This window comes from Vombatus ursinus, unplaced genomic scaffold (assembly GCF_900497805.2).
Source record: "Vombatus ursinus unplaced genomic scaffold, bare-nosed wombat genome assembly UNPS02014791.1, whole genome shotgun sequence".
NCBI lineage: Eukaryota > Metazoa > Chordata > Mammalia > Diprotodontia > Vombatidae > Vombatus > Vombatus ursinus.
Window position 1 is genome coordinate 39146651 of NW_020954569.1, and position 144179 is coordinate 39290829.

At 37.1% G+C, this 144179-nt stretch overlaps 1 protein-coding gene across 3 annotated transcripts; it reads right to left on the minus strand.

Annotated features, from left to right (window-relative positions):
- Positions 1-11834: 11834 nt before the first annotated feature.
- Positions 11835-86050, minus strand: ICE1 (interactor of little elongation complex ELL subunit 1). Of its 3 annotated transcripts, XM_027868824.1 has the most exons (21): positions 85952-86035; positions 64423-64481; positions 62431-62465; positions 61487-61505; positions 60052-60163; positions 56911-56987; positions 54557-54594; positions 52152-52234; positions 51826-51865; positions 51677-51736; positions 49984-50073; positions 49809-49865; positions 47646-48085; positions 40780-45720; positions 36235-36403; positions 33031-33191; positions 26703-26893; positions 25892-25998; positions 19564-19611; positions 14388-14486; positions 11835-12938 (listed from the first exon to the last, which is right to left on the minus strand). In XM_027868824.1, exons 1-21 carry the CDS (start codon positions 86033-86035, stop codon positions 12757-12759), a joined length of 7092 nt encoding a protein of 2363 aa, XP_027724625.1. In that variant the 3' UTR covers positions 11835-12756. The 3 variants fall into 3 exon arrangements, with proteins under 3 accessions (XP_027724625.1, XP_027724624.1, XP_027724626.1); XM_027868823.1 differs by lacking the exon at positions 19564-19611 and having other exon boundaries at positions 85952-86050; XM_027868825.1 differs by lacking the exons at positions 11835-12938; positions 14388-14486; positions 19564-19611; ... (1 more) ...; positions 26703-26893; positions 33031-33191 and adding an exon at positions 34815-34958.
- Between the last annotated feature and the right edge of the window lie 58129 nt (positions 86051-144179).

Consider the following 144179-nt stretch of genomic DNA (forward strand, 5'->3'; position numbering starts at 1 on the left):
CCATCTAGATTCAAATCCTTATCACATTTCTCCTGGATTATTGTAATAGCCTTTTAATTGATCTGTTTCTACTTGCTCCCCTCTCCAACCCATCCTCCACACAGCTACCAAAATAATTTTCTTAAAGCACAAGCCTGAGCATGTTTTCCCCCTGCTATAGAAGTTTAAATGGCTCCCTATTGCCTCTTGGATAAAATATAAATTCCTCAGCTTGGCATTTACAGCCTATCACAGCCTGGCTTTTCTAGTTTTCTAGATTTATTTCTTTTTATCTCCCTTGTTCATTTCACATTCTAGTTAGGTCATCTTGATGTTCCCCAATCTCTGAACTCCATCTCTTTGCCTTTGTATAGAAAATACTTGAAATGCATTCCCTGCTCATGCTCCTCTTAACACCCCTGGCTTCCTTCAAGACTCAGCTCAGGTGAGAAGCCTTTCATGATTCCCTCCATCCTCAAAGTATCATTCATATACTTATGTTTTTGTAGTGTTTCCTTCTATTCTAACCTACCCTTTTAGTAAGCCCCTTGAGTGTGATGATATTTTTTCCTACCTCCACCGCCTATTCAACATCGTGCATAGTAGGAACTTAATAAATACTTAATGGATTCAAGTGGATTGGTATTTCAGTATCATAGAATGTTACTACACTATGAGAAATGACAGATAATGAAGAATATAAAGGAATATTGGAAAACTTATGAAAAGTGTCATACAAAGTGAAGAAAGTGAAATCAGAACAATAAACACACTCTGATTATATAAAAATAAAATGATAGCAACATCTGGTTATGTATACAAAAGAAAAAAGATCAGAAGAAGAAGCAAATACAATGTTATTGTTATTCTGCTAAAGCTAATATACACATTACATTTATATGTCAAATTGTAATAGTTCATGGTTTATATATGATTTAATTTTATTTGGATATTTGCTTATGTTGATGGCTATTCCATTTACAATATACTTTTTAAAAAGATAAGTCTAAATTACCTTTTCTTATTGATGCTTTTTCATATCTGGAATAATATACTTCATGTAAATTATAAACTAAGATTTGAGAAGCTGACTTGAGAATTAAGACACTATTTCTACCATTGCTTCAAAGGGAAATGGTGTTCTAAGTTGCAAGTATCTGACTTTACAAATGACTTTTTGGAGCCCAAACTGTTTAATAAATTGGAGGCTGCCTCCTCAAGTTACATTGCTCACCTTGGACATGTATGGGGAGGATGGGAAGAGGACAGCTGGAGGAGATGGATTGTAATTGTCCTGTTTAGTTTCTTTTTGCATGTCTTGCTTTCTTACCTTCTTTAACTGATTCCTCCATCCATTACACTTAAAAAATTCCAAACATCAACCACAACAAGTTGCTATTACCCATATGATCCTGAAACTAGAAGGAAGGCAAGGATGATGGAATCAATGGCTACATAAAACTTTCATTTTGCCTGAATTTGGGTTTAAAGCATATCTAGTTCATTGTTGATTTTCTACAGGGAGTTCTTTTTCATAGCTAATTTCTGTAGACTGGGAATTCTATGTCCAATACAACTCTACTATAAATGGATGGCCTTATACAAGTTACTATCATTGGATTTTACACACACCACTACACAATTCCAATCAATTTAACAAACATTTATTAAGCATAGAATATACACAGCATTACGCTAGACTCTAGGGAAGATGGAAAGCATAACTAAGACCTGATCCTGCTCTCTCACTGACTTCCAATATTGTAGGGGGTTATGACATATACAATAATACATGATAAATATATTAGGGAGGTTCAAAAGATTATGTAAAGTCTAAGAAGGGAATGGTGACATTCTGCCTTAAAAAAAACAACATTTACTGAGTGCCTACTATGTGCCAGGCACCGTGCTAGAAGCCAAGGATATAAATAAATAGTAAGACAGTCATTGATTTAAAGATAATACATTCTACCAGAACAATACAAATTGTTCACAAGTAAACGAACACAGAATGTAGACAGACACATAATACAAGGTGCTTTTGGGGAAGTGGCATTAACAGCAAAATGACCTCATGAAGGACGTGTCATTTGGGCTGAACCATGAAGAAAGCTAGAGGTTCCAGGAGACAAAGGTAAGGACACCATCCCATGTACACTGAAAAGGAATAGAAGTGAGAAATGTAATTTTATGTGTAGGGAACCAGAAAGTAGGTCAGGTAAGCTGGAGTGTAGAATATATGAAGGAGAATAAAGTATGACCATCATAGAAAGATTGGCTAGAGCCAGCTTGTGACAGGCTTTGAATGCCAAATAGAAGAATAGCATATTATCCTTCAGGCAATATGGACTCCTCAAAGCTTCTTGAAGAAGGGAGTGAGATTTGTGCTTTAGGGATTAAGCTTTAAAGAAGGCAGGTAGAGAGGATGTTCCAAAGGTGAAAAGGAAGAGGGAGAACATTACATTCAGAGAGAACAATGTGAGCAAAGATACAATGTGAGTTTAGGGCAGTCCATTATTTTCTCCTTATTTCCTGTTGGGAATTCAAAGCCCTTCATGACTTGCCCTCCTCCCACCCTTTCCCCACTCTTCTTACCCCTTTCACCCTACAACTGTGCTATAATCCAATGGCCCTGATCCCCTTGTTTTTCCTTGAACAAAATACTCCATCTCCTGACTCCAGGAATTTTTACAGGCTGTCCTCCGTGATTGGACTACTCTCCCTCCTCATCTTTATCTCCTGGCTTCCCTCAAGTCCAAGATTTTTCTGTTCCCCCTTAATTCTAGTGCCTTCTCTTTTCTGATTGTTTCTAAGTTATTTTGAACATATCCTGTTTGTATATGATCTCTCCCATGAACCTGTGAGCTTCTTTAGAACAGGGACTGATTGTGTTTGCCATTCTTTGTATCCCTAATGTTTAACACAGTGCCCTGAACATAAGAAGGTGCTTAACAAATGTTTATTAACTATTCCCCTTTTGTAGTAGAGAAGTCCTTTATTACATACATTAACTTAGCTGTCAGAACTAAGATAGCCTTACCTATAAGAATACAATGCTTGTCTATGGGAAAAGATTATTTTCTTCCCAAGGAATTAAACTTCAGTTTCTAATTGAAAGTCCTATCCATGTTTGCACCCAAAGGAAATGTTCCTCTAACCTCAGAGACCCAGTCTTTTTTTCTCCTAAAGTAATCTGGAAAGAGAGAGAGAGAGAGAGAGAGAGAGAGAGAAAGAGAGCATGCCTGGCTGAGTGTTCTTGTTTCTTAGTTGCAGTTTCTTACTTAATTTCCAAAACAATGCTATAGGATTAATATTTTTTCCACTTGCTTTATGAAAACCTCCCCCTTTGATTATTAGGTATAGTTTAGAGTGGACAGTAGAACATATACCTAGGCATCCATTTGCCACTACATACAAAACCAATAAAAAGCCATTTATGGGGAGGAGGCAAGGGTTGTGAGGAGAGGGAGAATTCCACTTTACTTCCATCAAATTCAATTGTACGAATGCCTACTGGTTCCTCACCTACACAATTACTTCCTAACCTATACTATTATAAGCCGTTTTGCTGTGTTGAACAAAATGATTGGCAGACCGTGACAGCCCTATATATGGCTTATGAAAATGTTTGAGTGTATTAAGAGGCAAATGTCAAGCTGAAAAGCAATTAGATATTACTTAAAGCTCTTTTCACTGAGGCAGGAATCAGAACTTCCTCTGTTCATAGCATTACCTTGCAACCTGAGTTTCTGTGAAAGGAAACAAGTCTCAAGACACTTTTCAACACTGGTTCCAGAGTAAGAAAACCTGGGTTTGAATCCTGGCTCTGCCATTACCCATGTGACCTTAGTCAAATGCCTTAACCTTGCTGGGCCTGGAAGAGATTGGAAATGTCAAGCAGCTCACAATACTCCCCAGTGCTAGTAGGAATGCTTCTATGTGGATTAATGATCACCTATTCTATTTGAATTAGATTTGTTAATCAGTTGTATCCGGCTCTTTGTGACCTCATTTGGGGTTTTCTTGGCAAAGACAGTGGAGTAGATTGCCATTTCCTTCTCTAGCTCATTTTACAGAAGAGGAAACAGAGGCAAATAGGGTTAAGTGACTTGCCCAGGGTCACACAGCTAGTAAGTATCTAAGGCTGGATTTGAACTCAGGTCTTGCTGACTCCAGGGCTGATACTCTATTGACTGTGACATCTAGCTGCCCTTTTGAATTTGATACCATTGGACTAGATGACTGCTGAAGTCCAATCTCTGATCCCGTGACTTTTCTGGAGAAATTCAGTGCTGGGGGGTGTGGTGTGTGAAGGTATATAGGTAGTCAGTTCTTCTATAACACAACATATGTGTTCCCCCCCAAAACACCCCTCTATACAAAATAGCATAATAAAAACCACAGGGCTTATGGAGAAAATGTGGCTAGGGACACAACGCTCAAAAATTTCTTTAGTGACCAGAAAAATTAAAGAAAAACACAATAGGAACCTAATAGAAATGGTAACATTACATTTTAAATGGCTAAGAAATACATACATCCTACCATAAATAGTAGTCAGAATCTGTGGCCTCTGGATACTACTTGGGCTGCACCCCAGGCTGCACAATTGAGCTGAGCAGGTTGCAACTTCAGGCCTTGGGAAGGAGGTCAAGGGGGAATGAACAAGGGGTGGGTAATGGTGCAAACCAGTCCTTTGCAACCCACATATTCTATTGCACCAAAATATAGCAATAAATAATGCACTTTACCCTGAAATTTGCTTATGGAAGTGGGCATAGGAAGAGTTGCAGTTTGTGAGTTACTGCAAAGTGGTGCAGTTTCCTGCATTCTTGAGGCAAAATTATGAAAAAGGAACTAGAAAGTGTGCATTATGTTCAAAATGTTGCCTAATATATCAATTGCATTGAAACAAATTCCCATCAGAACTAAATGTATGTATATGTGTGAGGAGGCAGGGAGGAGAGTACTGTAGCTGCTAGGAAATAATAACAGGAATCAATCTTCATCTGAATGAATAGTATTGCCTTATTTTTAAAAATCTTATTTTTTTAAAAAAAGCATCTCTCATTGAACCTATATTATAGCTGGAAAAATAATCTCTTATCCATTTTTATCGTAATAAGTTTGTTACATTTACACAAGACAGTGACAAATGAACCATTGATCAATTCTTCAGGTCTTGCCCATGGTATTGGAACCTTGGACAGCAGCATTCCTCCCTCCTTTGACCACAGAGAATGGGGATCTACGTATCCTATAACTCACTGGGATAGATTACTTTAAAAGGGTTGACCTAATTCATACCTCCTATGGGTTCTTGGCCACTAGAATTGAAGAAGCATTTACAATCCAGGACACTGAAGCTTTTAAATAAACCATAGCTTAAGCATAATGTCAAGAAGCTTATTTTAAGAAGAATAGGTATGAGGTATATGAACTGATACACTCCTCTTCTATATGTGGCCCATGTATATATTCCCCTCTCCTCATAACTAAGATTAAGGGGACTATTTTACTTCAATGTAAAACTTAACAATTAGAATTAGCCCCAAAATGAAATGGGTCCAAGGAAGTAATGATCTCCATTTGAGGCAGCGAGGTGGTGCAGAGGATAGAATTCTGGGTTTGGAGTTAGGAGGGCCGTAATTCAAATCTGACCTCAGACACTAGCTGTGTGACCCTGGGCAAGTCACTTAACCTCTGTTTGACTCACTTTTCTCAACTGTAAAATGAGGATAATAATAGTACCCACCTCCCAGAGTTGTTGTAAGGGCTCAGTGAGATAATATTTGTAAAGAGCTTTTAGCATAAGTGCTTGTTGCATATTAGGCACCTTATATATGCTTGTTTCCTCTCTTCATTCCCAATAGTGGTCTGGACAAAACACTAGGGGAAAATGTTGTGTGTCTATGTAAGTGTGTGTGTGTGTATGTATACACATGCATATATGTATGTATGCATGTATGTATATGTGTATATAGACATATATAGAGTATTTGAACTAAGAGGGCTTAATATTTATAGATATTCCCTTTCAAATCTTTCCATAGAAAAAGCAATCACCTTTTACTTCATATTTTTCATCTGGATCTTCATATACTAGACTTGTTTGAAGAGAGGTATAATTGTATTGGTGTTTTTACTGAATTGGAATTTCCTGGAAATAATCAAAAAGGACTTAGATATCTTGTTGCAAGAAGATATTCATTTTAAAGGTATTTGTTTGTGACCTTGAAGAAATCACTTCCTCCCTCTGCATGTCAGTCTACTGATCTTCAGAATGAGAGGACTGGACTGGATGATGTTCAAGGTCCCTTTAAGCTGAGTGTGTTTTGTTCAATGTCACTATCTGGGGAATAGGTTCTAAGCTGCATAGGCAAGTTTCAACACCCATCTTAATTAGACTCACATGACCAACCGATTTTATATACGGCATTTCCTCCTTTAAATTTCCTCCCCTTTAAGATCACCCAGAAACAGGCCACTTAATGGCTTATTGAAAACAGCAACAACCTAAAGACCAACACAGAGCCTTTCAGGGTCATTGGGTGAAAATGGCAAAGAATGACATTTAATGCCCAAAATTAGTGGCAATATATTTCTTTCTACATAAAAACCTTTCATAAAGCAACTTTCTGAAGACCAGTTTGACTCAAACTAAGGTGCCTTTGGTTGTTTTGCAAGCATTTGGCATGAGCACCCTCTGCTGGCAAAACAGTAGGTATTGCTGTCTTCTTTTTTAATGTCAAAAACAAAATGAGTAGTGATAATGACATAGTGCATCATTCCAAGATTTTTTTTTAAAGAAGGCATTCTAAAGCATTGTAGTGAAGAGTACTTCCTATATCTAAAATAACTACATAAAAGATATAAAAATGTAATAATGTTAGAGATAGAAAAACAATTTCTCAGCAATTGATCAATATTCAAATTTTGATTAAGTGAATCAGTTGCTTAGTCCCATTTATTTTTATTTGCTTGTAGCCTAGTCATACTACTATTGCCTTGAATTAGGCTGTATCCTCTGTGCAGAAAGATGACCTCACTGTCTGACGTAGTGAAATGACTGAGGCACAGTCAACAATTTCTGTCACCTCTAATCTGCGGCATTGAAAGGCATTAGTTTTGACTCTGCCTTCAGACTCAAGATGTGCTTGAAAACTTTGGCTTAAGAATCTCCCACTCCCTACCTAGATCATACGCCCCCCCTTCTCTCTCTCTCACTCTCTCTCTCTCTCTGTCTTTCTCCTCTCATATTTTGACTCTCCCCCTCTTTTTCCATCTCTCTTCTTCTCCCTCCCTCTCCCTCACTGCTTACTGCTTCTCCTTCTCTCTCCTTCTCTCTCTCCCTCCCCTCATTCCTCTTACTCCCTCTCTCCTGTGAACAAGTCCTCACAGATTTCTATCCTTTTCACACATTCAACATTTATTAAGCATCTACTTTGTGCCAGGTATTGTGCTGAATGTTGGGAATACAAATACCTACCCCCACCTTTAGCCCCACCCCCAACAAAAAAAACAAACCAACCAGTTCTGGCTGCCCTTTAATGAACATACATTGTATTTGGAGAAAAACAACACGAATACGGATAAATACAAAATACATATAAAGTAAAAACAAAGCAGTTTCTAGGAAGGGATAGGGCACTAGCAGCTGGGAGGATTAGGATAGACCTCCTGTTGTTTGTTCTAAATTTTTTGAAGAGGTCAATAACATCACTGGGTGGGTCACCTTGACTTGCCAGTGAATTGGATTTAAGTGAAGCAGAGCTGCACAATTGTCATCCTTACTCTTTCCTAGAGTCATCAAAGTCCAGTGGCAGGACAAAAGTCAAGACGACTGGTCATGACCCCTGGTGCAATGGATGATTTTAGCATCTTCAATATCTGACTAGGCTTTAGGTGCTCCACAGCACCTGCTTCAGCCATGGTCTCCTTCTCATCCACCTATTCCGCCAGGGGAAGTTTTCACATGCTTGGGATTGATATCTCCGTAACTCACCCACCAGTTTAAAGCCTGCTGATTACCCTCACCCTGGTTTAGCCTATCTGCCAAGAGGGTTTTACAAGGGTGTAGCCACTGCGCATGCTACAGCTTCTTGGAGCCACAGGTGAGAGTTGGGGGAAGGTGGAAACCACAGGTGGATTAGCAGCCCTCAAAGAGGCTTGGTGAACCCTCACACCAGAGGTGCTAGTCCTCCTACGTACACCTCCTGTGTAGCTAATCCCTGAAGGAGTGAGTGCATCCCAGGAATTAGGGTCAGTCTAAGCGAATCAAGCGTGCCAGTTTGGAAGAAGCATAAGAATGCTTGAAGGAGAGTAATGTGTAGTAAAACTGAAGAAAGCCACTGATACTTCTTGAAGAAAGGAGGGACATCAATCAACTGTCATTTAACTGCCTATTAAGCACCAAACCACTGTGCTAGGTGTTGGGGATACAAAGATGAGAAGAAATATGCTTTCGGATTATCAGCTCACCAGCTGTGTGGAGGATTGATTGTAAAGAGAAGCTGCAAACAGGGATATCAATTAGGAAGCTAATGCAATAATCCAGACAAAAAAGTTATGAGAGCCTGAACTAGGGCAATGACTATAGGAGCGGAGAAAAGGGGATGAATGTAAGACCTCCATATTGTGGGTCAAATGGACATAACTGGATGTAGGGGAGGAAAGCCAGGGGGAGGAAGAAGAGATAAGAACAACTCTAAAGTTGCAAGCCTGGGCGACTGGGAGGATAATGGAGCTCTTAACAGAAATATTGGTTTGAGAGGGGGGCGAAATGCCACGATGCAATGAAACACCCAAAGTCTCAAGATTCACTTGTGGTAGATTCATCAGTTAATGAAATGAGCTCTAGTACCAGGAATTAGGAAGATCCAAGTTCACATCCAGCCTTATATAATTACTGGCTATGTGACCCTGATCAAGTCACTTAACCTGTCTTCCTCAGTTTTCTCATCCGTAATGGGAATAATACCCACCTCCTATTTTCTTCTCTTTTCTTCTATACTCTAAGTTAAATATGCCTGCAAGCAACTAGGTACTACAGTGGAATGGGGTGGGGGGGGAGGGTGCTGAAGTCAAGAAAACCTGAGTTCAAATCCAACCTCAGACACTTACTAGCTGTGACCCTGGGCAAGTCACTTAACCTTTTTTGTTTCCATTTCCTCATCTGTAAAATGAGTTGGAGAAAGAAATGGCAAACTACTCCAGTATCTTTGCCAAGAAAACCCCCAAATGGGGTCACAAAGAATTGGACTAAACCAAGCAACAAATAGACGCAGTTCCTTCAACTAATCCTCATATGACATGGCATCAAAGCCCTTCACCATCTGGGTTGTCTGCTTTTGAACACTGTTACACTTCTTACTTATCTTAATCCACATTGCTCAAAACTGAACCCTGAATCACAGATGAGATCTAATAAGAACAGAGTATGGTGGTACTATCATCAACTTCTTATTCATTAAAGCTATGCCTCTCATGAATGCAACCCAGGAATGTGTTTTCTGTCTTCCACATCACATTGCTGTCTCATTGAGCTTGCAGTCCACAGGTATTTTTCAGAACAATGCCTTGGGCCTCTATTTTTTCTAAGTGGAAGACTTTACATTTATCCCTACTGAATTGCTAAATTCCGTCGTATTAAATTCAGCCTAATGCTATATTGCCTATAAAGATCCTTTTGGCTCCTGTCATGCTGTTAGTCTTGCTTCTCAGTTATATCAGCTGCAAATTGGATGAACATGCCATCTCCTTTCAGTCCTATTATCACTTAAAGGAATTTAATTGGTTACTGGTAAGTCATCTCAAGGTATATTGGACAGAAAATGGCTAAATGTTTGTGGAATAAGAACATAATGGAATGTTAGTGCTCTAAGAAGTGATGGATAACTACAGAAAACATGGAAAAGCTTACACTATGATGCCCAGTGAACAGCAAAGAAAACAATATACACAAAAGACTACACAAATGCAAAGAACTACAAAACAACTGAGTGACCATTGAAAAATTACAAAGAAAGATGGCCCCAAAAAAAGAGGCATAAGGAAATACCCCACATACCCCCCCCAACCACTCCTTTGTAAAGGTGGGAGGTCCATGAATGCAGAATACTGCATTTTTTTTTAGAATACTGAATATTTTCAAGACTTAAATGTATTTATTGCTTTTAGCTAGTTTTTTTTTTTCCTTTCCTCTTAAAAATATTCTTTCTTCTATGAGATGGCTCTCTCTCTGGAAGGAGGGAGGGGAGAAATACTGTGAATTTAAGAGATAGAAAAACCAAAGGCACTAATATATTGTATTTTTTTAAAGTAATGATTACATTATATACTGGTATTAAAAGGGTAATTTTATGTAACAGAGATTTGTAGTTTCACATGATTATTTCCTGTTCTATTTGTATATGGAAATGTTCTCTTTTGGTGTTCACTAAATTTTAGAATTTAAAAAACTAAGAAAAAAAGACATGTTAAATGTGGAATATCAATTCTTGAGTTCAAAAACTTGACTAAGTTTTTTAAAAGAGCAAATGGCCATTGTGAAGGAAAAACCTGCAATTGTTTGACAGATGTCGAACAATAACGTAGATTTCTAGTAAGAAGGCATTCAAGAGAATACCACAAAACTATTTAAAAATTTTTTCTTGGTATTACATCTGTTCTACTACTGAAATACACTAGGAAAGAATAAAACAGGCTGCAAATGTATTATTGAAGTCTCATTGTGGTGCCTCAAACTGGTGTGAAAGTATGATCGTGACTTCTCTGAAAGGCTAGGTCAGTGTAATATAGCTTGGGAAGATTCTACCTTAGGCTAGAAAGGTTTCAAACACTGGCAACAAAGTCTGTCACTGCAGGACAAACATGGCAAAGGTCAGTGAGGCTCAACAGCAAATGATGAATGGGGGGGGAGGGTGGTCAAGTAACTCGAAGACCACCTAGTAAAGAATGAAGGGGCCACAATCGTCATTGATGAAGTACCCACACCAATAAAATGTCAGAGATCTCTTTAAGTGCTTAAGTAGATAGAAAGATAGATATAGATGGATAGAGATGGTCACAGATCTCTAAGTGCTTTTATGTGTGTGTGTGTGTATATATATATATATATATACACACACACATACATACACAGACGTATAGACACACACTCACACACACACACACACACATCCATCCACTGTGCCGCCTAGCTGCCTGTGTGTGTCTGTAGGGGCAGCTAGGTGGCACAGTGCATAAAACACCAGGCCTGGAGTCAGGAAGACCCGAGTTCAAAAATGACTTCAGACACTTACAAGCTATGTGACCCTGGGCAAGTCATTTAACCATGTTTACCTCAGTTTCCTCATCTGTAAAACGAGCTGGAGAGGGAAATGGTAAACCACTCCAATATCTCTGCCAAGAAAACCCCAAATGGGGTCATGAAGAGTAAGACAGGATTGAAATGATGGGACTACATACGTGTGTATATATATACATACATATATGTGTATGTATATATATACATATGTGTATGTATATATATACATGTACATATAACCTTACAAACCTTAAAGTGCTATAAAAATGTAAGCTATTAGTATTTGAGAAATTAGTATTAGAAGAACTGTATTAGTAGACCTAGTATTAGAGAAACTAATTAGTATTAGTAGGTTTAGTATTAGGACTAGTATTAGTAGAATTAGTATGAGTAGGTCTCAAAAGCAACCAATGTTCCATATGATCAAAAAGTGATTTTCTAAAGAAGTTTCTGTGTCTACCACCTATTTTCAATATTTATAGGAATAAATGATGACAAGTATTGTTCTTTATTGATACAGACAGTTTGCATGGTTCATTTTGTTTTTATTATAAAAAACAACGAAGAACATGTACATGTACAGGCATTTTAAGAAATGATGAATACAAGACAAATCAGAACCATGGTGAGTTATTAAACCCCTTTTCTATATACAAACACTAAAATTCCCAAAGTGGAACATCATCAAATGTGAAACACATTATAGCATTATACTGTATATACAAAACATACACAGAGATCTGCTGGTTATCTCTGAATCTTCTATATACATGTAATTGATACATAAAACTGCATTTAGAGTTTAGTTTTACTTCTCAGATGCCCTTTCCTGCTACAATAGGATGAAACTGAACAGTTTTACTGAAGTTTACAAATGAGGAGAAAATAAGTTAAAATCAATTTCTGGCAAGAGCTTTGTCTTTTATTCTCTCCAGAAGCCCACTAAAAACAAAAAATACAGTTTTGTAGCCCATCCCTAGGCTCAGTAACGGAAGACTCTGCTATCCAAGTCTTTTTTAGCTATATAATTCTCTAGTCTTGAGTGCATAGTCCAGAAACTGTTCCGGTTCAAGAACCAATAGCATTTTCATTTTGTTAGATTAAATTTAAAATGTCACATATATATTTTTTAAAAGCCAACACTAAAAAAGATACTTTCTGCAGCAAAAAGGGCAAAGTTCAAGTTTTTGTTATCTGATCATAATACAATACTTCAACCCATCATCATTTAGAACATGTCAGGCTTATGTGAAATGTATAGTCAATAATACGATAATTTTGTGAAGGACATGCCTTCTAATAAAGTCAATCCTACTTTTTCTTTTCTGCCTACAACAATAAGGAAGGTCTGTCTTTTGCCTGGTTTTGTTGTTGGTATTGCTTTGATCATTTCTCAACTATATCAACCAATTCTTCTGATAAAGACAAAAAGGCACTTGGACAGATGCACTGTCTTTCTCCTCCGTGGTTTAGCTGAGGTCTGCTGCACACAACAAGTTGACTTCAGCTAAGCAGCTCATAACAGCAGAGGGAATGTTCTTTGTGGTCATTCTTGTCCAATTTTCTAGTACCTTGGACACTTCTGCTGGATTGCTGGGACTCAAGTCACAAAGAGCGTATACAGCTGCTAACTGAATACTCCAGGGTACATCTGGAAAGAGTTTAAGGCAGTCATTATTACTTAAGCTCTGGAAAAATGTATTAAGAATTTTTGAAAAATTTACATATGATAGCCTATTCATATAATTTGGATACCATGAAATATACTTTGGAAAATGAAAAATTTAAAAAAAGATGAAGAGAAAAAATAATCATAATAAATGAAAGCAGTGAGGGCTACAGTAGCCCTAGATGGCATGACAAATCCAAGAGGCAGTAAGGTATAGTGATGAGAATACTAGATTTAAAGACATTAGGTCTAGGTTCTAGACCTAATGTCTAGGTTCAAATCCTAGCTCACCCACAAAGTAGCTGTGTGACCTTGGGCACTTTCATGTCCTTTACTACAAATGAAGGGAATTAGATGATCTCTCTGGGTCTTTGTAGCTCTAACTCCCACTATCTTATGGCTTATCTATGCACTGCTAAGAAGACTTGGTCTTAGATCTCACTCAGTTCTTCTTCAGTCTTAGTTCACTTAGGTCACTATATTCTTACACAGAGAAAGGAAACAAGTATTTGTTAAGTGTCTATTACATGCCTGGCACTATGCTAAGTGCTTTATACAGAGAGACAGAGATACACAATATCCTGAAAGGAATCAGCCAGAAGGAACTGCAGAGATACAGCAAACACCATCAGGCTAGATCTGAAGTCTTAATGGAGCAATTTGACCATGACTCACATCTGAAATAATCATGATTTCATGGTGAGGGAGCCATCATTTAAGATATCTGAGGGCCATATTCCACCGAGCTCCAAATTTGCTTGAGAACTTGAAGTTACGTATACTCTTTAGGCCTCAATTTCTCCACATTAAAAATAGATCATTTTGTACTGGGATCACAGAGTAGGCAAAAGGATTACTCTGAACTTTGAGCTCTTCCCATGAAAAACAAATATTTAGGGGGCAGCTAGGTGGCACAGTGGATAGAGCGCCAGGCTGCTCTATTGGAGTCATGAGGACCTGAGTTCAAATCTACCCTCAGACCAAACATTTGACACTTACTAGCTGTGTGACCCTGGGCAAGTCACTTAACCCCAATTGCGTAAAAATTAAAATAAAAAAAAAGAAAAACAAATATATACAAATACAAAATCAAATATGATACAAATTACAATGAAGGATATCAACACAGAGAAAAGTTCTATTTATAAAGGCTCCGTGATGTGTAGAGACACCTTTGCTAGATCAAGATTTGAGTTCTCTTTTCTCTAGTGATAAAATATATCAATGCTAAGAGAATAGGAGGAATTAAGTCTAACACTATAGCTTCTGAGAAAACTAAAATGTATCACTAAAAACCTACATGGTGTTCTTGCTGTTCTTGTAACTTAATTTCTCTTCTGTAAAATCTATGCTTATCAACAGAGATAAGACTTAAGGTTAAGAAGTATAATAAAAAAATGATTTTAATGATTTTTATAAAACTATTTTTACCTTCTTCATTTGAATGTTGTATGAACATACAAATCACAGAACTGATATTTTTCACAGCAGAAGAAAATCCTTCCTTCAAACCTAGTTGGCCTAAACGACCTGTAAGAAAAAAAATCGACACATAAAAGATATCTTTGGTTAAATATAAGCTACTTTCAATAAGAATTCAAAACTAAGCTCTTCATCTCCTTTTCCACCATTCTTCCAAGTCTTCCCTTGAAGCATCATCACATAACAGCAAACAAACCAAAATGACCACATCCACAGTTGCATTTATAGTATATAATTCAACTTTCTATAAGAGGAAAAAAAAAGATCACATAATAGACAGTTGAAAATAATGCGCCTATGTAATGTCCTTTCAACTCCATTCAAACAGTTCTCTTCAAATCATTCATGACCACCTTAAGGCTAAGTCCTTTTCTGTCCTCTTTTCTGTCTTTCTCCTTTACCAATCTCAGGCATCTGACAATGTGAACCACATTTCTTCAAGATATCATTCCTCAGACTGCTTCCTTCCTCTGTTTCCTTTACTAGCACCTCCCACAGTTATTCCTTAAATGAGGGTACACTCCAAAGTTCTATCTTTGTCTCTCCTCATTTGACTGTCTCTTTACTATGGTGATCTCATTCACTCCCAGAATTTCAATTATGACCCCAATGTATGTAACTCCTAAAACTCCACCTACCACTTCTCTCCACCACTTTAGTCTTATTATTGCCAATTCTATGATTTGTAATTGTCTGATGGCCTACCTCGACCTCAAAAACATGCCCCAATCTGAACTTATTTTATCTTCCAAAAATCTGTCCCTCTCATTTTTCTTATTTCTCTTGATGGCGTCACTCTCCTCCTAGTAAGCTTTCTAACAGCTATCATATTTTAACTTATATTTATTATCAGTAATGAGTTCCCTTTCTCTTGTTTTGAAATACATTTTCCTTAAATATCCAATTTGAGTGTCACTTTTACCATGAAGCCTTCCTTCACAATCCCACGAGTACCATCCCCTAACCCCAAATGGAAATGCTTTCTCTTTGAAAAGATAGTACTTGCCTTTCATTGTAGTTACATGTACACATGTCATTTCCTCCTATTAGAATATGAGCCTTTTAAAAAGCAGGGTATATGCGATACCTGTCTTTTTAACCTCATAATTTAAAACAATTCCTTGAACACAACAGGCACCTAATGTCTCCTGAAATAAAAATGCTTTAGGACGCATTTAACACATCCTTTCCTCACATGGTAGGGACAGCTTACCTTTATATGCAATTAATTACTCTGCTTTTGATTACTGCCTCCCTCAATCTGCCCTCCCCTTTCTATCAGCCCCTCCCTTTTCTTTCCCCTTTCCCCTCCTACTGCCTATATGGCAAGTTAGATTTCTATACCTAAGTATAGTATTCTCTCCTTGAGCCAAATCCGATGAGAGTAAAGTTCAAACAATGTTGATCTCCTTCCCTTCTTTCCCTCTACTGTAATATGTCTTTGTGCCTTTTCATGTGATGGAATTTACCCTTTTCTGCCTCCTCCTTTCCTCTTCTCCCATTACAGTTCCTTTTCACCACTTCATTAGGTTTTTTTATCATCACATCAAAATCAGCTTAAACCCATCCCACTCTATTTATGTATATCCCTTTTAAAAGTCGTAATCAAGACACAGTTCTCAAGAGTTATAAGTATCATCTTCCCATGTAGGGCTGTAAACAGTTTACCCTTATTGAATAACGTTTTGTTTTGTTTTGTTTTCCCCCTTTCCTGTTTACCTTTATATGCCTCTCTTGAGTCTTGTATTTGAAGATTAAATTTTCCACTGAGCTCTGGTCTTTTCATCAGCAAAGTCTGGAAGTCCCCTATATCACTGAATGTCTATCTCCTCCCCTGAAAGACTGTGCTCAATTTTGTTGGGTAGTTGAACTTTGGTTGTAATTCAAGCTCCTTTGCCTTATAGAATATTATATTCCAGGCCCTCTAATCTTTTAATGTAGAAGCTGCAAAGGATCCTACATAATCCTGACTATGGTTTCACGATATTTGAATTGTTTCTTTCTGGCTGCTTAAAGGATTTTCTCCTTGACCTGATAATTCTGGAATTTAACTACAATATTCCTTGGCATTTTCACTCACCTCTCTTTCAGGAGGTGATTGGTAGACTCTTTCAATTCTTTCAATGACTATTTTACCCTCTGGTTCTAGGGCCTCAGGGCAGTTTTCCTTGATGATCTCCTTAAAGATGCTTTCCAGGCTCTTTTTCATCATGGCTTTTAGATAGACCACTAATTCTTAAGTTATCTCCTGGATCTATTTTCCAGGTCAGTTGTTTTTCCAAAGAGGTATTTTACCTTTTCTTCTATTTTTTCATTTTTTTTGGTTTTGTTTGACTGATTCTTGATGTCTCATAGAGTCCTTAGCTTCCAATTGTTGAATTCTAATTTTTAATAAATTGTTTTCTTCAGTGAGCTTTTATATCTCCTTTTCCATTTGGCCCATTTTACTTTTTAGGGAGTTGTTTTCTTCAGTGTACTTTTTTTTCATTTTATCAACTGTAATTTTAAAGGAATTGTTCGATTTTTCTTCTCTCTCTCTTATTTGACTTTTAAAATCCTTCTTGATCTCTTCCAAGAAGGCTTTTTTGGCATGAGACCAGTTCATATTCCCCTCTGATGTTTCAGATGTGGGTATATTGACAATGTTGTCTTCTCTTGAATTTGTGTTTTGATCTTCCCTGTCACCAAGATACTTCTTTATGGTCACTGTTTTTCTATGCTGCTTTTTGCTCATGTTGTTTGCTTTTTTTCTGGCTTTTAAAGTTGATCTCTGCTTCTGGGGCACAGTGGGCACTGTCCCAGGCTTCTTGTGCTGGGGGCTAGAGGCCTGGTTACTGGTTTGCTGAGGTAGGGCTTGCCACTGCCTTGCTGGGATGCCTCCCTTCCTATACTGGTCCTCTTCAGCCACAGCAAAAGGGACCTTTCCTGTTAATTCTCTTGGCCTCATGAGTTAAAAGACTGCTGTATCTCGTCTTTCTGCTTACTCTACTCTTTCAGGATTTTTCTTGGGGCAATATTCTCTGGGTTTTCCAAAGTCAGTAAGGGAAGGTGAGAGCTACTGCTGCTGATTCAGTCACTCCCAAGCCCTGCTCCTGGTTTGCTGGTGCCAGGCCTGTATTGGCATGCCCTACAGCCCTGCACTAAACTGCGCTTCTCTCTCACCCAGTTCAGACAGACCCCTCCAGCTGACCTTCGAATTTATCTCTGGCATCTGTGGGCTGAGAAGACTAGAAACTGTCACTGCTGCTGGCGATCCAGTCCCCTGAGGCCTGCTCAGATTTTGCTGAGGCCAGATCTGTGCTACACCCTGAGCACTGGAAGCTCCTCTCTCTGGCTGGTGCAACAGACCTTTCCTGTTGACCTTCCAGGTTGTCCTATGCTGGTAATCTGCCTCTCTCTGTCTCTTTTTGGGTTCTGCCACTCTAAAATTTGTTCAGAGTCACTTTTTAGAGGTATTTGAAGGGCTTGGGGGAGAGCTCAGGGGAGTCCCTGCTTTCACTTTTGGCTCTGCCTTCCTGTGTTATCCAATTACTTTGCTAAAAGAGATTTAGTTATATTCCTTAGGTTGAAGGAAAATGTGTTTCAGATAGGCCAAAATGGAAATGCCTGTCTCTTATTCAATTTAGTATTATAAAAATAAACCAAAATGCAAATTTATTAAGATGCATGTATTTTAGCATTTCAGCACTTACTGCTTTGTCGATTGTGTATTATATAGCAAACTGATTCAATGAAAGGTTAAAATATAAAATAATACTGTCATGGATCTCTTTTGACAATTTGTATCTTTATTTTACTCACACTGTTTTGCTGTTAGGTTGACTCAAAGGGGTCCCAACATAAGGGCAGAGGTAGATGTGCTTATTCAACCTTGGCAAGTTTCTCTATTTGGGGCTCTTCAGTTCTCTCAATTAAGGACCCAGAGAAATATATCAGACTTTAAATAAAAAAAAAAATCCTTGAGTTCTTACTGTACTTAAAGTCAATAACACAATTTGTAGGATATATAAAGCCTTGTGTTGTTCTTTGTTTTGTTTGTGTCACTCTCATCTCTCCAAAAAGATTGTCACTCCCTGAATACCAGGTATCTTTATATTTCCTCTTGAATTATAACAGGCTTTTCTTGTAACACTGGAAAGTATTTTTTTCCTCATTTTTGGCTATTGAAATACTTCTTTTCATTTAAGTCACGGTTAAGATAACAATCCCATCATGAAATCTTTCCTGATCATCTCCCTACCCCCACCTTATATGAAAGTGATTACTGCCTTCTCAAATTTTCTTTTAAGCTCTACTCTCATCAACAGCCGAATGAACATTTTGAACTAATTGTCCTGTAAGGATCTAAAATTCAACATGTCTGAAACAGAAATTTTAAGATTTTCTTCCGAATCCTCTCTGCTGAACATCTCTATTTTTGTTGAGTACTGATCCTTCCAGTCATACATCCTCAACTCTTTACTCTCATACTGAACCAGTTACCAAATGTTGTCATTTCTACAATTTTTTTCACATATCTCCCTCCTCTCCAATCATACTGCCACCATCCCAGTTATCATTTATTATCTAGTCTATTCTAATAAGTATCCTCAATTGGTCTCCTGGAATGTCATCTATCTCTAATCCAACTACCATGAAGTAGCCACCCAAGTAATTTACATAATCATAGGTTTGATCATGTCACTCTTCCATCTCTATTGAAGAACTCTAGTGGCTCCCTATTACCTCTTCCATAGAATATATACTCTTCTTTTTGACACTTAATGCTATTATTAAGTGAAATTAAATTATCAAGTTATCCTTATTGATATACATCATGGTACATAGCAAAAAGTATCAAATAATTGTCCAAATAATACTCAATACGTGTTGAGATTAATGTGGATACATGAAGTTGAAATAGATATGTAGTCTATTCCAGAATTCAAAAAATCAATTTTGGTCACTGATCATGACTTAATAGTCCTATGTAAGAAAAATAAAATGATCTGTCCTCTTTTCTACTCTGATAAATACATTAAGAATATAAGAGCAAAGAGATTAAGTATAAAACAGAATAAATGAAGGCGTGATTATGAGTTTGCAAGTTTTCTAAGATAGTGTAAGACCAGAGGAAAATGGTTACCTCTTTTCCAATTGGGAATGCTTGCTGGAAGAGGCAGGCTTTCACAAGCTGTTTGAATGAAGGAAGCAAAAGAAATGAATAATTGTGAAATGAGATGTCTCTGAGAATGTAATGTGACCTGACATAAGGCTCAGAAACAGGATGAGATGACTGGATGGAGAATAGAAATATGCCTGTGCTAAACAAAGTGAAAGAGTGAGACATCAGGAAAGGAAGTAAGTTAGTGTAAAAATGTAGACCAAAGATACAACTCTTCAAAGATTAGCTTAGTGGGATTTTAAGTAAGGTAAAATGAAAATTTCAGGGAAAATGGAATAGTAAAAGTGATAGGTAGATTACAACTTTGGAAACAATAAAAAGGAAGGGCTAGTGGGCACCAGAGCACGAAGAGGATTTGATGAGATGATAACCAAACAGAGAAGAGATAACCAGTTTGTGATCACAAATTTGATTCAATTCAATGAACATTTATGAATATATAAGTTAACAATGATGGTTGAACAAATTTCATTGTTGCTGGTCTGCAGTTTGATTTAACTTCATAACATCAAGTTGAACAAAAGATAGGCTTTTTCCACACTGGTTTGTTAAAGCCATTTTCCTCTACCCCAGTAGGATTTCATTCTTTTTGGCAAAGCAGTGTGAAATAAGAATTCAAAGCATATGGATGAAAGATGTATTTGTTAGACTGTGCCTCCTAAAGCAATTTTTACTGTGTGCAGGGATGTTCTCTCCATTTTCTCTTTGTCCCCAGTGACTCATGGCCCATTGGATACTGTTGAGGTCTGCTCCTTATAAGCAGGGGTCATGGTTTGTTTATATTTCTTTTCTATCCCCATGGCCCCCAATATAGGATTAGGCACACAAGGAAACATTTAATAAATACCTGCTGAAGGAAAATGTTCTTTATTGAAAATGTCATTCATTTTTCATTATATTCTGTGTCTAATGTTAACATAAATTAGGAGACTTGGGTTCTTTTGCTGTTCTGCTACTAAATAGAGACCTTGGAAAAGTTATTTAACCTTATAAAATCTATAAAATGAGGGGGGAGGTAGATTAGATCTCCATCATCCTACGTAGTAGCTCTATAACTCTATGATTCAAGTGTTAGTTAAAGCATTTCACATATTAGTCTTTAACTGATATTAAAACTGACAATGTTCATTAAAAAAAGTCTACATAGTCGTGTGTTAGCAACTAAAGTGCATTTTACTGTTACACTGACTTTTTATGGAAAAATTCTGAATTATTTTTCAGTAATGTTAGTTAAAAAAAACTCTCAATCAAGATTCCACTAATGAAATTACTAATTCAGATAACCTTTTATTTTATGATCAGAAGATTTTCCAGTCAATCAGTCAATAAGAATTTATCAAGTGCTTACTATGTGCCAGGCACCATGCTAAGCACTGGAGATAAAAAGGAAGGCAGTGCTTCTGCCTTAAAGGGACTCATATTCTCAACAAGGAAACAATGAGAGTGTGAGCAAGAAAGGGGGAGAATGAAAATAATTGGAAAGTAATCTTAGAAGGAAGGGACTAGCAAGTGGGGGAGAGGAGCAGGGGAGAAGCCTGTCAAAGGCCTCCTACAAAGGGCAGAATTTGAGCTGACTCTAAAAAGAAGGCAAGGAAAGTAGAAGGCAGTGAAAAGATGAGCATTCCAGACATGGGGTATAGGCAGTGCAAATACAGGAGACAAGAAATATACTCCAGATTATATGGATCACAGAGTGTGTGGAGAGAGAAAGGGACCAGGTTGTGAAGGTCTTTAAATACCAAAACAGAGGATTTCACATTAGATCTTGGAGGTAACTGGGAGTCACTGGAGTTTAATAAGGGAGTAAGATAACATGGTCAGATATGTGCTTTAAGAAGATCAGTTTGGTTGCTGAATAGCAGATGGACTGCAATGGGGAGATAACTGAGGTAGGTGAGCAATTAGAAAGTTACTGCACTGCAATAGTCAAGGCATGAGATGACAAGGGCCTATACTAGGATGGCAGTTGTATGAACGGAGAGAAGGTTATATGTACAAGAGATGTTGTGAAGGAAAAAAATAACACGATATGACGACAGACTGAATATGTACGTGGTGTGGCTGAGAGTAAAGAATCCTGGATGACTGTGAGGCTGTGAGCCTGAGTGACTGGGAGGATAGTGATGTCCTGGACAGTAATGGTAAAATTGGGAACAGAGAAGAATTTCAAGGAAAAGATAATGAGTTCATTTAGAACATGGTTAAGTTTGAGATGTCTACAGGATATCCATTCAAAATGTACAGATATATAGATCTGGGATTCATCTACATAGAGATGATAGTTATTCTTATGGAAGGTGATGAGATCACAAAGTGAGATAACAAAGAGATAACAGAGAAGAAGATCACATACAGAGCCCTGGGGAATATCCAGGTAGTTCAACCAGGATGAAGATAAAGCAAAGGAGACTAAGAAGTGGTAGGATGGGTAGGAGGACAACCAGAAGAAAGAGCAGGGTTGAGAAAATCTACAGAGATGAGAGTATCAAGGTTGAGAAAGTGATCAATAATGTCAAACACTAAAAAGAATTTAAGAACGATGAGGATTAAGAAAAGGCTTAGCAATTAAGAAATCAATGGTAATCTTGGAGAAAGCTATTGTAGTAGTTGAATGATCAGCTAGGAAGCTGGACTGTAAAGAGTTAAGAGGAAATGAAGATGGACATCTCAAGGAGTTTAGCCACAAAAAGGAGATACAGGATGATAGATAACTAGTAGGAATGGACCAAACAAGTGGTAATCAGTAGAGATCAATATCACAAAAATCTAAATGTCTTCCTCTGCAAGGGTGATTGACAGTATTGGGATACAGAGTGGTCAAGAAGGATGACTAAGAAAAAGCCATGAGATTCGGCAATTGAGAGAATGAAATCAAGGGTGCATATAGAACAAAAATGAGGGCCATCTCTTCATGCAAGACAGGGGAGGAGATAGTGGGGAAAGATGTTTGAGAGATGTAAGAATAAATAGAAGGGAGAAGAGGGAACACAAATTTCACAATTTTCTTCAACTCTATTCAGCAGCACACTATTCAGGAGTGCAGGATATAGATGGTGGAAATAATCCAAGGTTGCAGTTTGCAAAGATCATCAGTGATAAGATTGGCGGGGGGGGGGGGATGTGTGTGAAATGAAACAGAAAGGGATCTTAGTGATTATACCATTCAATCTTTGTTTTACATACATGAAGAAACAGGAAAACAGAAGTGAACTAATTTAAGAGATGGCAGAGATAGAACTCAAGTCTTGACTCCAAATTCCATGCCCTCTGTACTAAATAAAATTAATTTGTATTTTCTAATGCTACTATTGTTTGACTCCACAATACTTAACAATTTCATCATTTGCTAACCAAGTTCTCTGGTCAATATCAGCCTAGACGCTATGAAGTATAATTTAGACAGTGCTCTTTTCTTAGGAGAATTATTAACTTATTCACTTCCCACTTCTTTTGAGTTCCCAAGCTTGTTTTAAACTAATAATTTACTTGGCTTAGTAATTAGATAAGTCAAAAAGCAAAACTCATCAGTTTCTCTCATTTTTTTTTAAGTGATGCAATCGGGATTAAGTGACTTGCCCAGGGTCACACAGCTAGTAAGTGTCAAGTGTCTCAGGCCACATTTGAACTCAGGGCTGGCACTCTATCTACTACGCCATCTAGCCGACCCCTCTCCTATCATTTCTTAACTTTACAATCTGGTTTAAAACTTCATTATTCAAATGAAACTGCTCTTACCAAAGTGACCAATGGTATATTTGGCATATTTACTAAATCTGATGACTTTTTTTTTCTGTTTTCTTGACTTCCCTGCAGAATTTGACAATGCTGACCACTCCCTTTTTCTACTCACTTTATTATTGAGTTTTGAAGACATGGCTCTCTGAGTTATCCTTCTACCTGTCTGTCTGCCTGGTTTTGCTCTGTCTCCTTTGCTGGATCACCATATACCCCTTCTTCAAAATGCCGGGAAGGGTGGGTGGGTGGGTGAGTGAGTGAGTGAGAGAGTGAGTGAGTGAGTGTTTGTGTGTGTGTGTGTGTGTGTTTCTATCAATGTATCTATCAACATATCTATACACCCAGCCCTACTCTCTTCATAAAGTGACAGGCACACATGTCCAAATGCATGTTTCACATTTCCACCTCGAGATCCTGTAGCTATTCCAAACTGAACCAGTTTAAAACAGAACTCATTATCTTTTCTCCTAAACCCACCCTTTTGATCATCTATATTTCTGTTGGGGATACCACTTTCTTTCATTTAGTCAGGTATATAGCAGCCTTTGCTTTACCTGACTCCTCAAAATACCTCAGCTGCCAACTCAAAATGATTTTGACCTCCACATCTCACATTTCTACACCCTCAAGGCCATCAGTGTAATTCAAGGCCCAATTGGTCTCCTTTTCTCAAAGTCTCTCCCCAGTCCATCCACCACACAGCTGCCAAAATAATTTTTTCTAAAGCACATGCCATTCCCTTGTGCAATGAATTTGCACAAGGGCCTCACTGTTGCCTCTAGACTCACATACAAACTCCTCTGTTTGGAATGTTAAAAGTCCTTCACACCTACTTCTAACCAATCTTTCTAGCCTTACACTACTTCCCTTTACACAATCCAGCCAAACCAACCTTATAAAATTTAGTCACACATGACATGCTATCTCTCATTTCCATGCCTTTGCATGGCTATGTTCCATACCTGGAATGCACTTCTTCTACCTCTGCTTCATAGAATTCCTCTGTTTTGAAGACACAGCTAACACACTACCTTCTAGATGAAGGTTTTCCTGATTCTTCCCCATCCCCCTAAATCTGCTATTGCCCTCCCTCGTATTTAACTATTTTATATTTATATTTCTTTTTTATTTACTCTGCATATCTATTTCACACACACCTGTTATCTTTTTCCCCATCAGAATCTAAGTTCCTTAAGAGCAGAGATTGCTTCACTCTTGCTATCCCCAAATGTTTGGCACATAATAGGTACTTATGCCTAGTGACTGAGAATCCCCAGTTTTTCTTCAAAATTCAGGTCAAGGACCAGCTCCTACATGAAGCCTATCCTTATCCCTCTAGGTTCAGTGCCTTTCCCCAAAAAATTACCATATATTTATTTAATATACGGATGTGTTGTTTCATCTGATTGCATGTAAGCTCCCTAAGCAAAGGGACTACTTCTTTTTGTTATCTTCCACCAAGTAGAACAATGATAAGACCATATTTAGTGAGAGAGAGAGAGAGAGTGTGTGTGTGTGTGTGTGTGTGTGTGTGTGTGTGTGTGTGGCAATACACTGGTAGTACATATGCATTGATTTCCCTTTTATTTTATCTTCAATAAAGGGAGACAGCAGCTGATCATCATTATTATACAAAAGTCATTCATTTTCTATTAAGGATTTCTTTCCTTTACTATCATCATTTATCTTACCTTTTTGTCTTTTTTTTTTATTCTTTGGTTCCTGGCACTTAGACTTAGTCCTTCTTTATTCTCTGCATTCCTCACAGAATTAAAAATTTTTGAAGTATCAATTTGGGCTTTCTTAAACAGTTTATTATTGCCTTGTAGAGCTTGCCCTCTTCCTCCCACCTCTTCCTTTTTTTTCTGTTGTGTTTCACTTAGAAAAATACTAATTCCTGCAGGAGATAAAGAGGATATTCCCTCCTGGTAAGATTCTTCCTATTTCCCTGATTGTGAAGTTCATTATTGACATATACCTGCCCCTTTACCATATTTTCCTATTGGCCTCAAAATCTTTTCCCTGAGCCCATGCCTTCCCACTCTTCTGTGTGTCAGCTGTTTCCAGCAGCTCTGACTTACCTTTTCCTGAGGCAGGACGAGTAAGTGGTTTCACTCAGCACCTGAGCCCTACACATAATCCCCATTGTAAAGTACCCAGCTTTTGTTTTTTACAGCTCTCTCTCTTAATTCTTAATTCATTAGGAGTGTCTCCTCCCACCACTGAAACAAGGTTTCTGTCTTTTTCTCCCTTTTTTAATTCCTCCCTTTGCCTCTCTGCCCACTTTCCTGTAAGTTTTCTTCTTAAGAAACTACAGGAATTATCCTCCCTTCATGTATAGATAAGAAAGCCAAGAAAGGACAATGAAATATGTTTTAGAAAAGTAAACATGCTAATTCCCTGACAGCTTAAACATCTTAAAAACAAAAGTCAATGCAACAGGTAAACCCAAAAGTAGCTTAGGTTTAGAAACAACTTCCATTAATTAGACTTTGGGCTTAAAAAAAAAAAATCACATGAAAGACAACAAATGCTAACATAAGCAAAAACTCACCAATTAGTCGGAGTATCAATGCTACAATAATATCCGGAGTGTATGCGATGTTCAAATGTCCTTTTCTGTGCTTTATCCACTTATCCATGACAGGCCACAGTTCTTTACTATGAAATCAAGAGATAATAAAAGTATGAACCCTCCAAAATTTTACCAAATCAAGAATCTATCTTAAATATATAATAACAAGTTAAGAATTGTTTACTCTAAAATATCATTAGCTACAACAGTTGGTAAAAGCACTCTCTTTTGAGGAAGAACTTAGCAGACTAAGTTAAATTTAGTTTGGTCCCTGTACTCCCCTCTCAATGCTAACAAATGCTCTTCACTTACCATTCTTAGGTTATATCAAAAGTTGTCGCACAGTTGTCTAAAAACACAAGTGCACTCTGAACTATGCAATAAAATTATTTTCAAGTAGGTAAAAACTGAATTTTTGCAATCCAAATAATTTGAAACGGATTTAAAATCCTCACTATTTCAAAGCACAATAGAGTGAACTTTTACTGTAAAGAAGTGCTTTCCTGGCTTATTGGTTTTGTAAAGTTTGAATTTCTATATGCTAAATGCACAATAAGCAAAGTCCACCTGTATTATATTCCCTGGAGAAGAGTTTATTTCTCATACAGAATAGTCAACAAGTCAACAAGCACTTAGTGCCCACTAATGTGTCAGGCACTGGGCTAACACAATACACAGTAAGTGGCATTACCACCCTAAAATTATTTTTGCCTATGAAGTAACTTCCAACTGAGAGAGATGAATGATTTTATAACTTTTACTTCTATTATTTAGCAAAGCAATACCATACCTTATGATATTATCATGTGTCCAAACCCATTTCTGATGACAGCAGAGTAGATCAAGGGCAAATACATATTCCCACATGTCATCATTTAGGTCTTCACCAAATTTCTCACTTAAGTGAAATTCCATTTTAGGACATAATTGTATTGTCAAAAGCAGCTTGGAGATCATCATACTAACATCTAAGGAGGAAGTCTGGGAAATGGAAAAATATAATAAAATTTAAGAGACTTGCAAAGATAGCACAATATATGACTTATTCTTTGGGCTATTACTTCCAAAGCACCTAAAGTCCCCACATTCCCTTTTCATAAACAGAATAATTTTGAAACAGAAATTATGTTCCCTTCTGATAATTAATCTTAGTAGAAGTAAGCAATTTAATTTTCATTTCCGACCCCCACCCTTTATTATACTGACAACATTTAAAGGAATCCAGTGATATCTGAAAAACTTTTTTTCCCCTACAAAGCAGCAGAAACTGATCCAGACAAGATCCTACCATAAGATGACTCCTATCCAATGTAAAACATATACTGAGGTTTAAATATTTTATCTTACAGAATAATCCTTACAGTACTAAACCACCTATGGTTTCAGCTGCTTGGAAATATGTTTTTTAATCTCATTAAACTATTATCTTTAATAAACAATGAGCCAGACAGAATCATTTAATATTGTAAATTTTAAAAATTCTTTTAAAGTTTAGTTCTATAATGATTTCATTCCATAATCAAGACTAATTCTGGTAATCTCAGCACCTTTTAACTAGCTGTTTTTCACCAGAAAACATTCCAAGGTAGAATGCTTTATGAAGAATCAGAACATAATATGTTTGTAGGAAAATCATGCTTTTATTTGGCACAATTTTTTTCTAGTTCAGAGTGATTTATATACGACTGTCCCAACTAACATCATTTTTAATTTGTATTGTCACTATATTATGACCAAACTCCACTATAAGATTGCAAAAACCTGATATAAACATGTTGTCCACTTATACTATTATCCCTTTCAAAATAACTGATCCCTCCAAAGTAGGTTTGCTTAAAATAATGTTTTTGAAGGACCAAATAATGACAGTGTTTGGGACAAGTCTATATGGATACTTGGTTTGTTGTAACTATACCATAGTTTTATATCAAGACCTCCTTATGCTATACTGACCATATTCATAAGACAGCTGTCTGGGCTTTCACCAATGACTATAGTTTTCATTAGGGCTGTTAGGAAACCAGAGCATTTAACCTGGCAAAGCTGCTTGTTTATTCTTGTTTCTAAGGCAGAATTTTATACTAAATCTATATCAGATGTACTTGGAACCCTAATGAGTCAGTTAAATGAGCAAATCATTAAGCTGTCTGCACATTTATCAAAATAGGCTAGCAAATGCATTTTCAGCCAGGTCATGTGTTATATTCAGAATAAGGCCAGGAAGTGGTTCAAGAAAACATCTAGAACCTTAATTTTATGTTCATAGCTATTACTTTCTAAGGTCCCTTTCAATTAAAAAAATTTTACATATTCCATCATACTTCTCCACTAACTCCTTTTCTAACATGTCATTTATGGCACAGGGGTAACTCGTGAATTCCTGAAGACTATGCCAGCAAAGTGGAGACTCTGGTAGTTTCCTATCAGCTTGGAAGAGTTTGAGTACTATCCTATCATCACAATATGTCTACTTTCTGAGGACCAGCCTTCCCAAGCTCAGAGTGGCTCTTCATTAGTAGGTCAGAGGTTTAATAATGACTTCTTTGGTCATAATAATCCATAAAACAAAGGAAAAACAAAACGAAGCACCGCTTTATGTGCCTCCAGGGAGAAGGGCAGAATTGTCAGCAGGAAAGCAGATAGAGAACATTTAAGGATCACAGTTTTCTTATCATCTAAAAACATTAACATAGTCATTGGTTTTCTAAATATGAGTTCCTTTCCCAAAGACCAATGGACACATTTCTGGAGGAACTCAATCATTTTCTTGACATTCTTACAATCTATGAAAAGAGAAGACAAAAGGAAGTTGCCCCTAATTGTAAATATGCTCAAAGATGTTCTATGGAAAGGAAAATGGAGGAATTGGCTGCTTCACAGGATCATAAATCTAGAGCTGGAAGAGGCTTTAGTTTTATTGTTTAAAGAATTGATTGTGCTATCTCATAACTATCATACTAGATAACATGACAGAAAAGGAAAATGACAAATGCTGGTGGGGACGTGGAAAAGTGAGGACACTAATACACTCTTGGTGGAGTTGTGAACTGGTCCAATAGTTCTTGGAGAACTATTTGGGACTATGGCTAAAGGGCTATAAAACTGTGCATACCCTTTGACCCTGCATTACTAGGTCTGTATCCCAAAGACATTAAAGAAAAAGGAAAAGGAGCTATAAGTACAAAAGTATTTATTGTAGCTCTTTTTATATTTGCAAAGAGGGGCAGCTAGGTGGCGCAGTAGATAGAGCACCAGTCCTGACGTCAGGATGACCTGAGTTCAAACCCAGCCTCAGACCAAACACTTGACACTTACTAGCTGTGTGACCCTGGGCAAGTCACTTAACCCCAACTGCTGAAAAAAAAAAGAAAAAAAATGTGTGTGTGTGTGTATATGTGTGTGTGTGTGTACTTGCAAAGAAGTGGAAATTGAGGGAATGCCCATAAATTGGGGAATAGCTGAAACAAGCCGCAGTATATGATTGTGATGGAAAACTATTGTGCTATAAGAAATGATAAGCAGGATGGCTTCGGAAAAACCTGGGAAGACTTAGATGAACTGATGCAGAGTGAAGTGAGCAGAATCAGGAGAACATTGTACCCAGTAACAGCAATACTGTAATGATGATCAACTGTGAAAAACTTAGCTATTGAACAAGACAATGATCCAAGACAATTTCTTTTTTTTTTGGCTACGCAATGGGGTTAAGTGACTTGCCCAGAGTCACAGAGCTATTAAGTGTTATATATGTCTGAGGCCGGATTTGAACTCAGGTCCTCCTGAATCCAGAGTCGGTGCTCTATCTACTGCGCCACCTAGCTGCCCCGATTCAAGATAATTTCAAAGAACTTTGATGAAAAATAATCTGCAGAGAGAGAACTGGTGAACTCTGAATGCAGACTGAAGCATACTTTTTTCACTTTATTTTACTTGGTGTATTTTGGGGGGGGGGGTAAGGGAAGGGCAACATGGCTAAGATGGATATAGGTTTTACATGACTTCACACATATAACTGACATAATATTGCTTTGCCTTCTCGATGAGTAGGAAAGAGAAAGGAGGAACAGAATTTGGAACTCAAATTTTTTTATAAATGAATGTTGAAATAAATAAAACAAAATAAGAAAGACTTACAAGAGACACAACAGAGTTACTTCAAGGACATTTAAAGGATGAAACTGGAAGGCCAAAGTCCTCCAAATGTTCCTGCTCACAGATGATACTGTGACTATTGGATCAAGTCCCAGGTAACAAAAGAGTTTGACCTAACTTTTCTACAAAGGATAAAAAACAAGTGGATGAGGAAAGCCTATTGTTCATCCCATTGAGTTATTTTTATCAGCATATGGGCCCAGAAACAAAGAATAAGTGGGTTAGATTTTCCTTAGGAAATTGCACAAAGGTATACCTTTGTACTACTGATGTTTTTCTATTGATGCTGTATATCTGTAAGTCATAGAATACTACAGTATAAAAAACTGAAGTTGAAGATCACTCTAAGAGAAATGAAGAAGTCTAATATGGATGTGAGTAGGCTGTAATACAAAGAGGGGGCCATAAAATGTCATCAGAAGAATGTATGATGGTAAAAAAAAAATAATGGGCTAATTACATATTAATACAAAGGAAAACAAGAGGATAGGTCATCTGCATTGTCCATATTATATGAAACATCAAGAGAATGAGTTAGGTCCTAAAAATGTGAGGGAGGCCTCAAGATATTAGTGGACCTCTTATGACGATCGTCTAGTAGAACATGGATAAGAATCACATAGCATGGGGAAGCAGAGTGAAATGATCTCTGTTACTGTTAGAAGTACCTATCTTGAATCGGGGCAGAAGTACCTATACCAATAATTGGAAGTAGTTAGGAAATAGGAAGAAGTACCAAAAACATATTAAGACAGATAACTCTAACATATCTGTCCTTAAAAAAAGGATGAGCAAAAGTATAGGTAGAATACAAAACTCAAGTCAGTTGTAGTTGTTACTTAATAATAATTGTTTTAAAAAATACTCTGTAGAAATGGTGAAATATGTTGCTAAAATGTCATTTTTAAAGTATTGCATTCATCAGAGAATGACTTTTATATTTTGTCATTTACTTTAGAAATTTCCATGGGCCTCACATTCTTCAACTATAAAATGAACAGGCTAATTTGGATAGGCTCAGATTCATTTCAGCTTTAGAACAATGATATATGTGATATATGTAATTAGATGCTTATAAAATATTAATGATTATAAACTCTTCTGAATTTACTTTGTCTTTAGTAAATTAGTTATAAAGTTATCATTTCCACTGATCTTTAATTAGATTCTTCTGAGACAGGAAATACTTTGTAATTTTTTCCAAGATCAACACATCAATGAATCAAAAAGCATCTATTAAGTTAGCACTATGGATCATACACTATACTAGCTGCTGGAGAAACAAAGACAAAAATGAGACAGTCTCTGACCTCAACAAACACGTGTACTATCAGAAGAGACAACAGATACATAAATAAGCACAGAGAGAATAGCATGGGGGTGGTGAGGAGAGGTGTTTGGGAAGGGGGAATTAGGAAAGGTTTCATGAGTTTAATCTTGGAAAAAAGGGATTTTATGAGGTGAAGGTGTTGGGACAAAGAATTCCAAAAATTAGGAAGGAGCATTTTAAAAGCATACAGAAGAGACAAGGACTATCATGTGTAAGGAAGAGCAAAGCAAAGAATGTGAAAAGAGGATTCATAGGTTATAAAGTGGGAGAGGTAAGATGGAGCCAAACTGAGCATTGTGTGAAGAAACAAAATGAACTAGACGATTACAGTTCTAGCAACTTTATCCCCAAAACACTGAAGGAAATAAAAGAAGAACAACGGAAAAAGGAACTTCTCAGTGTTGAAAAGAATCTCCTTTTTCTTGACCTCATCTAGCATCTACTCCTAAAATAATTAACCTATATATAGTTAATAGATCTCTATATAACTGATTTTATAACTGATTGAAGAAACTGAATACATATGATCAAATGATCATAGATTTAAAGTCAGAAATACTTTAGAACCATCCACTCCAACTCCCTCAATTTACAAATGAGAAAACTAAAGACGATAGAAGTTAAATGACTTGCCATAGTCATATGGCAGGTTGCCCTCAGTTAAAATCTGGCGCTACTTTTACTCTATATGTCTGCTTTACCAAATACATGTCTAAGTATATAATGTATAGTAATTCAACAATAGCTGAGTAGTATTTCAAATATATAATATACCATTAAAGTGGGAAATTTCTATCAAGAATACAATTTAAAAGACTATAATTGTTCTCTGAATTTGTCCTGAATATCCACTAAAGTGCTATAAATGTGTGTATCTTAATGATAAAAGTATACTTAAACCAATTAATTAAGGTCATGCAATAATAAAAAAGACCAACAATAATATAAGACGGTGGAGCTAATTAATCTGACAAGTTCAAATATCAGTATGAAAATCAAAGATATCAAAACTATGAGCTGTGAATAAATAAACTACCAGGAAAAATAAAAGATGACATTTATATAAGTCTTTAGAGGTGTCAAAGCAATCACAATGTCACGAGACCTATGTGAAAACCAGGTTTATTACAAGACAAATGAACATGTGTGTGGAACCCAAAAAGTTCACAGTCCTTATAGAAGTCTGCATATTTATAACAGTATAACAAAAGGAGGAGAAAACAGGAAGGGGCATGGCATGGGAAGGGAAAGGTGGCAAAAAGCACAAAATTCCCCTTGAACGATTGGAACACGGCAATGGCAAAAGCCTCATTCTTTTTCCTCAGGGCCCGAAAGACTGTGAAGATAGAAGGTACTTCAGCTGGACAAGAATTTTTCCAGCCTTGCATAGACTGGCTGATGCCTGCCTTGCCTCCCAAGGACATACGGGGGACCCAGTTTGGGGTGCAAAGGCAGTGGGGGGCGGGGGAGGAAGGGGGAAAGTGCTTCATCCTTGACACATGCAGGGCCTCCTGCATGCTCTGGCCCCAGTGTTTCTGGAAAATATGGCAACTCAAAAAGACAAGATCAAGGGAGTAACAGCCTTTAATAGAGGCAAGTTCTGAAATTAAAAGAATGCAGTAAAAATACAGCATACCTTTTCCCAATTGAGATACATAATCAAGCAGTTCAGAACCTCTCCTTTAGCACGCTGCCGGACAACCAGCTGCATTGCTTTATTAATCACTCCTTGGAAGGCGAATATATCGTGCCATATGTTTGCAATAAACAATGTTAATTTATCAGACTCTGGAAAATCTAAAAGAGAGACACAAAAAGGACAAGAAACCCTTATAACTTACCAACTATATAGCAATTACAATTTTCCATTCATTTTTTTTCTCCTAATACATAGGATGGAGGGGTGTTAAGTCCCCAGCCTCAGACATTCTTTTCTTTTAAATAAACTTTTCTCTTAAAATGGAAAACAAATGATAAAAGCCAATCTGTTTAAATAAATTTTATGCAGGACTTAAAATCACATTTATACGAAGTAGATGGGCTATTACTAAGGAAACTGCTTGATAAATCCAGTATTTGCAGCCTACCAATTCTCTTCCAAAAAGGCCCTCTGGAGATTATATTTAGTACAGTAGCAAATAAAATTATTTGAAGGACAATGCACTTTTAAAAATCTGTCTCCAAAGCAGATCTGGTGCATACACGGGGGAAGCCTGAGTGAAAAGTAATTAACCTAGGGCATTTAATGTACTGTACTGTTACTGATTCAATTATCTTCACCTTGAAGAAACTAGAAGACTACTCTCTATATACTCACAAACACCAGATGCATTTAATAGTTCATTATGATCAAATACAATGCCATTTTAAGATGAATGTAAAAATAAAAAGATTTAGCAATGGCTACAGCAAAAGCAAAAATCTAAGAAATATATATATTTTTTAAGTCTGACTTTTGTTAGGTCATGAAACAAGAAGCTCAACATAACTTCTATTTTTAAAAGAAATTTCTTCTTTCAAGAAAACAGACATTAGGAAGTCTACGGCTATTTTCTGGATTTCTCATAAGGTGTTCACAGACTGGGGATAGACCTCCAGAGATCATTTAGTGCAACCTTGTCATTTTAGAGATGAATAAACTTCTTAGATGACTTGCTCAAGGTCACTTAGATAAGCAGTTGAGAAGGGATTTGAATCCAAGTCTTGGACTTTAAAATTAGCACCTTTTCCTGCTATACCATGAAATGGCTAGAACCACACTTCAAAGAACATTTTCTGTTCTAAACTCTAATAGAAAAAGGGCTACCTTCCTCTTCAAAAATATGATCCAGACCTTAAAAATGCAAACCTATTTTTCACATAAAGGGTACCAACTCCTCATTTACCAATGCACTTCTGCACCAATGAAGGGTACAGAAAATACAGAAGATTATGTATTTATAAAATCATTTATATTTGGATAGATGGATGAAATGGAAAAATTCATCTTCTTATCTTTCTTTAAAACAAATGCAAAATGAGCTTGCCTTTCACAAGCATACATGTAGACCATCAAGGGAACATGTCACTGGTAGAAATGTCATCTTGGGATGAAAATTTTGCCATAAACAATGAAGATAAAAGAGTTAATAATAACTGATTTCTATTTTAAAGACTGAACCCAGAGATTTTCAACCTGGGTTCTCTTATATCCATTATATAATGAAATTCACAAAACAAATTTTAATTTACCTTAATGTTGAAAAATGTCATAGGAGCATCTTTAGAAAGGGCAAAAGAAAAAAATAACAAGCAAAAGGGTATGATAATTCTAGAAAAGATGATTACCATCCATCTAACAACAGGTAATATAGGTAAGCGTTCTTTATAAAACTCACACAAAACAAAGAGAAAGTCTTAAGATGGGCAACTTACATTGCATCTATAGCTATAGCACTCAGATGTCTATTTTAATTCACACTGGCAGTCAGAAGCAGTTAAACACGGCAGCTTCATTCAAAGGGCTATTACAATCATGGGCAAATGATTTGTTTTCACCTGAATTTATACTGGCCCTAGAGATTGCTTTGAGACATGAAGAAGATAAATCTTGGTAAAAAGAAATTATATTTTTGGATAAAATACCCAAACCTTACATTTATATAGCATGTTATAGTAATTAACAAAAAGCTGCTAGATCTTCTACTGTAGATGACATAATCCAGGCTACCTTTAATAATCTGGTGAATGATAAGACAGTTATGGGTAGAGCAGATATCAAGCAATCGTTGGTGAAAGAGTAATTCAAGGCCAGCTCTCATGCTAATCATTTCTTTTCTTCTTCAGTGTGCAGGCATTCTAATCTTCAATCTAAAAGTCTTAATTTTATTAAATTACAGGATCAAAGATCTAGAGCTGGAAGATACCTCAGAGGCCATCTTGTTCAATTTTACAGATAAGGAAAACTGAGGACTGGGAAAGCTAACTGATTATACACTTCTCTCGTGATGAGTAATAAAGCATTTTAACTTGTCATGTGCTTCAAATGGAGTGTCATTATTTTGGGTCAAGCACAGTGTTTCCTAAATGTACTGAGAAAAGAAAACCAAACTAAAAGACACAAGTGATGAGTAATAGTCACCTAAATACAAACTGTGCTAATGTGGTATGCATTTAAATCATGGACATATTTGCTAGGTAGAAAACTGGACACAGAGAATAATTGTATGCCCTTTCACAAGTATACAACATGAAAGAGATATAAATAAATTACACAAATGTTTGCCTAGGAAAAAGTAAAAAGGAAAGTACAAATATAAGGAAAGCTACCCATTTCCCACCAGCTGCTCTACTTTTGGACTTCTCTGGACCTCTGCTCTCCTTCTCCAGGAAACTAACTCATCACTAGGGAATCTCATTATGCTGCAAGATTGAAATCTTCCTGTTTTTCACATCTCAGCAGTGCCCTCTGCCTCTGACTGGACCCTTGGATTGGAGGGCAGGGTCATGGGCTCCAGGGCCTCCATTCAAAGGGAGCTTAGCACAGTTTTCTCCACATTTCCCACCACTAACACTGCTTTTGGACTTCACAGGAACTTTCTTTCTTTCTCTCTCTCTCGTCTCCCTGGGCCAGGTCCCTCCTACCCACCCCATATCATGAGCTTTTCAGCTTCCTTTTGTGTGTCATATTCACCATTATAAGGTAAGGTCCTTGAGTACAGGGATTAATACCTTTGTTTTTATTTGTATTTGTATCTCTAGCACTTAAAATAGCCCCTGGGAACAAAGCAGGCTCTTAAAAAATGTTCATTGATTGACTGAGAGCATATTTCCAAGACAGTGTTACAGTCCATCAACATACCTTCCTTAAGTAAGTCATAGCAAAATAGTCGGGCTCTTTCCAAGTCTCCCAGTTGCCGACATATTCCAACATACACTCTGCAGAGAGCATGAATGTAAGTGTGATCCAAGGATGTCTTGTGAATTTTCAGTTCAGAGAGAATAGCACGAAGCAAAGGCTGTGCTAAGTGCTGTATTAAAAATGTAAAAGTGATTTATTACTTGCATTTATATTCAGCAAAGACAAGAACAATTAACTGATAAGGAAAAATGAAACACAAAAATCTCTTATGAGTAAATAAAACATCAGTACAATATGTGTGGGTAGCAGTTGAGAGAACCAAAATGATTGAATCTGCATCATCGCCAACATTCTGTATTTGAGTATTCTGTATTTGAGCTAAGCTTTATTTTCCTGAGTTAAAGTTTAATTTCCCTGTATATCATGTCATTTCAAAAAAATCAGCTATATTGAACCTCTATCTGCTAGGCAGAATGCAGACAGATGCAACCAATCAGCATCCCCAATACTTGGAAATTCCCAGTTCTTACCACCAATAAGAAACAGGATAACTCAATCTTACTCCTGTTCTAGTTTTATTAACCTTGTAACTACATCCTACCATATTTCTGTCTACTATATAATGCCTGTTCTATTTTTGTACTCCATTATAAAATCCTTGCAACTTCTTTGCTCGGGGTCTTTGTGTCTACTGAGGCGGCCCTGGAACTGATTTGTTTTGCAAATGCATGTCTTGCCAATAAACTGCATTGTTTAGACTATTTCCTCAATTATACTACCTATGGGATGCTCGAAAAATTACTTCAACTTTCTGGGCTTCATTTACACATCTACAAAAACAAGGAGTTAGATGACATTTAAGGTCCATTCCAGCTTTACACTTGTGAATCCAAGTGATAGCATCATGCCTTAGAGTCTTATAAAAAATAAAATACAATGAAGGAAAAAAATAATTCTAAATAATTACACACAGACCAATATGGGGACAATGTCTATTGAGTGGTAAAGAACTTTAGTCTTATTTAAGTTTTCATATCTTTTAGGATAATAGGCTCTCAATGGCCTCAATAACAAAATTTTACTCTAAAAACAACAGCAAAATATAGGACTAAGGATTCTACTATTACTTGAGAAGTTAAGTCTCAAAATTCTGGCTTTCCTACTATTATCTGAAGTTGGGTATTACTTAATTACATATCTACTTTATAATTATGCCCTTCTTTTTACATTTCCTATTTCTTCACTTTCCCTACTTATCTTCCTTGGGCATTTCAAACACTGTTAGGATAACTATTATTAAGAATAACAACAGACCTGTACAGTGCTTAAAAATTTAGATGGCCATTGCATATCTTATTTAATTTTCACAATAATCTTGTGAAATGGATCACACAAGTATAATTACTACCAATTTTCAGATGAGGAAGCAGACTAACCAGAGGTTAAATGAATTGCCCACAGTCTACTACTGTCAGGATTCAAATTTGGATAGCTCATGACGACTCCTCTGTCTCCAGAGTTCTTAATACATCACACTACATCATGATTGTTACATGAAATACACTGATTCTTAAATACAATGACAGTGATGCTACTAATAACTTACATTTATATAGCATCTTACAGGTTTGCTATTTTTATTCACTTTAAAATACTCTTAAAAGTTACACTGACATACCCTAATGTTCTTTTTCATAAAAAGACAAAAGAAAACTAATAACATCTATAGCACTAAGATGATATTTAAGTAACTTTGTTTTGTTTTGAAAAGGCAGTTAATGTCTAAAGACCATTCTCAGATAAGTTACCATGCTGGTGATACAAATCTTCAGTTGTCTTAAAAGCACATTACTTTTATAAACTTTTACATCTTAAGTATAAATGTTCAACTTTTGTTTCTAGGAAACATTTTTGAAAAAGAAAAGAATATAAATGCTGATGACTTATACCATATCTTTAGTAAATTCCTTCCAAAAGACCTGGAGACACTAGATTCAGCAATCACATACTTTCTCTATATATTCACCGTTCTCTAGGTTTTTGTGGGTACTTAATGATAATGATGATAATTTTATATCTATCTAAAGGTTATAAACAATGTACCAGTCTCTTCCTACCCATCTGAATCCTCCTTCTCAGTTTCCTCTGCTGGTTCTTCATAAAAGTTATACCACTAACCAGGAATATCCCACAAGGGTCTGTCCTCGGCTTTCTCCTTTCCGTCTATTACTATTACAATTGGTGGTCCAAATGCTTCTGATGGACTACATTATCACCTTTATGTCAATGCTTCTTAGATCTATTTGTCCAGCCCTAATCTCTCTCCTAATCTCCATTCTCCCACTACCAAATTATTCTCAGGACATCTCAACTGGTGGTCTTGTAGACAGCTAAAAATCAAACATGCCTAAAACTAAACACATCTCTTTTCCTTCAAATACTCCTCCTCTTAGTAACTTCCCTATTACTGCTGAAGGCACCAACCTCTTCTCAGTAATCTAGGTTTGCAACCTTGGTGTCTTCCTGGACTTTTAACTCACACTCAGCTCATCTATTTAAACTGCTGCAAAGTTTTGGCATCCGCAGCTCCTATTCTCTCTTACCCTCCATGTCCAATCTGTTGCCAAGACTGTCAGTTCTATGCTCACAACATACATACATACATACATATGTGTGTGGGGGTGTTTATATATATATATATATACACATATATATATAGTGTGTATATATATACATATATACATATATATGTTTTTAACATGGTCTCCCTTCCTCATGTATGTGTGTGCAGACATATATAGATATCTGTCTATCATCTCCATGACTCAAGTCTCTCCAGTTCTAATGTGCAGGTCTGACCATGTCATCTTCCTATTCAATAAACTTCAGTTGTTTGCTTTCATCTCTAAGATCAAATATAAAATCCTGCTTAGCTATTAAGGCTTTTCATAGCCTGGTCTCTTCCTACCTTTCCAGTCTTCTTATTCCACTCTACTTAAGTCTGCAATGCAGCAATACTGGCTTCCGTGATGTCCCTCCTCCAAGACACTCTGTCTCCTGACACCATACATCTCCATTAGTTGTCCCTAATGCCCGGAACCCTCTTCCTTTCTCATTTCTACCTCCCTGCTTCCTTGCCTTCATTTAAGTCTTTGGCCTTCTGCCAAAAAAACAAAACAAAACAAAAACCTGCTTGGTTCTCCTTAATCTTAGGGCTTTCCTTAAGATTATCTCCATTTTATCCTGCATATATCTTGTCTGTACATAGTTGCTTACATATTGTCTCCCCCATTTGACTGTAAACTCCTTGAAAGCAGGGACTGTTTTTCTCCCTTTCTTTGTATCCCCAGCACTTAACACAGAGCCTGTTGCACAGCAGGTACTTAATAAATGCTTGTTGACTTGACTTGCCTTAATATCTCTCATATACATCCTCTTCTTTCCACTCACATGCTCATACCCTGATATATGTCCAAATCACACAGACTATTGTAGTACCCTACCTGTTGGTCCCCCCACCTTAAGAAGTCTCCCTCCACACCAATCCATCTACCATTCAACTACCAAGTGATTTTCCTACAATTCAAGTTTAACTAAGTCTCCCCTCTACCCAATAAACTCTAATGGCTCCTTTTTGCTTCCAGGATTAAATATCAAGTCTTCTGTTTGGCTTTCAAAGTCATTCACAATCCAGTTCCTTTTGATCGTTGCAATATTTTTATATTTTACTCCCCTCCACACACTCTGCATTCTAGCTGCACTGGTCTTCTTGTTGTGCCTCATCCAGGACACTTCATCTCATGACCTCAAGCCTTTTCACTGGCTACTCCCATGACTGCAATGTTTTCCCTCCTCAACTCTGCCTGGGGGATTCTTTGCTTTTTTTCCAAGACTAAACTCAATTCCTAATTTTTGCAAAAGGCGGGGGGGGAGAAGGCAGGACCTCTCACGTCCATTGCTAGTGCCTTCCTTTTGAGATGACCTCATATTGACACTTAGGTGAGTGTGCGCGTTAGGAACCCCACAGATCAGCAGGGTATCTATAGCAGATCAGCAAGGTATCTATATTGTAGTATGAGTTGCCTGGGACTCTGAGAGCTGCAGTTACTTACTTGCTCATGGTTATAAAACAAATGTGTGTAAGAGAAAGAATGTGAACCTAGATCTACTTGCCTCCTTATCCACTATACAACATTACATTAATAATTATAATTATTTAATAAATTGTATAGCTAAATATATTACAATTAAATAAGCTCTAAGCTCCCTAAATAAAGGCTGTTTATTATCATGAAATACCTTAAGATTAAATATACTTACTGGCTTTGAAAATAACATTAAATTTGAGATATTTTCCAAGACAAGCTACTAGGCCAAGGGCTTAAAACAAGTTTAATTTGTAAGAACTGCTAAATACACCTAATAAAGTAACTATGTGCTACCAAATTTTATGGGGCTAACGATTCTTGAAACAAAAAGTTTTCAAAGAAGATTTGGCTTTGAGCACAAATATAATAATTAGATACAACAGATCAAATAACATACCTTCTTTGTGGTACTAAATTCACAAACAACTTCTTTCTCTTGATCCCTCATCACTGGCTTTTTCGAAACATTTCCTACATGCACATGACTTCGAATGACAGGTAACAAATCAAAAGATGACTCAGCAATCTTTTTCAGGACATTGCTCATGGCCTTATCATGTGGCTCTTTATATTCCTGTAAAGCTGAAGATGATTCTGTAACAGAGTTGTCTATGGGTTCCTGAACAGAACTCTGATCATCACGTATTATTTCATTTTCAGCTTGAGAAGAACTAGTATGGGGCATCTTGATGATTTCTGGTACATCTACCTTAATCTCCAATTTTGGTGACTCGCTGTCTAGACGTAACCTCTTGGCGCTCCTTAAGATGGTTGATGGCACCAATGGTCTTTTCCCACTGTGACTCTGGAAACTCATAAGCTCAGTCCCAGAATCTTTTAGTTTACCTTGATCACACTCAGTGTTGGAATTGCTTCCTGTTTTAACAAAAGCAGTTGATGTAGATGTGATTGTTTTGAATCCTGTAATATTATTCACAGGCCCTGGTAAATTCTTACAATCTGCTGGTGGGCATCTATTCAGCTGAATATTCCCTTTGAGAATGTTAAGTGTCCTTGCTCTGGCAGATAGTTCTGGGTACATGGTATCAAGGATTTTTACAGAGTTCTCCTGGGGCCCTGCTAGTGTAGTACTGCCAACTGCCAATGGAGGAAGCCTGCCAGGCACAGGAAGTGCATGCTTTGGTGTGGCAGCACAAAACTGCAAAGGAGATGATAAGATTCTCCGACTGGCAGGTGCATCTGAAGGAGATGGAGTACTATGCATAGGAGACTTGTACCGTGGATCATCGGAGAGTGGAGACATGAGTGGAGGGACTGGTGTATCACGCAATGGAGAAATCAGATCATCAAGTGGTGAAGTTGGAGAAGATTGACTAGAGGTTGACATTAGAGGGGAAACTGGATGCAGAGTCCTTGGTGGTGTTGCTAGCAGTGGTGCAAGCAAAGGAGGCAAAGGTGGCCCCATCTCTTGCCTTATTTTACTCAGAGTATCAGGAGAACATTTAGTTGGTGTAGAAGTATCAGCAGTTGCCAAAACTGGCTGAGCTAAATGACTCTGTTGAGTTTTGGCTTTGCTTTTTACTCTTGAAGACTTTCGAGAAGCTTTGCCCCGGCTAACTTCAACTTTAGATTTGGCTAAAGTCTTTGCCAGGATGTGTGATGGTTCTTGGTTTGACGTTTCGGACCCCCTCTTACTTTGATTCACTAAATCAACAAATGGTTCAAGTTCTAAAGTATCATGTGTACTATCAAAGGAAATATTTGATGATTCTGAAGTCTGATTATTTCCTTGAGAGTCAAAACTTACATCAGACATAGATGGGTTCCACAACGTGTCTTTATCAAAAATAACATTTTGACCACTGTTTGAGCCATCTTTCTGTCTAGATGAAGGGCAGTCCTCATAATGACATTCATTAGATGGGGGGTCACTCTGCTCTTGTTCAGTGTTGGGTGTGTACTCAGTAGGGGTAACTAGATCAAGTGCATCTTCTAAGACATGTCCAGAAAGAATACTTTGCACTATAGGTACTGCATCAGGAAGTTCATGTACTACAATTTGGTCTGTGCTTGATTTGAGATTTTCACCCTGTGTAATCTTCCAATCTTCATATTCTTTGATACTTAAATTCAAATTACCATCTTTTCCATATCCATTTACAATTTCTGAATTCATCCTAGATATATGATGGAATAACACTGCTCCTTCTGAATTGCTAGTATGTTGCTCAATGGTATTTTTTCCAACTGTCTCAGGTCTCATCTCAATGGTGTCTTTACTATCACTTCTTACCTCAGCTGCATCTGAATACTCTTTATGCTCCCTTCTTTCAGTATCAGTGCAGGACTTTCTTTCAGTATCAAAATCTAAAACTAATGATTGTTTTATGTCTGATGAACACTTAGTTATTTCACAGAAAAGAGATTTTTCTTTCAAATGTCCAATTACAATACTGTTACATGTGTTCAAATTAGAGGAAACATCGGTATATTTAGTATGAGCATCTTTACAATTGTTTTGAGTTTCAGGTACATCTTTGGTGTAAGTCTTAGTGGCTTCCCCCAGTGAGCAATGAGTAAACTGACTTGCACACTTAACCTTTCTTAAAGGATAATCTTCTTCCTCTGAATCATCTGTCTCTTTTGAAATCTCGTAAGTTTTCACCCAAGAGTGTTTTCTCAAGTTTTCTTCAAATTCCTTTCCTGGTTTTAGTTCTTTTTTATTTTCCTTATTTGCTACTATTTTGTCAAAACATTCTAAAACAGAGTTTCCTGAAGTATAGTCCTGTGACTGGCTATTTTCAAGAAGCTTAACTATCTCTGATGTAGAAAATCCATTTGTCTCAGAAACAGCACTTATATTAAAATCTTTCAAGGCTGATGTCAAATACTCTATTTCTAAAGAGCCTCTCTTTTTCATATGTTCATGAGCATCTTTATGAGTATCAGTTTCTCTCATTTGTGTTTGTGGTTCTTTGTTGAAATTTTGCTCTTTAGTTTCACTCTTAGTTTCAGCCTCATTTTTACTTTTATTTTCATAACTAATTTGATTATCCTTCTCATCTTCAGAATCTTGTTTTGTTTCTTCTTGGCTACCCATATAGCCCTGTACAATGTCATTAAGTATATTTAGGCTAACATGGGTCTCATTTTCATCTTTTTTACTTAGGGATGAAGAGAAAGCACTTCCTTCTTTTGTATAAGTATCCAAACAAGTATTCTCAGGAGTTCTCTCATTCTGAACTTGCTGAACACTAACAGACACCGAGTCCAAAGGTGTAATTAGGGTTTCAACATCTGATATAGAAGCATCTCTTGAGCAAATTTCTTCTGTGGCCAAACCATCTGGAAGTGTAATATCTGGGGACGGAGGAAATTCTTCCTTAGCACTCATGGTTTTAAGATGACTTTGGTTTTGCAGATCTTGCTTTTTATCTACTTCTGACACATTCTTCTGGTTCTGTAGAGGTATTTCTCCGGATCTGGCTGATAATTTCCTAACTGTGTCATAATGAGAATTTTCTACTGATAAAGATTCACTAAAAGACTTTAAATCTGATGTTAACCAGGTAGTAGAGTCTTCTGATGAAGTACAGCTTACTGTCTCTATTTGCTTGATTTTTTCTGAGTGGCATTTCTTTTCGTCGACACATTTTGTTTCAGATGGCATATGTTGTTCAGTTTCAGTGCAAGTATTCTCAGGAGCCAAAGTCTTCTCTTTATCATGAGACCCAAAATCCTCCAAGTTGGTAACCTGGGGCTCTTCAGATTTCAACTGCTCAGGAATAATTGAGACTTGGTTATTTGAAATAGAAACAACTTTGAATTCTCTTGGATTAACTTCTTCTATATGACAATCCAATTTAGATGATGACAGCATATTTTCTAAAACAGGCATTTCTGTTTGTAATTGCTTATTATCTTCTTGTTCACATTTGAGTTTAGCTTCTGGACTTTCTTCATATTCCCTCTCTGTTACCACACCTGCATCTATATTGTGGCACGAAGCACTTAGGTCTAAATCAAGATCTCTCTTTACCAAGTCACTCTGTGAAGCTGCTGAAATTAAATCATCTGATTTAGTTGTATTAAGCTCAATTCCTGCTTCTTCAATTTCACACTGTTCATCACCTGTGCCCTTTATAAATGCTGCCTGATCAACTATGTATATGTTAGTCATGACTTTTGATACATCAGAACATTCTGTCTCTCTGCTGATTTGATCAGTAAGCATGGGTGTTGCTGAATTAGGCCTCAAAGCATATATGTTTTTCTCTAGATTGTATTCTCCTTCAGAATAATCTGTAGGTTCAGACTGCTTATCTAAAGCATTTGAAATTTTATTCCGCATTGTTTCATAGGATTGTTGTTCCATGCAATGGAGTGGACTGGGAACAGTTTCATTTAAAAAGTCTGTACTTACAACTTCAATTAAAGTACACTGCCCATTGAATTTCCAAGAAATCTCATTATTACATCCTAAGTCAAAGGAGAATTGAGGATTACTACAATTAGATGACATAACATTGGGAGAAGAGGATACAAGATCTGTCTTGATATCAAGCTCACTTGTGTCTATCATAATGGGTACATCTTGATTGGATTCAGAAAGTTTCTGTATATTAAGCCCTTGCATTTCTTTTGCCTCCTTTCCAGGCAATTCTCTAGCTATTTCTTGGAAATGTTCAGAGACTATGAGCATTTTTTCATTTTCAGAGGCAAGTCCACTAATGGGTGTTTGTGTAGTAAATTCTGATTGGTGTGACTCAGTTCCAGGCAATGTGTTTTCTTCTTCAGATGCAATTGGTACAACTAACTTTTCCTGGCTAAGTAGAGCATTACATATTTCTTCATTTAAAATAGCATTATCTGTCATTTCCACTAAGTCATCAGATATCTTCTGTAAACACTCAGTTTCAGTGGATATACAGGGTATTCTAAAGGATGCTCCTTTACTTTCCAGTAGTGCACCCTCATTATCTTGTGGCACAACATCTTTATCTGAGACATATTTATTTTCATCTTCTGTACTCTCACATGAGACCACAAGGTGCTCTTTATAGGATAATGCATCAGCACCTGAAAAAGGCATCTCCACATCTTTTGAATTAGGTTTACTATCCTTACATTTTAATTCTGCTGTTAAAATATCACATCCAATAGCTGTTTCTTCATTCATTTCCACAGTCACTGGATCCTGGATTCCAAAGTCTGGTTCAGGTTGTTCTATAAGTTTGCTACTTTCTTCTTTCCCGCTAGAAGAGTTAAAAGTATTCTGTGACTCAGTTGTGCCATTTTCTAAAAGAGATTGCATAGTGTATTCACTACCCACCAACTCTTCTTCACTGGAATCTGTAAAATCTCCAAAATAGTCCTCCTGGGGAGAAAAAAATACCATATGATTAGTTACATCAGCTTCCTTAATCAAATAAATCGTTCAGGTCTAACAGATTCACAAAATACCTCATCCTTACCCCCTCAGGACTTTTAATGAAGAGTTCAGTTCACTATGATCTTTATTAAAGGGCTGATATATTCATTTAAAAAAAAAGATGTACAACATAACATATATCAACTTGCATACTAAATAACCTTTACTGGGTAGTTAAGCGAGTATCACTCATCAAGTTTATATCAGCATAGGCCAAGCCTGGCACTGAGACAGGCATGTACTATAGTAATATTTCCAGTAATATTAGCATACATTTTCATTATTTTGCATTATTAGGGGCAAATACTACAGCCTCCCCCATAAAAAAAAAAAGAAATTATAAAGATACACATATTATTTTTTAGAATGATAAAGGCAAGTTATATTCTATGCACCTAATATAATTCTATAAATCAAACTTTTGTGATCCTTTGAATAATTGTATATACCCAATGCCACTAGTAAGGGCTAAGACTAATTGTTCCAAAAACATTCACAATCTGACCCATAAAATCTTAAGAAATGATGGGAAATTTAGAGTTGACATTCACAAAACCAAAGATAGAATTTGTGTTGGAAAGGACTTTGTCAAGCCAATACTCTAAACAATAGCTTCAACAAAGGTGTCACATTAGCATGTGCTTGAAATTCTAATGAGGAAGAAATGACCATTCCCCCTGAAGCAGTCCATTGTACTTTTCAATTACTGGTACAATGAAAAAAACCTTCCTCTCTGCAACTTCTGCTTATTATGCCTATTGCTGCCCTCTAGGGCAAATCAAAACACTTCTAAACTCTTTCATGTGGCAAATATAGACAAACATTTGAAGCCAGCTATCATCTCTTCCTTTAGGTTTTCTCTGCTCCAGTATAAACATGACCCCTTCCCTCAACTAATGTGTCTAGTAGGCACTTGGGAACCTTCATGATGCGAGTCATCTTCCTCTGGAAACTTTACATTATTTGCTACCCATAATTAATAAAATTAATTATTAACTGCCCAGAAATTATGTCTCTAGGACTTTTCATATGTCACACCCAGTTTTCTCACATGCCCTCCAACATTTATCATTTTCCTTTTTTATCATATTAGCCAATCTGATGGGTGTGAGGTGGTAACTGAGTTGTTTTAATTTGCATTTCTCTAATCAATAGTGCACAAATGAGCATTTTTTCATCTGATTATAGATAGCTTTGATTTCTTCATCTGAAAATTGCCTGTTTATATCCTTTGATCATTTATTGATTGGGAAATGACTTTTACTTTTAAAATTTTGATTCAGTTCTCTAATATATTTGAGAAAAGAGGCCTTTATCAGATACTTGCTGTGAAAATTTTTTCCCAGGTTTTTGCTTTCCTTCTAATTCTGGATGCATTGGTCTTGTTTAAGCAAAACCTTTTATATCATCAAAATTACCCATTTTACATTTCGTAAATGCTCTTTATGTATTATTTGCTCCTAAATTCTTCCTTTATCCATAGATCTGACAGGTAAACTATTCCATGGTCTCCTAATCTGCTAATGGTATCACCCTTTATATCTAAACCACGTACCCATTTTGACCTTACATTCGTATATGGTGTGAGATGTTGGTCTATGCCTAGTTTCTGCCATACTGTTTTCGAGTTTTCCCAGAAGTTTTTGTCAAATAATGAGTTTCTGTCCCAAAAGCTTGGCTCTTTGGGTTGATCAAATACTAAACTACTATGGTCATTTATTACAATGTACTGTGTACCTAATTCATTCCATTGATCTACCACTCTATTTCTTAGCCAGTACTAGAAATCGTCATTTGTATCACAGCTAACTCACATTAACATTAAACATAACTACGTATTTGGTAATATATTCAAATACTCTGTAACTTACAGGTGCAAGTGGCGAGGATGATGGCACCTGACATCGTAACGGTGTTGGAGGGGGCGTACACACTGGGGATAAAAGTGGTGGGGGAAGTCTGAAGAGGGCAAAGATGGCTTCCAGATCCTTCATGAGTGGTTTATCTTCCAGATCTTCCTGATCAGAGGAATCAGAACTATCATCCTCCCAACTGCTTGGCACGAAAACCTCAGGATTTCTGTCCTCATGAAAAGCCGAGTCATTACTGCAGTCCTGCACACTGACAGTGATAGGGCCATCCTCCTCAGCTGACCTACTCCCTCCAAGGAGTTCCTGCTCTAACTGCACTGAGAAGCTTGTCAGGCAAGTCTTCATTTCAGGAGGTCCGAGGTGATTGCTCTGCACTCGAGGTAGCAGTCCACATTCTTCAACAGATTTTCTAGATTTTATATTTTCTTTGGCAGTCTTTTCTATGGACAGACATTTTAAATTAAACTTTGGGATATCAGTTGGTTTTCTGTACTCTTATGGTATAATTCTATAAACCAGTAATTATATCAAAGACCTAACAGGAAAAAAATACAGTAAAAAGTGAAACTTTTCTCAACTATTTCTCATAAATTGAATGTCATGTAAATAAATAAGTTTGTCATCTTTCAGACATTAAGATAACAATGCTAACCAATCAGGAAGGTATATCATTTGAACTTTGTGTCTACTGGTTTGATAGGCTCATGTCATAATTCATGCACTTCTCTTGCCAACTACCCTTTAAACCAACAAAATATACATAGGACAGCTAGTTTCAGGAATGCGGTTTGTGGAAAAGCTGCCCACCTCATAAGGAAATTGTACCTACTACTGCAGCCACCTTATTGCAATGTTCTAACCAACACAAATGCTTTGTAGCATATATCAAAAAAGAACTTTCTGTTCTCAATTTTAATTAAAATACAGATTGCCAATGATCAAAAAAGAAAGAACATCTCTAGATTAAAGGAAATTATAATTGCCATTCTTGTCAAGTGAACATTTTCTATGTATAATAAGAATATTAAGAAACTCCTATTTGTTTTCATTTCCACTATACAAGGGTATAAATAATAAATTTGTTGTTCATCAACAAGTTTTAAAAATTTCGATGACAGACATCAGAATCTGTCCTTTTAGAAACATCCTTGCATATCTTTCAAAATATTATCCAAAACATATTCATCATTCATGGGGCCAAATGTTCAAAATAGGATCACCCAGTGAAATACTGGGCATGAAACAAACTTATAAATGGGAAAAACATTCTGAATTGCAATGTTTAACTTTAAAATTTAGCAAACACATAATCCAATCTATTGCCTAGGTTGAGGAAACTCCAACCACATGTAACTTTATGTAAATGTCCAATTTTAAATCTGATATAAGGGTCAAAAATATTCATGTTCTTATCTTCTAGATTATTCTTAATGGGTTTGATCACTGCAACTGCAAGACAATTAGTATGTGTAAATTTTCAATGGCCTAGGAACACATCAGCTAATCTAGTTGCAATCTCATGACTGCTGCCAAAAATGACACTGAGGTGCCCCCTTCCACATCGATGAACTGGGAATAGGGGAGGGAGGAAGGAGATGACATGGGTGATTTTTGTTAAACTTTAAACTCCAAATAGGTGTATACTCCACATAAGGCATATTAAATGTAATAACTATGCTGTGTACAACTAACTCTAAAGGCCAGATAGAAAAGTTAGCCTATAAGGAACTGGTCCTGTTTCAAAATACTAAATCAAAGTGGGGCTTTACCAATCACATACTATGTAGTAAGAAGCATGGTACCATGGATAGCTCTTGGAAGTTGGCTGCATGACTCTACATAAGTTCCTTCAACATCTCAGTGCTCCAGACAATTTTGTAAGCTGAAAAACAGCTGCCTATCTGCATTGGTAGAGGGCATTTCTTCACTGAGATCTCTCTATGCCCAAGAAATAATAGGTCTGAACTAAAACCAAAAGTAGGGGAATATGTGGCAATGGTATATTCATAGTCTTCCTCCTAGAACCCAAATATTTGAAATCAAACATTTTTAGGTTAGTGTATCTAGAAGATGCTATCAGTTTGGTGAAAAAATTGACTGACTGACTAAACTGACAAAAATTTGGTCAAATGGTCATTTTCTTATAATATATTGAATACACACCTTTCTTGTACTCCATGGATTTTTTTTCAGTTATCTCTGAACATTCAATGATGGAAGCTGTGGCAAATCAAAAGCCAAATACATTATTTACTAAGAACATAGTAGGAATCATGCTATAATGGAGAAAAAAAACAGTAACTGTTTTGCTGATATTCCTTTGAATAACTCGTCTTACCCTGGACATCTTCAACGTCTTCATTTTGTAACCTTTCTTTTGTAGAGTCAATGCACAGCCAGAGCTCTTTCAAGAGCAGTTTTATTTTTCCTAAGAAAAATATGAAAAGCATTAAGTCTTCTTCATTTAATAAAATCTACTTTAGGTCAGCTAAAGCAAGCATGCTGCCCAAAACCCAATCTTTTTTAGGTATTTCATTAGGATTTATACAAATAAGTGAATAATAACAATAATGTGCACTATAATTATTACTGTGCACTGCAGTGTACTAAAATATTGTGCACTGCAATTCCCAGTAAAATTCAACAAGTATTATAAATTCCATCTTACAAATGGAGGAAACAGAGAGGTTAAGTGATTCATTCAAGGTCACAACAGTAGCAGAGCTAAATATAGTGAAAGAAATCTATCTTCTACCTCACATAATCAGATTTGAAGGTAAACAGAGAAGTAGTTATCTAGTCTGACATATATCTGTGTAGGAATCCTCTATTCAGCAATGCTAACAAGGGGTTATACACCTGCAGCTAAAGAATTCCTCCTCATTGAGTCACTGCAGACTCTTCTATCTGGTTTTCATCCTCACTATTCTGTTAAACTGCTCTTGAGGGTTCCCAATGACCACATTACAGGCAAATTCAAGGACATTTTGTCAGCTTTCATCCTCCTTAACCACTTCACAATTTCTGAGGTTGCTGCTCATCTCAGACACCCTAATAGAATCTATTCTTTGATTTCTGGTCTCCTCCTCCCTCTCAAAGCATTACTTGTCTCCTCTGCAAACTCCTTTCTCTCTTCCCGGCTTCTAAACATTTCTCATTCTCCAAGTATTTTTCCTCTGTCTTCTTTTCTTTCTACACTCTCCTTTTTCAGTCTCAACTATAATCTTATGCAAATGACTTCCAACTGAAAAACCTAATAGAATAATGGAAAGAACAAGTGACTCTAAGTCAGGAGATCAGATTAATCCTACCTCTATGGCTAGTAAAATGTCTATTTCTACCATCCACTCTTCCAGGCTCTAGAATCCTATTCTAACTGCCTCCTAATAATCTCCTGGATTCAACGACACTACAAATTTAAAATGCCCAAAACCAAACTTATCATTTTCACCACTCCAAGACCTTCCTATTTCTGCTAATGCACAATTATCCTCCTTATGACCTGTGGAAATCAAGTTACAAAATCCTATTCAATCTACCAAAGAGATCTTTCACACCTACAATGAGTCAGAGATAACATCATTACCCATCCAGCTATTATTCTATAAAAAAATTTAAAATATCAATGATATAAAAATGTGAATGTGTCTTGCAACAGCAAATAATTCACTGTACTTATTTTTTAGGAGCAGCTAGGTGGTGCAGTGAACATAGCGCTGTGCCTGGAGTCAAGAAGACTTAGGTTCAGATCCAGACTCAGACATTTATTAGCTGTGTGACTCTGGGCAAGTCACTTAACCTCTATTTCCCTCAGTTTCCTCACCTTTAAAATGGGAATAATAACAACACCAACCTCCTAAGGTTGTCATGAGGATCAAATAAAATAATATTTGTAAAGTGCTTAGCACAGTGCCTGGCACATAGTTAAGTACTATATAAATGTTAGTTGTTATTATTGCTATTATTAGTATCAGCTACATATACTTTTAAACTTAAGATAAAATCAAAATAGTAATTGGAAAGCGACTTACTCTTGTCTAGGGTTTCAACTGGCTCATTACTGGAACTCTGGGTCCCCATATGTTTCAACACTAAAGATGCAGAGAAAAATAACTTTATAATGCAAAGTATATTCTAAGTCAAAAGAAAAATCAAATAAAGTTACAAAGTGAATACTTACCTTTCTTATTATTTTGTTTAGGAAACTCATCAAGTTTTTCCTGTTAAATAATAAAGTTTTGTTACAATATTCTGTTACACACACACATTTATAACAAATTCATCAGATAAACAACTCTTGGATTAGTACCTAATATGACACAATTTACTAATTTCAAGTTAGTTTTTATTTTGTTCTATAGCTATTCTCATATAAAGAAATGTTTCTATAATTAAGAGAGCTTATGAGAACTCCTCTCTATATTAGTAATATTTTGAGATTTACAAAGGATAACATGTAACCTCTAAACCTACAAACCAGAGACATTGTAGATTAACTTTTATTACCTGTGTCCTCTTGAGTTCTTTTTCAAGAGTTTTCTTTTCAATTTTCAATTGCTTTAAGTCTTCAGTGTGTTTTACTGCAGCTTCTATATTTAATGAATAAAGAGACAGGGGAAGAGGGAAGAAAAAGTCATCAACTTTACTATAGTTAATTACATTCAGGAAATACAGACAGGCAGGCATATGGTTGCTATGTGCATAAAACTCTTATCCGTTCATTTACTGTATTTTAAAATAGAATAATGTAAAAGAGCTTCCCTTCGATATTTTAGCTAGATATTTAGAATTGGTGACAGTCTAAAAAGTCTTTCTAATCCAGGTAAGAACATAAGCAAACCATTCTAGAAAGACAAAAATCCAATTTGTAAAGACTCTTCAGCAAAGAGGAAATCCTTCAAGTTTCTTCAGGAAACAAATTCCTATGTGCAGTAACCCTCATTATCATGAAATTATTTTCACAAAATTTCATTTATGTAATTTTAAAATTGTTTCAATTTATTTCGATTTCAGAGAATAGTTGAGTGCTACTCTACATTCAAAGACTTCTGTTGTTAATGAAACAGTTACTATAATTCCTCCACCGTTACTTTCCATGGACAAAGAATCCCAATTTCTGAAACCTTTCTGATAAATCTTTACTTACAAACCTTCATTCAACTTTGAAATTCTTATCTGTAGTTCTCCATGTTCCTCCTTAGCTATGGAGCTCCAAATTAGATAGACTACTCTAGTAAGGGTCTGACCACTGCTGATTATAACAGGAAGACACCACTAAATGTATGCTGTGGCACCACTATAGAATTAAAAATTAAATTTACAGAAAAATAAAGTTGCTAAGGACCTTCTAAATAAGACAAAGATACTCTTCTGCTGATTTCACTAACATTCCCTAGTCCTTCTTTTATAACAAGAGTAAATAAAACTAGGTCCAAATATAATAAATAACAAATTTAAACAGCTCATACAAACCAAAAATATCTTACCCCTTACGCTTCAAAGGAAAATTTTAATATATGCTTGTACAAAAAGCGACACAAAGCAAAAGGTAAGCTGCAGAGCATTTCCCTCAATAAAAACTATATCTCCTTTATCCACTATTAAATGATACAGCACACAGGAATTCTCTACCTACGTATTTTACTGATAATGTTTATATAATTCCTAAGTAAGATTAAATCATTAGTATTTGATTTTAAGAGTTCATATCTAAATTTCAAATTTAATTAAGATAACAAGTTTATGCCGGAATCATCAGAATATATTTTATTCCAAACCTGATGTAAATAGTTTTTTGTTTTGTTTTGTTTTTTAGAAGAGGACTATCAAGCTACTACAGTATGATGCGAAATATGAAAGGATGGATATAGTAACTGAAAACACAAAAGATAATCTTTGGTGGCCAGGCTGGAATTCTGGAGAGAGCTATGTATCTCAGGGTCAGTCTTAGGCAAAATTATGAAAATGGACAAGTAAGAAAATCATAAGATTATCCATTTAGAGCTAGAAGAGACCAAAGGGGCTATAAAGTTCAATTCCCTCATTTTTATAGACAAAGAAACTGATGCTGAGAAGTTCCATAACTCACACAGGGTTACAAGCTAGTTAATGTCTAAGGCAAGACTTAAACTCAGGTTTTTCAGACCCCAAATTTCAGACTTCAATTTTCAATCCAGTGTGCCCCCAACTATCTATGCGTTCCCACTTTCCCTATCAATTTGGCTTTACTTCTTCCTGATTCCATCCCATTCCACAAATTCCCCACATCTCCAGGCCCACTGACATATTGACATGTTAACTAATAACTAAATTAGTTACTGATGAGCTACACCTTCCCAGTATAAAAATATTTTAGTGGGTGTAGTAAAAAACCAAAAAGTTAATTCTTCCTCCTCCAAACAAAGAAAGGAAAAATAAAACGAAGATCTACACTTAAGGTGCTGATCTCTGATCCAAAGTATCAATTTTTCTAACACAGGAAAAAAAAATCCAGGTTATATTATAACTTTTTCAACATACATATCATAATTTGCTTGCTACTAAAAATGGTATCTTTTCTCAGTAGTGACTTCCATTTCCTTAAGGAAAAGAGTACAAAAGACTTTTTTCTTTCAACTTTCTAAAATAAACCCATTACTCAATTGTTGCCTAGTATAGTAAAACTATAGTGCTCCTATCATTTGGATTGTAAAAACATTTCAATGACTTGTCACGTTACAGTCAGATACAACTGTCTAGTAATTATGGAGATAAGTACTGTATTTATACTTCCTTTGACAAGAGTGTTAATGCAGTTAGCTACTTCTACAGCATGAAAGATACTGTTGCGTGTATTATTCAGTCAAATATTAGCACAAAATAGAATTGATTTATTTTATCATCATCTTCATCATCATAGTGGTGCTAATTACCTTCAAGCTTTTTCACTTTGGCTTCGAGTTTCTTCTTCCTGATTAAAATTTGAAGTTAGATAGTAAGTAACAGCACAAGATATGGAATTCTACTTCTGCAATTAGATACTGTAATAAGGACACAAATTTTTATTCTATGAATGGTAAAAAAAAAAAAAAAAAAAAAAAAAAAAAGAATTAGGACTGTCAAATAACACCAAAAAAGAAAAAAGAAATTATATAAAAAGACTTGTTATTGTTGTGGGAATTATCCCTTAGTTAGCTGTTTGTGATGAGTTTTACTACATTAGCAGAATTAGTTAAAAGAAAAAAAAACAAGAATAATGTGAAAGAAATATGGAGGAGGTACAATTTAAAACTTAACTAAGGAAATAGAAATCAAAAATGAAAAATGAAAAATGGGAGTAACACTGTGCTGGTTATACTAATATCATCTAAAAGTTTCTCAAATGTAAACTAACTGCCCCAATAAGGAGGCTAGAAAACACCTTAGTTGGCAAATATCGCCTTACCAACAATCAATTAATCAATAAATTTATTTTAATTTTAAAATTTATTAAGTACCTACTATATGCCAGGCACTGTGTGAGGCACTGAAGATACATGATTTCCAAACATAATACTACTAGAATACAAACTTATTTTAAAATCTTATGAAAGAGAATCATGATAATTATGAGCAGTATCATGTTAAAAAGAAATAAGAAGCAATGGAGGTAAAAATCAGTTTAAAGAATTTCTGGCAAGCTACCCAACTAAGCAAAGCCATCCCAAAGGTGTTCAAGGTTGATGAAAATGGAAGAACTTTAAGCAGAAAAAAAAAGAAAAGATAAGATCTACAACATCCATTTTAATAAACTTTTCTCAAGGGCAATGAAAGCACCACATTTGGATCATAATATCACAGTGGCAGATGTGCCAATAAAAGAAGGACGAAATGATATCAAAGAGAAAGAAGAAACTGAACAAAGTGTGTGTGTGTGTGTGTGTGTGTGTGTGTGTGTGTGTGTGTGTGTATACTAGAGTTCCATGTTGAAGATCATACAATTGTGAGGATATTGAAAGAATGATATACGAGGTGTTGGACACAGATAAATCTATCAAAGGTATGAGGAAAATCTCCTATCTTAGTACTAAAAAAAAAAAAGCTAACATTCAGAAGGCATAAATAATTACTATGCACCTATTTTCCCACCCTATACAAAATCTTTATAAGAATTATCTATGAACAAACTGAATGAACTTATGATAAGTGTCTTTACAGGAAACAAGGAGTCTTTCTCAAGTGATATTCAACAATTAACACATTTTTACCATTCTACAACTAACTTAAAAAAGTGGAGAACATAGATTCCACTATGCTTATGCTGTTGCAATTATAAAAAGGGACCTGATTTTGTAGAACAAAACATTACACGGTGTCTCCCATGTAACTCATTCAATAGTATCTGTAAAATGTAATGACAGAAATAACACTGTTCAATGACCCTCTAATAATGAACATCATGTGAGGCATGAAGCAAGGAAATGTATGCTTGCCAAAAGCATTCACCACTGTGACCAACGAGATCTATCAGAGTCCCTATAGATGGTGAGCTCATTTTGGTGGGTGGGATAGAGGATAGCATACTGAGGCTGAAGTTAGGAAGACCTGATTTCAAATATTACCTCAGACACTTACTAGCTCTGGTGACCCTGGCCAAGTCAGTTTAACCGCCATATGCCTCAGTTTCCTCAACTGTAAAATGGGGATAATAATAACTCTCTCCTCATAAAGTTGCTGTGATGATCAAATGAGATAATATTTATAAATTACTTAGCACAGTGCCTGGCATACAGTAGGCATTTAATAAATGCTTGTTCACTTCTCCTTCTCCCCCCCATTTGTGGATAACATTGTACTAATCATAATAAGCTTCAGAACATTAATTACAGAAACTCCTTGAAAAACTCTGTAATCATTCAAAAGGATTCAGATTGTTTATATTTACAGGAGAGACAAACTAATTGAAAAAATGTTTTTTGATAAGATTTCAATAAGTATCCAGATGCACATCTTAAAGAGCACACAACTAGACAAGCCAGGCTCAAAGCTGACCAGGAGAACAGAGAGCTAGATTGTTTTGGGAAATAGCAAGTTCTTTTACTGAATCTATGCTTCCCATGAGACCAAAGGGCCATTTTTTTCAATGCCAACATTCCATAAATATTTTTATATAAAATTCCAGAAACAACAACAAAAAATGTCTAAGCATGGAAGAACTACAGAGAATCTGGAATTAACAACCATAAGCTACACATGGTCGTTTTTCTTTAAGGAAAACAAAAAAAGCAAAGCAAAACTTAAAACTTACCGAGCATCACTTTTTAAGCATTCTTCTTTCACACGAGTATATTCATGAGAAGAATCCTGATATATCTTGAGAGAACTCTAACAAGGGAAAAAAAATGGCCTGAAAATTGTATTGCGCTAACTCAAAAAAAAAAATGCTTCTCTTTATGATTGTAAATGAATATAGATGAGTTTTATATATGTGACATCAAGGAAAAAAAAAACTTAGTATTCAATCCTTCTGCATTATTACTATTTTAAAATTTAATATAACAGGCAACCTGGGGTGATGAGTGGGGAGCTGTGCTTGGGAGTTCAAAAACCCAGGTTCAAGTCTTGCCTCAGAGACATACTGTGATTGGTGGGTAATTCACTTACTCTTTTAGTACAGCAAGAAATTTTCAAAGACTATAATGTAACAGAGTAATTGCTGATCTGAACCGATAAAAGTGAACTTTCTTACTGGGGAGTTCACCACAGTGGTAAATCACAGGTTCAGAAAAAAATGTAATTACTAATCATATGAAAATATAATACCAATTTATACATAGAGGGATATACAGATATAAAGTCTAAAATAGAATACATAAATAAATGAACAATATACAAGTAAATGTTTAAATAGAAGTCTTGCCAAAAAAATTTTCCAGTAAATTATATTAAATAAAACCCTCACTTAAAGAATGAGAGGCATTGCACCATAGTGGACAGAGTACAGGGCTTGGAGTTAGGAAAATTTAAAATATAGATCCTGCCTTTAGACCCTGCCTTTAGACATGTAACTTCTCTAGGCTTCATTTTCCTTATCTATAAAATTTGGGGTGCTGGACTCAATGACATGTATGAATCCTTCTAGATCTAAAGCTCAGCACTCTAAGGAATTAAGACAGCAGAATCCTATGACTCTGACAACAGATCCTAAAATCATTCACTATGAACAAACTAAAATTATAATAGGGACGCAAACATTAGGAAAATATACTAAGTTGCATTAAAAATAAAAGCATCCCAAATTTTATGATTATGCTAACAGAAAAAACAAAAAGTTTTCAACAAAGTATAATATTCATTTATGTTAAAAACTCTCAAAAGCATAGACATGAGGCCACTTTTTATGATAAAAACAAAATTTCATTTAAAGCTAAATGCGAGCACTAACAACAAAGAAAACTCTACATATCCCAATAATTACATAAGTAAAGCAAAGATATCCCACTCCCTACTATTTAACACTGGTCTAGAAATTGTTCCTAGAAACTAACAGAGAAAATTAAAATACTGAGATTTCACCTCATTACTAGCAAATTGGCAATAATGACAAAGACAAAAATGGTTCATGCTGGAGCAGCGGCAGAAGGACACTATTACATTAGCAGAGCTATCACCTGTTCTAGTCATTTTATAAAGCAATGTGGAATTATATGAGGGGAAAAAATGACTAAAATAGTCACAGAGGAAAGTTCTATTTATAGCAAACTGCTAATTGCAATACTTACTGGAGTAGCAATAAACTAGAAATAAAGTAGGCACTCTTCAATTAGGAAATGGCTAAACAAATTGGTACATAAAAATTGTAATGGAGTATTACTGCATCATAACAAATGATAACTATGAAGAACTCAGAAACATGAGAAAACATTTATAAACTGATGCAGAATAAGATATGAAACACTAAGGAATAAAACAATTAAAGATAAAGATAGACAAACAAAAACATAAGATTGAAATGATAACTGAATGCTGTGTAATTATAAAGACCAAACTTATGCTCAAAAGAAAAAAAGAAAGAAAAGTTGAGAAACAACATCTCTCTCTATCTTCACTGAAAAGGTGACCAAGTATGGAATATCGTGTGTGCCCTAAGACAAAAGCCAATGTGCTATTGGTCTGTGTTGCTAAATTGTTTCTTTTTCTTTTTCAATCTGTGTGTATAGCAGTATATTTGGAAATAAATGTTTTTAAAAAGGGCATTAATGAAAAACTGTCTACAAACAGAATCATAAATCATGAACCAAAAGGACATAAAGGAAATTCATGATACCATATATTGTAAAATGAAGGATATTTTGTAACATGAATCATCAATCTCTAATTAGCTGCTTTCCAAGTTGGAATTTTTGCTAATTATGTTTTCCCTGAAGAAAGATGAATAAAGATAGGTTATCTAGAAAAATCAATATTAAGGTACATACAATCTCAGAATTTTAGAGCTGGAATGGATCTAAGGATCATTGATTTTACATATGAAGAAACTGAAACCCAGAGAAATTATATGAGACTTGTTCAAGGTCAGAGGTCAGCTCTTAGCAAAGTTAATAACCAACCAAACCCCAATTCTCCTGATCCTCATTCTCGGAGGCTGGCGGTTAGCACAGTGGATAAGAGAATTGGGGCTAGAGTCAGAAGACTTAAGATTGACACCAGTCTCAGACAATTACTAGATGTATGATCCTGGGCAAATCATTTAACATCCCCTCAGCCTCAGTTTCCCTATCTGTAAGGGTTGGGAGAATTAGATGAAAACAAAGTACTTTGTAAACCTTAAAGTGCTATGTTTGTGATTATTATTGTGCTTTGCTATATATACTATTTTGCTGCTTACTTAAACATACCTTAAAGAATGTTAAATTAGTTCCTTTTTTAAGCATATATCTTTTTTCTCACTTCAAATGAGACCTTCATTTATTGAAAATTAACCAACAAACAGTCAAGACTTTAAACTTAACAAGTTTTCAAATGAAATTATTAGAAGCCAAACATGTCACAGTTTAGAATGGGATATCAAGACTGCTAAATTAGTTTTCACTCAATAACAGACCATTGTGAAAAAGAAAATTAAAACTAAAAATTAAAAAGTCCTTGTGAACATTGTTTTTTGAAGGCAGCATGTACTCTTCTTAATGTGACACTAACCTCTAAGTGAAAACAGGATTTCAAACAAGTCTTCAAGTATCCTGGAATTTTAAGACAGAAACTATGCCTAATCTGGCGAAGTCTGAAGATCTAAGGCTATATAATAACACACAATGACGGAAAATAACAAAATGAAGAACATGAATTATATTTGCACAGGATAACATACCCACAACTTACTCCAAATGACTACACAGAGCAACAAATATATGGAATTTGGGTAAGCTTCAGCCAAACAATACTACCATACCTTTTTCTCTTCTAGCTCTGCTTTCAAACATCCCAATTCTTCCTGGCATTTCTCCAGAGGGGAAATTTTTTGCAGCATTTGTTCCACCTGCTTACGAAGTGCAGAATTTTCTCTAAAATAAATAGGTAATGTGTTAATACTATAGTACCTAGTTACCTGAGTGCAATTAACTTAAAATTCCTCTTTATGCAGCTTTACTTTTGCAAGTGAGGTTAAGTAACACTCTTGTTGTCCCTGTGATAACTATGTTCTATGAACCTAATCAGCTACATCTGCATGCCATCATCCACTTCTTATAATTATTCTTTACTACCCCCCCAAAAAAGGATTTCTTTAAGAGGTAATTTATACAACTTTCCAATCTGTTGAGAGAATAAGTACCTGCATATTGCCCCAGCAAACTTATCTTCCAACCTCTCCTTGGACTGAGCCTAATCTATTATCCACATCAAAATTTTAAGTGCATAATTTGTGTTCTAAGCAAGTAACTAGGATAACTATGTAATGAAACACTACTAAAATTTTAAGTATGTCTATTTGTAATTAATTCCAACAGCTGAAATTAAACTGGCTAAGACAACCAAATTAAGTAGTCCAAATCACACAAAATAATCTGATGGTACTAAAATGTCAACATAAAAAGAATTTAACATCAGCTAAATATCACTGATGAAATAGAACTCAAAGGCTATGATGTAAGAATAAAAGAATGTGCAGTCAGTGCAGGAAAGCTCTGCAGACCCTCTTGTTTTTACTGATATCTGAATAATTAACACCAAATATTTTGACAAATTCTAATAGACAACCAGTAGATTCTATTATACTGTTTACTGAGTTGCAGTGTACTAAAAAGTCTTTTGGTCAATGAGGTTACATTTAAATAGTAATGGGAGTAAGCACTCAAATAACTAAAATAGTGTTATCTAATGAGCAAGTTTATCTTCCATAAGTAGATAATGTTCAGATAGTCATGTGGTAAAGCAGAGAAGCCCAAAGAAATGTAGCTTTAAAAGACTTACGCTCCTAACTGATAGTATTATACATAATCTGTCACTGTTCAGACTTTGTTCAGTCCTTTTAGTTGTGTCTAACTTTTCATGACTCCATTTGGGATTTTCTTGGCAAAGACACTGGAGTGGTTTGCCATTTCCTTCTCCAGCTCATCTCACAGATGAGGAGATGAGGCACAAAGGGTTAAGTGACTTACCAAGGGTCACAAAGCTATTAAGGTCAGATTTGAATTCAGGAAGGTGAGTTTTCCTACTTCAGGCCCAGGGCCCTATTCATTTTTCCACCTAGCTGCCTAGAAAGACGTCATTAAGAAGGAGCTAATAATTTTTTAACTGGTATGTTATCAGTTCCTTTACTATAGTGTGAAGGATGTCCACTCAAAAACAAGGCCCATGTCAATTGCATCATTTAAATCTGTGCTTACCTTTCTGCAAACTGCAGCTGTAACCTTGAGTTAAAGAAAACTTAGAAAATCATATGCTGAAATGTTATTTTCCTGCAGCTAGTGATAGGTTTCACCCACAGTTACCTATTACTTCTAGGATCAAACATTTGGCACTTATGACTCTTCCCAACCTGACCCCTTCCTACCTGCTCAATTTTCTTACACCTTACTCCCCCCTCCTCCATGCACACACTGCCCTATTCGCTGTTCCACACTGGATGCACTGTGGGCTTTTTGCAATGTCTCAAATGTGCATCCTTACCTCAGTCTAGTTTCCATCAATACTCAGCTCAAGCAACACCTTCCTGTTTATTCATAATCAAAGGAGTTAGAAAACAAAAAGATCAAGGATTTAACAGAACTGTACAATAACTGATATGCATAACTACACATAAACTGAGTACTTTCTGTACCATTGTTAATTCATGTATGATATATGATATATGTGTGTACATATTTGTGTGCCAACAAAAATATTTAATCAGAATATCCATATCCCAATTACCTTGGGTAAATAATTCATTTTTATTATAGATTTCTATGCTACAGTAGATTTCTTCTAAAGGTTTCAAGGTGATGTCTGTTAATTCTTATAGCATCATTTTCAGGTAAATAAAGAATATATACTAAGTCCATTTTAAAGATGAAGTAAATTATATACAAAAAGGCTTGAATCTTTCTTAAGATACAAGGATCAATGGCAGAGTCAACTTACAGACTGGTGAGAATATTAAATATATTGATTATTAAATATTAAACTATTAAGATACACTCTTTACTAAAGCCCAAATCTTTCATCTTACAAATGAGTAAGAAAGTATCAAAGAATTCCTTCAAAAAAAATTAGACATAAAAGGGTTGTTTTTAAAGAAATAAACACTAAGCGAATATATTTAGAAGCAAAAAGCTATTAGAAAGGATATCATCACATTTCTTCTGATATTCTGTCAGCAAATTACTGTGAATAAGAGAAAGCAGAATAATTTACAATGAAAATATAAAGAAAACCACCAGTTTACATTTCTTATTTGAAAAATCTCAACAATTATAATTAGTTATTAATATTGTACAATATATAAGGCATATACTAAGTGATAGTTTGATAAATTCTAGGATCAACAAATCACAAAATTTGACTATTCTAAAAATAATGCATTAAATTATTATCTAAAGCTACTGAAATATGTCATTCCCTAGCTAAAAAGTCATCTGAGGGGCAGCTTGGTGGCGCAGGGGATAGAGCATCAGCCCTGGAGTCAGGAGGACCTGAGTTCAAATCTGGTCTCAGACTAGACATTTGACATTTACTAGCTGTGTGACCCTGGGCAAGTCACTTAACCCCACTGCCCAGCACAAACAAACAACAAAACAAAAGTCATCTGATCTGACTATAGGTCTGGTATAGTATTAGACCTTTCAAAGAGTTTAATGAGTTTTAATTGAACCTCCTAGAATGACTGAAAATTTTTGTATTGCATCTTTTAAAAAAAAAAAACTGTGAGGAAAATGAGTACTGCAAGAAACTTAAAAACACAAGCAAAAATGCTTCCATATCAGAAAAGAGAATGGTAGCAGACCAAAATTTAACCTAGGGATCTTAAAACTATTCCTCATTCTGGATCCTGAGAGAAAACATTTTATTCTAAGTCAACTTTATCCTGCAAGATAGCTACCAATCTTTGAAATAGTCACTCCTTCCAAGCTAGTAATACTACAGATTGATTAAGAAAAAAATGTTGGGCTGATACATTTTTCTCCTTTCCCATGTCCCTAATCTTTCTTTTTTTTGGGGGTGGGGGAGGTAGAGGATGGGGTAGGAGTCTTGCTCAAAGTTAATACTGTGTGAAAACTTTCATTTGTTACACTAGAAAAATGAAAATTATCCAAGACAGATGTTACGATTAGAGCATGTTCTAGTGTGCTTATTCATCCCATGAAGAGAATGTGGATTAATCCTGAAATCCTGGCTATAGATTTTTAATTACACTTTAAGTTGTAAAATTATCCAGCCATTTCCCAGAAAGAAATTAGAAACTATGCCCAAAAAGTTACTGAACTGTGCATACCCTTTGAAGTCCACTCATAGGCCTTTACCCCAAAGAGATCAAAGAAAGAGGAAAATGATCCATATGTACAAAAATTATTTCTAGTAGCTATTTTTGTGGTGGCAAAGAACTGGAAACTAAGGGAGGTGTCCTACAATGGGACAATGGCTTAATGAATGTAATGGAATACTACTGTACTAAAAGAAATGATGAAAGAGGGAAGTTTCAGAGAAACCTGTGGGAACATTTTATATGGGAACTGATGCAGTGTATGTGGGAAGAACCAGAACAATTCATACAATAATACTATTGTAAAGACAAACTCTGAGCACTTAACTCTGACCAACTCAATGACCAGCCATGATTTCAGAAGACCCATGGTGAAATATGCTATCATTTCCTGATAGAGAAGTAAAGGTCTCAGGGCACAGATTGAGACACAGAGGGTGTTCCAAAAATCTTAGTTTTAAGCTTTAATAGCACCCTGTGTATTTATTGGACATAGTTAATATGGAAATTTGTTTTGTTTTACAGTGCATAAATTATACATACAACGGTTATAAAGGTTTCTTTTTTCACTGAGGGGAGGATGTGAAGGGGAGAATTAATTGAGAACAACTAAAATCTCACTAATAAAATAACTTGAAATTATACTGACTGTTACTGTATAGCCCAGAGACGATTCTCCAATGCCAATTTGTTAGCAAAAAAGAAAACACACATGGGCTTGGCTCCAGTGATCTCAAAACCATTGTACTAAACACTATTAGGAAATCTGTGCATACCTCCTATTTTCCTGGGACCTATATATTAAAACCAAATAATAAAACTTCTGCTCACCCAAAAGGTCTTTCAAAAAGTTTTACTTACTCTGTATCAATTATTTTTTGTTTCAGCGTGATTAGTGCAGCAACATATTCATTTAAATTCTGAAAGAAAATAAAAAACTGATCAATGCTATTTCCATTTCTTGGGGAGGCAGCTCAAAGAAATACACTGGCTAGTGTATGGATAGTGATTATCCATAACAATCACTCTATATTAAGATTGTTAGGGAGAGTTAAATGCTTCGTATTTCCTTTTATTTGAACATCAAGCAACAACCACTTCAATTTCCCCCACTCTTCAGTGCCTTACACCTAGTAGGCCCTCAATGACTGTTGAATTAAATCCTCAGTACTTCAAGGAGTCCAAACTTGCCAAATATAAAACCAAACCATTTACCAAAACAAAACACACAAAAAAACTTCAGAGACAAAAAGTAAAAGTGGTACGTTCTTAAGGCTTCTGTTTTCCTCTGTTACATTTTCAGCCACAATTCTCTAGTCTAATAATATACTACAGAAATGATCTCTGAAAGTGCAAGTCATTCCATAATTGACTACAGAGAAGTCAAACATGAAGAGTCTCTACAGACAACAGAAATCCAAATCACTCACAGTCCTTTAAGCAAAATCATGTTACACCAAAATTTAGATGCTTTCAGTTCTTTAACAATGTGATCTTTGTATGCTACACTATAATTTACATGCTTAGGCTCCTAGAAGTTTAACCTGATTTGATTCACAATGTAGATGATTCAAAGGAATAAATGTTTATGACAAGGAAGAATTTTTTTTTTCATTTAAACCTCTTTTCCTTTGTTTTACATTGTCCCAGAAATGGAAAATGTTATGTGACTTCAACATTCAACTGTACCAAGTATAAAAATGGTAACTACTCCTTGATGCCACATGAAAAGATCAAAACTGTATACTAAATATGAATCAATGTTTGTGATTCATTCATCTGTAACCGTAGAATTATCAACAGCCAGTGATTAATAATGCTAGGCCTTCTACACTAACCTCTTAATCTCAGTTCAACAAGTTGGCTGCTAGGTTCTCCCTCTGCATTTTCCATTCCATCTATCTGAAATAATCTTCACGTGCTCCCAGTGAGATTCAGTTGAAGGATAGATTAAGAGTCAGAAGATCTGCTATTACTCTTCGATCTGACACTCAGAACAAATGAGGCAAATCACTCAACCCTAGTCTCAATTTCTTTTTCTGCAAAATAGGGTTGAGCATCTCCATTGACTACACTGAGGATCAAATGATGAGACTTATATGGGAAAGAACCTTATCAACTATAAAGCACTAAAGAAATCAGAAGAAGACTTCCATTGCACAGGTCAGGCCCTCAATGGACAATTTATAGAAAGATGGCCAAGTATCACAAGGGATGAGAAGGGATGGAAGAGTTGCAGTTTGTAGTGGTGGAATAAGTATCTATATCAATGAGATCACTGATCTATCGAAGTACCTGAAACTAAGAATAGCTAAAATTTATTCAGCACTTCAAGGTAGGCAAAGAGTTTAACATGCATCTCATTTAAGCCACACAATAACCCTATGAATTAGTACCATTTTCCTTTTTAGAAAAAAGGAAACTGAGACTCTAAGAGGTTCAGTGAATTACTGCCCATGGTCACTGACTGAGCTCCTACATGTAGTGGAATCTGAACTCTGGTTTTCCTCACTCCAAGTCTAAGATCTCAAACTCTATTATGTCATCTTGCAAACACTGTCTATCATGAAGACTAGGCTTCTGTGAAAAACAAGATACCTGAATTCCAATTAGGGAAGTTCAAATCTTAACTTTTCATCTGAAAAGTAAATCAGCTTCTATTGATTACTTTGATTTATTTTTAGTTTGATTATAAGATTAGCTCCCTTCCTTAGGAAGAGCTAGCCCTAAGAGCTAAGCCAGATGGCTAAGCCAGACTAACACAGATAGTCTAAATTACATAGAGATTAGTGAAGAGATAGATTGAGAAGATGTTATCATTTAGTAGCAGATAATTTAAAAGAATAAAATCATCCTAATATAATAAGGTTTTTCAAAAGTCTAAGTCTCTCTTTCTAGGAAAAATGCAGGGGGAGGAGTGAGGTAGCCAAAGGCTAAGGAGAAAGCCGGGCTGACCAGAAGCCAAGATCTTCTTTCTGGCAGCTGAAGAAAGGTTAACAAGAGGTTCAGTTAAGCCCCCGTTTACTTTCTTTAGCTAGGGTCTAAGCTGAGTAATAGAGTCCCCTAAAGAAGACCGGCGGGGGGGGGTAGGAAGGGAGGAGAAGAGGTGACTGCTAACCACTGACTACAAGTTCCTCTTTCCCAGTACACTTTCTAGTTACAAAAGGTACTACCAGGGTAGCTAGATGGTGCAGTCAATAGAGCTCCAGCCTTGGAGTCAGAAGGACCTGAGTTCAAATCCAGACTCAGACACTTACTATCTGTGTGACCCTGAGCAAGTCACTTAACCCCAATTGCCTCACCAAAAAGGAAAAAAAAGGGGAGGGTGGGGCACTACCTAGAGGACAGGATGTCTGGCATAGGATTAAAAAAGTCTGGGAGAAGCTAACTAGTCAGGTGACCTGTTTTTTACAATTAAATTATGTTCAAAACAAGTTTCTATAGTTTTTTTTTCCCAATTCCTCTTTTTGTTTATAAAAACCGACTCCTTGTCTTTGACCTCTGAGGAGTCAGGTGACCTGGTTTAATGTGCAAATGCCAGCTTTGCAAATTAAATCACAGATTGCTCAGTAACTTTGTCCTCAGTTTCCTTTTTCAGACAATCAATTTTAACATATCCCATAGAAGTAACTATCCTTTTTTTTGTTCCCCAATTCAAAAATCTTGAGGAACTGACCTAAACAGAGAGTTTCTCATGCAAGTGTATAAGATTCTAGAGGCACTTCTCCTACACATTTGTAGAGATGTTTAGAAGGTACTAGGCCAAAGAATCCTTATTTATTCTGGCCCTCAAAGGAGTCCCTCATCTACTCCCCTGTTGGGAAAAGCATACTGCCTACTGTTCCTGGTATTATAAACTGGAACCAAGAATTTGTTTTTCTCTAGCAACAGTAGTACAAGTAGGTTTAAAAAAGAGGTAGCTCACATTGAGGACCCATGGCATTTTGGCAAAAACCTTAAGATTTGGAGTTGGAAGATCTAGGCTTTAATCCTGGTTACTTACTACCTTTGTAACCTTCAGAAAATTACTTTACATCTCTGGCTTTGTTTCCCCATCTAGGGAAAGAGGGAATTGGGCTATATGATTTTGGTGGTCCTAATTTCTATTACTCTTCTAGACCCAAATCTTATAATCCTAACACAGTGAAACCTCAGCTATCAAGAATCATGGGGACTATGACAAAACAGGATTTATACTAGGAATGCAGGGCAGGTCCAATATTTGGAAAACCATCAGCATAATTGACCATATTAATAACAAAAACAACAAAAATCATGGTTATCTCAATAGATGCAGAAAAAACTTTTGACAAACTACAATTCCCAATTCTACTGGAAACACTAGAGAGCACGGTGAATAAATAGAACTTTCCTTAAAATGATAAGCAGTATCTATTGAAAACCATAAGCAAGCATTATCTGTAATGGGGATAAACTAAGAACCTTCCCAATAAGATCAGGGGTTAAGCAAGAATGTCCATTATCACCCCTGTTATTCAATATTGTATTAGAAATGCTAGCTACAGCAATAAGAGAAAAAAAAATAGAAGGAATTAAAAGAGGCAACTAGGAAACAAAACTCTCACTCTTTGCAGAAGACATGACACAATGCTTAAAGAACCCTACAGAATCAGCTAAAAAGCTAGCAGAAACAATTAACAACTTCACCAAAGTTACAGGATATAAAATAAACCCACATAAATCATCAGCATTTCTATTTATTACCAACAAAGTCCTGCAGACACTATAAAATGTTCAGGAGTTTACCTGCCAAGACAAACCCAGGAACTATATGAACACAATTACAAAACACTTGTTAACAGAATTTTTACTGAGCAAGTTTCTAATCTGTGAATGCTTGGAGCTGCACAAGCAGGCCTAGAGACAGAAGTGCCAGTAATCAGGCAGTCATTTAATTAATTAGTTTCATTATGAGGAACAGATTCACAAATCGGGAACTCTCTTGATCAGAATTCCACCTTGCTGAAGTAAAGACAGATATTATATACATAAATCACAATGGGAAGGGATGAGGTAAGCTGGATTACAGACAATAGTTCCCAGGGCCAGAGTGGTTTCCCAAATCCAGTCCACAATTCTCACAATACTAAGGTACGATGGTGTCCTTAAGTTCTGTGGGAACAGCATCGTTCAAGTCTTCAGGGATCGTTACTTGGTGGGTCATAGGACCAGAGTTCTGTGACAGGAACAGGTTCTACAATCTTTGATTCGCTTCACTTCAGTTACACAGGCACACAATTCTGAAAAGTCTAATCTATTAGCATATTCATTACATATATCATATCAATTAATATGAAAATCATAATTCTGCACACTTCTCACACAAATAAAGTCAGATACAAGCAACAGGAGAAAAACTAATTGCTTATAGGTAAACAAAGTTAATATAATAAAAATGACAATTCTACTCGAATTTATTCAGTGCCATCCATATGAAACTGTCCAAAAGTTATTTTATAGAGCTAAAAAAAATAGCAAAATTAATCTGACGGGCAAAAGGTCAAGAATACTAAGGAAATCAATAAAAGCAAGGCTAAGAAATAGGATAGTAGATCAGTGGAACAGATTAGGTACACCAGACACAATAATAAATGATTATGATAATCTAGTGTTCAATAAACCCAAAGACCTAAGCTTTGGGGACAAGAACTCACTATTTGACAAAAATTGCTGAGAAAATAGGAAAGCAACTTGGTAGAAAGTATGTACAGACCAACATCTCACACCACATACCAAGACAAGGTCAAAATGGGTACATTCCCCCCCCCCAACTCCCCCACCCCCACATACACACTGACAAATATCCACAAGACAACCTTGGCTATCCTGTCCTCCACTTGGCTCAGTGACTTAGCCATGAAGAGTGATATAAACAAATTAGGTGAGCTGGGAGTATTTTACCTATTAGATCTATGGATAAGAGAAGAATTTATGACTAAATAAGAGATACAGAACATTATGAGATACAAAATGGCTAATTTTGATTACATTAAATAAAATCAATGCTTCCAAGATTAGAAGGAAAGCAGGAAACTAGGGGTGGGGTGGGGGGAATTATAGCAAGTTTCTCTGATAAAGGTTTCATTTCTCAAATATATAGAGAAATAAGTCAAATTTATAAGAAAATGAGTCATTCCCCAATTGAAAAATGGTCAAAGGATATGAACAGGCAGTTTCAGAAGAAATCAAAGCTATCTACAGTCATATAAAAATTGTTCTAAATCACTACTGATTAGAGAAATGTAAATTAAAACAACTCTGAGCTTCAATCTCATACCTATCAGATTGGTTAATGTGACAGATATGGAAAATTATAAATGTTGGAGGACATATGGAAAAACTGGGACACTAATCCACTGTTCATGAAATTGTGAACTTAACTAATCATTTTGGAGACCAATTTAAAACTATTCTCAAAGGGCTATAAAACTGGGCATACCCTTTGACATAGCAAGAGATCAAAGAAAAGGGAAAAGGATATCTATGTGCAAAAATATTTATAGCAGTTTGTTTTGTGGTGGCAAAGAACTGGAAATTGAGAGGATGCCCATCAATTGGTGAATGGTTGAACAAGTTTTGTTATACAATTGTAATGGAATACTATTTTGCTATCAGAAATTACAAGCAGGATGCTTTCAGAAAAACCTGGAAAAACTTGAATTTATTGACGCAAAGTGAAGTGAGCAGAAGCAAAACATTATATACAGCATCGGCAATATTGTACAATGATCAACTGTGAATAACTTCTCAGCAATACAATGACCTGAGACAATTCCAAAAGACTTATGATGAAAAATGCTATCCACCTCTAGAGAAAAAGAGCTGACAAACTTTGAATGCAGATTGAGGCATACTTTTTTTTTTTTACTTTATTTTTCTCACTTTTTTGGTCTGTTTTCTTTTGTAACATGGCTAATATGGAAATACATTTTACATGCCTGCACAGATATAATCTATATCAAATTGCCTGCCTTTTCAAAGAGTGGGGAGAGGAAGGAAGGGGGGAGAGAATTTGGAACTCAAAATTAAAAAAAAAACGTTAAAAATATTTTTACATGCAATTGAGAAAAAATAAAACAAAATTTGCTCATCTGCCTCATTTTTCCAAGTGATGCTGTTCTCTAATACTCAGCTCTCCTTCCATTTCACACTCATGACTTCAACTTTCATTTCAAGCGCACACACATGCACACACACGCACACACGAGTCTTGGTTATCTTATCCTCCACTTGACTCAGTGCCCTAACCCAAAATGGATTTCCTGCTATCCCTTATGCTCTCACACCTCCATCACTTTGTTCTTCCACCTGTAATGACCATCTGCACCCCCAAACTCTGCCCACTTTCTACCATCCTCCAAAGTCCAGCTCAAAGGCTATATGCTCTATGAAACTTTTCTCATTACAGCTCTCAATTCTCTCAACGTGGCATGTTTTACTGTACTCTAACACAGCAACAACTTACCTTTATACAATGCTTTGTTTGCAAAGTGCTTTCTTTAACAATACTACAATTGTGCAGGTAACAAAAGAATTAACCCTATTTTACAAATAAGGAAACTGAGGCTCCAGTTAAGGTAAAAATGAATTGCCCATAGTTACATAGCTAGTTAAGTTTCTTAGACTGAATGAGAGCCTCCTGACTCAGTCTAACACTATCCATTATGTCCACAGCCCTTCTACAACACAATTCTCTTCGAATTTACACTTCCTTACTAGACTTTAAGTTCCATGAGTGCAAGGATGGTCTTTATTTCCTCTGAATCCCCAATAAGATATTGTACACAGTATGAGATCAATAAACATTTGTTAAATTAATTACACAATCAGAAAACACTTTTACTGTTAAGTCATAGGATCACAGTTTTCTCCAAGTTTTGCTAAATGTTTTATTTTAACAGAATTCCAGGTACAAGTTAACATTTAAATTATATCCTTAATGTTATAAGACTGAAAGTATTATGAACCAGCTTTTTCATGAAATCTATTTTGTAATATTTCATTTTCTGAATAAATCTACTGTATGTATAGTATAATTAAAACTGGTGCCAGGAAGATGGTAACAATAATATAAATTCCCCTATTTCCCAGATACCGTGGTTGGCCCAGGGGATATAGACAGAAATAGAAACTGTCTCTGCTCTTTGAAGAGCCTTACTATGTGTGTGTGTATGTGGGGATTGGGGGGAGGAGAAGACGGCGGGAGGGAAGCAAAATATTCATAAATAAGTAGAAAATTATCAATTTTCTCTTATAAAGGGTTTGGTATTCAAGATAGCTAACAACTGAAGGTGAGGAAGAAGGGGGGGAGGGAGAATAATGGGGAAAGCCCAATAATAGATAAGTGGTCAAAGGATGTGAACAGACAGTTCTCAAAAAATCGCAAACTATTAACAACCATGTGAAAGAATGCTCCAAATCACAGATAATATGAGAAATGCAAAACAAAACAACGCTAAGATTTTACCTCTCACCCCTGCAAATTGCAAAAATGACAAAATATGAGAAGAATCAATATTGGAGGGGTCACCAGTGCATTGTTGGTGGAGATGTGAATCAGGACAAGCACACAATTTGTAATTTTACAAATAAAGTGACTAAAATGCCCATATCCTTTAACCCAGAGATTCTGTTTACAGACATATCCAAAGAAGGTCCCTGATAAGAAAGTCCCTATATATGCCAAATTATTTGTAACAGCACTTTTTGTGACTGCTTTTGAAAGAAAGCAGGTGTCCATCATTTGAGGAATAGCTAAGCACATTTTGGTAAATGAATTTAATGGAATATCATTATGCTGAAAGAAATGATAAACATGATGAATACACAAAAGCATGGAAAATTTTTTCATGAACTAACGCAAAGTGACATAAGCAGAGCCAAGAAAGCAATATACACACAAACTACAATGACGTAAATGGAACATATTGCAGAAAATAAATTAAAATAGAATGTTTCAAAATGATAAAGAACAAGCATAAAAAAAAGTATGGTTCAAAAGATGGGATATGAGAAGACACTCCCACCTCATCCCATGGCAGTGATAGGAAGCCTGCGAATGTTGCACGTATCATATATTTTCAGATTTTTTCAATGTATTGGTCTGTTATGCTGATTTTTCCTCATCTTCTGTCTTTAAAAAAATAATATTTGTTACATGAATACTATTTGATCTGAGAGGAAAAAAGAGAGAAATATTAGGGAAACTATAGTGATGCTAAAAGAAAAAGGTCAATGAAAACTTTTTTTCTTAAAGTAATGACTACAGTAGTGACAACAATTGAGGGTGATCAGGACAAGATTCATTTAGGAAGTAACACAAACTGAACCAAGAATGCTAGGGATTTGATTCCAAGAGTCAAAGGTAAAAATGACTTTGAAAAGACAATGAGGTGGTTGGTCTATCATGTATAGGGAAGAAGTAGATCAGTTTAGTTGGAACACAGGTTGTGGGAGTAATGCAAATAAGTCTAGAAATATAAGTTGTAGCCAAATTGTAAAAGAGTTTTATATGTCAAAAGATTTTATATTTCATCCTGAAGTTGTCAACAGGGAGCCACTGAAGTTTTTTGAGCAGAGAAGTGACATGGTCAGACCTGTGCTTTAGGAATACCAACTTTGGCATCTCTGTGGAAGATGGATTGGAGAGAGAACAGACTTGAGGCAGAAAGATCAGTTAGGAGGCTAGTGTAGTAGTCCAGTTCTAAGTGTTAAGAATCTGAACCAGGATGTACCTAAGCAAGTGGAGAAATGGGAATGGAATCAAGAGATGTTGTAGGCAGGATAGACAAGATTTGGCAACAACTGGATATGGGGGTTTAGAAAGAAGGAAGAAGCAAAAATAGTTCTGAAACTGTATACTTGAATGAGTGGAACAATGGTGGTTCAACTTATAGAAACAAGGATCTTAGAAAGAACACTCCTGGTTGCAAGACAATTTTAGGACAATCTTGCTCTATTAAGATAAGCTTATGACTCGGAAACCACCTTCCACATAGGGCAAATGAACTATTCGGGAGAAAAAAAAAAAAGCCTGTCAATGAATTAGTTTGTTCTTTAAGAAAAAGGCAAATGTGTTAAAACTTGTGAATCCTGTATGCTGATTATATTTTATAATCACTGTAGGTTATATAGTTTGGGAGATCACAGCATTAATATATGCAAGGAGAGTCAAACTTGTTATTCTGACTTACTGGCATCAGCCTAAAAGATGCTGTGCACTATCATCCCTACTCTCATCTTCAATCACTCCCTTTCTACTGGCTGTTTCTCTACTACCTGTAAACATGATGCCCATGTCACCTCATCCCTAATAAAAAAGAAAACCCTCAATTGATATGACCATGCTGCTGGCTGTCGTCACATCTCTCTTAACTTCTCAGCTAAACTCCTTGAGAAATCCATGCAAAACTGACTGATTTTATTAGTTTTGTAAAACTGTTCAGGGAACAGACTGCTTAGAAATATCACACAATTTTTATGCAATATCATGATACACCATTTTTTAATCAACTATAATGAATTTTCTAATGCTCTCATTTAGTATGAAATACTAAAAGAACCAAACCAATTTCATCTTGTGAAGAGAATCTATTTTGTGAGCTAGGCCTTGCTTTGCTATAAATCATGTGATTATGGGGAACTGAGATGTTGATATAATTCTGGGAAATGGGGGCAGTAGGTGATGACCACAAGATGTTCTGTATAGCTTGTGATATGTTTTTGTAATAACCACAGAATGTAACAGGATATTCTTGAAATAACCACAACATTTGCAAACTCTGGCCAATCAGAGACGTCCATGTTACTCAAGATTGTGTAAGTTGACTGGTTTCTCGTTACTGACTATAAGAAAGCTTTGTTAACTGCAAAATGGTGTCCTTGCACGTAGTGAGGGAACTTGGATCTGATCTGTTATGCAACTGCATGCCTTGCTAATAAATTGATATGCTAGGATTTAATTACCTCAGTTTAGATCAATTTCATTTCTGACAGTTGGCAAGCCAGCCAGGAGGAAGAGAAAGGGACCTTGGCCCTTGAGACAGCCTCTTAGAACTTCCTAGAGGGCACCAAGAGACTTTTCCTTGGAGAACTGCCTTGAAAGTTGGACTCCCCCTCAACCTCAACCCCACTTTTGCCAGGCTAAAGTAAGCCTCCACAATGGTGGGGAGTCTCTTATGGGAACAAAGACATGAGAAGGTGCTTAAAGGAATAATGGGATCTAGTAGTAGCATACTGAAAGGGAGCCCCTGGGGAAAAATTTCTTGTATTTTGAGATCAGGAAAACTCAAAGTTTAACTAAGAATGACAAAAAAAACCAAACCAAAAGAAAACAACAACAAAAAAAAACCCATCAATAAATTACGTGAAATTTGGTCTAAAACTGCAAGAGATACAGCTGATAAATTATTCTGGCCTAAATTCAGCACTTTTGATTACTGTATATTAAAGAAATTGAGACTGTCCATTGAACACCTCCACACCCCCATCCCTACCACCACCAAATGAACTGTTTTTTTTTTCTGAGATGACCTGTCTAAAGGATCATGAACTCTGCTCCTTAAAGGACCTACTTGTAAAATTAAAGGTTTTTGACACTGCTTTTTAGAAAATTGTTTGCACTGACTTTTTGATTGAACCTTCAGTGGGAGATAAGAAGGAAAAACTTTGCCAGCAAGTATATCTATGTATTTGTCTTATCAAATTGTCAGTGTTTTGGTAAATACTGCTAACTTCTTCCTGTAGCCTGATCAGCCACAGGAAAAAGAATGCATTTTTTTCTGAGGAGTTTCAAAGTCAAAAAAAGGGAAGTCTCTTTCTCTGTCTTTCTAATTCAGGCCAAGATGGAAGAGCAGACAAGAGACTCGGAATAGAAGGAAGGGAATCTTTGTTCCCATTGTGTAGAAATTTATAATATTATGAACTAGAAACTAAAATTTGTGACTAAATTGTAATAGCTTTACTGTAAATTTCCAAATTATGATAACTGCTAAAAACATCTTAGTAAATTTTGGAAATTTGAAGAATAAAATTAATTTTTACTCTCTCTCCTTTCCAGGAGGGCAATAGAGAAACTAGACTATAAACAGGTCTGGAGCTAGTCTGAAATGATTCAACAGGATTTAACTGTTTAGGTAAAGTAGTATGTTATAGATTCAGTGAAATATTAGACTAGTATATGGTTGGGAATAAGATGAGATGGGCTCAAGTGGGCAGTGAAAATAAAGTAAAAAGATTTGCAATAGAGAAAAGGTTTAATTAAGTAGAGACAGGAGGAGAATGAGCAGAAATGCCAAAGCAAAGTGGAGCCTTCATAGACATCTTCTTTCTTCCTTATACTAAGTAGCTTTTCTGGCCTACCTGCCCTGTCCTTTTATATATGAGGATATGTAGATAATATCTTCATACAAGGGATAAAGATATTACATATAGGAATTACACCTTCCTCCTTTTGAAATACTGTTTGGTCACTGTCCCATAAAAGCTATACATCATTGTTGGGAAGAGATAAATCAGTTGCTTCTTACAGGAACTACAAAATAGGCTGAAGAAACTTCACGAAGCAAGAACTGCAGTACAGACTAGGCCTTTGAACTTTTCACTACATAGCTTCCATCATGGAGTTAACAGTTGTCAAAATATTTTAGAGATACCCTGTTTCCCAGAGCTAAGGCCCAGCAAGTAGGCTATGCCCTGAGCCTGGCATAACAATAATCCTTTGCACTCTGGATGATCTTACCCTCTGGCAAAGTGTATAGCACCAGGTTTTCACTCTCTTTATTTCCCAAGGACCTGAGAGCCAACATCCATCATGTCTCTGACATGCTCACAATCCCTATTCCTTGTACCATACTCCCATTCCCATCACAGAACTCTGCTTCTGTACCCCATAGAGTAATCATGACCCTAAGACTTGGGACAGTATTGTAAGCATTGCCTATACCCCAACATGTTAAGCCCTCCTTCTCACGAGTGAGGGCTTCCTTGCACGAAAGTCATTTTTCTCACTCAAATAAAAAATTATACCACTACTTTGTATCTTGACACACCTGCCTCTAACTTCTTCTGTTTGGCTCCAGCTATTCCCGGGCTAGAGACCAGTCCAGACTGGACTGCTTTCAAAATTCTGTCAACACAGTCTATATATCAAAAACTTTCAGCAGACCAACTGAACTAAACCCACCATTCCAGATGTTGCTGACTATCCTAACCGCAGTAGGGATTGGAGAAAAGGACTATTGGGAACACTGTGCCCATGTAAGACCTGCTCCTTCCATTCCACATATAATATTACCTGGTGTTTCTCTTTCCCTAATTAAAAAACAAATTGTTAACTATGGTGAAATGGGTACTTTCACAATCACACTGAGAAATTGGACTGAAGGTCTACCTTAATTTCGCAAATCTTATAGTGGTTCCAGTGATGAAAATTTTAAAATGAAATCCCAAACCCCTTTCAAATTTTACATGGCATTGGGGATTCCTAGGTCTGTTTTTTGTTCATAATGAAAAAATTTGTACTATTCTTTCCCCAGGCTGGTTTGGGACATGTAGGATCACTTATTTATCCCCACCATTATCAGTTTTTAATCATTTTATAAGAATGGTGGAGAAACATTCCACTAGAAATTTAGGAGCATGGTGGCATAAGCACTCAAAGAGAAAAAGTAAGGATGAATACATCAGGAATCCTGTAAAAGCAAACTGATGCAAAGTGAAATGAGCCGAACCAGGAAAACACCGTACACAATATGAGTAACACTACGTGATGATTAACTACAAACGACTCTGCTCTTCTCAGCAACAAAATCATCCAAGACAAGTACTCACAAAGGAAAATGCTATCCATACCCAGATAAAGAACTGGTAAGACTCTGAATGCAGATTGAAGCATGTTTTTTTCACTTACTTTATTCTTTCTCATGTTTTTTTTTTCCCCTTTTGATCTGTTTCTTCTCTCACAGGTGTGACTAATAGGGAAATATTTTTACATGATAGCACATGTATAAACTACATCAAACCATTTTTAGAAGAGGGGAGGGAAGGAGGGAGAAAAATTTTAAACTAAAAATCTTGTAAAAATGAATGCTAGGAGCAGCTAGGTGGCAAAGAGTATTGAACACTGGCCCTGGAGTCAGGAGGACTTGAGTTCAAATCTGGACTCAGACACATAACACTCAGTAGCTGCGAGACTCTGGGCAAGTTACTTAATCCCAATTGCCTCACAAAAAAAAATGCTAAAAATTTTTCTTGACATGTAACTGGGGGAAACACACACACACACATATACATACACACATATGTTTAGGTTTTAAGTTTCTCTGGTACATAATTCCATATATTGGAGTCATTGCCTTAGAACAGGCAGTTATGAATCTCTCCCCCTAAGATTGGGAAGTTGGCCCAGGCCATAAGTGAGTCTATCAAATCCCTTCAAATTGAAGTACAAGGAGGAGGAATATTGAGGACCCTTACTACAGACACTGGAGATATTTTGGGTTTGGTTATAGACCATTGCAACAAAGTAAACAGTACAATAAAGTGAGTCACAGGAATTGTTTGATTTTCCAGTGCATATAAAAGTATGTTTACACTATATTGTAGTCTATTAAGTGTGCAATAATATTATGTCTAAAAAAAAGTACACGTTATTGAAAAAATACTTTCTCTCTTAAAAAAATGCCATCTCAGTTTTCAGCAAATCATAATCTTTTTGTTAGTGGACAGTCACTTTTCCTTGATGTTGATGACTGATCATGGTTGGGGTTGCTATGGTAGGCTGGGCTGTGGCAACTTCTTGAAATAAGACAACAATGAAGTTTGCTGCATTGACTGACTCTTCCTTTCACTTGAATACTTAGAGGCCATTGTAAGGTTTTTAACTGGCCTAATTTCAAAACTTTTGTCTCAGGGAAAAGGGAGGCCTGAGGAGGGAGAGAGAGAGATGGAGAACCGCCGGCTGGCTGATGAAGCAGTCAAAACACATACCACATCTATCTGTTAAGTTTGATGTCTTACATGAGTGCAGTTTGTGGTACCCCAAAACAATAGCAATAGAAATATCAAAGATCACCATAACAGATATGATAATAATGAAAAAGTCTGAAATATTACAAGAATTACCAAAATATGACAGAGAGACACAATGTGAGCACACGTGCTGTGCGAAAAATGGCACCAATAGACTTGCTCGATGCAGGGTTGCCATAAACCTTCAATTAGTAAAAAAAAATGCAGTAGCTGCAAAGTGCAATAAAGCACAAAGCACAATAAAATGAGGTACACCTGTATCCTAGGCCACATAATTTTCTTTTGGCTTTGTATTAGATGTTGTATTACTTGTTGTACTAAAGACTACTCAAGATTAATTCCTAATAATCTGAGGACAGTTCAAAATACTGATTATGATTATACAATGAACCTTATACAATTGCCATTGAATAAATGACTGACGGGAAACAAGTTCTCCAAGGATCAAAGAGGGAATTGAAAGAGCCAAATTGACTCCATCTTGTGAACAGAATCTATTTTGTGAGCTAGGCCTTGCTTTGCTATAAATTATATGATTATGAGAAATTAAGGTGTTGATAAAATTCTGGGAAATGAGGGAAGGAGGTGATGACCACAAGATGTTTCATATAACTTGTGATATGTTTTTGTAATAACCATAGAATGTATCAGGATATTCTTGAAATAACCACAACATTTGTAAAACTCTGGTCAATCAGAAAGAGATGTTATTCAAGATTGTATAAGTTGGTTGGTTTCTCATTATTGATTGTAAGAAAGCTTTGTTACCTGCAAAACAGTGTTCTTGTACCTACTCAGGGGTCTTGGATCTGATTTGTTATGTGACTGTATACCTTGCTAATAAATTGATATGCTAGGATTTAATTGCCTCAGTTTTTATCAATTTCATCAGTGACAGTACCTTTCTCAAAATATACACAGCTCAGTCAACTACATCTGAGTATCTCTTTAATTAGTATTGTGACAAAGATACTGAGTACCCCTTAGTGCTTTTCAATTCAAGAACTGTCACTCCCTAGAACTCAATTTAGATGTTTTAATTTAAATGGACACATTCTCTAAAAATACCCCACAACTTTAGCCAAATTTTGAATCATCAACCTGACTACACCTTGAAGTCCATTTCTTTTGTTCTTCTCCCTACATTGCAGAACTGTCTTTTTAATCCTATCTAAAACCTGCCTATCCTTTCAAGATTCAGTTCAAATTCTATCCTTCTCTGTCAAGTCACTCTTCACTATTCCAGCTCGAAGTAACCTTCCCCTCTTCCAAAATACTTTTGATTAATTAATTCAACACTCATTAGTTAATTCCTGACATTGATCTTTTCACCCATCTTTAACGCTACTTAGCTGTGTGACCCTGGGCAAGTCACTTAAAGTTTGTCTAAGCCTCAGTCATCTGATCCATAAAATACAAATAAGAACATATAAAAGTACAAACATGTTGAAATTGCTTCTACTTGTTAGAATAAATCAGGGTTTTCACAAAAATATGTACTAGGCTCCTATGAGTTTAAATTGCTGATCAAGTCCTTTCTGTACTATGTATGGCAAACAAGAATTGAGACAAGTTAACAAAATTATATTTAAATTTTCATACTCCACTTCTGAATGGAGCTGGAGGAAATCACACAGACTGAGACTACTACAATTTATGTTTTCTAATCTCAGCTGGGCCCTCCCATTTGCTATCTCTCTATCTTCTTAGCCAGAGACCTCCTCATACTTCACACACAAAACAGGGAGAAAGGGAAAGAAAGAAAGAGGAAGGGAGAAAAGGACAGAGGTAAAGAGAGGAGAAAGAGGAAGGGGGGAGAGCATAAGTGCCCCCTCTTCTCCATTTCTCACCTCACATTACCCTAACATTGTCCTCCACTCTTGTGTCGAAAGAAGAAAAGAACCTTCTCCCTGACTTTCTAAAGGTAGTCTTGATGCCATCTCTTCCTCACCTCTCCAGGAAATTACCCTCAGTATCAATTACCCTCTTGTCTTCCATCATTCCCTTTCTACTGACTCCTACCGTAATGCCTGCAAACATGCCCATGCTACCCCATCCTTAGAAAACCCTCACTTGATCTGACCATCCCTGATAGCTAACTCTCCTAGATTCTCAGCTAAACTTTTTAAGAAATTCATCTATAATCTGTGCTTCTACATTCTCTTTTCTATACACACAGAGAAAATAAGCTAGCTCGTCTAGCTGAAGGAAGCGAGGCACCCTGAGTAAGGTAGAAGGAAGCATGTTCCAGGCAAGTAAAATCACCACCATGTTGACTACTATTCCTTCAGACCCTGATGGGGACAGACTGGAACTCTGAACCCAAGTGCCATGGGTATAGAGCACCATAAAACCATAAGACCTGCTTCAAAAGGTCCAGTCCCCATAGCCTTCACTGATGGAAGAAATAAGTGCACAGAGGACCACCTTTCTCATCACCACCATCCACAAGTGCTATCCAACTCCCACTAATAGACAGATAGGTACAGTTGTCCTGAGTGTGCCAATACCCCCCAGAGAATCATCACGACCAAATTCCAGAGCTTTTAGGTCAAGAAGAAAATATCACAAGCAGAGAGAAAGAAAAACAATTCAATATTGTGGAGCCATAGTAAGGATAAACACAAGACTTAGCTTCTACATTAAAGAATCCAAGGACTTGGAATATGATATGCTGGAGGGCAAAGGAGCTAGGATTACAACCAAGAATCAACTACCAAGAAAAACTGAGTTTCCTTCAGGGAAAAAATGAACACTTAATGAAATAGAGGACTTTCAAGTATTCCTGATGACATTGTACTATCTCTTCTCTGGCTCTCCCTAACTACAACATCTCTTTCTCAGTTTCCCTTGCTGGTGTGGAATTATGATTTTTATAATTATTGATATGTGTAATGAATATACTAATAGATCAGATTTTTCAGAATTTCCTTTTCTGGCTTGTGAATCAGTTCACAATGCATCTTGAAATGATCAATCAAAACTCTGATAAAATCACTGGTATCCTTGTGCATATGTACCTAAAGTGAAGCGAACCAAAGACTGTAAAACCTGTTCTTGTCACAGAACTCTGGTCTCGTGACCGGCCAAGTTAACAACCCCCAAAAACCTGAACAATGCTCTTCTCACAGAACTTCAAGACACTTGTACCTTAGTGAGGGTGGGATTACCTTGGGAAATCATTCAAAGCCCTGGGAAGGACCCTTTGTAATACACTTTCCCCCCCTTTCCCATTGTGATTTATGTATATAATCTATGTCTTCACTTCAGCAAGGTGGAATTCTGATCAGGTGAGTTCCTGATATGTAAATCTGTTCCTCATAATGAAACTAATTAATTAAATGGCTACCTGATGACAGGTACTTTGTCTCAGGCCTGCTGTTTTGTCATTCTCAGGTTAGAGACTGGCTCAGTAAAAATCCTGTTTTAACACTCGTTTTCATCCATGTCATGCCCTCTCTATCATTCATGCCCATAGATACCCTTAAAGACTCTGCTCTGGGCCTCCTTGTTTTCACTCTATATTGTTTCACTTGATGATTTCACCTCTATGCAAATAACTCCCAAAACTATATCTCCAATCCCAATCTCTCTGCTGAGCTATAGTCACACATCTCTAACTACCAGGTCATGCCTGCTATCTATGGGTATCCCATAGGGCTCTGTCCTGAGCCTTCTTCTCTTCTCATTCTATACTATTTCACTTGTCAATATCATTAGCTCCCATGGATTCAACTATCATCTCTATGCTGATGATTCTCAAATCTACTTATTTAGCCCTAAGCTCTTGTCGACCATTAGTAACACAGTTACAACTGACTATTGCACATCTCCAACAGGATCTTAAACATCTTAAACTCAGCATGTCCAAAACTGAACTCACCATCTTTCCCCCCAGCTCCATGCTAACTTCCCTATTATTGCTCAGGATACCACATCCTTCCAGTCATCTCACAAATCAAGGTGTCATCTTTGCCTATTCAATGCTCTCTCTTAGCCTCCATATCCAGTCTGTTGCTGGATATGGATTACCTTCATATGGATATGTTTACCTTCATAACATCTCCCATACATTCCCCATTCATTCTTCTGACATTGCCACAATGCTGATGCATCACTTTATGTTTGGACTATCCCAACAGTCTGCTGGTTGGTCTCCCTGCCTGGAGTCTCTCCCCACTCCAGTCTATCCTCACTCAGCAGTCAAAGTGATCTTCCTGAAGCACAAGAACCATGGTACTGCCTCTACCTCTGTCAATAAATTTTAGCTCTTTATCATCTACAAGATCAAGCTGAAAATCTTCTGTTAGGTGTTCAAAGCCCTTCATAACCTGCCCCTCCCCTAATCTTCCCAGTCCTCTTGCATCAGACATTCCTAACATTCTTTGATTCAGTAGAAAGTGGCCTCCTTGCTGTTTCTTGAACAAGACACTCCATCTCTGACTCTGGGTGTTTTCTCTGGCTTTTCCCTATGCCAAGAATGCTCTCTCAACTCATCTCTACTTCCTGGCTTTATTCAAGCACCAGTAAAACTCCCACCTTCTACAAGAAGCCATTCCCAATCCTCTCTAATTCTAGTGCCTTCCCTCTATTGATTATTTCCAATTTATACTGTATAGAGCTTGTTTGTACATAGTTGATTGAATGCTGTCTTCTCCATTAGAGTGTGAGCTACTTGAGTGCAAGGGCTGTCATCTGCCTTTCTTTGTGTTCCTAGCACTTAACACAGTGCCAGGCACAAGGATGATGCTTAATAAATGATTACTGACTAATGCTGCTATCTCAAATTAGATGTCCTTTAGCCATCTTTCATCTTTCCCCCCCAACTCCCTTTCAAACTTCCCTACTGTGCAAGGCACCACCATCCTCCTAGTCACTTACAGCCAATGTGTCGATGACAGTCTCAGATTGGGTGTCTTGCCTATGGTCATAGAGCTAGCCAGTATGTCACAAGATGGGAACTCAAGTTTTTCTCACTCCAAGTTCAGTACTCACTACAAACTCCAAGAAAGATAATGAGCTGAGATTTCATTGAGAAGCAATAGTGTCCAGATCTAACAGGTGATAATCCTGCTAATTTTGCCCTTATCAGAGCACACCTAGAGTAGTATAACTTAGTTTCAGGCACTGCATTTTAGAAAGGATACAGATAAAGTGAAGAATGTCTAGGAATCCAACCAGGACCTGGAGTTCATGTCATATGAAGATTGGGTAAAGAAAATGACAAGACAATGGGAAAGAGGCTATAGAGTTAGGAAGATCCAAGGTCTGGTCCTGCCTCTGAGAGATTAAGTGATATATGTTGCATGACCATGGCATGAGCAGGCCACTTAATCTCTCAGTGTTCTAAACAATTCTAAGACTAAGTTATAAAAAAGCTGCAAGTCTTAAACTGGTAAAAAGTTTCCAGACCAGGATCTCTTCCACCCCGATGAAATCACACATTCTAATATTAAAAAGTTAACAATTCTTGAAGATAAAAAATGATCATAAATAACAAAACAAGTATATTACTGGAGATACTGGATATATGCTTTATAAAGATTCTACTTCTGGAGTATTTCTAAAATATAAATACTATACTATCTTGGTATTACTAAGCCTACACAGTAACACGTAGTTTTCATAGAATCAGAATTTAGAGTTGGTACAAACTGTCACAGCCAAAATATGTGTCTTATCTCCCCAGTGCTATCTGAGTTCTGAATTCTGGGGCTGTTTCAGTTATGTATGTCTTCATATCTCTAGTGCTTTGCAGGTAGTAGATATGTATTTGAATAGGATTTAAAGTTAGAAGAGATTATGAAGATGAACTATAATAGATGATACCTGACTGATGAAGAACCTGAGCTGGCACAATGGAAAGAGCCCTGGATTCAAATGCAGCCTCTATCACTTACTGTGTGACCTGGGTCAAGTTACTTCACCTTTCTGGGTCTCAATTTTCTCACATGCAAAATGAAGGAGTTGAATTTGATGGCCCCTAAGATTTCTTCCAGCTCAAAGCTATGACCTCTTGCATAGATGAGTCAATCAAAACAATCTTTACAGATGATTTGCAGATTGACTAAAATTTTAGCTCTTAAAAAAAAATCACTTTTCATCTTAAGTGCTTTTCTTTTTTTATGCAGAAAATGTTAAAGGCAGTGACCAAAGTGATTTCTTTCAGAATAGGTCTGACTACATCACTCCCTGATGCTCAATAATCTCCAGTGGCTCCCTACTGCCATTAAGACCAAATGCAAATTCCTCTAATTGCAATTTAAAGCTCCTCACAATCAATCTCAAACCAGGATTACACACTGGTCCCCAATAAGCATTCTGGGCTGCAAACTGGCTCCCTTTCGGTTATTCACTCACATTTCATATCCCCTGTGCCTTTGCACAAGCTGACCTCCAGTGTGCCTTCTTTCTCACCTCCGCTTTTTAGAATCACTAGCTTTCGTCAAAGTTCAACTCAAGGGCCCCCTCCCGTCTTAAAAGTCCCATTTACTTATTTTGCATATATTTAAAACTGTTTATGTTGTCTTACTCCGTCTCACAGCCTCCCATCTCCCCTCCCCCCCAAATAATGAAAAAACTTTAGGTCCTAAATGACAGGATGGGATGGGGCAGGTTTGTCTTTGCATCCCCAGCAGCATGCACAGTGTATGGCGCATAGTAGGCGCTTCATAAATGGTTGGTGATTTGGTGATTGTCTGACACTATCCAAGTCAACCTCTGCTACGGCGATTTTCCCTTCAGCTTCACCTCCTCACAGCAGAGCTGTCTGTCAGTCACAGAATCAAGGACGTTTTCTGCAGTTTGGTCTATCAACTCAAGGGGTGGCCACACCTCCCTGGGGGAGAGCCTCTGCTAGGAGGGAGCTTTAAACAAACACTGGGGCGGGGGCCTGGGGGGATGGGGAAGTATCCTTCCAGCCTCTTAAAGAAGGACGAGCCCAGCGCTGAAACCATGCCCGAGAAAAGAGCTCGACCTCGACGCTGAAGCCCAGCCTGACCCCGAGAAACGGGGGTCCCCCACGCAGTCCGTCCCCGGAGATGAAAGCCCGCAAACCTCATCCACGCGCCCCCGGCGACACCCCTTCCCCGACAGGGCACGTGGCTTCTAAAACAAGACGATCCCTTCTCCAAAATGCTCCCGGAAAGGGGCGGGGGCGCGGAGCCAAGCGCAAAGGGGCGACGAGGGGCTGACAAAAGAGAGGTGCGCCCCAAGGGGCAGCGGCCCGGCCGGCTCCCGGCCCCCAGCCCCGCAGGGGGCAAGTCCCAGGGATGCCGGGGGTGGGAGTGGGAGGGTGGAAGAAGGACCCGGGCCCTACTCTCTGGGGCGGAGCCGGTACCTGCTGGAGCGCGGAGCAGCCCTGACAACCCGAGGCATCTGCTGCCGTCCCCGCAGCCTTGGAGTGAGTCTCCCCGGGCATCATGGTGCCGCAGGAAGCCGGGCTCGCCCGCCTCAGGGACCGGCCGCCGCCGCCTCGTCCTCCCGCCGCGGCCGCCGCCGCCGCCTGCCCGGCCGGAGCCTGCGGAGCCACTTCCCGCCGGGGCCGGGCGAGTCCATCCGGACACCGATGTCCCCGCGGAGCGAGCGAGCGACACCCCGAGCCCGTGGTAGTCGCCGCCCCGGGTACCGTGGGGGAAACGCTGCGCCGGGCACCGCCCTGGAGAGCGACGCTGCCCAGTTAGGACCTCGCCTTGCCTGGCCGGGGCCAGGGTGTCCATGACAACGCCTGAGAGAAATGAGATAAAGATACTTTTTGCAGGCTCATGAAGACCCGCGGATCTGGAAATGAAAGAAATGCCTTCAAGAAATAAAAGTGTAACGGGTGTCCGAGGCTTACTTCTTTACCCTGAAGGCTCTAACGATGGAGACTTAACCCTGAGCAGGCATTTGGTCAAGCACCTAAGTTGGCGGAGGGTGGGAGGGCACGCCCTCTTCTCTGGAAGGAGAAGGCGGGGTTTCGCCGGGAGCGTAATATTTCTGCTGCGTAGGAGGTCGAAGGCCCCCGGGGGGGGGCAAGGAACTACCCGGAGCTTTAGAAAGACGCCTATGGAGCTCTCTGCTTTCCCGCGTCGGTCCTGACCGCGGAGCCTCTTCCCGGCGTGCAGCGCGACGGGCGAAGCCGACGGCTCCTGGGCCCGGTTCCCGGGGGCGGCGCGCGCAGAGCCTCTCGCTGCGTGCCAGGGGATGTGGGCGTGCCGGAGAGGGAGGGCATTATGGGCACGGGGTGGACCCTGGCACCCCGTCCCTGGCCGCCAGACTTTGCACACCTGCAAAGCTTATTGACCCCGAATCACGTAACAGCGATAATAAATAACAACACCGTAGTCACACGTATACGGCTCTTTAAGGTTTGCAAAGCGCATTCCTTTTAAAAACCTGATTTGACGCAACCTTCCCACCCACCCAGTGACGTAGTGCGCTTATTATCCCCAGCTTACTAAAGCGCAGAGCGTCTCGGAGCACGCAGGCGTGGAAAAGATTTTCTTCATCCGCCGCGTAATAATAATAACTGATAATTACACGTGTTATCTCGTTAGAGCCTCCCGGAAGCACCGAATATTCGTCTCCCCATTTTACAGATTAGGAAACTGAGGCAGCTGGTGTGAACCCAAGGCTTCTGACTCCTGGGTCCGGCACCCTCGGAGGCTCTGGCTTATGACAACCGCTCGGCTGAACGCAAGGTCTGGAGATCACTTCCAGACGGGATGAACTATTTGAAGAGTGTTTTATTGGGATTACTCACATGCAGCACATTTAATCTGCTAATAAACAATTTAATAATTTCAGCTGTGCTACTTAATTCCTCTGTGACCTTGCTGCAAATCACTTAATCTCTCTGGATGATGGTTTTCTTCAGCTATAAAACAAGAGCTTGGATTAAATGATTGCTGATAGAGCTTCCCACACTAACTTTATGACTCAGTATCCAAAGTTGGTTGTTAACAGGCTCCTCTGAAATCAATGGAATGTCTTCTCAGCAATTAAGAGGCAATGTGTATCATATAAAAATTAGTGAGAAATCATTTATTAATTATTGTGTGTCTGGCACTGTACTAAATGCTAGTTATTAATATTATTAAATGCTGAGGGTACAAATACAAAACAGACAATCCTTGCCCTCAAGAAACTTTAGAATGAGAAGACATATGCGAATGGAAGCTAGGAAAGGGAGTCAGGGAGATAGTGAATTAATCAGTAGAACTTTGTACTGACACATCTTTCCATAAGGAACCGTGATAGTATGGTCAGACTGATTTGAATGCAGAGCAAGAGGTGGAATTAGGGTTAGGGTTGGAGGGAAGTAGTATATGTGACAGCTGGGTAAATTACAGAATAGCTAGATGAGATGAAAAGTGTAATCTTGTGGACTGAGGTTGACCCTATACACACACACATAGTTATAGATATATGTACATATGTGTGTATATGTGTGTGGAGATACATATATGTATACCTATGTACATATATGTACACCACACACACGTATAGTGGGCTCATTGAGTTTGGGGACTCCATACAAAGACTTAATTATTGAGCAGAGTAGGAATGCCCCATCAGGGATGGGGAACCTGCAGGCCACATGTGGCCTTCTAGGTCTTCAGGTGAGACCTTTTGACTGAGTCTAAGTTTTACAGAACAAATCCTTTTATTAAGGAGATTTGTTCAGTGAAATTTGGATTCAGTCAAAGGGCTGCACTTGAGGACCTAGAGGACCACACATGGCCTGGAGGTTTCAGGTTCCCCACCCCTGCATACATGGGAACTCTTTAACAGTCACCAGAACCAGAATGAGAGTTACAGGCTAAGTGAATTAACTCCAAATACGATTTCATATGTGTGTATGTACATGTGTGTATATATGTACATATATATATGCACAACTAGATTTTAGGTGCTTGAGGTAAAGGATTATATCTCAAGTACCTATTTGTACTCCCAATGTCTAACACATAGTAGTATGTATGCCAGACCTGGAGTCAGGAAGACTTATCTTCTTGAGTTCAAATCTGGCCTCAGACACTTATTAGCTGTGTGACCCTGGGCAAGTCATTTAACCCTGTCTACCTCAGTTTCTTCATCTGTAAAATGAGCTGGAGAAGAAAAGGGCAAACCGCTCCATTAGCTTTGCTAGGAAAACTCCAAATGAGATCACAAAGCGTCAGACATGAGTGAAAACCACTATAGTAATATGTGTGTAAGGGAAAGGAATATGATGCACCCCACCTCAGTTAACTAAGTCACAGAAAGCCAAGTTGTAATCACAAGTTGTTAATGATGCATTGAACTTATTGTAGAGGTGTTTCTTCACTCTGATCTTTTTATTAGTTGTTAATTAGTCCCTGGGGTGAGTCAAAGAGGGAACTAAGAGGCAGCAAGTGTAAGCGTCTTAGAATGAGAATGCTTGGAAGTGGGGGCGGGGAGAAAAAGGGAGTTTCTATCTCTTCCTTTCTGCCCTTTGCTCCTCCATCAGGTATGGCATCTAATAGAGCAGGAAACGGCAGTTTGAGAATTCAAGAGAGTGAAGGATTACAAGCAAGGGTTGGTTGGTGGGGCTAGGAAGAGGTAATTTCTCTTTCCTCTCCCACTTCTATATGTAGCTTTGAAAGGGAACCATTGGACCAGGAGAATCAGAAGCACACAGACATGGATGCGGAGAGAGAGTCACTGGAGGGAGGAAGCAGCCTTCAGGAGTTTGACCCTTAGCAGTCAAGAGTCAGGCTGTGGAGAGGAGTAGCCCCTGGAAAGCTCTAAAAAGAGAGAGCTTCTAGGTCTTGTAATACAAAGAGTTAGGAGTTGCTTTGCTACATGTGTCTCATGCACATGTACCTCATTACCATTGCTTTTTTAGGTATAAGCCTATTCTTCTCATAGATACTGTGTACATTTGTGGGACAGCGTACCCCAGGTTGATGGAGGAGGGTAGTATTTCGACTCCTTATAATTTAAGTTAAATGCCTTTTCTAAGAATTAATTGGCAGATTGTTAGTGGGCAACACATAAGTGGGGGATCCTGATATGCAATAGTATATCACCACAGGGTTATGCCTAGGACCCTGGACCCCCAACTGGAAACCTGGGGGTCGAAGTTGAGGAACAGTCTAGAAAGGTTGCTTACTTGGGAATTTGTCGGTTCCTTGAGAGGACACTGACTGACTAATTCTGAATGCGGGCAACATGTTGGATATGAAATCAGAACTAGACAAAAGAAAGGAACCAGCACATCTGTTGCTGGTTGTTTTCTGAAAGCCCATAGTTATTAAATGCTTCTGTGGTCAGTCCAGCTGTCACTGGGTATGTATTATTGTCCCTAGATTTCAAAAGGTACTATAGGCATACCTCAAAGATAATGCAAGTTTGGTCCCAGACCACCACAATAAAGCAAGTCACACAAAGTTTGTTTCCCAGCATATATAAAGGTTATGTTTACTCTATACTGTAGTCTATTAAGTGTACAATAGTATTGTCCAAAAAAAAACCAATGTGCACACCTAAATTAAAAAATACTTTATTGCTAAAAAATGCTAACGATCATCTGAACCTCTAGTGAGTCTTAATCTTTTTGTTGGTGGAGAGCCTTTCCTTGATGTTGATGGGTGCTGACTGATTGGGATGGGAGTAGGAGAGTTGCTGAAGGTTGCGGTGGCTGTGGCAATTTCTTAAAATAAGACAACAATAAGTTTGATACATCAATTGACCCCTCCTTTCACTTGAACACTTAGAGGCCACTGTAGGGTTATTAATTGACCTAATTTCAATATTGTTGTATCTCTGGGAATAAGGAGGCCTGAGGAAAAGGAAAGAGGCAGGGGAATGGTTCGTCTGTGGAGTAGTCAGAACACACACCATATTTATCAATTAAGTTTGCTGCCAGGTTTGTGGCCTCCCAAAACAATTACAATAGTAACATCAAAGATCATTGATCACAGATCACCATAACAGATTTGAAATTTTGTGAGAACTACCAAAATGTAACACAGGAATGTGATGGTAAGTGCATGCCTATAAAAAATGGTGCCATTAGATTTGCTCAATATAGGGTTGACAAAAACCTTCTATTTGTAAAAATAATAATAATAATAACAAAAACAAAAATGCAATATCTGTGAAATGCAGTAAAGCAAAATACAATAAAATGAGGTATGCCTGTGTAATGGTCATAAATTCCTTCCACCAGATGGCATATTCAGAAAACTGAATAGGTTTGTGATATACTCAGTGAGTACCTATAGCATACATCTTGCTGCTGCTGTGCTTGTATAATTAGATATTTACCTTGACCAATGGGAGAATACTATTACCACTACTACTACTACTACTACTACTACTAACAATAATAACAATAATAATAATAATAATATTTATATAGTGCTTACTATGGTGCCAGTCACTGTGCTAAGTGTTTTACAGTTATCTCATTTGATTCTCACAATACCCATGGGAGGTAAAAGCTATTATTATCATCATCATTTTACAGATGAGGAAACTGAGACAAATGGGTTAAATGACTTGCCGAGGGGCACCCAGCTAGTAAGTATCTAAGGTGGGTTTTGAACCCAGGTCTTGCTGACTCTAGGCCTGGCACTTTATACACTGGGCCACCTAACTTCTCCACCAACATTATCTCATTTGATTGGCTGGAGAGTATGATTTGGAGTTCACTCAATTGAACGAACAGAATTATCTTAAAAAGAATATTGCGTAGGCATGGCATAAACTCTTTCAACAAATGGATACAATGCAATGTGTGAAAGGACCATTTGGACCATTTGACCTCCAGGACTATAAGAACTCAGCTTCACAGTAGGCCACTGAACAGTAACCCGGATTGATCATGGCCTTGAGACCCTCCTGATGGAAGCTAGCTGTGAGACTGTCAGCTGAGGACCATATGAGAGAATACCAGCTCAGGCATGAAAGTACCCACCTCTCAACGCCACATAAACTGTTATCTTGTCAATACAAAATCAATATGTGAGCAATATTAACTTTAGATAATATAAGCACACTGTTTTTGACCTCATACATACCTAATCATGCTATCACTAGGTCAAAGGAAATTTAGAGACTTTTCTAGTGTAGTTACCAGTTGTTTTCCAGAACAATTGGACCAACTCACAGATCTGAACAACAGGGTCTGAATGCCTTTTATAGAGATTTTTTTACATATCACTTCTAAGATTTCCACTTTTATCTTTTGTCATCTTTACCAATCATAATGATATGAGGTAAAAACCTGAGCATTATTCAATTTGCATTTCTTTTATTCTTTACAACACAGCGTTCTTTCATATGGTTTTTGAGAGTTTGTATTTCTTCTCTTGAAATCCATTAGGGAATGGTTCTTATATGTTTCAGTCAATCATTCAACAAGCATTTATTAAGCACCTACTATCACCAGGCACTATTCTAGGACTCTGGGCATACAAAGAGACACTTGCTGAATGATGACTGATTCCCTCTTCTCCCTGATAGCTATCAGTTACTAAGCACTGCTTATTCTGTCTCTACATCTCTCACATCTATACCTTAGTTCTCTATTTATCTTGGATATCAGATCTTTATCAATGACTCTAGAATGAGACATGAAGGTTTTTTCCCCCTCCTAAAGGACAGATTCTTTCTTATTCTAGCTCATTTGATTTTATTTGTACAAAATGTTTAAATTTTTTGTATATTTAATATTGGCTATTTAACTTTTTATGATCACCTCTACACCCTTTTTGATAAATAATTTCCCCTTTAGGCATATTATGAAAGATACCTCCTTGTACAGTACTCCATTTAAAAAAAAAAGTTACTATTTATATGTAGGTAGAGTATCATTTTGGAGTTTATAATAATATATGATATAAGATGTTGGTCCAAACCTGATTTCTGCCTAACTGGTTTCCAGTTTTTCTAACAGTTCTTATCAAATATGGAATCCTTACTCCACTTTGTGTTCTTGGATTTAATAACCACTAGGCTACTGTGCTTGTTTTCTTCAAAGTCTTGTTTACCTAGACACTTCCATTAATCATTTTTTCTATTTTCCTATACCAACAAATTCCCAGATCCAGTCCTTCCCCAAGAAGTGATATATTGCTGGGGGAGTGTATATTCTGTGTCAGATTTTATAGCTTTGGGAAAAATTTGTTACAAGACAGAGAGAAAAGAACATGCTATATGTAGCTCCTCTCTCACTGTCTCTGCCTTCTCCACTAATCAGTCAATAAACATTTATTGTGTGCCAGGCTCTGTGCTAAGCATCAGGAGGGTTAAAGCAGAGAGACAAAAAAAAAAAAGTGGCAACAAGAAGAAACAAGATACAGCTTCAAGAGGGTCGTGTGGCAGGATGAAAGTCTGAAGGTTACAAAGGCTTGAGAGTGTCATGGTAGCACTATTCTTTGCCTGGGAAGGCTAGTGAGTTCAATCATTGTGCTCTGAAATGAAGTAGTCATAGCAAATATTGATCTGAGAATAGCAGGCATCAAAACAGCCTTTAGGAATTCTAGTTTTCCGTGATTGTGAGCTCTCATCCTGCGATGGGAGCAATCTGGGGTCCAGAATTCCTGAGTCGTCATCTGGTGATCAGCTCTTCTGGATGCGTGAATCAAGACTAAACGGTACCAAATCATCTATGTTCCCTCACTGATTTTAAGGCTCTGAGAAGCTAAATAAATGGGACTCTTTATTTTTTACAGCTTCTGGGTTCAAAGCAGCCTATATATTGTCTAGTGACTACTATTGTATTGTCTGTACAACTGGGAAGGTACAAGGACAGATGGATGTTTTATTTAGGTATTTGTAATGGGAGTTATCAGAGGAATTCCCTAACCTGGACGGGGGCACCTTCCATGGAGTTGGGCATGTGCTCTAGCCCTTGCTGAAGGATATGAGCCTAATTGAGATGATGCAGCAACTCCTGACTGGTTATCAATGATGGGGATTGTATTGAATGTGACTTAGCACAAAGTCTGCAGAAACCAATTCTTCAGTGACTTAGTAGGAAATGAAGATAAGCAGCTTGCTCTCTTTTGTGTCCTTCACTCTTGAGACTCTTCAAGTGTTTGCCTTCCCTTGGCCTTTCAGCAAAGGAGGTGAAAGAAGTTTGCCCCACCTCCTTCCTCTATTCTTCCCCTGTCCTGCTAGTGACAATGGCAGCTATGAGCACACAGGGACATTATCTGCCTAAATGAGTCTGAAACTGGAGCTCAAATCCCTGGTTGCCACTTTTTTTTGTTTGTTTGTTTTCTTCTCTGTGTGCAGGCCAGCAACCAGACATGCTGAGAAACAAACACTTAAAGCCCTGGTGCTCACCTTGTGAATTCAAGAAATTGAGAATTTCTGAGCCAGGTACCACATGTTCCGTAGAAAGTGGCTTTGGTCATAGGATCACTTTTCAGAGGAGAAAAGTGAAGCTTCCAGGAGGATTCTGTACCAGAGAGATTTGAAACAAACAAACAAACAAAAACAACAACAAATAGTCCAAGGAATGCTCTGGCTGGGCAGAAAATCCAGATCTTGTGAGTTGTGTAGACAGTTCAGGTCTGAGGTTAATGTTTTATATCCTAAATATCTGTGTAGCAATTCCACAAAGGTTGTCTTTACATTCAAGGAGAATATGATGAATATTTGCTGTGGCATATTCATTAAGGCCAGAAAGCTGGCCTCAAGGACAGAAAGAACTGGTTGCAAGTCCTACTTGGAGCACAGGCTATTTGAACCAGTGGCTCTTAGCCAAAAGCAAGAAGGTCAATTGCTGAGGTTGAGAGAATTATTTAAGTGTGCAGATCATACTGGTAGCATCTCTTTAGGATTGCACAGATTTAACAAGAAAAAAGAATGCTAGCTGGTTAAATCCACGCCTGGTGTGAGTAAATAGCCTAGTTCGGAAAGGCCCTTGTTTGTGCGCGAGCAGTATCTTTAACTCTTTCTGCCCAGAAATCTTCTTTGGGGGCATGAGCTTCCCTGAAGCATTTGGACTCTAATTATTTAATTCATACCCCTCCCTCAGAGGGAGACCTAATGGAGAATGGGGTATGGGCAGTGATGTTCTAGTAAACATTTAATAAATAGTTCCTGGGAGAAAATGTGCCCCCACACATTTGTAAGTTTAATTTGTATTATTAACATTTTCTCCATTGTTTTTTCAAGTCTAGACAATCATCAAAACAATAAATCAGTCCCTGATTTGTAACATTTGCCAATGTCTGTGATGCAAATGCTCACAACAAAAATTTAACATTGGCTTTTGGGATCCAGATCAAGCTGGGTGCAGCACGTCCTTTGCAAAGTACTGAAAAAAAAAAATATTCAGAGGGCAGATGTGATCACTGAGGGAGATATCATAGAGAAAGAAGAGAAGAGGGAGGAGGACAAAAATCCTAAGTATCAAAATTTGTCATTAAAGTTAAGGAAGAATTTATGCGAAAGGAGCCAGTAACAGGAACAAGTAACAGACATGGGAGGAGAATCAGGTCAGCACAGTATCACAGGAACTGAGGAGAAGAGAGAATTTCAAGAAGGGGGTTGCAGATCAGTAGAATCTGCAATTTCCTTAGACATTACAGAACAAATTTTCTAGAAAGGGGATTGCAAGTAATAATAATAACAGTACCAAGTGTTATACAAATGTTGAGGAGGATGAGAAATGAGACAAGGCCATTTGGCTTGATTCCTTCATTGGTGACTTTTGAAAGGAAAGTTCAAGTTGACTGGTAGGGAAAGAATCTGGAAAGTCAAGATTAAGAGTGAATATGGGGTCAGGTAGAGATAGAAGGTATAGATTATTCTTTAGAGAAGTTTGGCAATACAAAGGAAGAAGAGAAGTACATAATAGGGAAGGATCAAGGTGCTATTGTTTTTAAGCACTAGACACTTTTCAGCATGCTTAGATAGAGGGGAAGAAGAGAGAGAAATTAAAGATACATTTCTTAAAGGATGGGATAAATGATAGAGCAATTTCATGTAAAGAGTACTGGAGAGAGGATAAGGGGGGTTTGTACCAAAACTGCAGATGAGTGGGTTAGCCTTGACAAAGAGTAGGGATAGTCCTTTCTTTGAGACAAGTGAGAAGGGTAGTGTGAGTGAAGATTTAGAGGAATTTAAGTTAGAGAGGAAGGAAGTTGAATGAGCTCACATCAGATGGCCCTGATCTCAGTAAAATAGACCAGGTCATTAAGGGAAAACAAAGGGAGCAAGGGGATAGAGTTTTAAGAGAATGGAAAAAGATTTGGAACAGCTGCTGTGGCATCATTGCAGAGTTGCCAGAGCAGAAATAAGAGAGGCTTATTAATGTAAGTACTAGCTAATTTTAACCACAGTCAACTTCTGTTGCCTAAGTCAAAGGATACAGATAAATGAAAATGGCAATATAGAGATATTTATTAGAACTCCATGTACTTCTTTTTTTAATTTATTTTTAGATTTCAACATTCACTTCCACAAGATTTTGAGTTCCAAATTTTCTCCTCATCTCATTCCTCCCCCAACTCCAAGACAGAGTGCATTCTGAATACCCTTTCCCCTAATCTGCCCTCCCTTCTATCTCTCCCACCCCTTTCTCTTATCCCCTTCCCCTTCTATTTTCCTGTAGGGCAGGATAGGTTTCTATACCCCATTGCCTGTATATCTTATTTCCCAGCTGCATGTAAAAACAATTTTTAACATTTGTTTTTAAAACTTTGGGTTCCAAATTCTCTCCCTTCCTCCCTGTCCACTGATCATCATTGAGAAGTTAGGCAACTTGATATGGGTTATACATGTGCAGTCATGCAAAATACTTCCATAATAGCCATGTTGTGAAAAACTAAGTATATTTCCCTTTATCCTTTCCCACACCCCATTTATTCTATTTTCTCTTTTGACCCTGTCCCTCCTCAGAAGTGTTTCCTTCTGACTACCCCCTCACCCCAATCTGTCCTCCCCCTATCATCTCCCCTTCTCTTACTCCCCCCCCATTTTCCTGTAGGATAAAATAGATTTCCATACCCAATTGAATGTGTATGTTATTCCTTTCTTAAGCCAAATCCTATGAGAGTAAGATTCATTCATTCCCTCTCACCTCCCCCCCTTCCTCTCCACAGTAAAAGCTTTTTCTTCCCTCTTTTATGTAAGATAGTTTACCCCCCATACCTCTCCCTTTCTCCTTCTCCCAGTATAATCCTTTCTCACTGCTTAATTTTATTTTTTAGATGTCATCCCTTCATATTCAACTCACCCTGTACCATCTGTCTATATATATTCCCTCCAACTACCCTAATATTGAAAAAGGTCTCATGAGTTACAAATATCATCTTTCCATGTAGGAATATAAACAGTTTAACTTTAATAAGTGCCTTATGATTTCTCTTTCCTGTTTACATTTTCATGCTTCTCTTGAGTCTTGTATTTGAAAGTCAAATTTTCTATTCAACTCTGGTCTTCTCATCAAAAATGCTTAAAAGTCCTCTATTTCACTGAATATCCATTTTTTCCCTTGAGGGATTATACTCAGTTTTGCTGGGTAGGTGATTCTTGGTGTTAATGCTAGGTCCTTTGACCTCTGGAATATCATATTCTAAGCCTTCCAGTCACTTAATATAGAAGCTGCTAAATCTTGTGTTATCCTGATTGTGTTTCCACAATACTTGAATTGTTTCTTTCTGGCTGCTTGTAATATTTTCTCCTTAACCTGGGAAATTTCACATTGTCTTCTATTTTTTCATTCTTTTGGTTTTATTTTATAGTTTCTTGATTTCTCATAAAGTCATTAGCTTCCATTTGTTCCATTCCAATTTTTATTGCATTATTTTCTTCAGTGACCTTTTGGAATTCCTTTTCCATTTGGCCAATTCTGCTTTTGAAGGCATTCTTCTCCTCATTGGTTTTTTGGACCTATTTTGCCAATTGGGTTAGCCTATTTTTTAAGGTGTTATTTTCTTCAGTATTTTTTTGCATCTCCTTTCACCAGTTGTTGACTTATTTTTCATGATTTTCTTGCATCACTCTCATTTCTCTTCCTAGTTTTTCCTCTACTTCTCTTACTTGCTTCTCAAAATTATGTTTGAGCTCTTCCATGGCCTAGGACTGATTCCTATTTTTCTTGGAGGCTTTGGATGTAGGAGCTTTGACTTTGTTATCTTCTTCTGGTTGTATGTTTTGATCGTCTTTGTCACCAAAGAAAGATTCTATGGTCTGACTTTTTTTTTTTTTGCTCTGTTTGCTCATGTTCCCAGCCAATTACTTGAGTTTGAGACTCTTTGTTAAGGTAGGGGTCTGCTTCCAGTGTGGAGAATGTACTGTCCCAAGCTTCAGGGGTTTTGTGTGGCTGTTTTTAGAGGTACTTCTAGGGACTTATAAATTTTTAGTTCTTCCAAAGTGGTGTGATCAAGTGTGAAGTGTTTACTCCTTTCCTGGCCTGTGCTTTAGTCTATGAGTGATCACAAGCACTCTTTTCTGCCTTGGACTATGAGGAGGATTCTCTCTCCACCGCTGCCACAAGCACCACCACGCCAGCATTCCTCCTTACCCCAGAACTACCACCCAGAACTGTGACCCAGATCCAAGCACAGGCAAAGCAAGAGAAACCTGCCTCAGCACCAGCAAAGAGATCCCTGAAATCCCTCTCTGATCAGCTACTCGATCCCCTCTCAGTCTGTGGAGAGTTCTGGAAGTAGCCACTACCCTGGGGCTGTACCTGAACTGGGGCTAGACTACACTCCTATCATGCAGAGGTCTGACAGACCTTTCCTACTGACCTTCTAAGTTGTCTTTGGCATTTGTGGGAATTGAGAAGTCTGGAAACTGCCTCAGCTCCCCTTGATTCAGTCCCCTGAGGCCTGCTTCAGATTCGCTGAGGCTGGTCTTTGCCTTTGTGGCCCATGCTGAACTGTGCTCTTCTCCCAGCCCAGTGCATAAGATCTTTCCCATCAACCATTCAAGTTGTCTTGGGCTGGAAATTTGATTCACTATGACTTTTTTGTGGGTTCTGCTGCTCTAGAATTTATTTAGAACCATTTTTACAGGTATTTGGAGGGGTTTGGGGGAGAGCTTAAGGAAGTTGCTGCTTTTACTCTGCCATCTTGGCTCTGCCCCCAAACTCCATATACTTCTATGGATTGAATAATAGTTAGTTTTATGTGATACATTGATGGTTGTTTTCTCTTGATATTTTTTTTTTTAAATCTGAACTTGTGATTTTATTGGTGAAGGGGACTTTCAGTGTAGGGACACATTTCTAGTAGGTATAGTTTATTGATTATATTTGTATCCCTAGCACAGTGCCTGGCAAAAACAAATACTTAATGAATATTTGTAGATCAATTACTTCACCAATGCAGTTCAACAGCTCATGGCCTTGGAGAGTTGATTGGGACATTAAGAGGTTAATGACTTGCCCATGGTCACCTCACAGCTAGCATATGTCAGAGATATGACTTGAACCCAGGTCTTCCTTACTCTGAGACTCTTTATTGACCATTGCATGCTATATCTCATTCTACTTTTATTAAAAACAATCATTAACTTAAAATTTTCTTTTCTTATTATGAACTCAACAAACATGAACATTTTCCATATACAAAGAATAGAAAACATGGATTCTATGTGAAATAGTGTGAAACATAAATATCTATTATGCATAGTTTGGTTTAAAAATATAATGTGTTAAATTTAACATGATAATACCAACACTGACCCATTTGTCAATTTCTCTTTCTAACGTCTCCTTCTAAACTTCCTTGTACTATTGGTTTTTTTGAACTATTATCACTACTCACTCATTCTTCCCTCTCCCACTTCTCTCTCTGAAAAAATAAAAGCATTTTCTTATAACAATTAATACAGTCAAGTAAAACAAATTCATACATCTGAAGATATTATTTCTCATTTTGAATCTCTAGTCTAGCACATTTTACAGTTACCTTTCTTAAAGTAGACTTTATTGGATTTTTCCCAGTCTTTGCACTTGGTCAGTTGATATTTGCCACATCATTTGGAGGCTACATCCAAAAGAATTTTTTGATAATAGAATAGTTTCCTGGGTCCAATTTATTGTCCTTTTTAAGTACAAGGAAAGCAACCATTCCCCCCACATTAAGAAAAGTCCTTATCCTAATTACTAGCATCAGAAATTTGGCTAATAACATCCTGTGGAGCCTGCCAGGAAAAGAAGATGCAGGGAGGCTTTTAATTTACCTACTGGGACAAATTTATAATGTCAATTAGACATTTGGAATGATACAAGGGGTGCCAGAGTACTGAATATGGATAATTGATGTCCCAAAAGAGAAAGGTAGATTCTAAAAACTATAGACTCTAGAAACTACAGGATTGAATCTATGAGAATGACATTGTTCACCACCAAAATTCTAACAAAGTATTATGCCATGAATGGTGTGTCAGCATTTGATGATCATTAGGATACCATTGGTTTACCAAGAATAAGTCATACCAAGCTAATCTCATTTTCCTTTTCATTAAGGTTATTTGATGGTAAATAAAGAAAATGCCAAAGACAGCGTACATCTTGATTTCAACAAAACATTTGCTAAGTTTCTCTTGATGTCACCTAACATTAGATTTGGAAGGGACCTTAGCAGCCATCTAGTCTAGTTCCTTCATTTTACAGACAAGGAAATAGTCCTGGAGATATCATAGGATTTAGAGCTAGAAAAATATTTAAGTGATAAATTCCAGGGGGCTGTAAACTTATTTAAAATATATATTTTGATTACTATTTTCATATTATTGATTTTCTTTGTAATCCTACAGATTTTACTTTATGCATTTGAAGATATTCTGAGAAGGTAGGCTTTACAAGACTGGCACAGGGGTCCATAACACAAAACAGGTTAATGTTTTATACTCTGATCTAGTGTGAACTTCTCATTTGTAAAATGAGGAAACTGAGACCTGGGGCAATCATAGTTTTAGCGCTGAAAAGGACCTTAGATATCATCTAGACCAACCTTCTCCTTTTACAGATGAGGATACTAGGGTCACACAGGTCATACATAGCAAGGGAGTCATTTGAACCTGTGTCCTCTGACTCTAAATCTAATGAGTTTTCCATTGTAACATGCTAGCACTCAAATACTTATTGAATTAAACTGAATTCATTGTATTGAGGACCATATGTCATGTGTCACATATGGTCTCTACCTTCATGGACCTTATGATCAAATCAAATAAATAGATGAAATGAATGGTCCAAAGTCACAGTGAGTTAGTGGCAGAAATAAGACTAGAGTCCAAGTCTCTGAATTCCCAGGTCAGTTTGCTTTTCACCATACTACCTGTGTCTCCTTGAGACTTCAGTGTGCATAAGGAACAAGCCTATTAACAGCCCTCCACTGGGTAAGAATCTCTCTCTTCCTTCTCTGAGACCTCCCAGGGCTATTTATCTAGATCAGTAACTACATCAGCCTTCCAGGCTAAGCTGAATGACAAATGCAAAGAGAGATAAAGTTGCAATTTCCTGGAAACAGATTAGGACCCAAAGAGATCAAGATAGAGCTCCAGAATTTCTCAAGTGGCCATGGAATGATTCCTAGCAGTTAACAAAGTAGAAGGAGCAGTGTAATAAATAAAATCAGAGAAAGCAAATAAAGATTCTGTCTCAAAGAATATTCCATACCAATGAGCATCAGGCAATATTAACGTCCATGTTCAAGCTAACACAGTGCTTTCCTCACAGCTAACCTTTGGGGTGGGGAAGTGAAAGCATTATTCTCCTGATTTTAACAGATGAGGAAGTGGGGCAGAGGATTAGCAAAGGTTATGCTTCATAGAATGGGCTCTTTGGGGCACCATAGCCCCTGATATCAAGCCAGAATTTGGCTGTTCACCACTCTTTCCCTATGTGGTTCTCTTCCTGTTCTAACTCACTCTGGCTGGCAGTGCTATCTATTAAGGTACCTAGTCTTGGTACTATTAACAGGTGAGACTATTCTCACTTTTGGGGGGAAAATCTATACACCTATTTGGATGATTTTTTGGTTTCGTTCAGCGATTTTTTTTTTGTCTTTCTCTTATTCTCTTTTTTCTTTTCCTTCTCTTTCTATTCATTGTCAGAGGGGTGTTATAGTGGATAGAGTGCTAGACCTGGAGACAGGAAGACCTGAGTTCAATTGTTGCCTCAGACACCTGTGATACTGGGCAAGTCATTTAACCTGTCTCAGCCTCAGTTTTCTCCCCTGAGGACTTTACAGTAAGATCAAGGATAAAACAAGGATGTCAATTATCACCGCTCTTTGAAGTAGTGCTAGAAATGCTGGGCATAGCAAAAAAGAAGAGAAAAAGAAATTGAGGGAATAAACATGGGCAAAGAGGAAACAAAATTATCATTTTTGCTAGTAATATGGTGGTTATTTAACACCGAGAGAGTCAACTAAAATATTAATTAAAACAATAACTTTAGCAAAGTTGCAGGAAATAATATTAAAACACATAAATCATCAGCATTGCTGTATATTACCAACAAAACCTAGGAGTAAGAGATAGAAAATGAATTTTCCATTTAAAATAATGACTGTATTCATGAAATACTTGGACATATGACTGCCAAGATATACCCAGGAATTATATAAATATAACTACAACATTCTGTGAAAAATAAAGATAGACCTAAATAATTGGAGAAATAATAATTGCTCATGGGTAGGCCAAGCCAATATTATAACAGAAGACAATGCTAAAAAAAATGTACATTTTCAATACCATTTCAACAAAACTACCAGCAGATTACCTTTTTATAGCTAGAAAAAAAATAATGAAATTAATTTGGAGGAAAAAAAGTTCAAGAATCTTACGGAAAATAATGAAAAAAATTGGGAGAGGAAGGGCCCAGCAGTACTAGATTATGAACTATACTACAAAGCAACAAACATCCAAATAATTTGGTACTTTGTTTTAGAACGGTCAAAAAAAAGGGTACTGAGGTGTTTAATTAGGGGCTGGACAGCCACTTATAGAAGATGATGTAGGGAAGATCCATGCTTCATGTAAAGGTAGAAGAAGATGACCCCTGGGAAGGTCCTTTCTAGCTTTAACATGATATGATTCTATAAATGCTCACTCATAGATCTTTTTCTGCTTCTATTCGTGGTCCAGTCATTCTGGAATGATGCTATGGCATGCTGTTAAAAATTTGACAACATTTGTGGGCATCATATTTCTCCAGAGCTCCTAATTCTCTGTTCTTGATCAAGAGGTGTAATGCTTTAATATAAGAATCTAGTTAAGCCTCTTGACTCATTATGTGCAAATATGACAGTCAGTTAATCAGCAAGTATAGATAGCTTTTTTGATACTTGGCAGTTTCATTAATCTAATCATTTAATGTTGCCTAACTTCATGTTCTACACCATTCTTCAATTCTCACAGCTTTAATTTGCATATATTTGTCAGTTTCTTGAAATCAATGATATAAAAGTTGTGGAGCACGAGGGAGTAGAACACCCCAACTCCCACACAATGCTCCAGCAAAGATGACAGCGGGACAAATAATGATCAAGAAATCCAAAGACATCCAGCCAGAAAATCCAGGGTGAGTGAAACACTCTGAAATCTTCTAGTTCTAGGCAAGAAACACTCCAAGGACACCTGGAACTTGCATCACTGTGTATACAGAGCAGGAATACTGGAGTGAGACAATAATGAAGCCCAACCAGACATTCATAGATCCCTGACCTTGGACAATAAGAAACTCTAGAACAAAATCAAAATCAGAAGACAAGGGAAAAAGCAAACAAACAAACAAACAAACAAACAAGAAAGTATAAGTTGATGCCTATCAAAAACAATTGACATAGAAAACAAGTCAAAGAGATAATTTAAATATTATATAGCCTCACTCTCCCAAAGTGATGTTATTTTTGGGTTCTTAGGGATACCCCTCTTGGGGTACTTCTAATGCTATCAACTCAAGCTCCCATTCCAGTTTCATTTGAACTATTAACATCAGTTAACTTTTAAAAAAGGGATATTACTTCAAAGATATACCAAGGACAGAAGTACAAACATTTCCCTCAAAAATCTCACGGGCTTATTCTTCCTATTTCACCTTAGTCTCTGGGAAGAGTAGGCTCTGACTTAATACAGTTCACATATAGCATTGGTTCCACCAAGTTATAATCCAAATGCAGCATTGCTACTGAATGAGCCTCATTTCACTTTCTATGGGGCTGGCTCCTGAATCATATATCTTATGCCCCTGGGCATCAAAGGTGGAGGGGCTGGCTATAAAACGAAAAGTAATCAATTACCACACAAACACAAGGCAAAGAACCAAGGTCCATATTTGTGGACCACATGGTAACATTAGATGAAGAGAACCCAAGGCCTCTCCTCCTTATAACATTATGTTTCTTCTTTCACTTGAGCACTACCAGGCAGGAAGAAATCATCCAAAAAGAGAAACAATGTTCTGGTAGGCTAGTACCTTTTGAATGCAGTGACACTTCTGGCTAAGAAGCTGGTCAAAACTGTTCTTCTTTACCATGTGGTCAGTAGACTGGAAACAGTTACAGAATGCCTTGTACATATTCCAAACCTCTCAAATGTTCTTCTCTACATCATTTTAACTCTTTGTGAAGCAGAGTTTCTTTCATTTGGAGAATTGTATCAAGTGAACACACTCCAAAGGCCTGGACTTATTGGCCAGGCCCTTATTCCATAAAACATCCCTGCATTTCCCGAATGCCATGAACTCTGCCCACCCTCCCCCCACAATGAGTAAAATATTTCAAGATATCAGAAATGAAAACTGAAATGCTGGGCATAGCAAAAAGAAGAGAAAAAGAAATTGAGGGAATAAACATGGGCAAAGAGGAAACAAAATGATCATTTTTGCTAGTAATATGGTGGTTATTTAACGCCGAGAGAGTCAACTAAAATATTAATTAAAACAATAACTTTGATAATAGATATATTTTTTATATCTATTAGAATCAAAGGTCAAAATGAAAATAGAGACTTTATCAGTCACTCTGGAATGAGGTAAGTGTCATAAAACACAATCAGTACGTTGACTCATGCATGAGCATTTTCTGATGTTGAAGATGGGCAACTAACTGCATATTCACACTAGTGTATACTTAACACATGGAGGCTAAAGTGTTTGAAATCACTCTGATGTCTGACACTGTTCCAAGTACTGCTTTGTGGCCCAAATCAGGAGTACCACCTTTTTTTCTTTATTGGCTATGGTATGCCTAAGTACATAGAATGTGGCAGAGAAAAAACTCAAAGGCCATAATTATATAAAAACTGAACATAAGTTAGTAATTTAGGTCTATGGCTGACAATCAACTTCAAGTCAGTAAAGATGGATTAGGAAATTAGGTAGACATTTATGATCCTGCAGGCTTCAGGGGCTTGATCCTGAGATTTTAAGCTTTGCTATAAAAGATATTTACTAATTTGAGAGTCTCTGAAAGTTTACATAAAATCCAGTAGGATGCTGCTTTCTGAGGGAATTAAGTTTAACTATTTAAAAGTGCTGGGTGGCATAACCTTTTATAAAATAAAAGGCTGCTACTTGTCTATTTCTTTGATTGATTGATAATTCCATCAGAAAAATCAATTTGGTTATATTGCGTAAAGCTGATGTGTGGTGGGGTGGGGAAAAGAACACTGGCCTGGGAATTCAGAGATCTGGGTTTTAGTCTTGGGTTTGCCAGGACTAAATGTATGCCTTTCACAAGTCACTGAAGTTTTGTGGGTGTCAGTATGGTCATTTGTAAAATGGTGAGTTTGTACAGTTGTTCCTTATGATCCTTGCCAGGTTTGTGATAGTTTATGGTTTGATACTTTAAACTTGAAAAGAATAGGCAGCTGGATCCATGTTGTAATGTGTATACATTCCCACCAGATGTCCCTCTTTCCCTATTGGTGTTTGAGAAGTAAATGTCTTTATCTACAAGTCTTTTAGCACATAATGTGCTTATCAATTTTCAAGTTAACAGTGAAGTTGATATACCCAAATTTTCCTATAAGGAATAGGAAATGGAGATTCCTGGTTTTAACTGAGCCCCAGATTCAACTGAGGCTCTTGGATCTCAGGACTAGATTAGGGTCAATAAAGAAGTGAAGCCATCAGCCAGTCTACATCTAGTTCATTTGTATATTCATTCCTTCTTTCAATAATTCCTTCATTCAACAAACATCTATGGAGTACATGCTGAAAGTCAGCATGGCATAAATAGCAAGCTGGCCTTGGAATTATGAAGTCCTGGGTTTGAGTCCTGCCTTTGTCTCGTATCAATTTTGTCTATATGTTGCAGATGTCTTTGGGTAGAAAGACTCCCCTTATTAGAGTTCTCTAAACCAATGAAATCACAGGCGTATTAAAAAATGTGCCTTGTAGTTCCATAAGAGTCATCTTAGAAGTGATATGGCATGCTGTGACTCTGACATATTGTGTTTTTGATCTACCACTCTGGGTCCCATTGTGTCTGTACTCCTGATTCTCTCTGTGTCTCTGTCTCTGTCTCTCTGTCTCCCTCTTCCTCTCTCTCTCTTTTCATTTTTTTTTGAAGTATTAGTATGTTGTTTCTTTTGTCTAAGAGGAGCAGAATTGGGCCTCTGGGCTTTTGCTTTATTGGTCAGTGACTTAGACTCCTTTACTAAATTTTTTGGCTTATGTGACTGCTACCTATCCTTTGGCCTGGATCAAGTCCTACGCCCTCTATGAAGCCTTTCTGACCACCCCAGCTCACAGGGATCTTTTCTTTCTCTGAATAACTAGCATTTATGGTCTTCATTCAATTGGAACATATATTGAACTGCCCTGTTTTGTTAGTTATCTTTATATGCATAATGTTTATATATATATATATATATATATGACTTTGTCTGCCAAACTAAATTGCAAGAATCTTGTAAACTGGGTCTGTGTCAGACCCCCTCCCTCATATCCTGGCTTGCAGGCTATAGTGGGTGCTGAATAAACAATTTAAATGTTATTTTGAGTAAAAAAACATGTACTTATAGAATCATGGCATTTATAGCTATCTGGGACCTTAGAAATCATCCAATCCAAATTACAGATGAGAAAAGATCAACCAGAAAATTTCTAAGTGACCTGTCCAATGTACATAAATAATAACTAGAAGAGTTAGGATTGGAACCCAGGCCACAGGGGCGTGGAATTCAAGAATTAGAATGTCTGTAGAGGTCATCTCATCCAACCCATATTATCTTCTAATAAAGTCTAGTGTTTTTTTTTTCCACTGCATGATATCTAAGGAAGATGTTTAACTGCATTTTATTGACATGAACACAACTAATTTCTATTTACAAATTAGAGTATTAGTCAACCGTACAACTTTGTTTTTGCAAAGAAAGAAAGGAAAGAAAGAAGCATTTATTAATTCCTACTACGTGCCAGACACTATACTAAGCACTTTACAAGTATTATCTCATTTGATCTTCACCACAACCCTGGGAAATAGGTAATGTTATTATCCTTATTTTATTTTTTATTTATTTATTTTTTTGAATCACAGACCCATAGATGCCTCCTTCTTAAGTCCAGAAATATCCTAAGTGTGAGTAAGCCAGAGTAGAGAAGCAAAAGTTCAGGGAGCAAGATAGTACTTGACAGCCCAGAAGACAGCTGGGGATATGAGAATAAAGCTTAGGTGAAAGGTCAGGACTAAATATACAGGTTTATTAGTTCTAAATCATTACTTTTTTAAATAATTAGTTCTAATAGCCCCTCCCAAGGCAGCCAAAAAGTTTCAAAATATTATCATAGAACTTAATGGAAGTCAAAGGTTCAGATACTGTTTTATTATTTTTTCCTTGGATTTTAAAACATAATTTCAAATGGCACACTATAGCTATCCGGGACCTTAGAAATCACCCAATCCAAATTATAGATGAGAAAAGATCAACCAGAAAATTCCTAAGTGACCTGTCCAATGTACATAAATAATAACTAGAAGAGCTAGGATTGGAACCCAGGCCACAGGGGCATGGAATCCAAGAATTGGAACAACTGTAGAGGTCATCTCATCCAACTCATATTATCTTCTAGAAAACAGAAACAGACAGAATGAAATGATTTGGGCAGCATCACACAGTTATTAAGTGTCTAAACCTGCATTTGAACTCAGGTCTTCCCTGATTCCAAGTCCACTGCTCCATTTACTGTACCACTTTGCTGCAAAGACAAAGTCTTTGAGTTTATATACTAAATGTTTTTTCTTTGAAACTAATAATCTCTTTTGTGGTACGTAACTTAAGGCCTTAACATAGCAGAACCTAATCCTACTGACTGTTTGCTTTCTTTTCTCCAACCTCAAGTTTACCCTCTAAACAAAAATGTCTTTATGCTCTTACATTCCTGTAAAATTCAGGGATTATCAATCACAGTGATTCATTTCCATAGCACTTTAAAGTGTTCAAAGTACTTTCCTCACAATAATCCTATGATCTATATTATACAAATATCATTATTCCAGTTTTACAGATAAGAAAACTGGGACACAGAAAGGTGAAGTCTATGATCATACAGCTAATATCTGTCAAAGGTAGGATTTGAACCCAGGTCCATTAATTTTAGAATCAATGTTGTTTCCATCTTACCATTTTGTATCTTAATTAAAGAAAGAATAAATATCTATTGCCATTCACACTGAGTCATTTTCTGATTGTTTTGCCTTCAGAGCTGACTCTAGCGTAATCAGTCAGGTCATCTATGTAATTGGTTTAATTCAGTTATTAAGATGATTGAAAATGCTGGCTGGATTATTTTTAAGTCATTTTTTTCTTTCAAATATATGACCATAATATTTAGTTATGGAGTGTGCCATTTGAAATTATGTTTTAAAATCCAAGGAAAAAAATAATGAAACAGTATCTGAACCTTTGACTTCCATTAAGTTCTATGATAATATTTTGAAACTTTTTGGCTGCCTTGGGAGGGGCTATTAGAACTAATTGTTGAAGAAGTAATGTTTTGGAACTAATAAACCTGTATATTTAGTCCTGACCTTTCACCTAAGCTTTATTCTCATATCCCCAGCTGTCTTCTGGGCTGTCAAGTACTATTTTGCTCCCTGAACTTTTGCTTCTCTACTCTGGCTTACTCACACTTAGGATATTTCTGGACTTAAGAAGGAGGCATCTATGGGTCTGTGATTCAAAAAAAAGGTTCTGTTTAGTATCAAGCTCACTTTTTACTGTTCACGTTCAGTGTCTGTGTTACTCAGCTTTCTTACATAGGTATCAACTGACTCCTTGTTTGAACTCTTTAGCGTGGCTTCCTGACCTTTCACTGCCCCTACCTTCTGTCTTGGTCCATGATACTTTGCCTTCCATTTCTTAGAGTAGTTCCTCATCCACATTGCCCGTTCCCTCAGGACTTGACCTGTCAGGACCTATCATGTGCCTGTTTTTGTTGGCCTACGTGAGCTTGGTTTACGGTTCCTTCTCCAGTTTGGTGGAACTTTTGGTGCTGGCTGTACTTGGTCTTTTGCCAATCAAAGCGCAGGATGATATGGACGTTTCCATTTGGATGTTATGCCATTACCTCAAATTCAACATGTTCAACATGAAACTTACTATCTTCTCATCTCCTCCCCCTCCCAAACAAGTCCTCTCAAATTTTCTATTCGTATAAAACATATCAATATTGTGGTTGCCCAGGTTCAAAACTTTGCAGTCTTCTTTGATTCCTGCCTCACGCTGGACCCCTGTATTTAATCTTTCTTCCAAACTTGCCAGTTTTTTCTTTATAAATGTCTCTTTTATCAAACATTTCTTTTCTCTTCCACCACCTACATAGATACCCTCATCACCTCGCAGGTACACTATTGAAATTTCATCTAACTATTCTCTTTCACCTCCAGCTCATGTGTAAAAATTTATATAACAAACAAATAACAAACTTAATATTCTTTAAATATGACTTTCATTATATATCTCTCCTTCTCTTCCAGAGTTCTCAATGACTACCTGATTCTCACCGCAGCAGTCTTCTCTGTCAGATCCTTCTGCAACCATGCAGATCCATTTTTTACTGCTATCAGTTTGTTTGTACCTCAGTCAGTCTGACCACTGCCTTCATAGTCTCATGAATACACTATGATCACCATGGCCTTTGTGCCTTCATTCATATAATTTCCCATACCCAGGATTGCATTTATTTTTATTCTACCTATCTAAATCTAACCCCAGTTGAAAAATTGCTTTTTATATAAAACCATTCTACAAGACCTCAGTCAAGTCTCTGAATTCTATTGGTACCATGCAATTTAGCACTGAATTATACACTGCTTTGTATTATTCATTGTTATTTCATGTATATAATATTATCTACCCAACTGGATCATACACTTCTTCAGAGAAGGTACCATATGTTCTAGTTCTATGTTTTCCATAGACTCTTATATACATGCTAAGCACCCAATAATCAATTTAGCAAATATCTATTAATGAAAGCCAATGGGCTTTTCTACTTTGCAGTTAGAGCATGTGTAGAAATATGACATTAATACATTAGAATAGCTAGCATTTGACTAATTAGTATCTTCAGAGAGTTTGGGAATCTTCTGATTTTCTGATGCTCTCAAAAAGTATGAATCGTTGTTCATATTTAAATAATAGAAATGACCATTGGAGGGCAGTACTATCTCTAAGATGAATTTTGTTGATAGGCTTCATCTAAACAAGGCAGCTGGTTGAAAAGAGACACTTAGCTGACCCAATCTAACCATCCTCCCTTCATCAAATTATTTTTGGCTCTTCTCACTTTCTTCTTATCTAAAAAGTCCTTGAATGTCTGTACAAATGTGATGCCTCAGTCACCTACCCTTGGGAGTTCATCCCACCACTTAATTAACTCTGACAGATTCTCAAAACTTTCTGTTAACCATCAGCCAAAAGTTCCCAGCAACATCATATCATTCCTTTTCCTACTATATTCTAAGACTATGAATAATTCTTGTCCTACTTCCCCCCCCACCCCGTTGAGGTATTTCTAAGCAATGATATTCCTCATATCTTTTACTTTTTTTCTTTTCTGGGCCATATAAGTTTGATTCATTTAATTTCTCTGAATGTGTCTTCAATCTATTCATTGTTTCAGTATGGACTCAAAGGATTTTTTTTAACCAGTTTGATGCTCCTTTCTACAAATTCTCTCTTTCCACTAGGACAATGGCTTTGTCATGATCCAAAGTGAACATTCCCTAAGGACCTGCATTTAGGGATTTAACCAACTATCCCTAAGCAGATGTTTAAATACATTATCTTTAACCATCATCTCCTCAAGTCCATTAAACTTGCCTCTTATAGATCAGCTAAAGTGAAGTTCACAGGCTTTTACCAAGTATCCCCTAGTGTTTTCACTTATGTCAATGGAAATATTCCCATTGTTGAATTTTAAGTTTTACCATATGGGTTATTTCTCACATTGATATACGTAGGTGTGTGGGAAGGGCTTTCAGAGTGGATACTGAGAAGGTCTTTCAGATAGTTCTCCAGTTAGTCACTTTGTGATATGATGATATCTCTACTTTTGTTTCTATTTTGAATTGGTTACTTATTGCTCAAGCTTGATTTTTTTAAAACTTATATCCATTCATAGTGTCCAATTCAAAGTAGTTATGATGATTTCAATTTGTTCTGGTAAGGTTTTTTTTTATTTATTTATTTGTGTAAGGGTAAAGATCAATTGATTAAATTAACACATTCCACTTACAGTACCTGACAACCAGTTGAGAACACCTCCACTGACTCAAATGACCAACAATCCTAGGCTTTATATTAAGTATGAACATTCCTTGATCAGTTTAGAAGTAATTGAAAGTCACTGGAAGAAATGGAGTGACACTTCACAGGAAGTCCATTCAGATTGATTGAAGAACTCAGTCCTGTCCTATAGGTCTTACATAAGACGATATATATATATATATATATATACACACACACACACACACACACACACACACACACACACACACACACGCACACACATATATATACATATATATATATATATTTTTCTCTTATATATGAGAAAAAAGCTGGTTTGGAATAGAGTATTCAAGGGACCAGAGAGCCGTAAGAGTGAAACTATAACCAAGGTGCTGGAATCTTTTGGGAAGGATGAGAAGAGGAGATCCTCGGCTTTTACCTTGGCCAGAGAAAGTCCCTGTGAACTTCAAAGGCTCTAGAAGATTTTTAACTTCATACTGCTATTCTAACAGTCCCCAGAATGGCTGATGGAAGTGTCTCCATCAAGAGGCAAGGACAGGCTAAAAGCAAGGAGGAAATGTCTCAAGGTTCTACATTTAATAGAGGAATAAATTTAGTCTTAAAAGTTAGGTAACTTGGCCAGGATGGCACAATTCCTGGCAGAGGTGTGATTGTACTCCTTTAGCATCCACACAATGAATACTAACATGTTCTGAGATAAATGGAAAATATTTATACAGAGAGAAAATCAAGAACTAATTTAAAACTGAAACATTTTTATATGAGTTAAAACAAATAAAGGAAATAAGTCATCAAATTGCTCAACAGTAAACCTACATCAACAAATTATCATGATACTGTGTGTATACATTTATATGTAAATATATCAGTACTATATTTGTGTTATACACTATTTTCATTAGATAGCTTCAGTTTTCAATCATCATTTGTCTAAGGTAAGTGTGTCAGGCAGCAACAGGAAATACAACCACTAAAGAAGACCAAATCTGTAGTCTGTTTTTATAAGAAAGAGCTGGATTCTGTAAGGCAATCTGACAATCTGTCAGGAGGAAGGAAGGAAAGGCATAGAAAAAGAAAACTCCCACGACAGACAGGGAATAAAAGAGAGGAGAAAAAAAAAAGAAAGGAAAGAGATTTAAAGAAAAGTCCTTAAACATTTTTTGTGTCTTGGACTCCTTTGGCTATCTGTTCAAGCCTATGAACTCCTCAGAATAATATTTTAAAATGCATTGTAATGGGGACTAATGCATACACACAGTACATTAGTATGCTCTGCTGGTGCAAATGTGTCAAGTAGAAGGGGCTGGTGAGACTGTATGGTGAGATAAGTATATGTATGTATTTTGTAACTCTAACTGATAACTTACTCTATAACTGGTTCTGGTCTGTTAAACACGTGATAAGGAGAAGCATTTTCTGTTAGTTGGCTAGCCAGAGCTAGCAGTGCCTTTAAAAAGGCATTAGCAACCAGAGCCTTGACCATTTTTCTCCTTGCTCGTGCTCTGGTGTTTTGACCATGGAAATTTTTGTTGTTGTTGTTCATCCTCTGTTCTCGAAGAGGACCAATGACATGAGGAGGGTGATGTCTTGACTTGCAAGTGAATCGGATTTAAGTGAGGAAGAGTTGTGCAAAGTCATCAGCCTCACTCTCTCCTTCAGAGTCGTTGGAGTCCAGCAGCAAGGCATAGGTCAAGATGACTGGCAATGGCCCCAGATGCAGTGAGAGACCTTTGCCTTTTTAAGGGAACAGGAGGTGGGTTAGGAAGGGGAACTAAGAAAGGCTTCCCTCAGAAGGTCACATTTGAGATAAAGGTTGAAGAAAACCAAGAGATAAAGAGGGAGAACTTTCTGGGCCTGGGGGAAAGGAGTAAAGATATAGAATAGGGAAAATGAAGCTATCTAATGAAACTAGTGTAGAACACCAATATAGTAGTGGCACATTTACAGATAAATGGATACACACAGTATCATACATAGATTTCAAAGTGGAACTTGTGATAATTTATTGATGTAGGTTTACTGTTGTGCGATTTGATGATTTATTTCCTTTATTTGTTTTAACTCATAAAAAATGTTTCAGTTTTAAACTAGGAAAGAGGATTATTACTTGTAAGAAGTGAGTTCATCAAAAGAGAAATGTCATGAACTTAGAAAAGACTTTACAGCAGATTAGATATGGGGGGGGTGAGTATGAGTTCTAGGTGACTAGAAGGATGATGGTGTTATTGATAGCAATAGGAAAGTGGGAAAGAGGGGAGGGTTTTTTTTGAGAGGGGGACAGTTTTGGACCTGTTGAGTATGGGATGCCTATATCCTAATATATCCAGTTAGAGATGCCCATCATACATCCTAGTTAGAGAGAAGCTTCATATACTTGTGTCCCTCCACATACGTACCCTGTCCTCAATGCATTCCCTGTATTTATGTCCTTCTAAGTGGTACAAAACATCTCTCCAAAAGCTGTACACCCTTTCCCCTGCCAATAGTATAAGGACTTGTGAAAGAATAACTCAAGTTTAGGGGGAAGGGAAGAGAGGAGAGGGAAGACAATAAACATTTATGTAACACCTACTATGTAACAGGCACTGTGATAAGTCCTTTACAAATATCTCATTTGATCCTCACAACAAATTGTAAGGTAGGTGTTATCATTATTCTCATTTTGCAGTTAAGGAAACTGAGGCAAGCAGAGGTTACATAATTTGTCCAGGGTCACACAGTAAGTGTCTGACGCTAGATTTTAACTCAGGTCTCTCTGACTTCAGGCAAAGTGTTCAACAAGAAGGAAATGGAGGACATGCTCAGTTATTACTTTTTAATACTATGCTATTACATTAATTATGCCAAAAATCATATAGATAGTAACAGAGCAAAAATATGAATCTGAAACTTTTAGATCCCAAACCAGTATTTATTCCTTTGCACTGCACCATTTCTACTACACAATGTTACCTGTTTATTTACTTAAATCTTCTGTTCTCTGTGAGTCATCTTTTAAATAGTACTTAATTGTACTTATGTTTAGCTATTTTATTTAATTAAATTTTAAAAGGTATAATGAGTTGAAAATTATGCCAATCTCTTCCTTAGTTAAGTATACCTGTAGGTTGGCTGTTTGGATCATATGACCTTAACCAAGGCTCCACAGCACCCCTTGTAGCCGCTTACTTACTGTTGTCACAGACAGAACACCTAGAAAACTGGGCTTAATGTCAGCAAGACCTGAATTCAGATCTTGACTTTGATGTTTACAAGTGTTGAAGCAAAACAAACTGTTCTTGCATTTTAGCCAAACCTGTCGGGCCTATTTTATTAGTGTACACATATGAAGCTTCGAAATAGTCTCAGAAAGGCAGAATTTCTCCTAGTTAATCCCAAAGTAGTTTCCAGTTACTATTTTGTAGTGATTATGAAACACAAGATGAAAAAAATTCCACAGCAACAACTAAAGTATATAGTTTCAATTAGGGTACCGAAAGATCAACATTAATGTCCCCACATGCCCTTGCTGAAAATTTGGCAGTTAGTTGTTGTAATGGATACAGTGCTGGGCCTGGGATCAGGAAAACTCATCTTCCTGAGTTCAGATTTGACCTCAGATGCTTAACTAGCAGTGTCACTGTGGGGAAGTGACTTAATCCTGTTTGCCTCAGTTTCCTCATCTGTAAATGAGCTGGAAAAGGAAATGGCAAACCACTCCAGTATCTTTGCCAAGAAAACCCCAAATGGGGTCACAAAGAGTCAGACATGGTTGGACAACAACAACTAACAACTTCATCTTTTAGTCTGTCTGATCACCTCTTTTGATTTGGTTAATAAAAGTTAGTCTTGGGCAGCTAGGTGACACACTGGATAGAGCACCGGCCCGGAAGTTAGGAGAACTTGAATTCAAATCTGGCCTCAGACACTAGCTGTGTGGCTCTGGGCAAGTTACTTAACCACAATTGCCTCACCAAGAAAAAAAAAGTCAGTCTCCACTTTTATTTTGATCATCAATAAACAGGGTATTCTTACCCTTGGTTGGGTTGCCCATAAAGTTCTTCTGTTGATCCAGCTATTGTAAGTAAATTATTATCATTAAATTAAGGAAATTTCTTATTTTGATTAAGTCTTCTATTCAAGGGAGACTGATAAATAAGGTTTTCAATTCAGAGCAGACCAAAGACATTAGGTCTAGGACATTGTTACAATATTAAATCTTAATTTTAAAAACATAGCAGAAGCCTTGGTACTGCAGGGTTTTCACATTAACTGCGTGGCCATGAGCAAGTCACTTGATCTCTGAGTTTAAGTTTCCTTACCTGTAAAATGGGGATGATGATTTTTGTAAACCTTTCTTATAGAGTTGGTGTGAGATTCAAGTGCAGTAATAAATATATTAAAGCACAATGTGAATATGAGTTATTAATATAAACAAACAACTTCTTGAATATTACATTTGCCTTCCTAAACCTACAAAGTACTGGCAGAAGGGATAGTAAGCAGAAATCAAAATTGTAGTGATGGAGTTTAATGTGTTTAAGGAGCCACTCTCTCTATTATAGAGAGGAGATGGGGGCCATTGTGATCTCACTAGAATAGGGAATTCCCAGGAAGGACATTTGTTCTAGCAAAGTAGGTGTGCACCTTCTCTGCAAATTATAGTCTCAGAAAGTTGCTTAGGTCACTGAGATATGTGACTTGCCCACGGTTTCACAGCTACTGTGTATCAGACACCAGACTTGAACTTAGGTCCTCCTGGATCCATGGCTTTCTATCATAGAAATATGATTAACTGTGATTCTGTGTATTTCTTCCTCATTTTCTTGAGATGAAACATTTCCTCCTTCAAATTGGCTCTTCCTTGTCTCCCTTATTTCTGTCATTCATTTAGTCACTTTTTTGACTTCTCCCTTTCCTTATCTTCCTTCAATTCTATACATTTCTTCTTTACAATGTCTTGGGCATCCTTTTCTTCCCATTCTTACTGGCACCACTTTTGTCCAAGTCCATGTGTGTGACCTCACACCTAGAGTTTATTTCAATAAATTTTTAACTGGTCTTCCTTCTTATAATTGCTTTCCCCTCCTATACTCCTTGTCCCCAGCTGCCAGATAGGAAATGCCCAGTACTTCTTGGTCATGATGTTACTTTCTTTCTAACACCTTTAGTTACTCCTCCTTGACTACAGGGTAAAATCTAAGCTCCTGTGTTTGATGTTCAATACTCTCCATAATCTGGATCCATCTGACCTTTCTAGCTCTCTTTTCTATTATTCCCCTGTCTAAACTCTCTACTTAGTCAGACTTGTTTAATCAGTCTTCCAAACATGTCTTACACTTTCCCATCTTGTGCTTTTGCAGATTCTGTTTACCTCACTTGAAGTGCTTTCCCCTAATATTCACCTCTTCAAGCTTTACTTACCTTTCAAGATCCAATTCGCATTTTGTGCTACCTCTTTGATGAAGTATTTCAAAATCACTTCAGCCTATGGTGATCTATTAACTTCTAAATCTCTGCAGGCTTATGCCACTGATTTTGCATTTAATCATCTACCCCCCTGGGATTTCCCTTGCATTTTTGTCTTAGGTCATAATCTGATTTTAAAAAAATGTATGTAACATATAAGATGTCATGAATTGTTTTCCAATTAGATGATACATTTTTTGATGGAATGGGGCTGTGTTGGGAGGGGCAATGTGGTATAGTAGATAAAATGCCAGCCCTCGGGTTAGGAAGACCTGCATCCAAATCCCCACTCTGATACTTATTAGCTGTACAACTCTTTTGACAAGTCATTCAACCTATGTCAGTCTCAGTTTTCTCATTTGTAATATGGAGATGATAGCACCTGTATTAACTTAACTCACAAGATCTTTGGGAGTCTCAGAAAAGATAATATATGTAAAGGACTTTGCAAAGTTTGAGTGATAATGATGATGATGATGATGATGATGTCAAGTCTAATACTTCTCTGTATTTCTCTCAATACCTAACAGTTCTACATATATAGTAAATGATCAACAATTATTTGTGAACTTGAATCTAATATGTATGAATAATGAAGGAGAAAACAACTCGTGGAAGGAAGTCTAGAGAATGGAGTCAGCTACTATGAATTCTAACCTCAACTATGTTACTAATTTCTCATGAGACTCTGGGAACCTTACTTCACCTCTCTGAAAGACAAGTAAGGATAACAATACCAACTTGCTTAATCAGGATACTGTAAGGCACAACACTATTTGGAAAGAACTTTGATACTCATTAATTAAATAGCCATACAAAGTGTACAGTACAATTATTTTGATGTGGCATATTTAAGTCATAGGTTAACAATTTTAAGAAAGTCAAAAGAAATCGAATAAATTTTAAAACTGACAAACATGATCTATTGTTTGTGAACCAAATGGTACCAATTTATTAAGAAGGAAGAGAAAAATTCCTTATTCTTGCCAAATGTAGTGAACATTTTCAACTCGAGTATCCAAAAGTTTTCTCTTTTCTTCTTAAGGGGGAAACTCTTACTGCCCAGTAGGGCACTTCAATATATTCTCAATTCTTATATGTTATAGGAGTGATATCACATGATTTCTTCATCAAAATACCTCACCACAGAGGAGTGGAAGCACATTAGGGATCCATGAATTCCCACTGCATTTTGGCTTTTGTACATAAAGCTCTTCATTCTTTTTATTGGACAGAGACTAACCCACAAAATGGTATACCACACGGCAAAGAAGACAAAGAATCATTCCTCTGGGGAACTATGATTTCTTTTAAGGCACGGGAAGGGAATGAAGGAAAAGGAATGGAAAGGATCTCATAACAACCAAGACCTCCAAGAAGGGAAACCTTCTCAGGACTGAGTTATTCTTTTTTTCTATGGGAGAAAAATAAACACACCCACTGAATCCAATGGCTAAATCATGTTCAACTGTTTATTTACCAACATGTGCAAGTCCTGCTGAGTACAACTTTAAACATAACTGTCATAGGACAAAAGGAGCAGCTCAGGTCTTAAAAAATAGCTATTCCTCTGAGTTTTAGTCATAGGTTTTGGTTCTTTTAGAAATAGGAAGGCATATCCTGTTCAAACACCAGCACTTGTGATGGATAATTTCATCCCTCTTTTTTGACACATGGCTGAGCTGTCACTGGAAAGAAAGTTTATGCCACAGCAAAATGTTCTATTTCTTTTGCTGGCAAAAATGATTCACATTGTGGCCTTGTGGGAATGTGCCTCTGTCCGTATGTTGGAAACTTGTGATAAGCATTCTTGTGATTCAGCGCATGGTTCCTGTTTGAGCTGTGGATTCCAAGGCCTTGAGTTCCAGAGGGGTTTCAGTTGCCTGCAGATGTAGTTGTCAGCTGGGATTCTTTGCCTTTTAGCTTCTCTAGTCACGTATTTTCTGTCCTGTAAATATATCCCCTGGAAGCCATCTCTAGTGGTGGGAAGTTTGGGAGTGTTGGGGGAAAATGCCTATCTCTTCACCTTCTGACAGGTGCCTTCCTCTTACATAACTCAGAGGAAGTGCACCTCCATGGTTCTCTCTGTCTCAGGTCTTCCCACTGCCATGGATGATGCCTGAGGACTAAATATTTCTAGGACTAAGGATTCCACCTTAGTGAGTCAGTGACTTAATTGGCAGTTATGGGCAGGTTGGAGTCTGTCATGACAATCAACTTCTTTTCTGAACTAAATTTTGTAAAATACTATAGCATTAACATTCAGTTAACCATACTAATAGAAGGGATCACTGGAACGGGTAACCTAAAATATAGTTAGCTATGATTCTGAGTAACTCACTTAACCCGTCAGTATATCAGGTAACTTACTAAGTCTATGAGTTATAGAGAATTTGCCAATCTGTATCAGTGGAAGAAATTCCTTAAACCATGATGAAATCAGAGGTCCACTCTCCTTCCCCCTGAAATTATATGGCTTTAGAATTTTATGTGTATATGTGTGAATGTGTGTATAAATTTATATATTCATATACTCACATATGTGTGTATACATTTGTATTAAATATGCATACATATATTTTTATAATATAGTTTGAAAGCCATGTAGGCATATGACTTTAGAAGTTATATTATTTGACAGCACATTTATTTTTCTAATTTTGTTATATTTGAGACAATACAGAAATTCATTTTTACTTTTTAAATAACCAAATGTAGGGAGATCTTCAATGGATGGCAAGAGAGAAAAATGAACCTGATTTTTTAAAAATAATTGATGATTTACTCTACTCAGTAAATATGGTATATACTACAATATACTCAGTATATATGCAGTAGTATATACTACTATGTAACTAACTCTTTTAATTGTATAATGCCTTATAAGCACTAGCTAAATTTATTTCAGTTCAATAAAAATTACGAGTACTTCCTATGTGAAAGGCATTGGACATACAATCAAGAAAAGAAAAAAAGGGGAAAATGTACATATTTATGTAAATTAGCATGCTTATTGGGTCTTCCTTTAAATAAAACCATTGTTAAAAAATACACATTTGCAAAATAGATGAATTAGGGGATGGTTATTTACATTTTTGGATTCTATAATTTATAAAGAATTACTTTATTATTCCTTTAAATAGCAAGCTCCCATTGTGTATTTAAAATACTAATATATCCCCCCCCCCAAGAGACCCCACTATGGACAAATGTCAGGAGCATACCAGTCATACATTCCTTCAAAGAATCTCAGTATTCTAAATGAGTCATAGATTTATCCCCATAAAGCACATAGGAAATTAAGGTAATGGCATAAATATTCTTTATTTGCTTATAAAAATAAGATAAAAACAATAGAAAGCAAGCTCCAGCTCTAAGTAAAGAATAAGTTCTGAGTAAGTCAGACAGATTCCAGGGTAGATTAAAAAAATGCCAGCAATCAATAGATCTGCTTGATCCCAGGAATCCCAGCTGCCCTAGTATGGACAAGTGGCAAGTAGGCAAGTGACTATTTTCAAAATAGAGTACTACCTGTATTGGCTGGACTGTATGCCTCACTGGGTGGTTCTTAGGGGAGCACTCTGTAGATCTTAAAGCACTGCAGGAATGTGAGTTGTTATTATTATTATAATTTACTGAGCCAGATGTTCCTTTCTGTACACACTTAATTTCTCAATTGTGCCAAAATGTACCAATAGTTAAAAGTAATCTTTCTTTGGCTCCTTGTCCTGAGGGCATATGAAGTCATGGAATCAACTTTCTCTCTTTGCTGTCAAAGTTTTAATCTTTATTGCTGCCAAACTTTTCTCCACTGAATTATTAGTCTCTCCTGATAACCCACTTTTACAAAGTCTGATTCATCTCCCCATGAACTTTCTCCTTTAGATTATGATAGTTTTTCTACAGATGAAAATTTGGCTAGATGAAACAGCGTCTTACAGATCACTAGGGATTTTTAAAAATAAAGATCTCTAAAACACATTTCTAGATCTCCATTTGTGTATTGGTTTGCAAAAATCATTTCATCCTTCTGCACCTCAGTTTTCTCATCACTAAAATGGGGCTAAGATATGTTAACAACCGTCACTAAAAAAACAAACTTTCCTAAGTGTTTATTGAATATATGATTCTATGTCATAACATGGTGCCTATATATTTTATGAGTGGAGGCACTCCACATCCAGTGTACCATTAATTCATTTATTCATTCATCCCTCCAAATTATGTACCCCCATAAAAAGTGCATCCCTTATACTGTAGCAGCTAATGCTTTGCATGTGTAATGGGAGTTGCCACCATCTCACCCACCCTCTTCCCTCTATCATGGAGGAGTTCTGAAATTAACTTTTCCATAGATCAGACACAATACAGACACAAAATTATGATAGGGCCTGGGTTGGGAGAGCAAGAAACTAGGAGTGGGAGGTAACCAAGAAATAGGAAACTCTGAGTATGTCATTGGCTGGCAGGGGGGTGGGAGAAGGGAATAGGAAAGGTTTGGGCAGCTGGAACAGGGTGGATACCAGAAGGTTTGGCAGCTGGGAGGAGGCAGAAGGCTTGGCAGCCAAAAGAGATGAAGAGATGAATGTTTCACAGCGGGACTAGGAAGCCCTGGCAGCTGAGAGGGGGTCAGGCACTGGGGGAGGGAGGCATTATTGGAATGTGTGATCATTCAATCGCATGTTACAGGGAAATTCCAGCCTCTCTCCCATCCCCACCTAGTCCCGGATAAGTTCCTCCTTGCTGGAGGCATAGGATTCAGGCTGTTGAGACAGCCTCAAAAAAAAAAAATATATAAGTAGTTGGTATCGGGTAGGACTAACGCCAAAAGCCCTTCAATGTTGCAAAGAAATATGATTACACCTTAAGAATACTTGGAGACTTGATGATTCTGAGAAATTTTCTGGCTAACTGAGCCACAGCCTTAGTAAATAGGCTATATTGAAGCCAATTTCATTTTTTCTTTGATGACTCTTGCAATGGTCAGGGTTCAACACTATGAACATCAGTAATCATAGGACACTAGATTCAGAGCTAGAAGAGATACAGAAGGTTACCTAGTCCAACTCCTTATTTTGGCAGGTGAGAAAACTTAAACTTTAAAAGATACAGTATCTTGTACAAGGCCATACAAGGAGTGAGAGGCATTGAGGGATTGAAGCTAGTCCTTTGATTCTGGATAGTGGAGTTCTTTTCACTCCACTATCCTGACTTCCACCATGATGGCTACAAAATACAGTGTAGGTAAAAATGGAAGGAAGGTATAGGAGGTTGGGTTGAAATCTATAATGACATGCCCTCCACATTATTATGAATTTTAAAAATTATATCCATCTTATGAGTTATCATTTTTTTCTCTTTAAACTATATTTTGATTACAATAACTAAGGGTTCCTTAACAATTTGACTGCCAGTCTATGAGGATTTTACTCTATTATTAATAATCCTGGGTAATAATTAATTGCAACTCTTGTTGAAGTTATTGATTAGTGTTTTCTTTGAAAAGGTGAGGAAAGTCAATCGGCAAGGTAAATAAGGCAGCTCTGTGCATTCTTCCAAAAAAGAGACTTCTTCTTTTTCCTTTGATTTCCTTTCCTTTTCTTTCCCTAGCTCCAGCATAGTGCCTCGCACAGAATAAGAGCTTAATAAATGTTTCCTGAATTGAATTGTTGACTATCTGAGAATATAACTAGGAATTTAAATAATTTCTTGGAACTGATGATTACTCAATCAAGGGTTTTTGTTTTGTTTTATTTTTTAAATGCAATGTTCTTTTGGCATATTCTGAACTTGACTGTTTGCAAGTGGGAAAACAGTTTCACTACTTTGGGAGAGGAGTAAACTCATAGATTTAGAATAGGAAGACATCTTAGCTGTCAGCTAGTCCAACTATCTCACTTTACAGTTTGGGAAACTGAGGCTCAAATGGGTTAAGTGACTTGCCCAAGGTGATACAGGTGATAAGCAGCACATCAGGCATATGAACTCAAGTCCTCTGGCTTGAAATTTTTTTCTAACATACCATGCTATTTCCCATATACGAGGCATAGGTTGTTCCCTTCCACCCCCTGCCAGGTTTTACCTAGGTAAATGCACAGTAGTCAAGGAAACTGAGAAAATACTACAAAGGATACCTGGGCTCTTCATGTTATGAGAGTCTTGGATACAGGAGGAGGACTTTTATTCACCACAGTTCCTCACACACCATCCTGGATTTAATGGCCATTGAATAAATATTTATTGAATGGACAATTCCATGTGAAGTGGTAGAGGGGCTCTATCAGGTAGAGGGATATAAAGCAACTTCTGTAGCATCCTGTGCTCCAGGGGGAGCTCAGAGCTCATTAAGTTTAATATGCAGAACACACTGTCTAGGTTCCAAATGAGGTCTTATCTCATTGACTTTTGCAAGTTCTCCCATTTCAAAAGGTGTTTCCAGCTAGTTGGGTATTCCAGCCTTAGAGGTGCCAATATATTTAATGTGCGTTTTGGTGACTTACAGGGCATCTAGGTGGCTCAGTGCATAGAGTGCCAGGCCTGGAGTCAGGAAGACCTGAGTTCAAATCTAGCCTGAGACACTCACTAGTTGTGTGATCCTGGGCAAGTTACTTATACCTGTTTGTCTCAAATTCCTCACCTGTAAAATGAGTTGGAGAAGGAAATGGCAAACCACTTCAGTATCTTTGCCAAGAAAACCCCAAATGGAGTCATGAAGAGTCAACACAACTCAAATGACCGAACAAAATTGGTGACTTACTTCCTACAAAAAGGAAAGATGTTAGGTCAGCAATATAGGGAAAAGTGTATGTGTGGAAGGGAGGGGGATGAAAGAGAGAGGAGACAAAAGAAAGTAAGAATATTGAGGAAAGGATATGATATTCACTAAAAAATGGCACAGGTTGTAGGTACACAGGAAAATTATAGTTCCCTGTTTTTCAGAGTGACTTAGCTAATATTTACACAGACAGATTAGTATAGTGGATAGAGTGCTTAGTTTGGAGTCAGGAAAACCTAGTTTCAAATCCTTTTCTCCACACCCCATAACTACTTACTGGTTGTATGACCATGGACAGATCACATTACCTTTATGTGCCTCAAGCACTCCCTAGGATTTAAGCAAGGTATATTGGAAAGACTGGAGTCAAAAGACACAGATTTAAACCCTTCTTCTAACAATTATTACCTTTGTTTAAGCAAATTACTTATGTTTCCTGTAAAATAGAGGGTTTGGATCAGATAACCTCTGACATCCTTCTTAGCTCCAAATTTATGATGCTATGCTGCGGTATGTCATAGAGAGGTTATAATCTCCATTGATGGAATGAATTCCCCTATTGGGAGCTCCTAACCATAACCAAATCACTGATCACTTGTGTCTACTACAGGGTTTTCATTTTGCTTCAAACTTTGCTCAGCACAACGAAAATAAGCGCGATGGGGGGGGGGCGAGGAGGGGAGTGAATTAGAATGCCTTCAAAGTGCATAGGCAGTTTTATATCTTTAAAATCATATGGAAAGGCTGTATGGACACTTTCATTATACACTAATGAACCAGACAGAAATTTTATGACTTGTAGAGCAAAGTGCTGGGGAGAGGGAGATTTATTAGGGGCTAAGGAACAAGGGAAAAATTAGTTTATCAAGTCAAAGATCCGAATAGTCCAAAGCTTAGAAAACACACCCCACAGCCAATAACTCCCACTGCCTCCCATAGGGGACTGTGTGGTTGGCTGCTGTTCCCCCTTCCTGTGGGAGCTCATCTTCTGACCTTAACATTGAGCTTTAGGAACTTCCTTGTAACTTAGGGGGCTCAGCACTTGGGGAGCAGACCAGCTAAGCACACTGTTCCTGAGTCTGGGATTATTTTAAAATAACAAAAGAAAGCTGTAAAGCCAAGTAAGAGATTTCTGTGGCTGTGTCAGCAGCAGTGAAATTATTTATTCTGGGAATGCATTGTTGTAGCACTGTGAAATCATATACATGCTTCTGAGGCCAGAAGTTCCTAGACATTCCACTTATATCCATCCACCCACCCATAGAATCAAAGGTCTAGAGCTGAAAGAGACTTCTGGGACCATTTACCAGGGGTTTTGGACATTTTGTGTGTGTGTGTCATAGACCCATCTGGCAGCCTGGTGAAGCCTGTGGACCCCTTCTCAGAATGTTGTTTTTCAATGTATAAAACACATAGAATTAGAAAGGAAACTGATTATATTGAAATAGTTATCAAAGTGTATATATATATATATAATATATGTATACACACATACATATACATGTATGTATATACATAATGTATGTGTATATATATATATATATACACATATATATGTATGTGTGTGTGCATATATATATTTAAAGCTCACACACCCCAGGTTAAGAACCTATGATATGGTCCCACTCCCTTATTTTTAGATGTGGAAATGGAGACCAAAGAAAGTTGAAGTGACATGTACATGGTCACACAGATAGTGTCATAAGAAAGATTTTGTGATCTTCGATTTAGATCTGGGAGAGGCCTTAGAGACCATTGAGTCCAAGTCAAATCAAAGTCAAGTCAATAAGCATTCTCTGAGCACTTACTATGTGTCAGGCACTATGCTAAGTACTAGGAAACAAAGATAGGCACAAACAGTCCCTGACCCAAGGAACTAACAGTTTAATGGAATCCAACCTCTTATTTTACAGATGGGGTAGCTGAGGTATACAGCAGGTAGATGCTCAGGGTCACATAGCTAATAAGATTAAGGCAGGATTTTTACTCAGTTCTCTCTGACCTCAAGTTCAATGACCTATTCGTTATGCCATACTTTTTCTATTCACTCCAACCTGTAATGCATACACAAGATAAATGAATATGAGGATGCATAGGGCTGGCCCATGAAATAGCAAGTAGATATCTCCCATCTCCTTTTTAAAGAGATCCCCTTCTGCCTTTCAACAGCATCTCCTCCTTTGTTTCCAGAGAGTTAGGCCCTCTCCTCCCATTACATCCCTCTCCAACTTTAGTGACACACTTGTACTTGTCCTTCCCTACCACACTTTATGATACAGATTTTCCCTTCCTTTCTATCTCATCAAAACTCATTTGATGGCCCGAGTATTAGCTAAGACTGACAACAGTTTAAAGGGCTTTCTTTTCCAAGGGAATTTATATTTTACCAGTGGGCTTCCAGGGTTTAAGTGTCTTACCATAAGTAGTTTGCTTTAAAGGTAGAATTTTAGGTACCACGATAGACTTGTGGGGGAGATGTTTGCTTTGAGAAGATCTTTTTGGTTGACAATACACTGACAATACACTGGTGGGTTACTCCAATTCACATAAAAAAATTTCCAGATGGGAAAAGAGACACAAACACACCACAATTGCTTTCCCCTTTCCTCTACCATTTCTGCCAGTGAATCCACTGGCAAACTACACACAAGATGATGAGTAAGAAAAGATTTATGGAGACCTCCTGGAAGAAAGGGACTCTGATTTTTTTCTTTGTATCCCCAGTCTCTGACTATAGTAGTCACTGGATAAGTGCTTACAAATTTATTTCAAGAGATAATTCCATGGCTGATACCCACCTAATAATGAAGGCACACCCTTCCTCAGAAGCTGTTTGAGATTTGGACCTGTGATGTCATTGGTGTAGAGCAGTATGTCAAAGTCAAATAAAAATGGGGCCACTACTCCAGGAGCCACGATGGCAGAGTGAGCGGTAAGTCTCTTATTGACCTCGAAAAACCCAGAAAATATCACCACAGGAAAAGTCTGGAACAGTGGAACCAGCAGAAAGATGGAGTGCAGCAGTCTTTTAGCTCAGGTGGCTTGGGGGATTAATGGGAAAGGTCCCTCTTGCTGTCCTTGAAGGAGACCAGTACAAGACAGGAGAAGCCCTGGAAAGTCTCACCTCAGCAAACCAGTGGGAAATCCTAAGCCCCAGGGTGGTGGAGCAGGCAAGACTGAACACCAGGACACCATCCCTCTCCACCACTCCAATCCCCTTGAGCCTTGGCACAGCCATATGAATCAGCAGACACCAGCTCAGAGAACCACTACATGTGCCAGCAAACAGACATCCACCAGCAACTGAACCTACCCTTGCTCTAGCACAGGCCCAGGTGAGGAGGTGACCTTCAGCAGCCAGACCACACCCCAGCCCCAAACCTGCAAGCTTCAGTATATCCCTGGGGAAGTGCAGAAAAAACCCACCTGGCCTTGGCATACACCAGCCACCACCACTAGCTCCAGTTCAGCAACAGGTAAGCTACCAGACCCCTACAGCCTCCAGCTGCCAGCACCTGAGGACCCAGCACACAAAGCCAGTAACCAGGCCCCTAACCCCAAGTACAAGAAGCATGGGACAGTGCCCCCCTGTGCCCCAGAAGCAGAGACCAACTTTAAAAGCCAGGATAAAGGTAAACACCAGGAGCAAAATGCAACAAAGAAAAACACTGACCATAGAGAATTATTATTATGGTGACAAGGAAAATCAAAGCACAAATTGAGAAGAGGACAATGTTGTCAATATATCCACATCCAAGAACACAAAGGAAATTATGAACTGGTCCCAAGCCAAGAAAGCCTTCTTGGAAGAGCTCAAGAAAGATTTTAAAAATCAAATAAGAGAGGTAGAAGAAAAATTGGGAAAAGAAATGAGAGGTATACAAGAGAGAGTCAACAGCTTACAAAAGGAAGGACAAAAATTGACTGTAGAAAACAATTCCTTCAAAAATACAATTGTCAAAATGAAAAAAAAAAGTACACTGAAGAAAACAACTCCTTAAAAAGTAGAATTGGCCAAATGGAAAAGGAGGTACAAGAGCTAACTGAAGAAAACAATTTGTCAAAAATTATAATTGGGCAAGTGGAAGCTAATGACTCTATAAGACATAAAGAATTAGTCAAACAAAATCAAAAGAATGAAAAAAATAGAAGAAAATGTAAAATACCTCATTGGAAAAACAACTGACCTGGAAAATAGATCCAGGAGAGATAACTTAAGAATTATTGGTCTACCTGAAATCTATGATGGAAAAAAAAGAGCCTAGACAGCATCTTTCAAGAAATCATCAAGTAAATCTTCCAGGATCCTAGAACCAGAGGTCATATAGTCATCTATAGAATCTACCAATTACCTCCTGAAAGAGATCCCAAATTGAAAATGCCAAGGAATATTGTAGCCAAATTCCAGAATTATCAGGTCAAGGAGAAAATCCTGCAAGCAGCCTGAAAGAAATAATTTGAATATTGTGGAACCACAGTCAGGATTACTTAAGAACTTGATGCTTCTACATTAAAATATTAGAGGCCCAGGAATATAATATTCCCTAAGGAAAAGGAGCTTGAATTACAAATAAGGATCAACTATAGCAAAATTGAGCAGAGGACGAGATAGACATTCAATGAAATAGGGGACTTCCAGACTTTCCTGTTGAAAAGACCAGAGTTCAATGGAAAATTTGATCTTCAAATACAAGACTCAAGAGAGGCATAAAAGGTAAACAGGAAAGAAAAAAACCTGTTATTCAATAAGGGCAAACTATTTACATCCCTGCATGGGAAGATGATACTTATAACTCTTGAGAACTGTGTCTTGATTATGACTTTTAAAAGGGATATACATAAGTATAGGGGGATGGGTTTAAGTTGACTTTGATGTGATGATAAAAAACTTAATTAAGTGGTGAAAAGGGATTGTAATGGGAGAAGAGGAAAGGAGGATGCAGAAAAGGGTAAATTACATCACATGAAGAGGCACAAAGACCTATTACAGTAGAACGAAAGAAGGGAGAGATATGAACATAGTTTGAACCATGCTCTCATTCAATTTGGCTCAAGTAGGGAATAACATACTCAGTTAGGTATAGAAATCTAACTTGCCCTATAGGAAGTAGAAGGGGAAAGGGGAAAGAAAAGGGAGGTGATAGAGGTGATAGAAAGGAGGGGTGATAGAAGGGTGGTGGTCAAAGGCAAAACTCTAGTGAGGAGGAAAAGAGAGAAAGGAGAGAGGAAAGCATAAATGTGGAGGATAGGATGGAGAGGAAGACACAGTAATTACAACTGTGAATGTGAATGGCATGAACTCCCCAATAAAATGGAAGTGGATAGTAGAATGGATTAAAAACCATAATCCTACAATATCTTGTTTACAAGAAACACATGTGAAACCAAGGGATACATATAGAGAAAAGGTAAAAGGCTGGGGTAGAATATATTATGCTTCAGCTGAAGTAAAAAAAAAAAAGCAGGGGTATCAATCCTGATCTCAGATAAAGCAAAAGCAAAAATATATCTAACTAAAAAAGGAAGGAAACTATATATCCTGCTAAAAGGCACCATAGACAATAAAGTAATATCATTGCTAGACATATATGCATCAAATAGCATAGCATCCAAATTCTTAGAGGAGAAGTTCAGGGAGTTACAGGAAGAAATAGCAAAACTGTACCAGTGGGGGACCTCAAACTCCCTCTCTTTGAACTAGATAAATCTAACCACAAAATAAAGAAGAAAGAAATTAAGGAGGCAAATAGAATTTTAGAAAAGTTATGTGTGGTAGACTTGTGGAGAAAATTGAATGGGAATAGAAAGGAATATACCTTTTTCTCAGTGGCACATGGCACCTACACAAAAATTGACTATGTATTAGGGCATAAATGCCTCATGATCCAATGCAGAAAGGCAGAAATATTAAATACATCCTTTTCAGATCACAATGTGATTAATATAACATGTAATAAAGGCCCATGGAAAGATAGACTAAAAATTAATTGGAAACTAATCTAATGCTAAAAAATGAGTGGGTCAAGCAACAAATCATAGAAACAATAACTTCATCCAAGAGAATGACAATAATGAGACAACATACCAAAACTTACAGAATGCAGCAAAAATGGTTCTTAGGTGAAGTTTTATATCTCTCAATGCTTACATGAATAAAATAGAAAAAGAAGAGATCAATGAATCAGATGTGCAACTAAAAAAGCTAGAAAAATGGGGCAGCTAGGTGGCGCAGTGGATAGAGCACTGGCCCTGAAGTCAGGAGGACCTGAGTTCAAATCTGGCTTCAGACCAAACACTTGACACTTACTAGCTGTGTGACCCTGGGCAAGTCACTTAGCCCCAATTGCCTAAAAAAAAAAACAGCTAGAAAAAGAAATTAAAAACTAAGATCTGGTTTTATGGAAAAAAAAAAACAACAAAATAAATAAACATTTGGTTAATTTGATTTAAAAGAAGAAAGAAGAAAACCAAATTACCAGAATCAAAAATGAAAAGGATGAACTCACCACCAATGAAGAGGAAATTAAAACAATAATTAGGAGGTATTTTGCCCAACTGCATGCCAATAAATTTAATAAGCTTAATGAAATGGATGAATATTTACAAAAATATAAATTGCCCAGATTAACAGAAAAGGAAATAAAATACTTAAATAACCCCATTTCAGAAAAAGAAATTGAATAAGCCATCAATGAACTCCCTAGGAAAAAAATCTCCAGGGCCAGATGGATTTACAAGTGAATTCTAACAAAAATTTAAAGGACAATTAATTCCAATACTATATAGACTATATGGGAAAATAGGCAAAGAAGGAATCCTACCAAGCTCTTTTTATAATGCAAATATGGCACTAATACCTACAGTGGGAAGAGCCAAAACAGAGAAAGAAAATTATAGACCAATTTGTGTAATGAATATAGATGCAAAAATTTTAAATAAAATATTAGCAAAGAGATTACAGCAACATCATGAGGATAATACAGCATGACAAGGTAGGATTTATACCAGGAATACAGGGCTGGTTCAGTATTAGGAAAATTATCAGCATAATTGACCATATCAACAATAAACCTAAAAGAAATCATGTGATCATCTCAATAGATAATCTTAATTGTCTTATCAGAAAAAGATTTTGACAAAATAAACACTCATTCTTATTAAAAAAAAAAACCACTAGAGACCATAGGAATAAATGGAATCTTCCTTGAAATTTTAAGGAGCATATACCTAAAACCATCAGCAAGCATTATATGTAATGGGGATAAGCTAAATGCATTTCCAATAAATGAAACAAGGATGTTCGTTCTCGCCACTGCTATTCAATATTGTATTAGAAACGTTACCTTTAGCAATAAGAGAAGAAAGAGAAATTGAAGGAATTGGAATAGGCAGAGAAGAAACAAGGCTATTGCTTTTTACAGATGATATGATGATATACTTAGAGAATCCTAGAGAATCAAGTAAAAAACTAACTGAAATAATAAACAATTTTAACAAATTTGCAAGATATAAAATAAACCCACATAAATCGTCAACATTTCTATATATTACTAGTAAAGCCCAACAGCAAGAGATAGAAAGAGAAATTCCATTTACAGTTACTATAGACATTATATGAACACAATCACAAATCACTTTTCACACAAAAAAGAGTCAGATCTAAGTAATTGGAAAAACATTAGTTGCTCATGGGTAGGCTGAGCTAATATAATAAAAATTACAATTATACCTAACTTAATTTACTTATTCAGTGCCATACCATTCAAACTACCAAAAATTATTTTATAGAGCTAGAAAAAAATAATAATAAAATTCATCTGGAAAAATAAAATTTTCAGAATATCCAGGAAATTAATGAAAAGAAATGAAAGGGAAGGTGACCTAGTCATAGCAGATCTTAAATTGTACTATAAAGTAGCAATCATCAAAACTACTTGGTACAGGCTAAGAAATAGAGTGATGAATCAGTGGAATAGGTTAGGTACACAAGACATAGTAGTCAATGACTATAGTAATCTACTGTTTGATAAACCGAAAGACCCCAACTTCTGAGATAAGAACTTACTATTTGACAAAAACTGCTGGGAAAACTGGAAAAGAATATGGCAGAAACCAGGCATAGACCAAAATTTCACACCATATACCAGAATAAAGTCAAAATGCGTGCACAATTTAGATATGAAGGCTGATACTACAAGCAAACTAGGAGTGCAAGGAATAGTTTATTTATGGAGAACAGAAAAATTTATGACTAAACGAGAGATAGAGAATATTACGAAATGCAAAATGGATAATTTTGATTACATTAAATTGAAAAAGTTTTGCACAAACAAAGCCAATGCAACCAAGATTAGGAAAGAAGTAGAAAACTGAGAAAGAATGTTTACAACCAGTGTCTCTGATAAAAGCCTCATTTCTAAAATATATAGAAAACTAAGTCAAATTTATAAGAATACAAGTCATTGATAAATAATCAAAGGATATGAACAGGCAGTTTTCAGATGAAGAAATTAAAGCTATCAGAGGTGGAGCCAAGATGGCAAAGGGAAAGCAGTGACTTGCTGGAGCTCTCTGCAAAACCCCTCCAAATGCCTGTAAAAAATGGCTCTAAACAAATTCTAAAGCAGCAGAACCCACAAAAAGACAGAGTGAAACAAATTTCCAGCCCAAGACAGCCTGAATGGTTGATTGGAAAGGTATATCGCGCCGGGCTGGGAGAGGAGCACAGTGTGGTGTGGGTGTGCAGGCTGCAGCAACCCTAGAGCAGGCCTCAGAGAACTGAATTGCAGGCACTGTGGTGGTTTACAGACTTCTCAAACCACGAATGCCAAAGACAACTTAGAAGGTCAGTGGGAGAAGTCTGTGACTGCAGTGAGAGAAGAAGCTAGGTCTCAGACGCAAGTCCTGAATGCAGGGCCATGGCTATTTCTTGAGCTTCTGGCCCACAGACTGAGGGGAAATCGAGTGGCTGATCAGAGGGGGATTGCAAGGATCTCTTTGCCAGTGCTGAGGCAGGAATCTCTTGCCTTGCCTGTGCTTGGATCTAGGTCACAGTTCTGAGGGGCAGTCCTTGGGCAAGGAGGAGCGCTGGTATGGTAGAGCTTGTTGTGGCTGTGGAGAGGAAACACCTCCCCCCTTATCATAGCACCTTGGAGGAACTGACACTTTTGAGGTTCCCTAGAAGTATCTCTGAAAACAGCTGTAAAACTCTGAAACTTGGGACAGTACATTCTCCACATTGGAAACAGACTTTTACCTTAACAAAGAGTTTAAAACTCAAATAATTGGTTGGAATCATGAGCAAGCAACACAAAAAGAATCAGACTATATTATCTTACTTTGGTGACAAAGAAGATCAAAATATACAATCAGAAGAAGAAAAAAACAAAATCAAAGCTCTTACATCCAAAACTTCCCAGAAAAATATGAATCAGTCCCAGGCCTTGGAAGAGCTCAAAAGGGATTTTGAGAAGCAAGTAAGAGAAGTAGAGGGAAAAACTGGGAAGAGAAATGAGAGTGAGGCAAGAAAATCATGAAAAGCAAGTCAACAGCTTGCTAAAGGAGACCCAAAAAAATACTGAAGAAAATAACACCTTAAAAAATAGCCTAATCCAAATGGCTAAAGAGGTCCAAAAAGCCTATGAGGAGAAGAATGCCCTAAAAAGCAAAATTGGACAAATGGAAAAGGAAGTCTGAAAGCTTACTGAAGAAAATACTTCCTTAAAAATTAGAATACAGCAATTGGAAGCTAGTGACTTTATGAGAAATCAAGACACTGTAAAACAAATCCAAAAGAATGAAAAATTAGAAAACAATGTGAAATATCTCATTGGAAAAATGACTGACCTGGAAAATAGATCCAGGAGAGAGAATTTAAAAATTATTGGACTATATGAAAGCCATGATCAAAAAAAGAGCCATGGAATATAATATTCTGGAGGGCAAAGGAGATAAGATTAGAACCAAGAATCACATAGCCAGCAAAACTGAGTATAATTCTTCAGGGGAAAAAATGGTCATTCAGTGAAATAGAGGACTTTCAAGCATTCTTGATGAAAAGACCAGAGCTGAATAGAAAATTTGACTTTCCAATACAAGACTCAAGTGGAACATGAAGAGGTAAACAGGAAAGAGAAATCATAAGAGACTTATTAAGGTTGAACTGTTTACATTCCTGAATGGAAAGATGATATTTGTAACTCATGAGAACTTTGTCAGTACTAGGGTAGTTGGAGGGAAAAAATTATATGTATGTATATATAGATAGATAGATAGATAGATAGATAGATAGATAGATAGATAGATAGATGGATATATAGATAGAGGGCACAGGGTGAGTTGAAGATGAAGGGGTCATATCTGGAGAATAAAATTAAGGGGTGAGAGAGGATTTTACTAGGAGAAGGAGAAAAGGAAAGATAGAATGGGGTAAATTATCTCACAAAAAAAACAGAAAAGAAAAGGCTCTTACAGTGGAACGGGGGAAGGTGAGAGGGAATGAGTGAATCTTATTCTCATCAGATTTGACTTAAGGAGGGAATAACATACACACTCAATTGGCTATGGAAATCTGTCTTACCCTACAGGAAAATAGGAGGGGAAGGGGATAAGAGAGTAGGGGGATGATAGAGAGGAGGGCAGATTGGGAAAGGGGGTAATCAGAAGCAAATATTTCTGAGGAGGGACAGGGTCAAAAGAAAGAATAGAATAAATGGGGGGGCAGGATAGGATTAAGGGAAATAGAGTTAGTTTTTCACTGCATGTCTACTATGGAAGTGTTTTGCATAACTGCACATGTATAGCCTATATTGAGTTGCTTGCCTTTTCAATGAGGGTGGGTGGGGAGCAAGGAAGGGAGAAAATTTGGAACCCAAAGTTTTAAAAACACATGTTTAAAAAAATGTTTTCACATGCACCTGGGAAATAAGAAATACAGGAAATGGGGTACAGAAATCTATCCTGCCCTACAGGAAAATAGAAGGGGAAGTGGGGGAGAGATAACAGGGAAAGCAGACTAGGGGAAGGGGTATTCAGAATGCATGCCATCTTGGGGTGGGGGAGGGGTGAGATGGGGTGAAAATTTGGAACTCAAAACCTTGTGGAAGTAAATATTGAAAACTAAAAATAAAAAAAACAAAACAAAAAAATATAAAAAGAAGAAATTAAATCTATCTATAGTCATATGAAAAAATGCTCTAAATCAGTATTGATTAGAGAAATGCAAATCAAAACAACTCTGAGGTACCACATCATACCTATCAGATTGGCTAACATGACCAAAACCAGAAATGATAAATGCTAGAGAAGATGTGGGAAAATTGGAACACTAATGAATTGTTGGTGGAGTTGTGAACTGATCCAACCATTCTGGAGAACAATTTGGAACTATGCCCAAAGGCTATAAAATTGTACATACCTTGACTCAGCAATAGCACTTCTAGGTCTGTATCCCAAAGAGATGATATAAATGGGAAAAGGACCCACATGTACAAAAATATTTATAGCAACTCTTTTTGTGGTGGCCAAGAACTGGAAATTGAGGGGATGTCCATCAGTTGGGGAATGGCTGAACAAGTTATGACGTATGAATGTAATGGAATACTATTGTGCTATAAGAAATGATGGCAGGTGGACTTCAGAAAAACCTGGAAAGACTTACATGAACTGATGCTGAGTGAATTGAGCAGAACCAGGAGAACATTGTACACAGCAACAGCCACATTGTGCAATGACTAACTTTGATAGACATGTCTTCTTAGCAATGCAAGGATCTAAGACAACTCTAAAAGACTCATGATGGAAAATGCTATCCACATCAAGAAAAAGAACTATGGAGTCTGAATGCCGATGGAAGCATGTTATTTGCTCTCTCTTTGTGTCTCTCTGTGTCTGTCTCTGTCTCTGTCTCTGCCTCTCTCTCTCTCTGTGTGTGTCTCTCTCTCTTTCTCTCTCTTTTTTGTTTCTTCTTTCTTGTGGTTTCTTCAATTGGTTCTAATTCTTCTTTACAACATGACTAATGTAAAATACTTTTAATATGAATGTATATGTAGAGCCTATATCAAATTGCATGCCATCTTTGGGTAGGGTGAGGGGAGGGAATGGGAAGAAAATTTGGAACTCAAAATCTTATGGAAGTGAATATTGAAAACCAAATATGTACATATACATATATATGTTTGTGTATGTATATGTGTATGTATGTATAAATGTGTTTGTGTCTGTGTGTATATATGTACATGGGGGCCACTAATGCATCCATAAATATCTCTGCTGGTGCACAATGACTAAGTTTAAAAATGTAATGTTATCTATGTTTTATTTTATGTATTTTGTTAAATATCTCCCAGTTATATTTTATTTTGATTTTGGCAGCATTACCAGCCCTATTTTTGATACCTCTGGTGCAGAGACCTCTCTACCAAAGCAGATCAGCAATTGCTCTGCAAGGAAGAGTCTCAGATCTGCCTGAGGCCTAGAGGTGAAGTGACTTGGCCCTTGACTGAGTCACACAGAAGTATTATCAGAGATAGGACTTGATCCTGGGTCTTCCTTACTCCTTAATCAGTTTTCTATCTACCACTACACTATTCCAAGAATTTACTTGGGTCAATTCCTTTCTCCACTGATAAACCAATTCTTTCCAAAGGCAACAAGTTTTCAGCTAGTGTTATGCCAAATTACAATTGATTTAACTTTATTTCTCCTTAAATACCCTATTAATATGCCACTTCTGCATGTCAGAAAGGACATGCAATTCCTATTGATGCAATCATCAGCTTCCTGTGGTTCTGCTGAATTTCCTGAGTTATGAATTTAAAATGATTTTACGTTCTACTCTTTTAATATAGATAATAAATTGAATTATTTTGTAAAAAAAATTTGATGTTTGTCCCTTTACTACATGAAAAACTGTCTACATATGATTTTTGGCTTCTGGACTCTTAAGTTAAAGAGGAATATTTGCAAACAATTGTGTCCAAATAAAGGTGACTGATGAAAAGTCTAGATACCTGATCATATAAAGAAAGAAACCAGGGCTATTTAAACCAGTTGAAGAGAAGACTAAAGAGACACATAAGAATTTTTTTTCAAATATTTGAAGGATTATCATATGAGACTAGCTCTGACACTTTTAGTCTCTAGGACTGTAGGATTCTGTGACTCAAAGTCTAATACAACATTGGTACTAACCAATGAGGATGACATGTAGATAGGACATATTATCAATAATATGTGAGTAGCAAATGATTACCTCATAGATAACCAAAGATAATGACAAATACATTCTAGTGGTAAAAAGCAAGGAGATTAGCCATGGGAATTTTTAAGACTATTTGACTAGAGCAGGGGACAGGGGAACATTAAACATTCTCTTCTTTTACACTTTAAAAAAAAGGGAAAATCAGATACTTGATCTGTGTTTAACTATGTATCCCATGTGCTTTATAAACCATGAACCAAACTAATCAGACAACTCCATCCAGAATAGGACCTCTATATTTTCCAAAACTACTAAAGTAAAACAACATCCTACATATTGATACTAAATCAAACTTATAAGTTGCTCCCTTTGAACCCCTGGTAAAAATCAATGGGACATGTCCACTGAACTATATTCTTTCTAATATTTATACCTTCTTTGCATTGTCAAACTAGATTTGAATTGTATTAACATATATCCTGAGGAATATGTGTGAGGTTTAAGTGGGAAGGCACTATGTGAGGAGACTAACCAGAGGCAGTGAAGTGAATTATAAAGTCACGGGGTTGATGAAAATATGGAGTGTTGGGCTAACACAAGGGAAATCTCTCAGGTTATCTTCTTATCATCATTTGATATTATAAGGACAGTTGGAAGGTCAGGGAAGGCAGATGTAATGATATGGAAGTTTAGGGATGACAGCAATAGTTTGTAGAGGTCTAGGGCAGGTGAGAATGACGACTGAGGATACAAGTTTGGAATTGATATCAGTAGAAGTACAGGGTTAGGAGGCATATTTAATATAATTTAAATACTATCTGAAGATTGGGTCTCAAACTCTGCATCCTCAACACCCAGTTCAGTGCTTTGTGTCTAGCAGGTGTTAAATAAATGTTGGCTCCATTGAATTGAGTCCAAGATGAAATATAATTTCTTGGCAGTTTTTCACAGTTTTATATTTAAAATCTCCATGGAAAATCATTTGTACCTCTTCTACTTTGTGCCAACTAATTTGCCTTATTTTTTTCAGTGATCATTTTGTTTCATTCTGGTTTCTTTTTGGAATGCTCTACTATTTTCTGAGTTTTCATTTTGCTTTGTACTCATCTTAATTGCTGGCTTGAAGATATATGTACTTAGCTATTATTCTATTTTCTGTTCTACCTGAAGAGTGACAGACTCAAAATTAGAAAGGGGCTTATAATGCATATAGTCCCTGATCTGACAGCTCTCTTCCAGTCACAGAACAGATTGCCATCTTTTGACATGGCTATATCTTTGATTTCTCCAACTTTTGGCATAGTCACAAGTCAATAGGTTTTTAAAAATGGATTTGGGTTCTTGTCTACCTTAATGCAGTCATTAAGATTCTGTGCCCAACTACTGGGGAACCATGGAATTCAGGCTGCGATTGATTGCTTTAGCCCTTTTGCAGATGCTTGGTTCATTTATTTCTTCTAGTTTGAACATAAAGACCTTGGAGGCAGATACTTACCAAAATGCTTTTCTTTTGTCAACCCCCTGCAGCAAAAAAAAAAAAAAAGTATGTAGACTTAAGATTGAAAAAAAAAAAAGAAACAATTGCCCCAGGTCCCTTTATGATTGTGGAAAGAATTTCTGTCTCTGAAAGTTATTTGCTTTCTTATGAATTGAATTATTGTCTCATAAACAAAGGGGAATAATCAGTTCTCAGGTTTTCTCTACACCTATAAAAGTTAATAATTATTGATATGTGAGTTAAAACACATGTTATTCACACTATAGAACCAAGATTTAATTGTGTGTGTCTGAAATATGCACCTGAATATTCATTTGCCCCCTTGGAAACTATAATAGGAAAGACAGATTGACCAAATCAGAAATGAAAGATGAGCAAACCAAAAGACAAACATGGAACAGGAAAATTGAAAAGGCACAAATAGATTATAAATTGTTAGGTTGGGAAATTTCTTTTATGTAAGCTTCCTGTGTAGGAATTGTTTCATTGTATTTGGATTACTAACCCTTAGCAGAGTCCTTGGCACACAGTAGGCATTTAATCAATACTTATTGATTGATTGTTTAATGAAGAAACTGAGGTCCTAAGAAATGAAATTATTTACCCAAAGTCACAAAAATGGTAGGTAGACAAGTCAGAGATTTAATCACAAAGTCTCAAAGCTCTTTTTGGCATTTTTTAGAAAGAAGTGATAGCTTCGAAAGTATGATGAATTACCTCTGTTCAGGAAAGCCTTCAATGTCTCCCTTTTGTCCGTAGGGTAAAATACAAGCTTCCTGTAGCTGGTTGTTCACAAGAAGGCCCAATCTAATTTTCTAGCCTTATTTCACATAATTTCACACATTCTCTGTTCCAATTAAAATGTACCATTAGCTGTTCTCCAAACTTGACAAGAACTCTTCCACCTCTGTGTATTTGTGCAAGCCATCTCTATGCCTGAAATGCATCTTCATCTCTTCGCAGAATCCTTCCTTCAAAGCTCAACCCAGGTACTACCTACTCTGTTAAGCTTTCCTTAATGTCCCCCTGCCACCACAAGTTAATTCCCTCTTCTGTCTCAGATTGTTTTGTGTTAACTTATTTTTGTACCCAGCAGAGTCTAAATAATCTCACTGAAGAAAAGGATTTTTTGGTCTTTGTATTCCCTAGGGCCTAGCATAGTGTTCTGCACACAGTAGGCACTTAATAAATATTTGTTCAATTGAAGTTCATGTGATATTTTTAGGGACATCATTATGTCTTTATTTAAATGTATTTATGAAGAAAAAGCCCTCTCATGTTCCTGTGTTCTCTGGTGTTTGATTCATCTGCCCTAGTTTTCTTTTTTTAATTTACATATGTTTCACTAACTATGACAAGTATAAATCCAAAAAGAACTTTAATAATAATTAAAGTCATTCAGTATCATAAATCAGGTGTTACAAAGGCTCCTGGCAATATCAACTCTAGCACAAGTAGAACAAAGGTTTAATTTCTTTGGGCTGAGGATTTCCAAGCACATGTTTTTCTTCATATGTTTCAGGGAGAGGAATTAGACTTGTAATTTCATTGTTACAGAAAATTCCAGGGTGAAAAAACTCCCTCTACCAACCTATAATAACACCTTCTATGCAAGTAAAAGTCTCGGAGGGTTTCTTGAGGCAGTGAGATGTTAAGTGACTTGCCTAGGGTTACACAGCAGTTATGGGTCAGAGGTAGGCCTTGACCCCAGTATTCTTGGCTTTGAGGCTAGCTCCCTAACCATTGTGCCTCACTGTTATCATCAAAGGACCTATGAAAGAAGACACTATCTTCATCCAGGAAAAGAACTGACAAGTAGAAGTATGTATAGAATGATTTTACATATATGTATATATATATATGTTTACATATATGCATATATATACATACATACACATACATACATATTTGTGTCTAATGGTATTCATCTCTAGGGCAAGGGAGGGGGAGGAAAGGAAAAAAGAGGGAAAAAAGAAAGTTATATAATAACTATTATATATTTAAAAGGCTAGCAAGTTGTATATAATAGATTTGCAGTTTCATGTGCAATCATCTTTTTCTTCCTATTCTACTATGTTATAGAAATGATTGTTTTATTTCTTAAGTTCAGAATAAAATAAATAAATTTTTTAAAAAGAGAAAATGTAAAAAAAAATAAAATGAATAAACACATCCTTTCTGCCTCAGATCACTTTTTGTACAACAAGAAAGGAAAACGATTACTGCTGGTATCTAGCAAAGTAGGTATATCTCTTCTTTAGGTTTATAGAAGTTTAAGATAGCTAGCATTTATGTAGCATTTTAAGGTTTGCAAAGAGCTTTACAAATATTTTATCTTCACAACAACCCTGGAAGGTGGGTGCTATTATTATCCCCACTTTACAGATGAGGAAGCTTAGATAGATAAAGTTCAAGTGACTTACTCAAGGTCATGTAGCTAGTAAATGTCTGAGGCAGGATTTGTTCTCAGGTGTTCTAGATTTCCAGGCCTGTTTTCTATTCACTGTGCCAAAGATGGAACCATCAGTTCCCTAAAGAGATCTCTGTAACATGAGAACCCTGAATTTTTTTTTTAATTTGAACTTAATCATGCTGTTTTCTCTAGTTCTTTGTCTTTTGTATTCTGCTGTCTGATTCCTTATGGAGACAGTACACTAGAGGAGGAGTAAGGGGGCAGTTTAGTTGCCCAGTGGATAGAGGGCTGGACCTGGAATCAGGAAGACCTGGATTCAAACCCAATCTCAGATACTTATTAGCTGTGTGACCCTGGGCAAGTCACTTACCCTCTGTCTGCTCCAGTTTCCTCTTCTGAAAAATAGAGAAAATAACCTTCCTTCCCAGGGTTGTTTTAAGGAAAAAATGAGTTATTGGTAAAGCCTTGCAAAACCTTAAAGCATTAGATAAATGCCTGCTGTTGTCATTATCATATTTTAGCTCTATTATTTTTTAGCCCAGTAACCATGTGCAAATCATTTAATCTCTCTGAATCTTAATTTCCTCAACTCTAAAATGAGGATAACACTTGCACTAACTAACTTACAAGGTTGCAGTGAAGGAAATGCTTTATAAAATGCTATCAATCAATCCACAAGCATTTATTAGGTACTTACTATGTGCTGGGCCCTGTGCTATGTGCTACTAAATGCTGTACAGATGTTGGCTATTAGTTATTATTCTTTTTGGAGATACATTTCGACTGAAAGAGGGATATACTTTACCATCAAATGCAAAGATTGAATAGTGCAGTACTGAGAAAAGTAAATTTTGATTTATAGAGAGGGTTTTTAAAAGAAAAAACATTTACAAAACATTTAAGCAAAATAATTTTTATATCCTTATCATAATCAAGGTGTATTCCAGTTTGGGAGTAAATTGTTAGTGGATGAGATTCTTCTCCATTGATGGAAAGACCAGGACAACTTTCTTAATTAATATTCCATATCTGGAGTTACCAATAGTCTTTGGAGTTGAATTTTCTTTTGGAGCATATGAAAAATGTCAGCAAAGAGAAGTCAACAGAGAGCCACTAACTAGTAGTCACTGACTTAGTCACAATGTCTAGCCACGACATAAGTTCCTAGGCCAGGCTTATATGTTTGTCATTTTCTTTAATGGTGAGCAAATAATCTATTTATGATTACAATCTAAGTATGCTCAGGAGTATTATAAAAAGCAAAACAATTAAAGTAAGGACATTCCCCTAAACATTTAGTACAGTTGAACATTTTTAATATAGGATAATATGTTTTTAATTTGGAAGTCATGTGGTACAAAACATCCTGGACTTAGAGTCGAAGAGAAATTCTGGTTTTATCATTTATTACCTAAATGACCTTGGAAAGTCACTTCATTCTCTTTGCCTCAAAATATGAAGGCTGAATTAGAATATACATGAGGTCCTTTGCATCTCTAAATCTATGGCTGTGACATTGAAGCATCCCAAAAGAAGCCATAGTTGATGAATTGCAAAAAGTAATGTAGATGTCTGGTAAAATATGCTAGAAAAACAATGAAAACAAAAAAAAAGATCTCATTCTTTAAAAAAAGTCTTTGCCCTTTTTAAAAACTTCTCTTCCTTTCCCTTTCCTTCTTTCCTTCTCTCCCTCCTTCCCTCTTTTATTTATTTCCTTCTTTCTTTCATTTCTTTGTTTCTTTATTTCTTCTTTTCTTTACTTCTTCATTTTCTTCCTTCTTCCGTCTCCTTTCCTTCCTTCCTTGCATTCCTTCCTCTCCTCCTTCTCTTTCTTCTTTTCAAAATAAGAATGGCCGGGCACAATCTTCATGAAGTGAGGGACAATGGTTTGTATGTTTTATATGATGATTGGGATGCAGTATGCTATAGTAGATAGGGATATGTGCTGCAACAATGAAGACTGATCTCAAAAAAAGTTATTTAACTTCTCAGTGCCCCAAGCATGTCTCTAAAATTAGAACTTGGGGGGTTAATCTTTATCGGTAGAAGAAACTTGTACACTTGGATTCTACACACTGTAACTTGTCTGACCACTTAAAAAATACTCACAAAACAGTCAATAATAATAATGATAAGTAACCTGATTTAGCCAATTCACATTGGTAGGTTCTAATTAGGCCCTTAGGTCAGTGAGGTGGTGCAGAGGATAGAGTTCTGGGCCTTGAATCAGGAAGACTCATCTACTTGAGTTTAAATTTGGCCTCAGACATTTATTAGCTATGTGACTTTGGGCAAGTCACTTAACCCTGTTTGCCCTAGTTCCCTCATCTGTTAAACAAGCTGGAAAATAAAATAGTAAACTGCTCCAGTATCTTTGCCAAGAAAACTCAAAAGGGGTCATGAAGAGTAGGACATGACTGAAACAACTGAACGATTAGGCCCTAGTAATTTGCCAAGGACCACATTATAAGAACAATTTTGAAACTGCTCCATCCTTCAAACCCAACTACTCATTCTCTGCCTGGGTTAGTTACTTCGCTCCCTAACCCTGTCACCTAATCTCACTCTCTGAAATATTACTTTTACCTTTGCAAATGTCACTCACTGTGAATGGTGTCCTAGAGAGAAGAGGGAAAAAACTAGCCTAAATAGGAAAAAACCAGATTTGCTAGGGTTACTTAAATTGGTCAATCCAAGAACCACACAGGCAGCAGAGTGGATGAAGGGAAACGTCCTGAAAGGCTGGAAAGAAGCCAGAGGAACTGATCCTTAGCTTACCCTCCATGTTTGAACTCTTAGCTGCAGGAAACTCAGTCATGCTGTGGAAACCAACAGCTTTTTAAAGTGGCTGAAGAGATGCTGTGATTTTCTTTCTCAATGGGGAACAAGCCATGCTACCCTGGGGGCTGAGTAAATTGCTGACAGTGCAGCTTCCTTTCCTGGTGTGCCCAGGCCATCAAGTGGGCGGCCCATTCCAAGGCATTCCCTTTGAGTCTCTGATGTCACACATTAAACAGGGCAGAGGGAAACACAGGGCTTAGTCCCAGTCTCACTAATTGGCCATAATAACATCATTACATAACCCAGTTTTAATTTCAGGTTACTTCCCAGACAGTCTGGAAAGGAGTTTGTAAAGTCAAGTACATTCACTCTTTCCACCATTTATTGGCAATTGGGACTGTTTAAATAATTGTGTTATGGAGAGGAAAAAGGGAAATAGAGGGCAACCGAGTAGGAAGGAGGAGAAAGGCTAACACTTTCTGCAAGAGGCAGGCAACATCAAGAATCTATGTGTAATTCAATACAGGATGATTATGACATGGCCATGATTATTCCAGCTGGAGCAGCATCCTTAAATTATCTGTGACAAAATTATGAAAGAATAGGGTGCTTTTTCTGTTTAATCTAGATCATAGCCTCTTAGGATCTTAGGTCTAGAGATGGAAGAGACTTCTGAGGTCATTTAGTCCAACTTCTCTATTTTAGAAAGGAGGTGATTTGAGGCCCAAAAAAACTAAAGAATTTACTCAAGGTCCGGAAG

Coding starts and splice junctions, on each gene's coding strand:
- ICE1 (XM_027868824.1), bottom strand. CDS start 86,035: ATGATGCCCGGGGAGACTCACTCCAAGGCTGCGGGGACGGCAGCAGAT. Junction 56,988..60,051: donor CAGAGCTAGAAGAGAAAAAG/GTATGGTAGTAT, acceptor TTCCCTTGTTAG/AGTTCTCTCAAGATATATCA. Junction 26,894..33,030: donor TGTATCTCAATTGGGAAAAG/GTATGCTGTATT, acceptor TCCATTTCCCAG/ACTTCCTCCTTAGATGTTAG.